The following is a 116,022-nucleotide window of genomic DNA, read 5'->3' on the forward strand; positions in this document are numbered from 1 at the left end:
TTTGCTTATAGACCCAGGTGAATCACGGGAAAATCCTGGACCTAAGAAAATCCTATTGTTTAAGGCGGCAAAATCAATGTAAAAACACGTAGCCTTCCCTTACACAACAGTGTTTTCTCAGAGGAGGACATGAGGGAAAACATGTCATTGAAAATATCACTGAAAGAATTAAGAGTTCAGGGATCTATCAAAGCAAGGAAAGGACAGAAGTCTACCTTGCTGACGTTAAGGTACTGTAACAGGAAATCAGTCAGGAGGATGTCTGAAGGTGGAGCTAAAGCCCTTGCTTCAAGACTGGCAGAGTTAGAGGACAACATGGCAGGTCAGGTTAAGATTCCCCGCTGGACCTTCACAGTTTGTTTCAAATGCTTTTAAGGGAGGGAGGTGTATTGGGCTTTATACTTTTAGGTTGTAAATTGTATCTGATAAATTGGGCCCCCCCCCCAAAAAAAAACCTGGCAGTTAATGTTATGAAAATGGCCATTCTACTAAAGAACCCTGCAGACTTAATGAACTAATTTATGATTCTCATTCATTTGATAGATTTAGAAAATAATACAAAAGACTACACAGAGCCACGTAGTCTAAGGAATCAGACTGGAGGGGTTTCAGTCTCAGCCTCAGAGGGAAGGCAGAGTTGTAGTGAGGGGAACAGCGTGGAATTGGCATAAAAACGACAGGAAAATCAAAGCCATGGGTAGAGATTTTGGACATGAAATATCAACGCTATGCATTCTCAATATTCCACAGAGCATACAAGATAAGATATGGGGGGAAATATCCCATACTAGATATAATTTCATGATAGTTGTTCTGAAGAAATGAATTTAGATTTTCACCTATCACTTTGTTCAAAATTAAAGTTGAAATCACTCAAGACCTTAGCTTAAAAATTGAAAAACTTCCCACAGAAAACCTAGGGGACACCATTTAGTAATGGAGTGGGGAAGGACTTGAGCTAGAACAGCAGTGCACAGGAGTTCATGAGGTCCTGTGTCAGCATGGTCATAAATTCTCCACACAGAAAAGGACAGGACCAGCAGAGGGAACAGAGGCCAGAGCAGGAGAAATTCTGCACCAGCTGCACTGCACACAAGGGAATAAAGCCCCCACTTCACAAAGGACTGAAGAAATTAAAGACCAAGGAAGTAACATTTCCAAAGAGCAAAACCAGAGGAGTCAGCAGCAACACCACAGCTGAGGGCTTCTTGTTCCCCAGGACTGAGCCCCAGCCCAAGGGCAGAGATTGGAGAATCCCAGGTCCCCTTTACCTGTGCACAGCAGCTTCTCCTTCCAGTGCTCCCTGTAAGTGCTCATCCACCCCAGGAGCTAGCCCTCCAAGTAGGCCTTGTAAAGTTCTGCAGCACCAGCCTGCTCCCACTTGTGTCCGGTAATCAGTCCCGCCGTGTTCATCGCGGTCCATACTTTCAGGTTTTCCTTCAGGGCGATGTAAGCTATTACAGTCATAGGGGAGCTGCCATTACCCTCAGAGGAAGCTCTGGTCAGACCTCAAGTCACAGCCATTCAAGCTGTGGAGAGTGTGAGAGCCCTAGGGACTCCTGGGTTAGCCCAGACCTAGGAATCCCTTCACTTAAAGTGAAAGTGGGTCCCAGGTCTTGGGTCCCCTTGTGTCCCTCAGGTTTGGGACAAACCTCAGACAGGGCACATCGGTCCTATTACTCCAGTGCAAAGTGAAAGGGAGCGGCCACCGCCCTTGCTCTGGTTGTAGTACTGCAGGGCTGTCCACAAGTTCTCAGGGTAATTCTAGTCCTCAGCCTTGCCTCACTGCTTCTCTGGTTCCTCTGGTTGTAGTAGTGCAGGGCTGTCCTCAAATTCATCAGGTAATTCTGGTCCACAGCCATTGCTCTCTGCTTCTCGGGATCCCAATACTCTGACCCTGGCCGCTCCATCAACCACATCCCTGGCTCCATCCTGGGATTCTCCAGGTCGCTATCCAAGCGATTTAACTGTGTGCCATCCATGTACCCCACAGTAATGAATCAGGGCTCCCAGAGACTGGACAGGAACTCTGCTGTAGAGAAATAGGGCAGCAAGTGTGAGCCTGGGGGTGGCGCACCGTGAGACCCCACCTCCACCTGGGACCACCTGTGGGTGCCCAGCCTGGAGGGGAGCAGGTCACAAGGCTTGGGTTGCAAGTGGGGAAGAGGCAGAGGGTCTGGTGTGTGACACTGTGATCCCTGTTTCCTGGTGAGGACCCAGCCCCCCCCACAGAGGCCATTCCCCTCCCACCCTGCACTCACCTGCCTGGGTCTGCCTTGGGGCCAGGGAGGCAGCCAGCAGCAGGAGCAGCTACCCTGGCCCCTCTCCCCATCTGGGATCTGGGAAGCTGGAAACTAGTTGGAACCAGTGCCTTTAGAGAAGCTGGTTGGTTCCCCAGGCTGTTGTGACCTAATAAGGATGATACTTGTGGGACAATCACCAGTATCCAGGCAGAAGGACATGAAACAGGTTACAATCTGAAGTGAAAGTGGGAACCTGCAGAGTCCCCAGCCCTGGGTTTGCCCAACCCCTCCCTGGTGAATAACACTTTACTTCGAATATTTAAAATTGAAATAAAAAGCTAAGAAGCCTGCCCTATAACAGCTTAGGGCAGATAGAAAGGCCTGATAGGATATTTCCTCATCTTTGAGCATTGTAGCTTCAGCCCACAGTTCTCTGGCTTCCCCAGGAAGATTGTTGGAGACCTGTACTTCTCAGGAATCTGCTGCACTGGAGCATAGCAGCCAAGCTCAGCCTCTGGAGACTCCAAGCTGACACTTCCCACAGTGTGTGACAGCAGGAGTGCTTGGTGACCCTGGTTCAGGACCTCTCCCAGGTCACAATTTAGTTTTCATGTTCCTGTGTGTTCTCAAGGCTTCAATAGAGCTGGAGTCACATGACATATGGCTTCCTCATATGGCAGCTGGAAAGGACTCAGGTTCCTGCTGTCTGTACCCAGGAGCCCTCTGTCCCTATTTACCTAGGTCACTTTTTAAACTGCTCTGACAAAGCATCTGAATTTCCCAGAGCCAACCTTCACTGAGGGGGGCGGGTGGGGAGAGAGAGAGACAGAGAGACAGAGAGACACAGAGACAGAGAGACAGAGGGAGAGAGAGATTGAGAGAGAATGAGAGGATATTACAGAATGTGTGCAATATGCCCATTAGCTAATCCCAGAACATGACCATTCCCCCAGCTCCTCTCTGTCAAGGAAAAGCAGTGAGCACCTAAGAGGATGGGATTAATCTCATGCCAGGAAAGGGCAGACCTGCAAATCTATGAATACTAAGTCTAAATAAAACGTTATTACAGCATGCTGTGAGTCAGACGGATTTTTAGAGATTTTTATTTATTTATTTATTATGTATACAATGTTCCAAGTGCATGTACACGAGTGCGCCAGGAGGGCACAAGATCTCATTATAGATGGTTGTGAGCCAACATGTGGTTGCTGGGAATTGAACTCATGACCTCTGGAAGAGCAGACAGTGCTCTTAAGCTCTGAGCCTTCTCTCCGGCTGAGATCTTCTTTTTGTAAAGCTTTAGTTCGATAAAGCAACTTTATACCTTCGATAGAAGGAAAGAAGATACAAGTTTCCCAGTTTGTCACTAAATAGACTTTACAATAATACATTTTCTTAAAAGTTCACCCTGTGTCTTAGTTATTGTACTCTTGCTGTGAAGAGACACTGGGACTATTGCAGAAGCAGCAACAACGACAATGACAATGACAACAACAACAGAAACCATTTTACTGGGGCTTGATGACAGTTTCAGAGGTTTAGTTTATTCTACTCGAGGTGGAAGCACTCAGGCAAGTAGAAGAGATCTGGCTCTGCCTTGGCAAGGCAACCAAGTGGAGAATGAGGGCGCTGGGCACCATGTTTCCCATCCTCAGGTTAGGGTGAGCCCAAAGCACTTGTATAAACTCCTAGATTTTGTAACTTGCAATCACAGGGAATTTTATGGCATTCTCTAGGCACCTGCTCTCAACAGGACGTTGAGGGCTTGGAAACCATCTGACAATGAAGAAGACAGCACGAAGTGAACCCACAGGTCTGTACTGCCCAACCCAAGCCCTGCCCTCAGACCTCAGACCTGTCCACTCTTGGATCTGTCCACTAGTGTAATACCAACCATTCAGGAGGGATGAGTCTATTGCTTCAATAGCAGCATGATTGTCTAGTGATCTAGAAATGCATTCCCCAGGCTCAAGCATTTGAACACTTGGCCCCTAGTTGGTAGTACTGGGAGTCAGGACTTTTAGATTTCAGCCTTCCTTAAGAAGTAAGCCACTGTGGGCAAGCTTTGACGGTTCATAGCCTTGAGCCACTTCCAGTCTGCTCTGTCCTTAGTGTTCCTTGGTGACTGAAGATTTCAGCTCTCAACTTTGCACTCTGGATTCTGGAGGTTATGCCTCCCTCTCGCCTCTAGAGCCATAAGAAAATCTTTCATCCATTAGTCACTTTGGGTGAGGGAGGAAGAGGAAAAGGAGGGAGTGTGGGAAGGGAGGGAAAAAGGAAAGAAGAGCAAAGGGAGGGGGAAGGAAGGGAAAGAGGGAACGGAAGGGAGGGAGGAAGGAAGGAAGGAAGGAAAGAAGGAAAGAAGGAAGAAAGGAAAGAAGGAAGGAAGGAAGAAGGGAGGAAGGAAGGAAGAAAGGACAGAAGGAAGGAAGAATTTTGTAACTGTGAGGACAAGCTGGCTGCAATATCTGTCTACACATTGATCACCAGGGTCGATTGACTCTGCTGATCTGACTAGCTCTAAGGATGTCCCCTTCCTTCCTCACCTCTCCAGAATCGTGCATTTAACCCACGCTGCAGGCTCAGAGGAAAACTATGACTCTCCATGAATATAAGTAAGACAGTCGATGGTCCCCTGCTAGAACTTCCAAACAGGCTCTCAGGAAAGATTCTTGTGTCTACACTATGAGGTGAAGTCTGCCTATAATACACATTTCTGCTTAAATTGTTTTTGTAATGTCTAATTGTGTGTGAACACAAGACTAGGTGACCATAAAAGCTAAAGATCTTGGATTCCAAGGAGCTGGAATTAGCCATGATCCTGGGCTTCCAGCTCTGTATGCAAGAAAGAGAAATGTGTTCTTAACCACTGAGCCATCCCTCCTCTTCTCTCCATGATTTTCTGACTTTCAGTCTCCCCTTCCCAACCTCCTGACATTTCCCCATTTCAACTTCTCTATTTCGTTTTTACTGAAATTTGCAAAAGGTGTTAACTTTCTCTAAACGGATCTAGAAGATTCTCTTCTGTTTTTTGTTTTGTTTTGTTTCTCTTTCTCTTTCTGGATTCCAGAATAGAGTGTCCAGGAGGAATTGAGCTGTTCATCTGCCTCGGGCACTGCTTTGTTCTACAGTGAGGAGAATGGAGGAGGTGCTCGGGACACATGGGTCTGTGTTTGCTGGTCTTTTGTGCATTAGATATTTGTCAGTTAGCACAGAGGGGAGGAATTTCCAGTCTGTAGAAGGAGCCTGTCTGCCCAGTGTCTGCTGATGTATGTGAGGGGACCAACAAGTGGCTGCTTCTTAAAATATTTATCAGAGATAAACCTGCATCTGGAGTGAAATCCCAAGAGCAGGGGGCAAAAGAAATCTGAGGCACTTGTCTGGATTAATTAAACTTGATCCCCAATTGGTTCCTCCCTCAGGGCTGGTCCTCACAGCAAGCAGTCTCCAGGCTCCTTCACTGAGCCTACCTCAGAGACCAGAATCAGAGGTAGTTGGTGGACAGGGCTCTGGCCTGTGGAATGCCAGCCTAGAGGACCTCAACAAAGCCCAAGACCCTTGTCCTGTGGTGGAAGTGAGTGCTTAAGAGTCCAGTCCAGCAGGCACCCAGGCAGCCTGCCTTGGTGAGGGATGTGAGTGGTTCTTTGAGCCTGAGAGGCCACCAACCCAGCAAAGTGGAGAACAAGAGAAAGCCAGATGAGAACCCCGGATGGCCTTATGAAGAGAAACAGGTGCCTTCCAGAACTGTCAGTTTAAGTATCCAGAACAAACTATGTGGACAAGGTAGCAACAGGTTCAAGGAAGAAGGAGGCTATGCACTGGGAACCTCCGAGAGCCCCAGCTAAGTCTCTCACACTATGCAAGTTAGCAAGAGTGGGGAGGTTGGCCTGAGCAGTGAGTCAGCCACTCCTGTCCAAAAATCTCCACTTTCCCTGGGGAAGAATCCAGAAGAGGCTCCTCTTGGCAATGTAGCCCTTCATCTTTAATCCCAGCACTTGGGTAACCGACAAACAGATCTCAGTGACTTCTGGCCTAGCTTGGTCTGCACAGCAAGTGCCAGGAAAGTGAGGACTACATAATAGAGAGACCCTGCCTCAAAAGAACTTTTTTATCCTGATACTGATGACTCCTCAATTCAAACATTATACTTTGTAAATCTCAAACGTAATAGGTATAAGTAATGAAATTTTAATCTTATAAAGGTTACTATATTATTGTAAGCTATAGTTAACACATAACATAATTTATCACCTTATAAGTAATCCAACGTTTTAATGTGCTCAGAGCTACATCTCTACTCACACTAAGTAAAAATGTGGTTGACTTACAGAGACAAAGTTGCAGAGAGACCAGTTACATCTCCCGGGTGTACTCTCTGTTTATGTTGTCAAAACTAAGCCTGAAGAAAGTAACAGAAAAAAAACTTCAAGTTTTTTACACATAAAATAATGTTAAAAATTGGGTATATAAAATACTGATTATGCAGGCTGGAAAGTTGGCTCAGTGGTTAAGAGCACTGACTACTCTTCACGAGGTCCTGAGTTCAATTCCCAGCAACCACATAGTGGATGACAACCATGTGTAGTGCCATCGTCTGGCATGTCTGAAGAGAGAAACAGAGTACTCACATACATTACGTGAATAGGTAAGCAAATAAACAAATGAATTTCAAAAAACATCTACTTATGGCAGACACTGGGGCCACATACTTTTAATCTGAGCAATTGAGAGGCCGAGGCAGGTAGGTTTCTAACTTTGAGGCCAACCTGGTCTACAGAGCAAATTCCACAAGATCCAGAGCTACACAGAAAAACTCTGTCTCTAAAAACAGAACAAAAAGAAACAAGCAATCACACACACACACACACACACACACACACACACACACACACACACATACACGTACACACATACACACATGTACACACAAACACAAACACACACGTACACATACACATACACACAAACACACACACAAACGCACAAACACACATACACACAAACACACACACACACAAACACACACACACACACACACACACACACACACACACACACACACACAAACTGGCTATGAGAAATTGAATGCTTGAGTAAACTGGGTTAGATTTGCAATACATTTGCATGACAGGATGTCCCTAGCTCAATTGGTTCCCTTGGGTGGAGCACAGTCCCACCAGAGTAAGGTGTGTGCTACCCTCATTAAGGTTACATGGGGAAATAACACCCACCAGAAGCCTGCTGCTTCTGCCTCTAACTGTAGAGATCTAACCAGAAAAACCCTCCTTATCTACAGGGAACATGAGTTACTCCTCCTGCACAGCTGTCAGGGATGGCGATGGATTCCCTTGTCCTGTGGAAGAAATCAGAGTCTGCACCCACATCCTAAATGTCTCCAACAACAGAGATGCAGAGAGCAATGGTCTGCACTCAGTGCCTCCCAAACTGCCCTATGAGGATGCTGTGAACAGGGGAACCTTGTACAGAGCCGATCACCTGAGTGGGTCTGGGACTTGCATGTTAGTTCAGTTGGCCGCGCCATTGTCTGTGGCATTCAGTTCTTCCACTTAGCAAAAGCTAATTCCAAGGTCCAGTACCTCAGCTGTCCTTGTTCCACATCAAAGCAAGCTTCCAGATGCTCTGCCCTCAAACTCACAGCTTTGGAAAGATATTCGGGATGCAATCTTATAAAAAGTGATGCAGGGGGACTTTACTTCTCTCTTTCTCTAACTTAATGTATTTATTGATTGTTTGGAAATTTCACATGATGCACCCCAATCGCAATCACTTCCCAGTCCTCCCATTTGACGTCCCCCAACCTTTATGACCTCCCAGAAAACAAAAAAGAAAACAGTGCCTAATCTAACTGTGTTGCCCAAATATGCTGCACTGGAGCCCGGTGAAACTCCCAGTGGCCATCCCCTTAAAGATGGTTCCTTCCTCACCCCACAGCTGACAGAAGACATCCAATGGGTAGAAATATATGTCAGTATTCTTGTCACATTGTTTTTAAACTTTTTTTCAATGGCTTCCCGTCCACATTCTTTTTCCTTTTCTCTCTCTCTTTTTTTTTGAGGGGGTGATAAGGGAGAGGTTGTCACAGCAGCCTTCCATGTCTCTCATTCTCTGCTAAGAGCCTTGCAGTCATCCCTACCTTGGCCTTTATAGTCAGCAGCTGGCACTTTGCACTTCCAGGCAGGTTCTGGCATTCACCACAGGGTCGCCCTCAGCAGCAGGTATTCAGGACTTCCATGAGACCCTGAGGGCACTGGTTGTACAGTCCACACTGATCTGCAGAAATCAACCTTGCCCTGAATCTGTAGATTTGCATGAGGGTGCCCCCCTGTTCCTCCCTTTGCTGGTTGCCGCCCTGGTTCCCTACACACAAATGCTCTGGTGAGTGCAGGGTCAGGAGAGAATCAGACTCTGCAGGGAGTGGCACCTGGGAAGCCTAGTCCCTGCAATGCCCACCAGACCCTCTGCCAGTCTCCAAAGGAATGGCAGGCCCTGCCTCCTGCTCCCCTCCTGGTCGCCAGGGAACCTCAACTGAGTCCTGGGAGGAAGTTGTGATCTCTCAGCTTAAGGTCCCCAGGTTCACACTTGCTGTGGTGTTTCCTTGCAGCCATGTGCCTACCAGCCTGTAGGAAAATAGGTTACTGGAAGTTGGCTACTTGGATGAGGGGCAGCTGCACTGCTTCCACATCAACTAGGGAATCTGAAAGTGCAGCCCTGACAACACTCAGTCCTCCATCCTTCCAGGAGCAGGAGGGGCCAGAGGACTGGGAGCTGAAGCTGTGGAGAGCAGAGAATGAGGATTTGACTTCCAGTGAACCTGAAGACCCTGCTTGGCTACTACAACCAGTCCTTTATGAGTCAGGAGCACGCATTTTGGACTCCACACGGTTTCCAGCTCAACATGGACCAAAGCCTGTCAGTCCATCATTTGCTTTTGCTTTCTCCCCTGGACGCCCAGCCCTGTTCCTTCTCTTTCCTTCCAATTATGAGAGTTGACAGTTTAAAAGCTTCATTCCGTGGACCTGCCCTTCGCGAGGATTTCCAGGAACACTTCGGGCTCTGCAGACTCCTCTGCTGTCACCATGGGTCTCTCAGGTTCCACGGAGCTGCTCCACAGACTGCAGGCAGGAGATGGCTTCAGTGACAGCCATGTTTCAGGATCTGCTCCTGGATCTGGATCTGCAGCCATGGCTCCTCCCCCTGATCTACCAGCTCATAGACAGAGGAGACGCTGCTCACAGATGGAGGAGATTTTGGGGTGGACCGAGTTGAAGCACTGGATGTGGGCGCGGATGACAGCCCAAATAGTCAGCTCACTGCCCTGTCTGGTCTTCCTCTATTTCTCTTTTAATTTGTGAAAGAGACGATGGTTCCTTTACAGACTTCTGTGTACTTCATCCTTATGTATGAATCTGATGCAGACAAGTTGCTAGTAACAGTTTCCTTACCCCACTACAGCACTCTTGTACAGGATCTGACCAGGTGTACAACTGCATTTGATCTTCTAATGTTATGTTTAATTTCATATTGATTTGTGTTAATCTTGATGTAAATTTTTCTTATTAACTTGTCTCTAATGTTTTCCACGTGGATCTACAGGTCTTACTCCCTGACTTATTTTCCTTATCTTTACCATCTCTTAGGTTCTCTAGTGGCCCCCTGGATGGGCCCCCTTCTGAGGTACAGGAACTTATTCCTCTTCTGCATACTCAGTCTTGTCTTCTTGAAGAGTTACAGTGTTCCTCAGCCCCTATCTGGTGATCTCTGCAAGGGAGCCATATACATAAGATAATGAAAACTATACAGAGGGCCATCAAGAGAGGCACTGCTATTGAACCTGAGGACCTGGGTTTGATCCCAGGGATGCACAGGAAGGAAGAAGTGGGCTTCTTGAAATTCCTTCTGAGGCTGTCACAAGCACTTGGTGAAATGTACACACGCACCCCCAGTATAAACTAGTGTTTTTATACACAAACACATAAACAACAACAATACAGCACTAGCAAGCAAGCAGACAAAAACCAGCAGGTTTTACTCCAAATGTGCTTTTATGACTATTATGGGATTAAAGTGGTATGACCACATCCCTATCAGCCCACACCTACCAACCCACCTCACCCCATCCACTGTACTCACAGTACTCAGTAGTGTGGGCACAGAAAGGAATCTGGCTGTAGCTGAGTGAAAAGGGCAAAGGAGTCCTCAGAAGGATGGCTTGTGGCAAGATGCTATCCCCAGGAATGAGCCCACAGCCTCTTCACCCTAGGACAACCTGACAACAGTCTGCCCTGTTAGCCATACCCTCCCTGGCATTCAGTTACCTTAACTGTTGGTTGACAATTGGTGAGGAGGACTTGGGACTGAGTACACAAAGATCTGCATGCCCAAAGGGACTTCCCCAACTATACCCTACATGTGTTTCCTCCCCACAATAAGCAGTTTTCTTCAATTGGTAATTCTGTCTGTTTGTCCACTGGAGATTTCTCTGCTGCTCTTGGGTTACCCTTGAGATTTTTCCTCATCAGTTCTTCTCACTGGCAGAGAAAATATACCTGATAAAGACTTTTTTAGATTCTGTCACTATTAGGTGAGCTTTAAACTCCAGAGTCAATATCCTGATTCTAAAACTGTGATGACCTTTTTTTGCTTTGTAAATTTCGTAAAAGCTTTGTGAGGATGGACACACAGCACAGTGGCAGCAGGACAGTGGTTTCTGTAGTGAATGGATGTGACACTCATGCTGATTTAAGTCACCTCCTACCTATCTGGAACCAAAGAAAAAAAGGATAAAAAGAGCGGTTAATGGATCCACTCTCCTCTATGTGGATCAACAGAGCCTCTCTCCAATGTATCTGTTAAGCACCTGCACAGCCCAGGACAAGACTCACATCAGAGACTGGGTTTTTGTCAAGAAGAGAAACTGTGTGTCCTTTTGGGGGCTCAGACAACACAACCCACCTTTTGGTCCACCTACTATGTTCTGACAGTAATGACCACAGAGAGAGTGTCCCTGGCTAGGAGGTGGGACCACACCCTGCCCACCCATCACCCATCAACCCCACCCATCTATTCTAACAGGCAAGAGTAGTGTGGGGCATGGAAGTCAGTCTGGTGAGGGGAACTGAGAAATGCCTTGATTCTCTGCTTAAACTCCAGCACTCCACACGTGTTTCTCATGATGTCCCTGTTTAACTGCAATGCAGGTAGCTCTTGGTGCTGGGATCCCAGGCAGCTGGGAAGCACAAAGCTTCAGGAGCTCAGCTGCTTTGGAGGATTTCCAGGTTACTGGGAGCAGCTCTGGGAACTTGGTAAATACAGGGGAGTAAGGGGATCACCAGGAAAGATACAGGATGAAAAACCAGGACACTGAATTGTATCCTTATGAGAGGAAGGCAGGAGGAAAAAGTATAGAAAGGACAAAGTGGAAGATTCAGACTAGGAAGGGAACAAAAGGTTTGGGGATGACGCACCCACCCTTCTACTGGTCACTCTGCTGCCGTTCACTCTGTCCCCACACTGTACCCCCTCCACTCTGCCCCACTCAACCTGTTCCCCTCCACTCTCATTCCCTCCACTCTGCCCCCTCCACTCTGCCCCACTCAACCTGTTCCCCTCCACTCTCATTCCCTCCACTCTGCCCCCTCCACTCTGCCCCCTCCACTCTGCTCCCTCCACTCTGCCCCCTCACTCTGCCCCACTCAACCTGTTCCCCTCCTCTCTCATTCCCTCCACTCTGCCCCCTCCACTCTGCCCCACTCAACCTCTTCCCCTCCACTCTGCCCCCTCCAGTCTGCCCCCTCCTCTCTCATTCCCTCCACTCTGCCCCCTCCACTCTGGCCCCTCCACTCTGCTGCACACCACTCTGTGTCCTACTCTCTGCCCTCCAGTCCTTCTCTTTGCTTCCCTTCTGTTATTTCTTATTGTCCAACACGCCCCACAACACACACAAAATCAGAACTGCCAGCACATTCAGATGTTTTCAGAATTTATTCTTTATTTTATGGACATGGAGTAGAGGAAAAGGACCATGTCTCTGATAAAAATGAGGGTTTCCTTGCCGGGCATCTTGGCAGACATGTTTAATCCTGGCACTCAGGATGCACAGGCGGGTGGCTCTGAATTTGAGGCCACCCTGATTCACCCAGGGAGTTCCAGGACAGCCAATGAGAAAAACCCTGTTTTGAGACCAAACCCTATCCCCTACCCCCACTGCTTGATCACCCCTGACAGACGTTTGCATTCACTCAGCAGCCATGTACAGCCTCTCATGGTTTTGTCCAGATCTCCTGGGGGAATCTGTGGGGAATATTTAGGCTCTGTTCTCATCAGCAGGGTATGCTGTGCCCTTGGCTTGGACCCTCTTCTTGCAGCCTCAGTGGTTCCAACTCATGGGATGATCCTCGGTTCTATTTCTTCCCTGAAAAATCAGGAAGAAATTTCATATTGTAAACCATGAACATTTCCTGTTTCTACCACAATGATCCCAATTATCCTACTGTGTTTTCTGGTCATTGAAGGATTTTTCTACAAAGCCGTGCATAGGAAAAAAAAATAAAGATAGGAGATGGATGGAGGTGTTGCCTATAACCATGACAGCGTGAACAGGCTCACCAAGAAAGCAGGAGGAGGTGACAGAGAAGCTGACACTGAAACATGTTCAGTCAGGGACAAGGAGTCCAGCCACATGGAAAGGCATAAATTGACCTTCAGAAAATCCAGCAGGATTGAAGAAATTATTTATTCAGGTCAACGTTAAATGTAGACTGTTCTGGTCAGAATTGATCTTGCACATGACAGTATCCAGAGTACCTAGGGACGTAGCCTGACTGCACACCTGAAGGAATTATCTAGAGTGAGTTACGCAGGCTGGAGAGATGGCTCAGAGGATCACAGCACTGTCTGCTCTTGCAGAGGTACTCACTTCAATTCCCAGCACTGACATCATGGCTCACGACCATGAGTAATGCGATCCTAGGCCATCCTCTGGTGCACCGAAACACAGTACACTCATACACATAAAATAAATATACTGTTATGTGGATTGCTCTCTACATGCTGCTGACGGTGGGCAAAAGATGAGGCTACAACCTGAGATTGGGCAGTGGGAAAGGAAGGCGGGCTGACAGTTTTAGAGATGGGACAGAGAGACAGAGAAGACACAGGGATGAGAGAAGATGGGGAAGAAGGATCCACTTGACTTGAAGTAGCCACAGGTGACTATGAATATCACAGAAGAATAGAATAATACAGCACATTTGCCCCATCCAGGAGTGCAGCTGGTGTTTCTGTCAAATGAGTTTTGTGATCTTTGAGTGATCATTTTAGGTTGAGTAATTACTGATGTAAATCTGACTGGTAAATTGCAAGCCTCTAGAGTTTTGAATTTACTGGGTTCTGGGGATTCTGGACAGCAGCCACAGGGGGCACATGGCTGGAAACATAAAAGACATTCAGAGGCAGGAAAATGGAAGGGAGAAAAACCATGGTTTACAAAATCAATGAGGAGGGAGACTGCAGACTGGACTGTAGCCAGCACTAGTTCAGATTTTTATCTTAAAATTTTTATTGGATATTTCATGTATTCACATTTCAAATGTTAACCCATATCCTGCCCCTCTCACTCTCCTCCCTCTCCCCCTGCCTCTATGAGGTGCTCCCAGTCCCACGCACCCACTCCCACATCAACATCCTGGGGTTTTTCTTCACAGGAACCAGGACTTCTCCTAATGATGACAGACAGTGCCATCCTTTGCTACAGAAGAGTCTTGGGCCATGAGACCCTCCATATCTACTTGTAGGTTGGTGGTTTAGTCCCTGGGAGCTCTGGAGGGATCTGTTTGGTTGATATTGTTGTTCCTCCTATGCGGATACAAATCCCTTCAGCTCCTTCAATCCTTTCTCTAACTCTTCCATTGGGTTCCCTATGCTCAGTGACATGGTTAGCTGCGAGCATCCTCATCTGTATCAATAAGGCTCTGGCAGAACCTCTCAGGAGAAATCTACTTCAGGCTCCTGTCAGCCAGCACTTTTTGGCATCAGCAATAGTGACTGGTTTATGTGGCTGCTTAAGGGAGGGATGCCCAGGAGTGGCAGATCTGGGTGACTTTTCCTTCAATCCCTGCTCCACTCTTTGTCCCTCTATTTCCTCCCATGAGTATTTTGTTCTCCTTCTGAGCAGCACTGAAGCATCCACATTTCAGTCGTCCTTCTTCTTAGATGACCTTAATTTTTAATCCAATTCTTAGTATCTGTGTACCTGGGACAAGCTACTGAACAAAGTGCCCGCTGCTCTTGGGCCCCTTCATCCCACAGTGAACTCCAGGGTCACAGCACCACATCCCTAGTGCCTAGCACACAGAAGCTTCTGATAACCACTGCCAACCAAATGCCACCAAGGACATCCTCCAGCTTGTTGGCTGTGAGAATTAAGTGAATAGTTTAAAAACACCTGTAGGACCTTAGCACTTATTACTGATTCCTCCCACCTCCCAGTGAAGGACAATACTGCTTCTCAAGCAGAGCCTGCTAATTTATGAGAAAAAAAACACTAAGAATGTACCATTAATTTCTACCCAAGCTTAGTTGGGTCACGCCTGCCCTCCTAGCAGTTAGGAAGTTGCATGAAGAACACCACAAATGCCAGCCAGCATTTATTTCCAGGATACAGAAAGAGACCGAGACCCCAAAACTACTGTTGTGTGAACTTCCTAGCTTCAAGTCTTATATTGAATTTTCTTGTAATTCTATACCCTTTATCACAAAGGGTATATTGTTTAACTTTCCGTATTCCCAACATTTTTTGGTAGGAGGAGCACTAGAATTAAACCGAGTTCTTCTTTCCAGGAGGCAGTGCTGTACCACTGAGCTGTATTCCCAGACCTGTTTACTATTGTGAGATTAAGGTGTCATAAAGTTTCACACACTGCCTTTGACATCTCCATCCTCTGACGTCTTACACCAAAGTAGCTGAGGTCACAGACCTGCGAACCAGACTCTGCTTCCTTCCTCATTTCCACTGACTTTCTATGAGTGCGTCATTAGATATAAAGTCTGTACCAAGTACACTCCATCTTGAACCCCACTTCAGCCTACTCACACACCTATGCTTTTACCACTTGGAAGACTAAGGCAGGAGAATCAGAGTTCAAAGCCAGCCTGTTCCAAAGAGAATGAGACCAAGCCTGAACTACAAGAACCTATCTGGAATTTCTAAAAGTATACAATTAAAGAAATGCAACAGAAGAATTAATTCGACAACTCCCTTATAAAAAGTTCATTAACAATTCCCCCTATTATGAGATCTGAAACTAAAAATGTCAGGATCAGAAAACAAAACTCTGATACTGTGAGTTCTTCTGTAGTCTTAGTCTCCTCTGGCCAACTAACAAGGGTGAGCTTCTCCCATGTCCTGTCTGAAACTGCTCAGTAACACAGAGCTGGGAAAGAAGTGAATACCACAGACCAATCCAGTACTAGTGACTGCAAACTGAAGCATTCACTGACTGCCTATGGCGATGCTACATTAGTCACTTTATTCTTCCAGACAAACCCAAGGACAGAAGTAAACTGTGGCACTTCTTTATAGATATTTAAGACCATTTCTTAGGTGCTTTCGCTGCAGAGCTGGGGATTGAGCAATGATAGCAGGAAGGGGAAGGACAGAGGAAGTGCCTCTCTCCACAGCCAGGTGGGCAGCACTCCACCCCAGCCCACACTTGGAGCCAACATCCTGCCTCACCAGGAGGCAGCTCAGGGCAAGCAGTGGTTCTGATGCAGGAGTCCTGGTGGCTACTGAGTCCCCTTCCAGCCACTGCCCAGCTGCCCCTACTATGATCACTGCAAATTGGTTCTGGCTTGCCCCATAAGTGATGGCTGCTGCTTATACAGCAGCTTCCAGAGGAACAACACTTACCGATTTGGAAGGTCACAAATGGTGCTCTGTGCCTGTTTGTGAATTGTTACATGCAACACGGACACATAAAATTAATCTTAAAAACGAAAATATATATTTGAAAATGAAAAGAAGAGTGGCCTGGGCAGCCTCTCTTAGTCTTGTAAGGTCTCATTTCTAAGACTTACAGTGACAAAATGATGAAAAATCATGTTGAAGTCATCTTTTCCACCCTACATACCCTTCACACACTGTCCTCAGCGCGTCCCTCTTCCTTTCTTTTGTCTCCCATAGATGTTGAAGAAAAGCTAAGATGGCTACCTACCCAGAACAAACAGAGGGCTGCAGCTCCCCACGTTCAGGTCCCAACCACAATGACTGCAGTCTCCCAAGGACTATGAGTGGAAAAAAACCAAAGAAGTCTCTGCCTGAAGGGAGAAATATCCTAAGGGCAGAAAAAAAATCAAGAGTTAGGAAAGCATCCCTTGCTTCACAGAGAAGGATGTTCTTAAGCCAAGGAGGTGTATAGGGAAGGAAGGAAGGAGCAGGCGTCTTCTTTACCAGAGGGACAGTAGAGGTCACCATAATCACTCAGTATCATATCCATAGCCTGGACCTCCCCTCAAGGACGTTCATACAGCACTTTACAATTGAAAACTAAAGACCAGGTTTGTAAAATAGACAGGAGGTAAGAGGGACCCTGCAGACTAACCTTAGAGGAACACCCATGTTACTAAGGGTGCCTATGATGTCTTCTGTATAGGAAGTGAGGGTCCTGGAAGTAGGCTCAGAGTTCCAGGACAAGAAAAGGCAAGTGTATGAGAACTGAGCCCTGCTAGTCAAAGGAGATTGCAGAAAAGAAATGCTGACCTCCACTAGGAAAACTTCACTTGACAACTGTGCTGCATGGGACTTTGACCTGTCTGCTCCCCAAACTGTCCTTTATGGGCTGGGCTTTCCCACCTGATATAGACCCCAGGTCTGCTTGCCAAGAAGAAGAGGAACTGGGTCGTGGTAAACTCTAGATCCTTCCAGCCTGCTCTAGAACAGCTCTAGATTACAGGACCCTTGTTTTATGCAGATCACTTCCTTTATAGTGGATGAAGTGCAGTGCTCAGCCAATAACATGGTTTGGTGACTAATGTTACCCCCGACAACTGGTGATATTGGCAACCTTATTAGGAAATGTGGGCAAGGAGAGAACACAGTCATTCTCTTTTTGAATTTCCTCTTCAGAGAACAATTGGACTTCCTCATATTTTGTCATTATACTAAGAGAGAAATTGCTTGAATCTCAGGTTCTTCTTACAATTTTCTGTTGCCCACTTAGCTCAGTTGGATCTGAGTTGACCAAGCAGACACCATTGTCTAGGGAAGGCAAATCTTAGAGGGCAAGAACAACCCTGACCTACAGTCATGGGAACCCATTTCACTCTAGATCATCTTAAAATGCCCTCAACCAACAGAGTCATTTTTAGTGTGATTAACCTATTAAATTTTATCTTATAAGAATGTGTCCTAGGGGGCTAGAAAGATGGATCAGTGGTTAAGAGCACTGACTGCTCTTACAGAGGTCCTAAGTTCAATTCCCAGCAACAAAACGGTGGCTCACAGCCATCTGTAATAAGATCTGATGTCCTCTTCTGGTGTGTCTGAGGATAGCTACAGTGTACACATATAAAATAAATAAATAAATTTCATAAAAAAAAAGAATGTGTCCTAGGTAAACCTAGAACTTGGTCTCTGGCACTTGAAGGAGAACTCCTGTTCTAAAGAAAAACACCTCTGGAGCTTGGAGGACAAGTTCAGTAACTCAGTGGGGAAAGCACTTTCCACCACCACTGACCACCCTAGTTCTATCCCTGAGCCCCACACAGTGGAAGGAAAGAACCAGGTTCTGCACTGGATAGTGAGATCCTAAGAAAATAACCAGGGTTGCTGGGTGCACCGGTTGAGAAGTCTGCACAGAGCTGCCCTAATCAAAGGTGTCCTGTATCTCTGATCTGCCTGATGGAGCCCTGAATGCTTCTCCTGCTGCTGAGGGCAGCCCTGGCCTGGACAGTGACCAGAGAGTTGAATGTGGTGTCTGGACTGAAGTGGGGAGAATCTGAGTGGGGGTGTGCTGAGGAATGGGGTGGTGTGTGCTGGGTGTGGAGTGTGAGTGCGGGAGAGTAGCACCCTGTAAGCTGCTGCCCCATGTTGCCCATGAGCCCCAGACCCTCTGGTGGAGTCCTGAGCTCTGCACCTACCCCCACTCCCACAATGCACTCCTGCCTGTGGGTTCTGGAGGAGGTTGGAGTTGCACCTTGCATTGCTCTCAGGCTCTCACTTATTTTGGTATTCTGTCACTACCCTATCACCAGTGACACATAGTTCCTGTGCCCACTGTGGCCACAGTGATGACAGTGATGCAGGAAGTCTGAGGATGGAGCCTTTCGCACTGCTGGTGGAGCACAAGACTCCAGAGTTTTGGGAGCAAGAGACAAAAGGTGAAGAGCAGACCTTAGGAGTGAACCTGAGGGCCCTGCTGAGTTACTACAAGCAGAGCCAGGGCCAGGACCTCTCTGCTTCACTAGGTAAGGGACTGAGGGGCCTCATGACCCATGTCTGAGGTTCTTCCCCACCTTTAGGGACCTGGGCGGACTCAGGACCTGGGACACTCTTTCACATTCAGTTGAGAGGATTTCTAGGGAAGGATGGCTGGGCAGGCATGTCCTCAGGCTCCTGGGGACTCCCACACATTGAAAATCTGATTGTGACTTGGGGTCCAAAGGGAGTCTCCTACCCGGGTGCCTGCAGTGTGCATACAATGGCCCCACTTACAGCACCCTAACTATTCGTTCCTATCATCAGATCTGATTCTAAGAATGTCAGGATCCAAAAACAAATCCTTGGTAATGTGAGTTCTTCTTTAGTCTTAGTTTCCTCTTGTGCACTAACAAGGCTGAGCTCTCCTGTCCTGTCTGAAAACGCTCAGTTACACAGATCAGGGAAAGGAGTAATAATCCAGTAATATCTACTCAAAACTGAAGCATTGTCTGAATGCCTAAGGTGAAGGTAGATTACTCACTTTATACTTCGAGACAAACCCAAGGACATAGGTAAACTGTGGCACATCTTATCGATATTTATGACAGTTTCTTAGATACTTTTCCTGCTGAGCTGGGGATTGAGCATTGGTAGCATGCAGAGGGGGAGCTAGGATGACCCATTTTCCACAGTCACCTTAAAGGTGGCCATGACTCCACCCCAGCCTGGGGAAGGAGCTGGAATCTTTGTCCCCACCCACTCACCCCCCCACCTCCCACCCCCCTGACGGGGCAGCAGCTCCATGGGGCAGCAGAGCAGGCCAGGAGGCAGGGTGGGGCATGGGCTGCCTCATTTCCAAGAGTCTGGCTAGCTGTTTCTTTGGGGACCAGAGTCCAGCTGGCTGCTTCTTCCACACTGCTGCTGAGTCCCTGTGCCTTCCCTGCTGCTCCTGCCACTGCTACATGCCTTGCAAGCTGACTGCTCCTTGCCCCTTGAAAGGTCTCTGCAGCTGCTGCAGATAGGGAGCTAGGATGCTTCTTTTTCCACAGTCACCTTAGAGGCAGCCATGACTCCACCCCAGCCTGGGGACAGAGCTGGAAACTACAGTGTCCCCACCCACCCACTGGACACCTGAGCCACACTGAGGGCGGAGCAGAACACCAGGGCAGGAGGCAGGGTGGGGCAGGCAGCACCTCACATCCAAGAGTCTGGCTAGCTGCTTCTTTGAGGACCAGAGTCCACCTTGCTGCTGCTGAGTCCCTGTGCCCTCCCTGCTGCTCCTGACACTGCTATAGGCCTTGCAAGCTGACTGCTCATTGCCCCATCAAAGTTCACTGCTGCTGCTGCTGCTACATCAGCCCCAACAGTCAACACTTACAACCTGGCAGATGGTAAATCTGCTGCGCTCCTGTTTGTTAATTATTACGTGCAACCCATACAAATAAATTAAATCTTTAAAAAACAAAATATATATTTGAAAATAACAAGAACAATAACAAGAGGCCTGGGCGCCCTCTCTTTCTCTTGTAAGGACTCATTTCTAAGGCAGTGACAAAATGCCTGGGAATTCATCTTGAGCTCAACTTTTCCACCCCACAGACCCTTCACCACCATTACACACTGTCCTCCGCAAGCCCCTCTCCATTCTTTATCTCCCTTAGATGTAGAAGACAAGCTAAGAGGGCTACCTATCCAGCACAGCCAGAGGGCTGCAGTTCCCAACACTCCTGTGCCAACCACAATGGCTGCAGTCTCCCGAAGCCTAGGACTGGAAGAGGACTAAAGAAGTCTCAGCCTGCAGGGAGAAATATCCAAAGAGCAGAAAGAAAAATCAAAACTTAGGAAAGCATCCCTTGCTTCACAGTGAAGGCAGATTTTTTTTAAAGGAAAAGAAATATAATACCACCACAGTTTCTTTGGAGACTTATGATATAAGGATCCAAGTATAGCATTACATCACCTAGAACATGCTTTGTGCCCTGGACTTCCTACACTCCTCCATCCTCAATCTCCGAACCCCTGGAATTGCAGGCGCAAACCACTGTTCCTAAATCAATTAATTCTTTTCCCCCTTTGGTTTTGTGAGACAGGATTTCTTTGTCATACAGAGCCCTGGGTGTCCTGGAACTCACAGAGGTCTACTTGCCTTTGGGTCCTGAATGCTGGATTATGGTGATGTACCCTCATGCCTGGCTCATATTAATTCTTTTTTCCCCATCTTTATGAAATTGGGTATTTCTTATTTACATTTCAAATGATATTCATTTTTTCGGTTTCCAGGCCATCCCTTAACCCCTGGACCTCTCCTTCTACATGGGTGTTCCCCTCCACATCCTCCCCCCATTACCGCCCTCCCTCCAACAATCCCGATCACTGGGGGTTCAGTCTTACCAGGACCAAGGGCTTCCCCTTTCACTGGTTCCCTTACTAGGCTATTCACTGCTACCTATGACGTTGGAGTCCAGGGTCAGTCCATGTATAGTCTTTAGGTAGTGGCTTAGTCCCTGGAAGCTCTGGTTGCTTGGCATTGTTGTTCATATGGGGTCTCGAGCCCCTTCAAGCTCTTCCAGTTCTTTCTCTGAATCCTTCGATGGGGGTCCCGTTCTCAGTTCAGTGGTTTGCTGCTGGCATTCGCCTATGTATTTGCCATATTCTGGCTGTGTCTCTCAGGAGAGATGCTCATCTGGTTCCTCTCAGCCAGCACTTCCTTGCTTCATCCATCTTATCTAGTTTGGTGGCTGTATTTGTTTGGGCCACATGTGGGGCAGGATCTGAAGGCTGTTCCTTCTGCCTCTGTTCTACACTTTGCTTCCTTATTCCCTCCCAAGGGTATTCTTGTTCCCCTTTTAAAGAAGGAGTGAAGCATTTGAATTTTGGTCATCCTTCTTCAGTTTCATGTGTTCTGTACATCTAGGGTGATTTGAGCATTTGGGGTAATGTCCACTTATCAATGAGTGCATACCATGTGTGTTATTCTGTGATTGGGTTACCTCACTCAGGATGATATTTTCCAGTTCCATCCATTGAGAAGGCAGTTCTTAAATCCAAGGCAGAGTACAGGGAAGGGAGGGAGGAAGGAAGGAAAGAAGGAAGGAAGGAAGGAAGGAAGGAAGGAAGGAAGGAAGGAAGGAAAGAACAGGTGTCTGCTCTACCAGAGGGACAGTGGAGTCTACCATGATCACTCAGTATCACATCGATTGCATAGACCTCCCCACAAGGACATTCACACAGCACTTTGCAATTGAAAACTACAGACTTCATTTTCAAAATAGACAGGAGGTATGAGGGACCCTGCATGATTGGCCTTAGAGGACCACCCATGTTACTCAGGGTACCCATGGTGTCTTCTGTATAGGAAGTGAGGGTACTGCATGAGGCTCAGATCTCCAGGACAAGAAAAGGCAAGGGTATGAGAGCTGAGCCCTGCTAGTCAAGGGTGATTGCAGAAAAGAAATCCTGACCTCCACTAGGAAAAAGTCATGGCTTTCATTGGCTGCATGGGACTTTGACCTGTCTCCTCCCCAAACTGTGTTTTCCTGGTTTTCCCACCTGATATAGACCCCAGATCTGCTTGCCAAGTACAAGAGGCTCTGGTTCATGGTGAACACTAGATCTTCTAACCTGCTCTAGAAAAGCTCTGGAAAATAGGTCCTTGGGATCCCTCCAGATCATTTGCCTTGTGCTGCACCAAGTGCTGTCTATGACTGACTGTTTAGTGACTAATGTACTCCAGCCGCGTTGATTTGTCAATCTCATTAGAACATGTGAGATGGTGTAGGAAAATCCCAGTGACTGCTGAGAAATTAGCATACAAATATTCAAGAGCTCATTGGTTGGTCACCAGGTTTCCCACTAAGCTTTTTTTTTTTTTTTCTGAGCTGGGGACCGAACCCAGGGCCTTGCGCTTCCTAGGTAAGCGCTCTACCACTGAGCTAAATCCCCAGCCCCCCCACTAAGCTTTTTAACCTCCTCTGCTTCTTCCTTTAACTTTATGGTTTGTTATTCTAAGATAGAAAGTGCTGAAGGCTCTGGAGCTTCTGCAAACTTTCCTTGCTCAGTGAGTTGAGCTAGGGGTGGGATGCCTGGTGCTGAGTTGGGCAGGCATGCCACCATTCTGCAGGGCTGGACAATTTGGTATGGCAAGAATGATCCTCACTCCAATCATGAGAACTCATGTAATCCGAGATCACCTTACAATGGATTCAACTAACAGTCATTTTTACTGTGATTGACTAATTAAATCTTATAATAAAGGCATGTGTCCTTGGTAAACATAGATCTTGGTCTCAGGTGATTGAAGGAAAACTCCTACAGCTCTAGAGGAAAACATATATGGAGCTGGAAGACAAGTTTAGTGGCTTAGTTTAGAAAGCACTTGTCACCAATACTATCCCAGAGATCAACAGAGGTGAAGGAGAGAACCAGGTTTGGCAATTTCCCTCTGAAATCCACATCTGTGCTGCAGTCAGAAGATGGCTGGGAACACATGCAAAAAGACAGACAGACAGACAGACATGCACATACACTCACACATACAAATGCATGAATGTACAGGGACATCTTCCCTAAAACCTCTCCAAAAAATCCTCTCTCCAGAAAATCTCCAAGAACAAACTACCAAAAAAAAACCCTTAATTTCAAAATTCCCTTTTAATTTCTAAATTATTCTACTCGGCTTTCCTTCTCCTTCTTCCTCCTAATCTTGCTCTCTCCTCCTGCTCTAGAGTAATAATGCCATGCAATATAATCCTTGCTAGTTTTTTCTACTTTTCTAGGGGAATAGATTCCATGATTTTTCCAAGCATCTTTTTTTTTCATTACAAAAGTTCTCTAAAAGCTCAAACATAAATTCAAATCATACATTGAATAAGAAGCTTAAAACCGAGAATGTTTACATATGATCTCATTAAGACTAGACATCCTGGAATGATGGCTCCGTGATTAAGACCATTGACTGCCCAATCCCAAAAATACACATTCCAAAACCCTAGGGAAACAGAACTGAGCACCCAGAAATGGGGACAATCCTGAGACTACAGGACAGACTTCCACTTCTGCCTACATTTGCCCACATCCCTGGCCCAAGAGGAAACTGCTAAGTGCCTCTGGATACAGGAATATAGGAGCAGTAAGCTGCCAGTACCTGTGGTTCTGCTGTGCATCAAGAACTGAACTGAACTGGTCAAACAGCTCCCTGCACTCCAATCCCAGAGGGGTTAGGGGTGGGGAGGGTGGGGAGCTGGACCCTCAGAGGTGCAGGCACTCCTGTGAAACCAGAGGAGACTACGCTCTGCCAACATTACCGATCCAAAAGGAAAACTCCTTGTGCCATCTGTGACCCCTGTGCACAGGGACCTAGGACCAGAGATGGGCATGAGTCTTAAGGCTGCTGCCCTTGCTGAGAGCTGAAAACCAGCAGCCAGGAGTGACTATGTGCTTGAGAACAGAACACTCTGTTCCCAGAACAGGCTGAAAGAAAACAGGGAAACAGGTCTACAGGAGTGCTGACACACAGGCCTACAGGAGGGTCAAGCACCACCATCAGAAACAGCAAGACAAGCTAACACCAGAGACAGCCTGATGGTGAGAGGCAAGTGCAGGAACCCAAGCAACAGAAGCCAAGACTTCTTGGCATCCTCAGAGCCCAGTTCCCTCACCAAAGAAACACTGGATATCCAAACACACCACAAAGGCAAGATTTGAAAATCATATTTTATCATGATGATGGAGGACTTTCCGAAGGACACAAATAATTCACTTAAGGGAATACAGGACAACACAAGTAAACAAGTAGAAGCCCTTAAAGAGGAAACACAAAAAACCCTTAAAGAATTGCAGGAAAACACAACCAAACAGGAGAAGCAATTGAACAAAATCACGCAGGAGTTAAAAATGGAAATAGAAACAATAAAGAAAGCCCAAAGTGAGAGAACCCTGGAGATAGAAAACATGAGAAGTGGTCAGGAGTCATAGTTTCGAGCATCATCAACAGGACACAAGAGATAGAAGAGAGAATCTCAGGAACAAAAGATACCATAGAAAACATAGACACAATCATCAAAGATAATGCAAAATGGAAAGACTGCTAACCCAAAACATACAGGATATACAGGACACAGTGAGAATATCAAACCTAAGAATAATACGTATAGAAGAGAGTGAAGACACCCAACTTAAAGAGCACATGAATATATTCAACCAAATTAAAGAAGAAAACTTCCCAAACCCAAAGAAAGAGATGCCCATAAACAGAGGAAAAGCCTACAGAACTCCAAACAATTTGGCCCAGAAGAGAAATTCCTCCCATAACATAATAGTCACAATGCCACATGCACAAAGCCAAGAAAGAATATTAAGAGCAGTAAGGGAAAAATGTCAAATAGCATATAAAGGCAGACCTATCAGAATTACACCAGATTTCTCAGCAGAGACTATGAAAGCCAAAAGTTCCTGGACAGATGTCATACTGACCCCAAGAGAACAAAAATGCCAGCCCAGGCTACTGTATCCAGCAAAACTCTCAATTAACATCGATGGAGAAACCAAGATATTCTATGACAAAACAAAAGTTACCTATATCTTTCTACAAATTCAGCCCTACAAAGGATAATAGATGGAAAAGCCAAACACAAGGAGGGAAATTACACTTGTTTCACTCTTAAGCAAAAGAGAGGTTTAAAAGGGATCAGTATAGGACAGGAAGAAGTCATATTAACTATTGTTCCAAACAGGAGGATCCTTTACTTATAGACCCAGGTGAATCACGGGAAAATCCTGGACCTAAGAAAACCCTATTGTTTAAGGACACAAAATCAATGTAAAAACACGTAGCCTTCCCTTACACAACAGTGTTTTCTCAGAGGAGGACATGAGGGAAAACATGCCATTGAAAATATCTCTGAAAGAATTAAGAGGTCAGGGATCTATCAAAGCAAGGAAAGGACAGAAGTCTACCTTGCTGACTTTAAGGTACTGTAATAGGAAATCAGTCAGGAGGATGTCTGAAGGTGGAGCTAAAGCCCTTGCTTCAAGACTGGCAGAGTTAGAGGACAATATGGCAGGTCAGGTTAAGATTCCCCGCTGGACCTTAACAGTTTGTTTCAAATGCTTTTAAGGGAAGGAGGTGTATTTGGCTTTATACTGTTAGGTTGTAAATTATATCTGATAAATTGGGCCAAAAAAAAAAAAAAACAACCTGGCAGAGTTAATGTTATGAAAATGGCCATTCTACTAAAGAACCCTGCAGACTTAATGAACTAATTCATGATTCTCATTCATTTGATAGATTTAGAAAATAATACAAAAGACTACACAGAGCCACGTAGTCTAAGGAATCAGACTGGAGGGGTTTCAGTCTCAGCCTCAGAGGGAAGGCAGAGTTGTAGTGAGGGGAACAAGGTGGAATTGGCATAAAAACGACAGGAAAATCAAAGCCATGGGTAGAGATTCTGGACATGAAATGTCCAAGCTGTGCATTCTCAATATTCCACAGAGCATACAAGATAAGATATGGGGGGAAATATCCCACACTAGATATAATTTCATGATAGTTGTTCTGAAGAAATGAATTTAGATTTTCACCTCTCACTTTGTTCAAAATCAAAGCTGAAATCACTCAAGACCTTAGTATAAAAATTGAAAAACTTGGTTGGGGATTTAGCTCAGTGGTAGAGCGCTTGCCTAGGAAGCGCAAGGCCCTGGGTTCGGTCCCCAGCTCCGAAAAAAAGAAAAAGGAAAAAAAAAAAGTACTAAAAATTGAAAAACTTCCCACAGAAAACATAGGGGACACCGTTTAGTAATGGAGTGGGGAAGGACTTGAGCTAGAACAGCAGTGCGCAGGAGCTCATGAGCTCCTGTGTCAGCATGGTCATAAATTCTCCGCACAGAAAAGGACAGGACCAGCAGAGGGAACAGAGGCCACAGCAGGAGAAACTCTGCACCAGCTGCACTGCACACAAGGGAATAAAGCCTCCACTTCACAAAGGACTGAAGAAATTAAACACCAAGGAAGTAACATTTCCAAAGAGCAAATGGACCAGGGAACCCCTGACCCCTAGACATCAGGCATATATCTGGTGCATATGCCAACGTGCAGCCAAAACACTCCTACATGTAAAATAATAAAATAAAAGTGGGAAATGAATCCACTGTTGCAGATACCACCCCCCCCCCAGTCAGAATGTCTGTCATCAACAATCTGACACCAAATGGTGGGGAGGATGTGGAGAGAGAGAACACTATTCACTGTTGGGGTGCTGCCATTTGGCCACAGTGGAAACCACTCTTTATCAGATTAGAAAGACAAAGGTGACATGACCTGGCCAATTTACTCCTGGGCATACACCCACAGAACCCACACTCTACTGTAAACATATGACCACCCTCTTGTCATTGCTGCTTCATTTTCTAAAGCAAAGAATTGAGGCCAACCTAGGTGTGCCCCCACCACCGAGTGAATCATGAACCACTTTTTATAGAAATAAAACAGAACACGATTCTGCTCTAAACATAATCACAAACAAACTAGGAAAATGGATGAACTTAGCATAGAGAATATTATTGAAGTCACACAAACTCGGGAAGAAACTTATGAAGTCTTTCCTCATGTGCGGTCTATAGCCAACAACGTGTGTGTGTGTGTGTGTGTGTGTGTGTGTGTGTGTGTGTGTGATCAAGTGTGCATCTGTGTAGAGTAAAACATGACCAAAAGGCAACAAGAAAGGTCAGTATTGGGAGGGGAAGAGACTGAGAGCCATAATCACCTTGAGTCATGGAACAGGAAAAGGGGCCAATTGTTTTCTAGTTCTACCTTTGGCATTGATTTTTCTATCTCTTTTTTCTCAGTTTCTTTCTTTTTCCTTATCCTGTTGGGGCCGGGTTTATAATTGGTAATGAGTGTGTAAAATTCAAAGTGAGTCTGCAGCGGTGCAGAAGGGCTATTCTAACTGGATAGAAATTCACGGAGATGTACAGTCTCTGTTTTGGTTAATTTCAGTGTATGATATTTTAGGGGGAGGGGACTCACTTAAAAAAAAAGATAAATAATAAAACAGGAGGAGTCAGCAGCAACACCACAGCTGAGGGCTTCTTGTTCCCCAGGACTGAGCCCCAGCCAAAGGGCAGAGATTGGAGAATCCCGGGTCCCCTTTACCTGTGCACAGCAGCTTCTCCTTCCAGTGCTCCCTGTAAGTGCGCATCCACCCCAGGAGCTCGCCCTCCAGGTAGGCCTTGTAAAGTTCTGCACCACCAGCCTGCTCCCACTTGTGTCAGGTAATCGGTCCCGCCCTGTTCATCGCGGTCCATACTTTCAGGTTTTCCTTCAGGGCGATGTAAGCTATTACAGTCATAGGCGAGCTGCCATTACCCTCAGAGGAAGCTCTGGTCAGACCTCAAGTCACAGCCATTCAAGCTTTGGAGAGTGTGAGAGCCCTAGGGACTCCGCACTTAGCCCAGACCTAGGAATCCCTTCACTTAAAGTGAAAGTGGGTCCCAGGTCCTCAGCCTTGGCTCACTGCATCTCTGGCTCCTCTGGTTGTAGTACTGCAGGGCTGTCCTCAAATTCATCAGGTAATTCTGGTCCACAGCCATTGCTCTCTGCTTCTCGGGATCCCAATACTCTGGCCCTGGCCGCTCCATCAACCACGTCCCTGACTCCATCCTGGGATTCTCAGGGTCGCTATCCAAGCGATTTAACTGTGTGGCATCCATGTACCCCACAGTAATGAATCAGGGCTCCCAGAGACTGGACGGGAACTCTGCTGTAGAGAAATAGGGCGGCGAGTGTGAGCCTGGGGGCGGTGCACGGTGAGACCCCACCTCCACCGGGGACCCCCGGTGGGTGCGCGGCCTGGACAGGAGCAGGTCACAAGGCTTGGGTTGCACGTGGGGAAGAGGCAGAGGGTCTGGTGTGTGACACTGAAATCATGATTCCCGGTGCAAGCCCAGTGCCTTTAGTGAAGCTGGTTGGTTCCCCAGGCTGTTGTGACCTAATAAGGATGAAACCTGTGGGACAATCACCAGTATCCAGGCAGAAGGACATGAAACAGGTTACAATCTGAAGTGAAAGTGGGAACCTGCAGAGTCCCCAGCCCTGGGTTTGCCCAACCCCTCCCTGGTGAATAACACTTTACTTCGAATATTTAAAATTGAAATAAAAAGCTAAGAAGCAAGCGCAAGGCCCTGGGTTCAGTCCCCAGCTCTGAAAAAAAGAAAAGAAAACAAAACAGAACAAAAAACACAAAAAGCTAAGAAGCTTGCCCTATAACAGCTTAGGGGAGATAGAAAGGCCAGATAGGATATTTCCTCATCTTTGAGCATTGTAGCTTCAGCCCACAGTTCTCTGGTCCCCAGGAAGCTGGTTGGAGACCTGCACTTCTCAGGAATCTGCTGCACTGGAGCATAGCAGCCAAGCTCAGCCTCTGGAGACTCCAAGCTGACACTTCCCACAGTGTGTGACAGCAGGAGTGCTTGGTGACCCTAGCTCAGGAACTCTCCCAGGTCACAGTTTAGTTTTCAGGTTCCTGTGTGTTCTCAAGGCTTCACTAGAGCTGGAGTCACATGACATATGGCTTCCTCATATGGCAGCTGGAAAGGACTCAGGTTCCTGCTGTCTGTACCCAGGAGCCCTCTGTCCCTATTTACCTAGGTCACTTTTTAAACTGCTCTGACAAAGCATCTGAATTTCCCAGAACCAACCTTCATTGAGAGGGAGAGAGAGAGAGAGAGAGAGAGAGAGAGAGAGAGAGAGAGAGAGAGATTGAGAGAGAATGATAGGATATTACAGAATGTGTGCAATATGCCCATTAGCTAGTCCCAGAACATGACCGTTCCTCCAGCTCCTCTCTGTCAAGGAAAAGCAGTGAGCACCTAAGAGGATGGGATTAATCTCATGCCAGGAAAGGGCATTAAAGACCCCCAAACTTGGGGAGACTCTCGCTCCAGTCACGGGTTGGGGTACCCCCAGGAAACACGAGAAGCCGGTCTTGATGTAATCAGCAAGAGGCAGTTTTTATTAACGAGATCTCGGGCCGAATCCTGTCTCACGCAGGAGACAGAGGAATCGACCCCGAGCCTCTTCAGGCAGGGGTTTCTATAGGAGAAGCCAGGGGGTTTCACGTGGTTATCAGCAAGGGAAATGGGTACAAGGTCTCATCTGCAAGCAGTACGTGCGGGCTGGGGTGTTCTCAATATAGGAGAACGTCTTATCTTTATCTGTAGAGCAGGGAGTCATCTGTCCGGATGGCCCCGCCTCAGAGGAGATGGTGGCTGCCAGTCCCTGGAATAATCCCTCGTCCTTGCTTTTTGGCTTGGCCGGGCACATCTCAGGCCTGCTCTGTCCTGTCCCCTTATCTGCTGTTCTTTTGCAGTTTTTATGAAGTTTTTGTTTTAACTCTTCATTCCCCTCTACTTTTTGTGAGTAGTTCTAATCTTAGAACTACATGATGAGTTCAGCATCCAGAGGCTCTTCACCCCGTACAGCCTGATACTGTTGTCTTAACATGAGGACATGTACAGCACTAATCTGTTCCCTGACAAAAGCTAAAAGGCGATTAATGATGCAGGGCCGAAAAGTGAGCAAAAGGAGGAGGATGATCAAGGGACCAGCTAAGGCTGACAGCAGGGTGGTAAGCCATGGGGACTTGTTGAACCAGCTTTGAAACCAACTACCAGTGGCCTCTCGTTCCCATTGTCTCTTGTCTAGCCTCTCTCTAAGTTTAGCCATAGAATCTTTAATGGTCCCGGAATGATCGAGGTTAAAACAACATTCTTCCCTGAAAGCAGCACATAGTCCCCCTTCTTTTAGAAATAGTAAATCTAGTCCCCTCCTGTTCTGAAGCACCACTTCCGATAGGGAAGTCAGGGATTCTTCTAGTTGGCTGATGGATTTTTCTAAGGCCTCTATATCTTCAGAAATAGCAGAATTCAAAGCTGTCAGTCCTTGTTGTAATTGTTGTGGCCCCGTGATTAGAGCGGCTGACCCGGTGCCTACCCCAGCGGCTACTCCTATGCCCAGGAGCACAGCTACGGTCAGCGAGATGGACTCTCTTTTAGTCCTAGGGCTTTGGCTATATAGAGATAAGAGTTCTTCAGAAGGGTGATAATAAATTCTCGGGACCAACTGGACCGTTACACAGTAATCTGAAATGTTATTGATCACTAAATCAGCCAGGCAGGGAGTGAGGCCAGAACTACAGGCCCACCAATCAGGTAAGAGGTCGTGCTGGAGGGAGTGTTGGTAGGGAAAACATAGCGACATAGATGACTGTGGGTCGAAGGAACCTTACCCACACAGGTCCCCTCTCCTGATACCTCAGTTAAGGTTAGCCAGGGCTTGTTAGTATAAAGGCAAGCCTCAGGGCTAGTGTCTTTAGTGAAGTTGGCCGTGGTTGCTATTCCCTCATAATAAGGGGGGCTCGCAGAGAGACAAAGCCAACACTCTGAAGTCAGATTGGGATTCGAGTAATTGAGGGCCTGGAAGGCACCTTGAACTAACCTAGACTTGCGTTCTTGGGCACCCGGCGAGTGGGAGGCCAGGTTTTCTTCCGTGTCCCCGTTGGGTATAAGAGTCTCAGGTCTTAAAGTAGTAGTAGTCTTGGGTTTTGGTCTGGTGTGGGGCACCCTATTCCTGAGAACGGCATTTGGACCTATAACCTTGGGGCTAACAGGTTCCACCTTAAGTCTAATATCAAAAAGGATCCCAGGGTCTGCTCCAGATACATAGAGGCGCAATCCCCAGCGTCGGGTCTGGAGCCAGTCTTTGGTGTACTTTCTCCCCATTTGGGTAAAGGTGATGTTAAGGGTGGCAACCCTGCCCTCGGCCCACTTGACATCTATAGAGCCCCAAGTAGATGAGGGGTTCCAATCTGCCTGCCCGGTAATCTCACAGCTTCAATAATAGCAGAAAAAATGTGATTCGTCCCCACACTTCCACATATCAGATCTAAGGGGCCTGTTCTTTGGGCAGACATAGGAAGGAGTTTCGGTCAAGAACTGTCTCTCGTGAGGGACGCACATCCAGGATAGGGTTTGGACTTTCCCCTGGCAGCTCCAGCCCGAGGACTCCGCCGTCCCCTCTGTGTATCCTCAGAGAGGACAAAGTCACCCATGGGCCACTTATCGGAGCCTGCTGCTAATCCACACCATTCTGGGTAAAGCGGGGGCCACCAGGTCCAAAGGGGATGTTTACCCGTGACAGACCATACCAAATCTCCGGTAGCGGAGAAAACCTGCCAAGTCAGTTGTTCGGGGGAACGTGGATCGTCATTCGATGTCCTCACCCGGGACGAAACGGCGGCGGAGGCAAAGCTTAAGAGGGTGAGGAGTCTTTTCCACAGTCCATTCATCTTCAGGGGTCTTGGGAGCTCTCTTAGCGTGCGATGCGTGGATCCAGGCGGCTATTCCGTCGACCTTTATAGCGGTTGGGGTGGTGAGTAGAACCGAGTAAGGTCCTTTCCAGCGAGGTTCAAGGTTGCCAGCTCGATCTCGTCTGACTAGAACCAAATCTCCAACTTGGAATCCGTGTGGGATCTCGGGACTCTCCGTCTGGTAGGTCTCCTTCAGCAGGTCCCACGCCTGGCGCCTGACAATCTCAAGAGCCCTGAGGCGGGTAAGGAGGGGTTGAGAAAGAGGAGGGTCAGGATCATGTATTCCCCCGGCTTCACCTATAGGTGGCGGACTGCCCCATAGAATTTCATATGGCATCAGCTTAAACCTTCCGGGAGTGTTCCAAGCACGGAACAGAGCGAAGGGAAGGAGGGCTGTCCAATCTTTCCCGCCGGTCTCTAAGGCCAATTTAGTTAAGGTCTCTTTTAAGGTTCTATTCATTCTTTCTACCTGTCCTGAGCTCTGGGGTCTGTAAGCACAATGTAATTTCCAATTAATCCCCAGCTGACTGGCCAGCCCCTGACTTACCTGGGCAACAAAAGCAGGTCCATTGTCAGACCTGATTATCTTGGGGAGTCCAAACCGTGGAAAGATCTCTTCCAGTATCTTCTTAGCCACCACTTGAGCTGTTTCTGAGCGGGTAGGGAATGCTTCTACCCAGCCTGAGAAGGTGTCTACGAACACTAATAGATATTTATTACCATACCTGGCTGGAGTTATTTCTGTAAAGTCAATTTCCCAATGAGCCCCTGGCCTATCTCCCCTAAGCCTCTTGCCATGGAGAGATGGGGGTCTATTGGAGTTGATGAGAGCACAGGCTTGACAACTCTGTACAACCTCTTGGGCTAAGTCCGGTAATCTCTGAACATAGTACCCAGAGGATTTCACAAGTTCTGTTAACTTCCGTGTACCTAGGTGGGTCAGACAATGGAGGTTGGTAACAAAGTCGCGTCCTTCCTTGTTTGGGAGGACTTGTTTGCCATCTGCTGTCTCTGCCACACAGTAGGGAGAAAATCCTTGTACCCAATCGGACCGATGAAATTCCTCTAGCTCTTCTTGGGTGTATTGGAAGCAGGAGTCTCTTAGGTTTGGGGGGAGCTCTTCATTTAACACTGTCAGAATCACGGCCCCGAGTGCGGCCTGTTTGGCAGTGGCGTCTGCCATACGGTTGCCCTTTGCCACAGCATCCTGTCCCCCCTGATGCCCGGGACAATGGATGATGGCTACCTTTCTTTTTTTTTTTTTTTTTTTTTTGGTTCTTTTTTTCGGAGCTGGGGACCGAATCCAGGGCCTTGTGCTTCCTAGGTAAGCGCTCTACCACTGAGCTAAATCCCCAGCCCCGACGGCTACCTTTCTTGGGAGGTGTACAGCCTCTAGGAGGCCGAGGATCTCATCTTTATTTTTAATCTCTTTTCCCGTGGATGTCAAGAGTCCTCTCTGCTGGTAGATGGCCCCATGGACATGTGCAGTGGCAAAGGCGTAACGACTGTCAGTGTAGATATTAATGTTTTTTCCTTCACCAGTCTCAATGCCTGAGTGAGGGCTATTAATTCTGCCTTCTGGGCTGAGGTGCCCTCTGGCAGTCCACTGGACCAAATGGTCCTTTTCCCATCCACCACTGCCGCTCCCGCCTTCCTCTTTCCTTCTACCAGGAAACTGCTGCCGTCTGTGAACCAGGAGGGGCAGCCCGGTAGGGGGACATCCGTCAGATCCTCTCTGGTACTAGAGGCCTCGGCCAAGATGTCTGCACACACATGTATTGGGTTCTGACCTGTTGTCTCTGGGAGCAGCATGGCTGGATTTAGAATGACAGGAGCGCCAAAAGAAATTCTATCATTTAGCAGCAGGCTCTGGTAGTGAGTCAGGCAGGCATTAGTTATCCACCTGTCTGGGGGCTGCCGGATAACACTTTCTAGAGCGTGTGGGGCTATAATCGTTATTGGCTGGCCTAGGGTTAGTTTATCAGAGTCTTTTACCAGAGTAGCTACTGCTGTGATGATCTTGAGGCAGGACGGCCAACCGCTAGCCACAGGGTCTAGTTTCTTGGAGAGGTACGCCACGGGCTGCTTCCAGGGACCCAGGGTCTGTGTCAGCACTCCCTTTGCCACCCCTGCTCTCTCATCTACAAACAGTGTAAAAGGTTTGGTTAGGTCAGGCAGGACTAGAGCGGGTACAGTCAATAAGGGCCATTTGATGGCATCAAAGGCCGTTTGATGTTCAGGCTTCCACTGGAGCTCAGTCTCTAACCTGGTCAAGGTGTGGAGGGGGGCAGCCAGTGCAGCGAACCCAGGAATCCACAGAACCCGGCAGAACCCGGCGGTGCCTAGGAATTCCCTCACCTGTCGAGGTGTCTGAGGTACAGGTATCTGAAGCACAGTCTTTTTCCGGGCTTCCGTGAGCCATCGCTTACCATCCCTGAGGATGTAGCCCAGGTAGGTCACCTCTGGGTGGCATAACTGCGCTTTCATCGCTGATGCCCGGTATCCTAGGAGGCCTAATTCAGATAGTAATTGTTCAGTCCCTTTTTGGCACTCATCCTGGGTTTCAGCACCTAAAAGTAAATCATCACCGTATTGAAGAAGAGTCAGCTGTGGATTATTGGTTCTGAAAATCGTCAGGTCTCGATGTAGGGCCTCATCAAAGAGGGTGGGTGAATTCTTCAATCCCTGTGGTAGCCTGGTCCAGGTTAATTGTCCAGAATGTTCGGTCTCCGGGTCCTTCCACTCAAAGGCAAACAGATGCTGGCTGGTGGGATGTAGTCTCAGGCTAAAGAAAGCATCCTTAAGATCTCAGACAGTATACCAGATCCTCTCTGGTGGCAGAGTGCTGAGGAGGGTGTACGGATTAGGCACTATGGGATGTACATCTTCTACCCTTTTGTTGACCTCTCTCAAGTCCTGTACGGGTCGATAGTCTCGTGTCCCAGGCTTCTTTACTGGTAATAGTGGGGTGTTCCAGGGGGACTGGCATGGGGTTAGGATGCCTAGTTGTAAAAACTTGTTTATATGGGGCCGAATACCTTCTTTTGCTTCCCTGCTCATAGGGTACTGGCGCACACTGATGGGAGTAGCACCGGATTTGACTGCAATCACTATAGGGGGAACTTGGGAGGCCATTCCAACTCCCCTGGTCTCCGCCCAGGCCTCGGGGAACCTGGAAAGCCACCACTGTGGGTTGTCCATCTTCTTACCTTTTTCATGTATGCGATATTCGTCGGCCAGATTGAAAGTCAAAGTCCATACTGGCCTAGGGGAGTGCCACTCCACTCGGGGTCCTTCCGATGAAAACTGTATTTCGGCATTCATTTTAGTCAGCAGGTCTCGACTGAGCAAGGGGGTGGGACACTCAGGAACTACTAAGAAGGAATGTGATACCCGGCCAGCCCCTAAATTGACGAGGCGAGCTGTTGTCCACTTGTGTATTTTCATGCCGGTTGCCCCCACCACCAAACTGGTCTTGTCAGTAAGCTTCCCCAGAGGGTGTTGTAAAACTGAAAACTCTGCCCCCGTATCTACTAGGAGGTCCACGGGGGTTCCCTCCACATCTAAGGTTACCCTAGGCTCAGGGAGGGAGTAAGAGCCCTAACTGTCCTAATCATCTTCGTTCCTCAGGGCTAGGGTCCTGGGACCCCGCATCTTCTCCTTTTTGTTTGGATAGTCCTTGGCCCAGTGTCCCCTATTCCTGGTAGCAGCACTGGTCTCTATCTGTTCTTTTCCGATCTGGTAAAGTCCCATCGCTCCAACCGCGTGGGTTGTCCAGGTTCCCTGTCTTTCTTCCTACATTCCTGTCTCCTTCAGGTACTACTGCAGCCAGTATTCGAGTTAAATTCTGGTCCCTGCGTCTATCTCTCTCATCCTCTCGCTTTTCCCTTTCTTTTGCCTCTCTCTCTTTCTTCTCCTCCTCTGTCTCTCTCTTATGGTACACTTTCTCTGCCTCCTTAACTAAGTCTCTTACTGTAAGATCCTGTAGGCCCTCTAATCTCCGTAACTTACGCTCGATGTCTGGGTAGGACTGGCCTATATAGGACATGGCTACTGCTGCCTGCTGTCCCTCAGACGTAGGGTCAAAGGGAGTGTACCTCCTATAGGCCTCCAGGAGCCTCTCTAGGAACACAGAGGGGGCCTCTGTGGGCCCTTGAAACACTTCCCTTACCTTGGCCAAATTAGTGGGGTGGCGAGCTGCCCTTTTGAGACCTGCCACAAGAGCCCGGCAGTAAGCGGTCAACCTCTCCCTACCTTCAACCGTGTTATAGTCCCAAGGGGGGCGGTCAAGGGGGAAGGCAGCGTTAATGAGGTTGGGCATCTGGGTCAGGATTCCATCTGGTCCTGGGATGTGCTTCCGAGCTTCTAGGAGGATCCGCTCCTTTTCTTCAGTAGTAAAAAGAACCTGTAAAAGCTGCTGACAATCATCCCAAGTGGGCTGATGAGAGAACATTAGAGACTCTATGAGATTAGTTAGGCCGGAGGGATTTTCAGCGAAAGAATCATGGTTAGTTTTCCAGTTATAAAGGTCGGCCAAGGAAAAAGGCCCATACTGTAAGGGCTGAAGGTCTGGGGAGTCCACGGGGGGGGGGGCATAAGCCCTGAGTGGGAAGGTAGGGGCTGAGGAAGGACCCTCTGGATTGGTTCCACGCCGGCTTCTAGTACCAGCCTCGGGGCCCTCAGATTTGTTATGTTGATAAGGGGGTGGAGGAGGACTGGGTGCCCATGGTGTGGGTTCAGGTGTGGGTTCATCTTCATCTGGAAGACCTTCGATGTCAGGATAAATTCGAGGAGTCGTCTTCTTCTCCGTCTGCAGCTCCTGGGCTACCAATATGTGTGAGGACGGGGATGGGGATGCCCTGGACCAGGGCTTCAGCCAGGGGGGAGGGTCGGAGGCAAGGTTCTCCTATATCACGATGTAGGGGACCTGATCCGGGTGAGATCCAGGTCCGGGCTGAAAAACAATCTTTTTAATTGACAAAATAATAGCTTTGTCTAGGGCTGGAGAGATGGCTCAGCGGTTAAGAGCACCCGACTACTCTTCCAGAGGTCCTGAGTTCAATTCCCAGCAACCACATGGTGGCTCACAACCATCTGTAAAGAGATCTGATGCCCTCTTCTGGTGTATCTGAAAACAGCTACAGTGTACTTATATATAATAAATGAATAAATCTTTAAAAAAAAATAGCTTTGTCTAGGGTGCCCTCTGGTGGCCAGCCTGCTCCAAACCTTGGCCACTCAGATTTGCAGTAAGTCTGCCAGTGTCCCTTTCTCACTTCCACAGATAAATTTCGAGTTCTAGCTTTAACCTCTGACCAATGATTCAAAGTTTGACTCAACGGGGTGGACACAGACTGTCCCATGGTGAAGAAAAAATAGGACCGCCTTGGTAGGAGGAGCTCTCCATCCCCCTGGTTCCAGAAAGTCACAGTCAGATCTCCTTGACTGTCCTCCCGACTATGTTTGGCTCTTGGAACGTCTTCCAGAGCCTGTAGCACCGGGGCGTCCCCCTGTCCGCTGTCAAAAAAAATTTTAAGAAGGGTGGTTGTTTGGAGCAGGAATCCTGCAACTGCTCTCAGAGTAGGAATCCTGCATCTACTCTCTCTCCAAGTAGGAATCCTGCATCTACTCTCAGAGTAGGAATCCTGCATCTACTCTCAGAGTAGGAATCCTGCATCTACTCTCTCCGAGTAGGAATCCTGCTTCTACTCTCTCCGAGTAGGAATCCTGCTTCTACTCTCTCCGAGTAGGAATCCTGCATCTACTCCCTCTCCGAGTAGGAATCCTGCATCTACTCCCTCTCCGAGTAGGAATCCTGCTTCTACTCTCTCCGAGTAGGAATCCTGCATCTACTCTCTCCGAGTAGGAATCCTGCTTCTACTCTCTCCGAGTAGGAATCCTGCATCTACTCTCTCTCCGAGTAGGAATCCTGCATCTACTCTCTCTCCGAGTAGGAATCCTGCATCTACTCTCAGGCGCCTATATGGGGTGGGAATCTTTCATCCACCCAAGTGCACTCAAACTTAAAACCGGTACCGAAAAAGGCACAATTAACAGCACAAAAACCATGTACACACACACACACACACACACACACACACACACACACACACACACACACACACAGCGGCCGCTTTTCAACACGCATACCAACGTACCTCCAAGGGGCATTCGAGTCTCTGGGGGTCACGCTCCTATCCCGGACAAGCCCCCAGTGAAAGACCCCCAAACTTGGGGAGACTCTCGCTCCAGTCATGGGTTGGGGTACCCCCAGGAAACACGAGAAGCCGGTCTTGATGTAATCAGCAAGAGGCAGGTTTTTTTTGTTTGTTTGTTTGTTTTTTTTTTTTTTTTTTTGGTCTTTTTTTCGGAGCTGGGGACCGAACCCAGGGAAGAGGCAGTTTTTATTAACGAGATCTCGGGCCGAATCGTGTCTCACTCAGGAGACAGAGGAATCGACCCCGAGCCTCTTCAGGCAGGGGTTTCTATAGGAGAAGCCAGGGGGTTTCACGTGGTTATCAGCAAGGGAAATGGGTACAAGGTCTCATCTGCAAGCAGTACGTGCGGGCTGGGGTGTTCTCAATATAGGAGAACATCTTATCTTTATCTGTAGAGCAGGGAGTCATCCGTCCAGATGGCCCCCGACTCAGAGGAGATGGTGGCTGTTAGTTTCTGGAACAATCCCTCGACCTTGCTTTTTGGCTTGGCCGGGCACATCTCAGGCCTGCTCTGTCCTGCCCCCTTATCTGCTGTTCTTTTGCAGTTTTTATGAAGTTTTTGTTTTAACTCTTCAGGCAGAACTGCAAATCTATGAATACTCACTCTAAATACAATGTTACTACAGCATCCTGTGAGTCACATGATTTTTAGAGATTTTTTTTTGTTGTTTTATTTATTGTGTATACAACGCTCCACCTGCATGTACCGGATGGCTCCACAAGAGGGCACAAGATCTCATTACAGATGGTTGTGAGCCACCACGTGGTTGCTGGGAATTGAACTCATGACCTCTGGAAGAGCAGGCAGTGCTCTTAACCTCTGAGCCTTCTCTCAGAGATCTCAGAGATCTTCTTTTTGTGAAGCTTTAGTTTGATAAAGCAACTTTATGCCTTTGATACAACGAAAGAATATACAAGTTTCCCAGTTTGGCACTAAATGGACTTTATAATAATACATTTTTTGAAAAGTTCACCCAGTGTCTTAGTTATTGTACTCTTGCTCTGAAGAGACACTGGGACTATTTCAGCAGCAGCAACAACGACAATGACAATGACAACAACAACAGAAACCATTTTACTGGGGCTTGATGACAGTTTCAGAGGTTTAGTTCATTGTACTCGAGGTGGAAGCACTCAGGCAAGTAGAAGAGATCTGGCTCTGCCTTGGCAAGGCAACCAAGTGGAGAATGAGGGCGCTGGGCACCATGTTTCCCATCCTCAGGTTAGGGTGAGCCCAAAGCACTTGTATAAACTCCTAGACTTTGTAACTTGCAATCACAGAGACTTTTATGGCATTCTCCAGGCACCTGCTCTCCACAGGACGGTGAGGGCTTGGAAACCATCTGACAATGAAGACAGGAGGAAGGAAAGAAGGAAGGAAGGAAGGAAGGAAGGAAGGAAGGAAGGAAGAATTTTGTAACTGTGAGGACAAGCTGGCTGCAATATCTGTCTACACATTAATCACCAGGATCGATTGACTCTGCTGATCTAACTAGCTCTAAGGATGTCCCCTTCCTTCCTCACCTCTCCAGAATCGTGCATTTAACCCATGCTGCAGGCTCAGAGGAAAACTATGACTCTCCATGAATATAAGTAAGACAGTCGATGGTCCCCTGCTAGAACTTCCAAAAAGGCTCTCAGGAAATATTCTTGTGTCCACACTATGAAGTGAAGTCTGCCTATAATACACATTTCTGCTTAAATTGTTTTTATAATTTCTAATTGTGTGTGCACACAAGACTAGGTGACCATAAAAGCTAAAGATCTTGGATTCCAAGGAACTGGAATTAGCCATGATCCTGGGCTTCCAGCTCTGTATGCAAGAAAGAGAAGTGTGTTCTTAACCACTGAGCCATCCCTCCTCTTTTCTCCATGATTTTCTGACTTTCAGTCTCCCCTTCCCAACCTCCTAGGTTTCCCCATTTCAACTTCTATATTCCGTTTTTACTGAAATTTGCAAAAGGTGTTAACTATCTCTAAACAGATCTAGAAGATTCTCTTCTGTGTTTTGTTTTGCTTTGTTTTGTTTTGTTTTGTTTTGTTTTCTTTCTCTTTCTCCTCCTGAACACCAGAATAGAGTATCAAGGTGGAATTGAGCTGCTCATCTGCCTCGGGCACTGCTTTGTTCTACAGTGAGCAGAATGGAGGATGTGCTCGGGACACTTGGGTCTGTGTTTTGCTGATATTTTGTGCATTAGATATTTGTCTATTAGCACAGAGGGGAGGAATTTCCAGTTTGTAGAAGGAGCCTGTCTGCCCAGTTTCTGCTGATGTATGTGAGGGGACCAAAAAGTGGCTGCTTCTTAAAATAATTATGAGAGATAAACCTGCATCTGGAGTAAAATCCCAAGAGCAGGGGGCAAAAGAAATCTGAGGCACTTGTCTGGATTAATTAAACTTGATCCCCAATTGGTTCCTCCCTCAGGGCTGGTCCTCACAGCAAGCAGTCTCCAGGCTCCTTCACTGAGCCTACCTCAGAGACCAGAATCAGAGGTACTTGGTGAACAGGGCTCTGACCTGTGGAATGCCAGCCTAGAGGACCTCAACAAAGCCCAAGACCCTTGTCCTGTGGTGGAAGTGAGTGCTTAAGGGTCCAGTCCAGCAGGCACCCAGGCTGCCTGCCTTGGTGAGGGATGTGAGTGGTTCTTTGAGCCTGAGAGGCTACCAACCCAGCAAAGTGGAGGACAAGAGAAAGCCAGATGAGAACCCCAGATGGCCTTATGAAAGAGAGACAGGTGCCTTCCAGAACTGTCAGTTTAAGTATCCAGAACAAGTTAAGTGGAGAAGGTAGCAACAGGCTCAAGGAAAAGGGGGGCTATGCACTGGGAACCTCTGAGAGCCCCAGCTAAGTCTCTCACACTATGCAAGTTAGCAAGAGTGGGGAGGTTAGCCTGAGTAGTGAGCCACCCACTCCTGTCCAAAAATCTCTACTTTCCCTGGGGAAGATTCCAGAGGAGGCTCCTCTTGTAGCCTTCATCTTTAATCCCAGCACTTGGGATGCAGACAAGCAGATCTCAGTGACTTCTGGCCTAGCTTGGTCTGCACAGCAAGTGCCAGGAAAGTGAGGACTATATAATAGAGATACCCTGCCTCAAAAGAACTTTTTTTATCCTGATACTGAAGACTCTTCAATTCAAACATTATATTTTCCAAATCTCAAACGTAATAGGTATAAGTAATGAAATTTTAATCTTATAAAGGTTACTATATTATTGTAAGCTGTAGTTAACACATAACATAATTTATCACCTTATAAGTGATCCAACGTTTTAATGTGCTCAGAGCTACATCTCTACTCACACTAAGTAAAAATGTGGTTGACTTACAAGACAAAGTTGCAGAGAGACCAGTTACATCTCCCGGGTGTACTCTCTGTTTATGTTGTCAAAACTAAGCCTGAAGAAAGTAACAGAAAAAAAACTTCAAGTTTGTTACACATAAAATAATGTTAAAAATTGGGTATATAAAAAACTGATTATGCAGGCTGGAAAGTTGGCTCAGTGGTCAAGAGCACTGACTACTCTTCACGAGGTCCTGAGTTCAATTCCCAGCAACCACATAGTGGATGACAACCATATGTAGTGCCATCGTCTAGCATGTCTGAAGAGAGAGACAGAGTACTCACATACATTACGTGAATAGGTAAGCAAATAAACAAATGAATTTCAAAAAACATCTACTTATGGCAGACACTGGGGGCACATACTTTTAATCTGAGCAATTGGGAGGCCGAGACAGGTAGGTTTCTAAGTTTGAGGCCAACCTGGTCTACAGAGCAAGTTCCACAAGATCCAGAGCTACACAGAAAAACTCTGTCTCTAAAAACAGAACAAAAAGAAACAAACAAACAAACAAACACACACACACACACACACACACACACACACACACACACAAACTGGCTATGAGAAATTGAATGCTTGAGTAAACTGGGTTAGATTTGCAATACATTTGCATGGCAGGATGTCCCCAGGCCCAATTGGTTCCCTTGGGTGGAGCACAGTCCCACCACAGTAAGGTGTGTGCTACCCTCATTAAGGTTACATGGGGAAATAACACCCACCAGAAGCCTGCTGCTTCTGCCTCTGACTGTAGAGATCTAACCAGAAAAACCCTCAAATCTACAGGGAACATGAGTTACTCCTCCTGTCTCAGCTGTCAGGGATGGCGATGGATTCCCTTGTCCTGTGGAAGAAATCAGAGTCTGCACCCACATCCTAAATGTCTCCAACAACAGAGATGCAGACAGCAATGATCTGCACTCAGTGCCTCCCAAACTGCCCTATGAGGATGCTGTGAACAGGGGAACCTTGTACAGAGCTGATCACCTGACTGGGTCTGGGACTTGCATGTTAGTTCAGTTGGCCGCGCCATTGTCTGTGGCATTCAGTTCTTCCACTTAGCAAAAGCTAATTCCAAGGTCCAGTACCTCAGCTGTCCTTGTTCCACATCAAAGCAAGCTTCCAGATGCTCTGCCCTCAAATCACAGCTTTGGAAAGATATTCGGGATGCAATCTTATAAAAAGTGACGCAGGGGGACTTTACTTCTCTCTTTCTCTAACTTAATGTATTTATTGATTATTTGGAAATTTCACATGATGCACCTCAATCCCATTCACGTCCCAGTCCTCCCAGTGGACCTCCCCCAATCCTTATGACCTCCCAGAAAACAACAAAGGAAACAATGCCTAATCTTACTGTGTTGCCCATATATGCTGCACTGGAGCACGGTGAAACTCCCAGTGGCCATTCCCCTTAAAGATACCTGGTTCCTTCCTCACCCCACCCCTGACAGAAGCCATCGACTGTGTAGAAATATATGTCAGTATCCTTGTCACGTTGTTTTTAAACTTTTCTTCAATGGCTTCTCGTCCAAATTCCTTTTTTTTTCCTTGAGGGGGGCGGTAAGGGAGAGGTTGTCGCAGAAGCCTTCCATGTCTCTCATTCTCAGCTAAGAGCCTGAAGTCATCCCTACCTTGGCCTTTATACTCGACAGCACACATTTTTGACTTCCAAGCCGTTTCTGACATGGACCACAGGGGTTGCCCTCAGCAGCCTGCATTTGGGAATTCAAAGTGATGTTGTCCCTTGGTTTTTCAGTCCCTCCATAGTTTTTGCTTTCTCCTCTCACCACCCAGCACTGTTACCTCCTCTTTCCATCCATTTGTGAGAGTTGACAGTTTAAAAGCTTCATTCCGTGGACCTGCCCTTCGCGAGGATTTCCTGGAACACTTCGGGCTCTGCAGACTCCTCTGCTGTCACCATGGGTCTCTCAGGTTCCACGGAGCTGCTCCACAGACTGCAGGCAGGAGATGGCTTCAGTCACAGCCATGTTTCAGGATCTGCTCCTGGATCTGGTTCTGCAGCCATGGCTCCTCCCCCTGATCTAGCAGCTCATAGACGGAGGAGACGCTGCTCACAGATGGAGGAGAATTTGGGGTGGACCCACTTGAGGCACTGGATGTGGGCGCGGATGACACCCCAAATAGTCAGCTCACATGCCCTGTCTGATCTTCCTCTATTCCTCTTTTAATTTGTCAAAAACATGATGGCTTCCTTTACAGAGCTTCTACAGAGAAGGTACAAAGAACTGCAGAGAGGATCCCTCCCTTAAATTCCAGGCAGAGAGCTACAGCCAGGGACAGCACCACGAACTGCAGGGAGGGACAGGAGAACCCTGAGCACAACTGCCTGCAAGGTAGTTTTCAGCAACCACGTTGATCAGGTTGCCTGAGATCAGCACACAGGCAAGCACTGCCAGCAGCAACCCAAAGCCGCCCCTCCCTGGGAATAAAGAATAGGAGAGGACTGCACTGTTCTCAATTGACCACTAGAGGGAGAAAAGGTACAAAGGGCTCGGATCAGGTATTTGATGTAAAGAGAGGTAGATATATCACCTTTTGATACTTAAAGTGAGAAACACAGTGAATATCTTTTGCGCCTTATGTAATCATAATTTGAATGGTCTGATGGGGATAGATTTTAAGACGCCTTATCATTTACCGGTATTGCAATATTTTTTCTCTTGATTTACTATGTCTTCCCAAAAGACAGGGCCCTAGATAACAAAGTCCCTGCCTTAGAAAAGAAATTACAAGTAACACTAGAACAGAATGCTCTGAAGTTCATACAAGAGTCAGAGCAACACAGAGATAAGCTTAAGCCTTGGCAGCATGGCCTAGAGGAAACAGTCAACTAGAGGTTCAGGAATTCATAGGTCAAAAAAAGCAACAGAAAGAGGAGAATGAAGGTGGGAGACAGAAGCTAGAAGAGAAAATCTGGAAGCAAGGGGGTAGGATGGGGAGGGGAACACCCATAGAGAAGAGGAGGGGGAGGGGCTAGGGGGATGCTGGCTGGGAAACCGGGAAAGGGAATAACAATCGAAATGTAAATAAGAAATACCTAAGTTAATAAAGATGAAAAAAAAAAGAAAAAATCTGGAAGCAAATCTACAGGCTAATTTACTAAAGCTAGCAAATCAAAATAAAGCAGATGCCATAATATCAGAATTACAACATAAAGAGGAGCTAAGGTTATGGAAGTGTGGCCTAGAACACAAGACACAGGAAATAGCAGAGCACCATGAACATCAGAAAGAGGAATTTAAGACTTGGCAACACAGCCTGGAGGAAACAGAATTAAAGGCACAGGAAATTATAGATCACTACAAGAGACAGAAAGATGAAAAATGAAGGTAGGAGACAGGAGCTGGAAAAGATGTTAGAGCAGAACATACAGCAGCTCACAGATCAGACTAGGAGCAAAGACGAAATAATGAGGTTTGGAAGCAACACTAGGAGAATAACTTCTTAAAATTAATTAATCAAAAAGTAATGGTGAGCAGACTCTCAGAAGTGCAATATAAAGAAAAATTCAAAGTGTGGAGGCAGAATCTTGAACAGAAAATACAGGAACTCGCGGAACAGGAGGAGGGACAGAAGGAGAGATATGAAGCATGGGTACAGACCTTAAGGGAGGAATTTAAATCTTCAATTAAGGAAAATACTCAGGTAGAGATAGAAGATAAAATAAAAGAAAGCCAACCAAACATTAGAAAACAAACTTTAGTCTACGTGTTCAATGTAAACACCTCCAGACAATGAATATCCACAGGGTTATCAGGAATTTGAATGGCAACCGGTGGATGTGTTACAACTGACGAAATTTAAGGAAAGTGTCACTAATTTTAGAATGCATTCACCATTTGTACAAACAAATCCTGATTTCTTAGGCTATTAAAAATAGAATAATTCCCCAAGACTGGAAAGCTATGACAAGAACAATACTAGAGCCTGCCGAAAATTTACAATGGATCTCATGGTGGAGAGAAGAGGTGAGGGAGATAGCAAAATAGAGCCAGGTTGAGAAATTTCCACAGATCAGCTGCTCGGTGAAGGTTGCTTTGCTGAGGTAGAGGTACAGGCTGTATATGATGAAGAAACACTGGCATAGTGTAGATTGTCAGCCGTAAAGGCCTGGAATAAAGTCACAAAATCAGGGAAAAGACTTGAACCATTCACTCAAGTCACACAAGGTCCTAAAGAAACCTTCCCTGACTGGCTAACCTCAGCTGTGGAAGGGAGCCTTTGAAAATGCAAATACAGAATGCAAGGAAGCAATCAGATCACTGAGGACAAGGTCAGCACCAGTAGAGGAGTGGATTAGACATACAGCTGATGATGGGTCTTGCTCTCCTGTTATGACTGTGATAGGAGAAGCTGCTACTAGACAGCTAGAGATGACCCAAGATTGCAAATGTTTTAATTGTGGGGAGCAGGGTCATCTCAGATATAACTGCAAGAAAAACCAAAGTAATACCTAAAAGGGGGTCTATGCCGCCTGGAATATGTCAAAGATGTGGCAAAGGCTGACATTTGACTAAGGAATGTAGAGCAATAGCATGTAAATGGGACAACACCCTGCCAAAAAACCTTCGGGGGTTGGGGGGGCCTCATGCAGGCCCCGATGCCAGACAAGCAGAGTTCTCTCCCTCGAACAATTAAACATCACTGCTTCCAAAACAGATGTTCTGAGACCAGACAAGGCGGAGCGACTTCTGTAGACAATTGCAAAAGCCACAAAGAGGGCTAAAAACAAATATTTTGGCAAACTTCCATAGAGGATCAAAGGCTAAAAACAAAAATACTAGTAAACAATATTGAAATTGAAGGAATGGTTGACACTGGAGCAGCTGTCACCATCAGCTCTCCAAAATCTTGGCCTGCTAGTTGGCCACATTAAGAAGTGGACATCCAATTTCCAGGTGTTGGCACTTTATCCCAAATAATGCAAAGCACCAGGTGGCTTAAATGTTTAGGACCAGAACGTCAGGTAGGAAAATTGAGGCCATACGTGGCTGATATAGCAATCAACTTATGGGGAAGAGATCTATTACAGCAGTGGAAAACCCTAATCAATATCCCCTAGGTTTCAGTGTCTGTCCATGAAACCCATCAGGCTCATATTAAAAATTTTAAATTATTCAGGGAACATTATCAAAGACAGTTACAGCTGTCCAAGCTGTCCATAAACAAGATACAGCAGAGGCTGACAATTTGGTTCTACTCCAAGGAAATACTTTTGCTAGGACACCAACGGGCTTGCCACTAACAACCCATTTGGATTGATCAATGGTCTGTGACAACAGAAAAACTACAGGTATTAGAACAGCTAGTCCAGGAGTAGCTGGAGGTTCAACATACAGAGGAGACCACAAGTCCTTGGAATTGTCCAGTATTTGTCATCAAAATAAGTCTGGCAATGTGAGGATGTTGGCAGATCTCAGAGCCATTAAGATTATTCAGCCAATGTATTCCCTGCAGCCTGGGATCCCACTGCCTTCTTTGCTTCCTAATGAAAGGCCTATCACAGTGATTGACCTGAAAGATGGCTTTTTTCACAATTCCTCTACATGAAGGCAATAAGGAAAGGTTTGCTTTCTCAATGTATACCTTCAATAGAGGTCACCCAATAAAAAGTTATCAATGGAAAGTCCTGCCATAAGGAATGTTAAATAGTCCAACCTTGTGTCAATATTTTGTACAACAGTCATTGGAGATGATTCCCAAACAACCTCCCCAATCTATTATCTATCATACCATGGATGATATCTTTTTGACTAATCCAGATATAAATATCCTGGAAAGAATGTTTGATGAAGTAAAATAAAAAACCTTGCCTTTCTGGGGATTGCAAATTGCCCCTGAAAAAAATACAAAGAGGGGATTCTATTAATTATCTAGGATATAAAATAAGCCTGCAAAGGATTAGGCCACAAAGGGTGCAAATCAGAAGAAACCAGTTAAGGACCCTTAATGATTGTCAGAAGCTACTGGGAGATACTAATTGGCTGAGAGTTGCAATTGGCTTGACCGTTCAAGAGCCAAGCAATTTATTTCAAACCTTACATGATGATAAAGATTTAAATAGCCCAAGAAAACTATCAGCTGAGATTGAGAAGAACGTAGCTTTGGGAGAAAGGAAATTGCAGGATACACATCTAGATCTTATTGATCCAAAGATGGCCTGCATCTTAGTTATCTTACTTCTACTCATTCCCCTACAGGGATTCTTATGCAGAGAGAAAATTATATTTTAGAATGGATATTGTTAGGACATAACCAGAGTAAGAAACTGAAAAACTACATTGAGAAGGTCTCTGAATTGATAATAAAAGGAAAAGTGCGATTTTGACAATTAGTCAGAATGGATCCAGCTGAAATTGTGGTACATTTTACTAAGGGAGAGATTGCCTCATTATGGGCACAGGATGAACACTGGCAAAGAGAATGCAGTGATTTCTTGGGAGAGATTAACAGCAGATACCCTAAAGGCAAGTGACTTCAGTTCATAAAAAGAACTAACTGGATTCTCCCTCAGATAATAAAGGGAACTCCAATATCTGGAGCCCCTACATTTTACACTGATGCCAGTAAGTCAGGAAAGGTAGGATATAAATCAGAAGATGTAAGTAAGGTGGCTGTGAGTCCCTATAAGTTGGTTCAAAAATCGGAATTATCTGCAATGCTCATGGTGTTGTCAGATTTTCAAGAGTCTCTTAATATAGTAACTGACTCTCAATATGCAGAAAGGGTTGTTTTACACATAGAGACTGCTGACCTTACTCAGGATGATTCTGAATTGACTTCACTATTTACTCAGCTACAACAAATGATCAGAAAAGGAATATATATATATATCTCACATACAGATCTGCCAGGCCCTCTGTGCAAGGTAATAAGGACATTGACCAGATATTGATAGAAAGTGCACTAGAGGCTTCAGATTTCCATAAAAAACACCATGTTAACAACAAAGGTTTGAAGAATGAATTCTCGGCACCCAAATCCCGTGGGAGGGAGAGCTAAACCTTCAGAGGGGCAGACACTCCTGGGAAGCCAGAAGAGACTACACTCTGCCCACATTTCTGACTCTAGAGGAAAACACCTAATGCCATATGGGACCCCTCAGCACAGGGGCCTGAGAAAAGGAGAGGCAGGCCCTTCTGGTTGCCGCCCTCATGGAGAGGTGAAATGCAGCCCCCCCAGGAGCAACTTCAGGCCCAGAACCAGAGGTAAGACCAACTTTTCTGCTCCTGACTGGTAGACTCAGGACACACAGAGGCAAAATTCCTCTGGGACTGGACACTTCCGGTTTTTAGCTAGAGCCCAAACCTTGCTGGTCCAGGCCCACAGCTCACTGCTCTCAAACCCCTGTGGGGGAGAGAGCTCACCACCCAGACAAGTGGACACTCCTGACTGCAGAGTGGGAAAGACTGCCAACACTGCCCACCCTTGCCCACATCCCTGGCCCAAGAGGAAACTGTATAGGGCCTCTGGGAACAGGAAGATAGAAGCACTGAAGCGGCAGGTCCTCTGTGGTCCAACACCACTGCATCTGAAGGGACCCAGTCAACAGCTCCCTGCACCCAAATCCTGTGGGAAGGAGAGCTAAACCTTCAGAGGTGCAGACTTACCTGGGAAGCCAGAAGACACTACAGTCTGCCCACATTCCTGCCTCTAGAGGAAAACACCTAACACAATATGGGACCCCTGAGCACAGGGGCCTGAGTAAAGGAGAGGCAGGCCCTTCTGGTTGCCGCCCTCATGGAGAGGTGAAATGCAGACCCCCAGGAGCAACTTCAGGCCCAGAACCAGAGGTAAGACCAACATTTCTGCTCCAAGTGACCTGCCTGGTGGACTCAGGACACAGGCCCACAGGAACATCTGAAGGCCAGTACACAGGAAAGACTACACGCCTGAAAGCAGATCACTCTGTTCCCATAACTGGCTGAAGGAAAACAGGAAAACAGGTCTACAACACTCCTGACACACAGGCCTATAGGAAGGTCTAGCCACTGTCAGAAATAGCAGAACAAGGTAACACCAGAGACAACCTGATGGGGAGAGGCAATCTCAGGAACCCAAGCAACAGAAACCAAGACTACATGGCATCATCGGAGCCCAATTCTCCCACCAAAGAAAACACTGAATATCCAAACACACCAGAAAAGCAAGTTGTTAATTTTAAATCACATTTGATCATGATAATGGAGGACTTCAAGAAAGACATAAAGAACCCCCTTAGAGAAACACAAGAAAACATAAATAAACAAGTAGAAGTCTATAGAGAGGAATCACAAAAATCCCTGAAAGAATTCCAGGAAAACACAATCAAACAAGTGAAGGAATTAAAAATGGAAATTGAAGCAATAAAGAAAGCACAAAGGGAGACAACCCTGGATATAGAAAGCCAAAGGAAGAGACAAGGAGCTAAAGATACAAGCATCACCAACAGAATACAAGAGATAGAAGAGAGAATCTCAGGAGCAGAAGATTCCATAGAAATCATCGACACAACTGTCAAAGATAATGTAAAACGGAAAAAGCTACTGGCCAAAAACATACAGGAAATCCAGGACTCAATGAGAAGATCAAACCTAAGGATAATAGGTATAGAAGAGAGTGAAGACTCCCAAATCAAAGGACGAATAAATATCTTCAACAAAATCATAGAAGAAGATTTCCCTAACCTACAGAAAGAGATGCCCATAAACATACAAGAAGCCTACAGAACTCCAAATAGATTGGACCAGAAAAGAAACTCCTCCCGTCACATAATAGTGAAAACTCAAATGCACAAAACAAAGAAAGAATATTAAAAGCAGTAAGGGAAAAATGTCAAGTAACATATAAAGGCAGACCTATCAGAATCACACCAGACTTCTCACCAGAGACTATGAAGGCCAGAAGATCCTGGACAGATGTCATACAGACCCTAAGAGAACACAAATGCCAGCCCAGGTTACTGTATCCAGCAAAACTCTCAATTAACATAGATGGAGAAACCAAGATATTCCATGACAAAACCAAATTTGCACAACATCTTTCTACAAATTCAGCAATACAAAGGATAATAAATGGTAAAGCCCAACATAAGGAGGCAAGCTATACCCTAGAAAAAGCAAGAAACTAATCACCTTGTCAACAAAACAAAGAGAAAAAAAGCACACAAACATAATCTCACATCCAAATACGAATATAACAGGAAGCAACAATCACTATTTCTTAGTATCGCTCAACATCAATTGACTCAATTCCCCAATAAAAAGACGCAAATTAACAAACTGGATATGGAATGAGGACCCTGCATTCTGCTGCCTACAGGAAACACACCTCAGAGATAAAGACAGACACTACCCCAGAGTGAAAGGCTGGAAAACAAATTTCCAAGCAAATGGTCTGAAGAAGAAAGCTGGAGTAAACAGTCTAATATCGAATAAAATCAATTTTCAACCAAAAGTCATCAAAAAAGATAAGGAAGGACACTTCATATTCATCAAAGGAAAAATCCATCAAGATGAACTCTCAATCCCAAATATCTATGCTCCAAATACAAGGGCACCTACATACATAAAAGAAACCTTACTAAAACTCAAAGCACACATTGCACCTCACACGATAATAGTAGGAGATTTCAACACCCCACTCTCATCAATGGACAGATCATGGAAACAGAAATTAAACAGAGATGTAGACAGACTAAGAGAAGTCATGAGCCAAATGGACTTAACGGATATTTATAGAACATTCTATCCTAAAGCAAAAGGATATACCTTCTTCTCAGCTCCTCATGGTACTTTCTCCAAAATTGACCATATAATTGGTCAAAAAACGGGCCTCAACAGGTACAAAAGGATAGAAATAATCCCATGCGTGCTATCGGACCACCACGGCCTAAAACTGGTCTTCAATAACAATAAGGGAAGAATGCCCACATATACGTGGAAATTGAACAATGCTCTACTCAATGATAACCTGGTCAAGGAAGAAATAAAGAAAGAAATTAAAAACTTTTTAGAAGTTAATGAAAATGAAGGTACAACATACCCAAACTTATGGGACACAATGAAAGCTGTGCTAAGAGGAAAACTCATAGCGCTGAGTGCCTGCAGAAAGAAACAGGAAAGAGCATATGTCAGCAGCTTGACAGCACACCTAAAAGCTCTAGAACAAAAAGAAGCAAATACACCCAGGAGGAGTAGAAGGCAGGAAATAATCAAACTCAGAGCTGAAATCAATCAAGGAGAAACAAAAAGGACTGTACAAAGAATCAACCGAACCAAAAGCTGGTTCCTTGAGAAAATCAACAAAATAGATAAACCCTTAGCCAGACTAACGAGAGGACACAGAGAGTGTGTCCAAATTAACAAAATCAGAAATGAAAAGGGAGACATAACTACAGAATCAGAGGAAATTCAAAAAATCATCAGATCCTACTACAAAAGCCTATATTCAACAAAACTTGAAAATCTTCAGGAAATGGACAATTTCCTAGACAGATACCAGGTATCGAAGTTAAATCAGGAACAGATAAACCAGTTAAACAACCCCATAACTCCTAAGGAAATAGAAGCAGTCATTAAAGGTCTCCCAACCAAAAGGAGCCCAGGTCCAGACGGGTTTAGTGCAGAATTCTATCAAACCTTCATAGAAGATCTCATACCAATATTATCCAAACTATTCCACAAAATTGAAACAGATGGATCACTACCGAATTCCTTCTATGAAGCCACAATTACTCTTATACCTAAACCACACAAAGACACAACAAAGAAAGAGAACTTCAGACCAATTTCCCTTATGAATATCGACGCAAAAATACTCAATAAAATTCTGGCAAACCGAATTCAAGAGCACATCAAAACAATCATCCACCATGATCAACTAGGCTTCATCCCAGGCATGCAGGGATGGTTTAATATACGGAAAACCATCAACGTGATCCCTTATATAAACAAACTGATGTCTCTTATCACTTGGTGAAACTGCAGGGACTCAGGCCTAGAAAGCCAGTGAGGGTGAGCTCAGGACATGTTCTGACCAGATCAGCACCCCATTGTCCCCAAGGTGTACAGCAAACTGAATCCAAGGAACTGCAAGAAGGGTCCCCTGTTTTATGCAAACCAGGCACTAGGAGACCCTCAGATCCTCTAGACTGTACTTGTGACAGTTTTGAATTTTTTTGTACAGCAGGCAGTGCTAAGTGTTCATGATCCTCTCTGGCCATGAGGTGCTGGCTCAGCAAGATGTAGGCCAGGCTGAAGACCCATCAGCAGGTGTGGGTCTCAGGGCCTCCTGTAACTGCCTTGACAGCTCCTGCATCCGGAATACAAGGTGGCAGTTTAGGCGTCAGATGCAGGTGGTGTCTGCCCAAGCACCCTGGGAGGCTGAGCTATGAGTCTTCAAGAGCCAGGGAGAGCGGGGGTTCCTGAGACTTTGAGCTCTGCATCTGGTCGCAGCTCTGCTGCCTGCACCCTAGGTGATGGCTGCATTGAGAAGGCACAGAACTGTAAGCAGAGAATATGAGGCAAAGCTTGTCTTTCCGCAGTTCAACCTCAGAGCTCTGTGGAGAGCCCTGACTGCATCAAATATCTCCCTGCCAGGGTGGTTGTTGGCTTTCCAGGGCTGCATCAAACTCACCTATTGTAAACCAACTCACAAACGCCGAGCTCTCAGCGCCCCCTGCTGGTGCTTCTGTATGCTTGCGGATCCCATTCCCACCAGAGCACAGGCACCCAGTTTTTCTTTCCTGCATTTTTTTTTTTTAAGAGTAGAGTAGCAGACTTCCTTGTACCAGGCTCCCCGAGGCCAGACTGGGATGTGGTCGTGGAGAAAGACCTCAGCAAGTGTGAGCATGAGGCTGTGAACAATGAGACCCGCCTGGCATCCCCCAACCCCCACTGCGCACGCACACACACACACACACACACACACACACACTTACTTCCTCCTGTGACCCTGGTTGGGTGCACAGACCTGGAGGGGAGAGGGGAGGGGCCTGGGATGCAGTGGAGATGGGGCAAAGCACCTGGTGGGAAATGCAGGGATGCTGCTTCCCTGGTGCTGCACCTCACAGCCCCTCCCCCCTCCCTGTCCCTTCCTGCAGAGGACATTTTCATCCTGACCAGGCACTCTGTGGTCAGTGTCTGGGTCAAGGACAGGGCAACGACCAATAGGAGGAGCAGCAGCATGGCGCCATCACTCACATCTGAGTCCCATGGGCTGTGTGGACTTTATAACCCATGACCATGTCGACTCTGCTTGGTTCCCCAGGATCACACAACCAAATGGGAATGAGAACTGCCATCTGTCAGCAGTGTCCTGGCCAAAGGACCTGACACAGGTTAGGAGCAAAAGTGAAGCAGGGGAAACTGGGAATGCCCTTCTCCCTTCCCCACCTGACTTGACCTGCAGACTAAAAGTTTGCCCCAACACTTAAAAGGAGAATACCTGGATAAGAAGGTAAGGATACCGCCTGGTGCTTCTCTTTTGGAAAACACCAAATGGGGGATGACTTAGGTGCAGCAGGAGGGCCCAGAGGACCTGGTGGCCCAGGTTTAGGAGTCTGTGATGGATTCCACAAAGGATTCACAGGGGTCTTAGGGGATGAACATGGCAGTAGCCATGGTCCAGGACCTGGGGTTGGTGGAGGTAAAGATGAAGACAAGGAGTGGATCCCCATCTCCAAGTTGCCCTGCCTGGTTAAGGACATGAAGACCAAGTCCTTGGAGGAGATCCCCCTGTTCTCCCTGCCCATTAAGGAGTCTAAGATTATTGGCATCCCTAAAGCATGAGGTTCTGAAAATCATGCCAGTGCAGAAGCAGACTCGGGCTGGCTAGCAGGCCAGGTTCAATGTTTTTGTTGCTATTGGGGACTACAATGGCCATGCTGGTCTTGGCATTAAGTGCTCCAAGGAGCTTGCCTCTGCCACCCAAGGGGTCACCATCCTGGCCAAGCTTTCGATAATCCTAGTGTGGAGAAGCCACTGGGGAACAAGATTGGCAAGACCCACATTGTCCTATGCAAGGTGACAGGCTGCTGTGGCTCTGTGCTGGTGCATCTCATCCCTGCCCACAGAGGCACTGGCATTTCCTCTGCTCCTGTGCCCACGAAGCCACTGATGATGGCAGGTATAGATGACTGCTACACTTCAGCCAGGGGCTGCACTGCTTCCCTGGACTACTTTGCCCAGGCCACCTTTGATGCCATCTTCAAGACCTACAGCTACCTGATCCGCACCCGACCTCTGGAAAGAGACTGTGTTCACCAGGTCTCCTTATGAGGCATTCACTGACCATCTTGTGAAAACCCACACCAGAGTCTCTGTTGAGAGGACCCAGGCTCCAGCTGTGGCTACCAAATAAGGGATTTTATATAAGGGAAATAAATGAATTAAGTCTGATAAGAAAAAAGAATGATGCTTTATAATATCTTAGGGCAGATTAAAGGCAAGATAATTCTCTTCTTTGAAAGCTGTGGATTTCAGAGTCTGTGGAACTCCACAGGAAGATTGTTGGAGAACTGCACATCTCAGGAATCTACTGCACTCTAGCAAATCAGCCAAATTCAGCATCTGGAGACAGCAACCACTGATACTTCCCACAGTGTGTGACAACAAGGGACCTTGGTGACCCTGGCTCAGGAACACTCCCAGGTCACAGTTGTTTTCTTTTTGCAGTGTGTTCTCAAGGCTTCATTGGAGCTGAGGTTGCATGAGATATGGCTTCCTCATATGGTAGCTAGAAAGGGTTCAGATTCCTGCTGGCGTCCCCAGGAGTCCTATGTCCCTATTTACCTAGATTTCTCTTTTGAGACTGCTCTTGACACAGCAGCTTACTTCCCCAGAGACAGCCATTAGGGAGAGAGAAAGAGAGAGAGAGAGTGAGGGAGACAGAGACAGAGAGAGATACAGAGAGAGATAGGAGGAAAAAGAATAAATATGTGTAATATGCTAATTACTCATTCCCAGATCACAGTCCATCATTTCACCTTCGTCCACCAGGGGAAGCAGTGAGCAGGATCTGAACACCCAAGAGCAAGGATGTAGTCTCATACCTGGCAGGGGCAGAGTCTGAAACCTGTGAAAACCCACTATAGGGAAATTTCAATTCAGAACCTTGATGCCATGGCAGGAGATCACATCCAAAGGACTTCTAGGTCTGTAAGATAAAGCAGAAATAAAAACAGGACCTTAATCCCAAGAGACAGAGGCAAGCAGATCTCTGAGTTTATGGCCAGCTGGTATAGAGCAAGTTTCACTTAAACAAAAGCTTAGGTTCTGGTATTGCAGTACACACCTTTGATTCCAAAGAATGAAGGTAAAGTGAGGTTGTAAAAGGACGCCCTCCTGTTTGAAAGTGATGTGCTATTGAGTGGCAGGAAAGGTGACAAATCAGAGAAAGATTTGACAGGATAGGATATGCCCAAATCTCAGAAGAATAGAGAAGAAAGGGAAGCTACTGAAGGGAGAGACAGACGGTACAGGAGGAGGAGAGTCCAGTCAGGGTACAGTAGAGTTCATGGAAAGCAGTTGACAGGTAGACTGGAGCAGCACAGAGGAGAAGGAGGCAGTTTTACTGGGAGAGTTTCAGGGAGACAGACTGAAAGCAGAACAAGTAGACATAGGTAAAAACAGAAAGAACAGAGAGTCAGAAGGAGCCGGAAGATTAGAATACATTGGCAGAGTTGGTTTGAGGCCAAGCAGATCGATTCAGAGGCTGAGACCAAAGCCAGGTTGAATAAATCAGCTGGGAGAGGAGTTTCAGCCAGAATTCAAAAACAAAAACAAAAACAAAACAACAAAACAACAACAACAAAAAAAAACAAGGAAAGCTCAGAGCCTGAAAATATTCTAGGCTTATATTAGATTATCTGGAGGCTATACACTTCAAGGACTATGCCTAGTTACCTGACTGAGGCAGTAAGTCTCCCAGGAAACAATTACAACAGGACAATGAAAGATACTTTTACAACCCACTCTAAATACAATGTTACTGCAGCATCCTGTGAGTCAAATGGATATTGACAGATCTTCTTGCCCTAGGCATTTAATTAAAAAAGAAAGGTAACATCTGCTACCACAAAAGATGATACAGGTTTATCAATTTTTCTTAAAAGGGTCTTTAAGAATTATTAATTGTATGAATATGAGTTCACTGTAGCTGTCTTCAGATACATCAGAAGAGGGCACCTGATGCCATTACAGATGGGTGTGAACCAGGAAGGGTTTGCTGAGAATTGAACTCAGGACCTCTGGAAGAGCAGCCAGTGCTCTGAACCTGTTAATCACTGAACCATCTCTCCACCTGCTAAACTCTTTTGTTGTTGTTGTTGTTGTTGTTGTTGTTGTTGTTGTTTTAGTGTCATGTTTGTCTTAGTCATTGTTCTGTGGCTGTGAAGAGACAGGAGGACAATGGCAATTTCTATGGAAGAAAGCATTCCATGGGGCTGCTTTGCAGTTTCTGAGCTTAACATGGGTAGGATATTGGCAGGCAGGCAAGCAAGGTCCTGAAGATGGAGCTGGAAACTCTACATCTGGTTCCTCAGGCATCAGGTAGAGAGCCCCTGGGACTGGCTCTGGATTTGGAAACTTCTAAGACCACCCCCAGTGACACACCTCTTAATCACTTTAAATAGTGCCACTCCCTAATGAACAAGCCTTCAAGTCTTAGGCCAATGGGGGCCATTTTCATTCTTTTTTTTTCTTTTTTCTTTTTTTTTTTTTTTTTTTTTGGAGCTGGGGACCGAACCCAGGGCCTTGTGCTTGCTAGGCAAGCGCTCTACCACTGAGCTAAATCCCCAACCCGGACATTTTCATTCAAACTACCATATTCCACTACCTGGTTCCAAAAGTTTGTAGCCCTATCATAATGTCAAATGCATTAAATCCAACTTCTAAATTCCCCATAATCTGTCAGTCTCAAAAACCTTAAAAGTTCAGATTCCATAGTCTCTTCTGAGCCTCAAGACAATCTCCTAATTGCAACCTTTCTAGAAAGAAAATGAAGGTGCAGGTCCCATACTTCTAACACACAATGGTCCAGGAGGTACATTTGTGTTTCAGAAGGAAGGAAAAGCAGCAAAGTGAGGCAGTGTTGGATCACAGACTAAAATCCAGCTGGGCGAACTGTAAACTACATCCCTGTGTCTGACGCCTAAGCTCTCTTCAGATCTCCAAGTCCTGTCAGCTGTGTTGTATGCAACACACTTCTCTGTCCAGGCAGGTTGACACCCGCTAGTGATTTTCCTGCTCAAATCATGAAGATTGGCATCTCCCATATCTTGGATTCTCCAGCAAACTCCAGGTCTTACTTTCACAGCTTCCCACAAGGACTCTCTGGGCCCCATTGTCACAGAAGACCCCACAGAAGAATCCTGTCCCACTTAACACGCAGCACAGGAAACACAGATTCTGGAAAAGTTCTCCAACTGCCATTTATTTCTTCCTCAATACTCTGACTGTTCTCAATCCCTTAAATTACCCACAAGTGAATTGCACAGGTCAAGGGGTTCACATTCAGATTCAGATGTTCAGTGCGGATGACAGCCTGGAGCCAACAGGATGCAGATACCCCAGTGTCTGTTGGACCAGGAAGGTTAGCTATGGAAGGGATGACAGTCAGTATAGGGACAGAGTGCTAGTGTCCCCAGGTCTCCCCTTTTTGTGCCCCGTAACAAAAGCAAAAACCACCAGTCATAGTTCCCCAAAGTGATTTCACTGTTCCGAAGTCAGATCTTGTCACTTGGTCCCACGTGGCAGCTGTCCCAAAATAGAGAACAAGAGTCAACACTGTCAGTATGAAAACATCTCAAAGCCCCACCTCTCATTCAAAGGTCTCAACCTGAGAGGCCCAGGAACCCAGTTCTCTCCTGTTTGCCTCAGCCCTAATACTATGTCCCCAGGTGTCACCTTTTCAAGTCTCCAGAGACAAGTCAGAGGTCTGGGAACTGTTCCCATCTTCAGGAGAAGAAATACCAAGGCACACTCAGGAGACGGACATGCGGGGCTGGAGGAAGAACCTTCAGCTCAGCTCCCACCCTGAGTACCTCAGGCACAATTTTCTCTCATGTACTGACCTGCAGTAGGAGCCTAGCCTCTGTTTCCCCCTGTAAGAAAAGCTGTGAGAGTCCATGGAAGTCCTGGTCCTAGGAAATTTCCAGAACAATAGCAGCAGACCAGGGAAGGTTCAGGAGGCATGAGAAAGGAGTTGTGCAGGGAATGAACCCAGGACAGCCTGTGATCTGTAGCTGTGCAGGGTCCTTCCCCTCTGACCTCTGACCTCTGACCACAGAGATTCTTGTGTAGATCACCTCCACCATCAGGGTTATTCCTCTCTCCTTCATTTTCCATGTGCTTTACTGTCCGATGGGTGTCGGCAGACATATCCAGAGATGGCACAGTTGTGCTTATGGTATATGTGTATGGCGCTTATGGTGTATGATGTGTATTGTGCTTATGGTATATGATGGGTATTGTGCTTATGATATATGTGTATGGTGCTTATGGTATATGTGTATTGCTTCTTCTTTACAATGGACCCTTGTGAAAGAACTAAGTAGCAGCCCTTACATACCTTTTTGCTTTTTCATCCACCTAAACACCACCAATGATGAAACCTATGGTGACCACACCTCCAAGGACGGCACCAACAATGGCTATGATGCACATCATGGGCAGAGAAAGCACTGGGACTGAAAGGGAAAGAAGGGAAAGTGAGGGTCATGGCTCCAGCTACCAGCCCTGTCCTTCTCCAGGGTTTAGAGACGGTTCCAGCTTTCCCTGACGTCAGCTCTGCACCCACACCCTCCTTACCCCATCTCAGGGTGAGGGGCTCAGGCAACCCCTCATGCTCCACACAGCATGTATAATTCTGCTCCTTCCCAGAAGGCACCACCACAGATGCCCACTTCTGGAAGGTTCCATCCCCTGCAGGCCTGGTCTCCACAAGCTCCATGTCCTGGGTCAGGTCCTCCCCATTCAACTGCCAGGTCAGGGTGATGTCAGCAGGGTAGAAGCCCAGGGCCCAGCACCTCAGGGTGACATCACCTTCAGGTCTGGGGTAAAGGGTCACACGTGCCTTTGGAGGATCTGAGGAGGAGAGTTGGAAAGTTCAGGCATTTTTCTTTCTTCTTTGCCTTGAGCAGTGCCCATGAGGCTGTTGTGGGAATGGACTGAATCAGGTGCGGTAGAAGTCAAAATCTCTCTTAGGTAGCTTAGACACAGTGTTCTGGATAATCTTATCATTTGGAAATTCTAGATCTGGGTTAAGCTGGCCACGGTAAGAGACTTCAGGTGCTCACTAGGAAAAGTGACTTCATCCTTGATCGGGTTGGCCAGACACTCAGCCTCACTGGAGTCAACTCCAAAGACCTCACGTGTGCGCTGAGAACGGGCCCTGAGGAAGGTCATGGCTCCAAGGGCTGCAGATGCAAGTTTAACGGACTTGGTTATTTCAGGATCTTCCCTCCTTCCCTCCTGGTACACTGAGCTGTCCTGAGAAAAGGGTGAGGCCTGACAGAATTGAGAGCCTTTCCTGATAGATGGTGAGGAGTCCCAGGAGACCTTTCCTCCTCCCATGTGCAAGAGATGGAGAGAATGGGAAACCGAGTCAGGAAAAAAAAACCAGGAAAATGGATGAACTTAGCACAGATAATATTAACCAAGGTCACACAAGCCCAGGAACAAAACTACTTAGTCTTTCCTCCTGTGTGTGATATAGCCTACAGCATATGTATTTACGTAAGCAAGTGTACATCTGTGTAGAGTATAACATGACCAAAAGTCAACAAGAAAGGTAAACACTGGGAGGTGAGAGAGACTGAGTGCAGGTCATCACCTAGAGTCATGGAACAGGATAAGGAGCCAACTGTTTTCTAGTTCTAACTCTGTCCTGGATATCTCTCTCTCTCTCTCTCTCTCTCTCTCTCTCTCTCTCTCTCTCTCTCTCTCTCTCTCTCTCTCTCTCCCTCCCTCCCTCCCTCCCTCCCTCCCTTTGCCTGTTGTTGCTGGGTTTATATTTGATAATGAATTTGTAAAATTCAAAGTGAATCTCCAGCGGTTCAGAATGTGTACTCTACTGGATAGACCATCACTGAGATGTACAGCTCCTGTTGTGGTTAAATTCAGTGTCTGATTTTTTTTTTTTGGTCACTTTTAGAAAAAGATAAATAACTAAAAGCTAGAAGAGACAGGGACATGATCCCAGCTGATGGTTTCCTCCTCCTCAGGACTGAGCCCGAACCAGAGGGCAGAGGGAGGAGTTGCCAGAGTCCATCCACTGCACCTGTGCGCAGCAGCGTCTCCTTTCCGTTCTCCATGTATCTGTCCAGCCACCCCACGCAGATGCAGCCCTTGTAAAGCCTTGCAGAGTCCATCCACTGCACCTGTGCGCAGCAGCGTCTCCTTTCCGTTCTCCATGTATCTGTCCAGCCACCCCACGCAGATGCAGCCCTTGTAAAGCTTTGCAACATCAGTCTGCTCCCACTTTTATCCCGTGATCTGCGCTACTGTGCCCGTGGCCTTCCACGTTTTCAGGTCTTTGTTCAGGGCGATATAATCGCGGCCATTGTAGGCGATCTGCCTGTGCCCACGGACAAGAGTCCAGTCCGACGCCACCTCACAGCCATGCATCTCCTGAACTGTGTGAGAGCCTGCGGGAAGCTATGGTCAGCTCTGTCAGCTCTTTGGGTCCTCGGAATCCCCTCAACTGAGAGTGAAAGTGGGTCTCCAGTTTTTGGTCCCAGGCGCATCCTCAGTTTCCCCCAGTTTCTCTGAGTTGGGACCCCGGAAATATCAGGCCCTGTATCAAGGAGGGGTGTTGAACTGTGACCTGGGGTAGCTCACCACCCTCGCTCTGGTTGTAGTAGCCTAGTGAGTTCCTCAGGTTCACTGGGAACCACTGCTTGTTTCCCTTGGCGACAACACCAATACTCTGGTCCCTCCTGCTCCATCTGCTGCGCCCGCGGCTCCATCCTCGGATTCTCCGCGTCACTATCGAAACGCACGAACTCCGTGTGGTCCACTTAGACGACCTAGATGAACCGGGGCTCCCTGAGGCCGTTGACGTAGCCGACAGAGATGAAGCTGGGCTCCCTGAGGCCAGGCCAGGACACGGCCACAGCGAGTGTGAGCCTGGGGCTGGAGCGCGGTGAGACCCCGACATCCTCCCAGGACCCCGGGCGGGTGCATGGGCCGGGAGAGGAGCAGGACACAGAGGTCCGGACACCAGTGGAGAAGGAGCAGAGGGTCTGGAGGGACCTGGCTTCCCTGCTGCTGCTCCTGCACCTCCCTGCAGAGGCCTTTTCCCTCCGGACCCCACACTCTGGCCCACTAGGGGGGCTGCCAGCAGCAGGAGCAGCAGGCGAGACGCTATCGCCCCCCAATTTAGATGCGGGGCGCATCTGAGTTCTGCAAGGTGCCTAGACTTTACTAACAATTCCCACGGCCACGCTGCTTGGTTCCCCAAGTTGCTTCACTCACTAAGGGATGAGAACTGTCACCGTCATCAGTATCCGGGCAGAAGGACCGGATATAGGTTAGGAGCAGAAGTCAAACTGGGGAGATGGGAAATCGCCACCTCTGGCCTTCCCCACCCCTGACCTCACTGCCTGGAGACTAAGACTTTACACTTAAAATTGAAAGAAACTGTTAAGATAAAAAGGCTGAATAGGATAATTCCTCATCTTTGAACATTGTAGCTTCAGCACAGAGTTCTCTCACTTCCCCAGGGAGATTGTTGGAGAACTGCACTTCTCAGGAGTCTGCTGCACTGTAGCAAAGCAGTTAATACTTCCGACAGTGACACTGATATTTCCCACAGTAACACCAAGAGTCCTTGGTGACCCTAGCTCAGGAACTCTCTCAGATCCTGTTTTCTTCTTGTTGTGTGTTCTCAAGGCTTCACTAGAGCTGGGGTCACATGACATATGGCTTCCTCATATGGCAGCTGGAAAGGACTCAGGTTTCTGCTGCCTGTCCCCAGGATTCCTCTGTCTCTATTTACCTAAGTCTCTCTTGAGACTGCTCTTGACTTACCCAGAGCCAACCATTAGATAGAGGGAGGGAGGGAGGGAGGGAGGGAGGGAGGGAGGGAGGGAGGGAGGGAGGAAAAGAGAGAGGGGGGGGCTGGAACACCTAAGAGGATGGGATTAATCCTATACCTGGCAAGGGCAGAGCTGCAAATCTGTAAATACTCACTCTAAATACAAAGTTACTTCAAGGGCTGGAGAGAAGGCTCTGGGTTTAAGAGTACTGGCTGCTCTTCCAGGGGTCCTGAGTTACATTGACAGCAACCACATGGTGGCTCACAACCATCTGTAATGGGTTCTGATGCCCTCTTCTGATGTGCCTGAAGACAGTGACACTGTACTCATACATAAAATAGACCGATAAATATTTTTTAAAAAAAAACAATGTTACTTCAGCATGGTGTGAGTCAGATGGACTTTTAGTGATCTTTTTATAAGGCTTTACTTTAAAAAAAAAGAACTTATAATTTGATACAACAAAAGAATATACAATTTTCTCAGCTTTTCACTAAAGGGTCTTTGCAGTAATTTTATAAAGGTCAACTTGTGTCTTCATTATTGTTCTCTTGCTGTGAAGAAACACCAGGACCACAGCAACAACAACAACAACAACAACAACAAAATCATTTAACTGCCAGCTTGATCACAGTTTCAGAGGTTTAGTCCATGGTCCTCAAGGAGAGCAGCATGCTATCATGTAAGCAGGCATGGTGTTGGAGCAATAGCTAGGAGTTCTACAACCGGTTCCTAGGGCAGCAGGAGAGCCTCTGAGCCTGGCTTGGGCTTTCAAACCTTCCAAGACCATCCTGAGTGACCCACCTCCTAAGGCAGTAGATCAGCCAGTCTGTCAACCAGTGGCTCTATTAAGTGCCAAGTACCAAGGAGATATAACTGAGGAATGACCAGAACAGCAAGGAAGTTCACTAGACTGAGCTCCACCTGCCACAGCCCCATTCACATGCAGATGCCACAGTGGACTCCTGTCCACATTATACTCAATACAGGAAGCATAGATTCTGGAAGGTTCTCCATCTGCCATTTATTTCCTCCACAATATTCTGAGTGTTCCCAACCCCTTAACTTCCCCACCAGTGAACGGCTCAGGTCAAAGAGTGTACATTCAGAATCTTATTTTCTGTGTGGAAGTGAGGAGCTGCAGCCCAGGGCAACATGGAGCTAACAGGATGCAGATGTCTTCTACTGTCTAAGGTTGGCTATGCAAGGGAAGACAGGCAGTGCACAGACAGGGTCCTGGAGTGCAGGGGTGAACTGGGCTCTCCAGATTTCCCCATTGCGTGCACAGCCAAAAACATAAACCCCCAGACATTGATGTCCAAAGAGAATCCACTGTTTCTATGTCAGAACTTGTCACTGGATTCCACCAGGCAGCTGTCCCAAGATGAAAAACAGGAGTCAGCACAGTCAGTAGGAAAACATCTCAAAAGCTCACCTTGCATCCAAATGTGTAAATCTGAGAGGCCCAGGGACCCAGTCCTCTCCTGTTTGCCTCAGCTCTAATCCAAGGTCCCTGGGTTTCCCCCTTTCAAGTCTCCAGAGACAATCAGGAACTGTCCCTGCCTGCAGTAGAAGAAGTAACAAGGCACACTCAGGGGACTGACAGGTGGCCTGGAGGAAGAACCATTAGGACACTTCCAGAACTATGACTTCAGACCAAGGAAGTTTCAGAAGTCACCAGGAAGGGAGATATGAGGGAATGAATCAAGGCCAGCCTGGAGATCTGTAGTGTTTAGCATGAGGCTTATCCTCTGACCCCTGACCATCAAGAATCATGTGCAGAGCCCCCCCATCACCATTATGAATCTGTCTTTCACTGTAAGCTGAGTGTCTGCAAACAGACACAGAGATGGGCAAGACACAAATGGGTATGCATATTGCTTTACATAAAGAACCTTTCTTTAAAAAAGAGAGAGATTTGGGGAGTCCCCCGCAGTGGGCAGCAGCCGCAGCATTGGCGGAAGGAGGCTGCGGTGGAGAGAAATGGCTGGCGGAGACCCTTGTGGTCTCATCACCTCAGAACCTGAATGACACAACTTCCTGGAGATCGACGTGAGCAATCCCCAGACAGTGGGGGTCGGCCGGGGCCGCTTCACCACCTAAGAGATCAGGGTCAAGACAAATCTTCCTATCTTCAAGCTGAAGGAATCCACTGTTAGAAGAAGATACAGTGACTTTGAATGGCTTCGAAGTGAACTAGAGAGAGAGAGCTAGGTTGTCGTTCCCCCACTCCCGGGGAAAGCATTTTTGCGGCAGTTTCCTTTTAGAGGAGACGATGGAATATTTGATGATAATTTCATCAAGGAAAGGAAGCAAGGGCTGGAACAGTTCATAAACAAGATGAAATCATAGATAAAAGCTATACTCCATCTAAACTAAGACATGCCTGAGTTTGGCAAGAAGAGGCAAACCCCGAGACCATGAATGATTCGTCCGCACCAATGAAGACGTTGTAACTAACTTAGCATCCTGCAGACACTGGTGTACCAAACACGCACGCCCTGGATGTACTAACACTCACGCTCCCTTTCATTCTGTCTTGTTTGGCAAGACGTTCATTTGCTTTAGTGGAAACTCCCTCGCTTCTTCCAGCCTTTCTAAGTAGCTCTTCCCGCTGTGTCCCTCCGCGTGCACTGTAGCCTCAGCCCTGTAGACCTGCAGTGTTCTGACTAAAGCTGCCGACTTGCTCGAATTTGCATTTCTGGGTCGTGTGCTTCTTGAATCTGATTGACTAGGATATTTCTCCCCACCCCTGATGTGTGATGTCACCACTTGGTCCTAATTTATGTGCAGGAGCACGACACCATTTGTCTCCAGTGCCACACATACGAGGTGTACTTTGTGTGCAGAATGTGTCTTCCTTCTGGCCTGTAATCCCCTTCACATGAGAGATTAATGAGGGAAATCTTTATATTCTGTATAAAACAAAATCAAATTTATGTACTAAAATCATTTGTCTAAAATTTAAGTTGTTGTCAAATAAAAGTTGAAATGCAAAAAAAAAGAGAGATTTATTTATTATATATAAGCGCACTGTAGCTGTCTCAGACACATCGGAAGAGGGCAGCAGATCCCATTACAGACAGTTTTGAGCTGCCATGTGGTTGCTGGGATTTGAACTCAGGACCTCTGGAAGAACAGTCAGTGCTCTTGACCACTGAACCATTTCTCCAGCCCATAAGGAACCACTCTTAAAGGAGGAAAAAAAAAAGACACAGACTCTTCCATACCTTTGTTATTCTTCATCCACATCACAACACCCCTGATCATAAAATCTCAGCTGACCATAGCTCCAAGGACAGCACCAACAATGGACCTGAAGGCTCTGAGAAGAGAAGGGTAAGGACATGAAGGGAAAGTGAGAAACAGGATGATCACAGCTCTCAGCCCTGACCAGCTCAGGGTCTGCAGAAGGCTCCAGCTTTTCCTGACCCCAGCTCTGTACCCACACCCTCCTTACCCCATCTCAGGGTGAGCCGCTCAGGCAGCCCCTCCTGCTCCACACGGCATGTGTATTTTTGCTCCTTCCCAAGAGGCACCACCACAGATGCCCACTTCTGGAAGGTTCCATCCCCTGCAGGCCTGGTCTCCACAAGCTCCATGTCCTGGGTCAGGTCCTCCCCATTCAACTGCCAGGTCAGGGTGGTGTCAGCAGGGTAGAAGCCCAGGGCCCAGCACCTCAGGGTGACATCACCTTCAGGACAGGGGTGATGGGTCACATGTGCCTTTGGGGGATCTGAGGAGAAGAACTGGAAATTTGGGCATCTTGTGTTCTTCCTGGGAACCTCAGATGTGCCTGTGACACCACCTGGGAAGGAAAGGACTAGGGAAAGGTCAATTTTCCCCAATAAGTTAGATATGGAGTTCTGGAAATTCTAGACCTAAGGCCCAGGATCAGCTTTGTGTCTCAAGAACAAAAGGGACCCCTGCTTTTGTCTGGGTGGGGCTCAGAGATTCAGCATCACTGATGTCAGACTTCACAGAGGTTGGGTGTGGGCAGAGAACAAGGCCTGAGGGAAGCCATAGCTCAAAGGGGCTGCAGATTCAAGGGAACAGCTTCCTGTTCTTTCAGGAACCCTGTCTTCATCCTGAGGAGACTCTGAACTGTCCAGAGACAAAGGTGCTCCCTTGGGAGAGCCAGGCTCTGATACAGTCAGGAAGCACAGGAGTGCTCTCCCCCTCCTACACTGAAGAGAGAGAGCAAAAGGCTGGAAGCTGCTGTCAAATGAAGAGACACCCAGCATTTCTGGTAAGATCAGGAATAAGAAGGGAGTGTCCACTTTCCCTCTCTTCCTTGATATGATGCTCAATTAGACAAGAGGGAGGCATGACCGGGAAAGGAAGCAGTCAAGTGATCTCTGATTTCAGAAGACAGGATTCCTAAAGATCGTGTGGAGTCCTCTAGAAAACATTCAGGCCTAATAAACACTTATTATAGCTGGATACAAAATTAGGTTTATAGGGACCTATGTATCCTAGGAAATGAGAGAACTCCACAATGAAAACTTCAAGATACTGAAAAAGGAAATCGGAGAAGACGATGTTAGACGCTGGACAGAAAACCCATGCTCTTGACTGCCAGAGTTAATACCGTGAAAGGGGCCATACGAATAAAATTAACCTCCAGATTCCATGCACTACTATCAAAATTCTGATTTATTTGATAGGTTTAGAAAAAAAATACGAACGAGTATGAACAACCAAACAAACGTAAGGAGTAAGAACTGGAGGCATTTCCATCCCAGCCTCAAATTACACCACAGAGCTGTAGTGGCAGGGACAGCCTGGAACTGGGAGAGAATAGACAGGAAATCATAGGCATGGGGTAGACGTCCAGGCCATGACATGTCAAGATATGCATCCTCAGTATTCCACAAAGAGTGCAAGATACACATTGGGGGTGGGGGCGGGGAGGATAGCGCATACTACAAATGATTCTGTGACACAGTATTCCTATATGGGAAGATGAATTCAAATACTTAGGTTTCACCTTGTACCAAAATTACCCCAACTGAAAGTTTCTTCTTCCTCCGGACTGAGCCCCAGCCGAGGGCAGAGGAGGAGAAGCCCTCCGCCCCTGTGCCTGAGCGCCTGAGCACAGCAGCATAGCAGCATCTCCTTCCTGTGCTCCTGGTATCAGCGGAGCTACTCCACGCACATGCCCTCCAGGTAGGCCCTGTATTTCTATCTGTGCTGCAGTGTCCGCGGTCGTCCACGTTTTCAGGTCTTCGTTTATGGCGATGTAATCACTGCTTTTGTATGTGTACTTCCGCGGAGGAGGCTCCGGTCCCACCGCACTGCAGACGCTGAAATGAGTGTGAGAGCCTGCTGGACCCCTCCTTTCACTGAAACTGAATGTTGGTCCCAGGTCTTGGGTCCCAGGGTGTTCCCACAACTTCTGGGAGTTCCTAGGATTTGGGACCCAGGACATCTCTGGCCCCTCAGGTCACTCAATGCCCTCGATCATCTTTTAGTATCTGGTTACCCTCCCTCCAAGTTTTAGTATCAAGCAGGGTCCACAGGTTCACTTGCAAATCTGCTTGTTGCCCTTGGCAACCTGTGCTGCAGCTCCCAATGCTCAGGTCCCTCCTGCTTCACCCAAGTCGTGTGCCTCATATCTTTGAAATAAACCCCCACACCTATAGACACTTGATTTTTGACAAAGAAGGCAAAACTGTACAATGGAAAAAAAGAAAGCATCTTCAACAAATGGTGCTGTCTAATTGGATGTCTACATGTAGAAGAATAAAAATATGTCCATATTTACCACTCTGCACAAAACTCAAGTCCAAGTGGATCAAGGACCTCAACATAATATTGGATACACTAAATCTAAGAAAAGAGAAAGTTGGAAATAGCCTTAAACACCCTGGTACAATAGAAAATTTCCTGAACAGAACACCAATGGCTTAGGTCCTAAGATCGACAACTGATAATTGGGATTTCATGAAATTGAAAAGCTTCTGTAAGGCAAAGGACACTGTCAGCAGGACAAAGTGGCAACCCACAGATTGGGAAAAGAGCTTCACTAACCTTACATCTGACAGAGTGTTAGTATCCAAAATATATAAAGAACTCAAGAAGTTAAACTTCAGGAGATCAAATAACCCAATTTAAAAGTGGGGCACAGATCTGAATGGATAACTCTCAACAGAGGAATCTTGAAGGGCCGAGAAGCACTTAAAGAAATGTTTAATATCAGTTACCAGGGAAAAGCAAACCAAAACGACCCTGAGATTCCACCTCACACCCATCAGAATGGCTAAGATCAAAAACTCAAGGGATGGGGCTGGGGATTTAGCTCAGTGGTAGAGCGCTTACCTAGGAAGCGCAAGGCCCTGGGTTCGGTCCCCAGCTCCGAAAAAAAGAACCAAAAAAAAAAAAAAAAAACTCAAGGGACAGCATGTGCTGGAGAGGATGTGGAGAAAGGGAAACACTCCTTCATTGCTGGTGGGAGTGCAAACTTGTACAACCACTCTAGAAATCCGTCTTGTGGTTTCTCAAAAAGTCAGAAATAGTTCAAGCAAGAAGACCCTGGCCATATACCCAAAAGATGCTCCACCATACCACAAGGACATCCGCTCCACTGTGTCCATAATAGCCAGAAACTGGAAAGAACACAGATGTCACTCAACTGAAGAATGGATACAGAAAAGGTGGCTCATTTACACAATGGAATACTATTCAGTTATTAAAAACAAGGACATCATGAATTTTGCAGGCATATGGATGGAACTAGAAAATATCATGCAGACCCCAAAGGACATGGATGGTGTGTGCTCACCGATAAGTGGATATTAGTCATAAAGTACAGAGTACCACAGACCCAAAGTAGTTAAACAAGAAAGAAGATCCGAGCAAGGATGCTTGAAGGAGAAACAAAATAGGGGACAGAGTGAGGGAGGGAAGTGGAGGGGGATCAGGTGGTGGGGGAGACAGGAGAGAGGCCCAGATGGTCAGGAGAATGGATAGAAATCTACAGTTGTTAGGCGTGAAGGGATGGGGGAGGGGAGAATCTCTAGGAACTCACAGGAACGTGGGATAGAGGAGGCTCCCAGGAGTCAATGTGGGTGACTTTAGCCAAGATGCCTAACACTGGGGACATAGAACCTGAAGAGGGTACCTCTTGCAGCCAGACAGGATCCCCCAGTGGACAGATAAGGACACTAAGCCACCCACAGAAATTTCTGTCCAGAATTTATCCTGTCTAAAAGAAGTGCAGGGATGGAGCAGAGAGCAAAGGAAAGGCCAGCTGGTAACCTGCTCAACAGAAACCCATCCCATGGGCAAGCATGGATCCTGACCTTATTAATGATACTCTGCTATGCTGTCAGTCATACAGGAACCCAGATAACTGTCCTCTGAGAGGCTCTGCCCAGCAGCAGACTGAAACGGACATAGATACCCACAGCCAGACATTAGACGGAGGTCGGGGACACTTATGGAAGAGTTGGGAGAAGGACTGAAGGCCTGGAAGTCAATAAGAACCCCACAGGTAGACGATCAGAGTCAACAAACGTGGGCTCTCCTGAGCTCTTAGAGTCTGAGCCTCCAACCAAAGAACATACATGGGCTGGAAAGAGGCTCCCTGCATATATGTAGCTGACAGGCAGCTCAGATTTTTATTTAACCATTTCCCTTATGATTTTATTTAAATTGGATATTGCATACATTTCAAATATTAACCCCTTTTCCAACTTCCTTTCTGCAAACCCCCATTCCATCCCTCCTTACCCTGCTTCTATGCTCCCACACACACCCACCCATCTACCTACCCACCCACCCACTCTAGCCTCACTGCCTTAGCATTCCTCTACATTGAGACATCAAACCTTCACAGGACCAAGGGCCTCCCCCTACCCCCATTGATGCCAGATAAGGCTCCTTCAGCTCCTTCAGTCCTTCCCCTAACTCCTCCATTGGGGTCCCTGTGATCAGTCTGTTGGTTGGCTTCAAGCATCCACATCTGTATTGGTCAGGATCTGTCAGAGCCCCTCAGGAGACAGCTGTATCAGGCTCCTGTCAGCAAGCACTTCTTGGCATCAGCAATATTGTCAGGGTTAGGTGTCTGCATGTGGGATGGATCCCCAGGTGGAGAAGTTTCTGGATGGCCTTTCCTTCAGTCCCTGCTCCACTCTTTGTCCGTGTATTTCCTTTTGACAGAAGCAATTCTGGGCTAAATGTTCGGAGATGGGTGAGTGGCCCCATCCCTCAAACCTGGGGCCATGCCTAATCTCTGGATATGGTTTCAACAGGTTTCTTTTTTCTCCTCTTCCAGGGGTAATATCATCCCTGTGGTATCCTGGGAGGCTCTTGCTTTCCTGGCATCTGGAACTTTCTGATTGCTATCCCCAGCTCCCCATCCCCCATTGCTATATACTTCTGTCCAAGTTCCTGACCCCCTTACATCTACGCCATCTCCTCTCATACCTGATTCTGCCTCTCTTTTTTCCCTCCCCTCCTCTCTTCCTCCCAAGTCCCTCCTACCCATTACTTCCCTTGATTATTTTGTTCCCGCTTCTAAGTAGGACTGAAGCATTCACTCTTTGGTCTTCCTTCCTCTTCAGCTTCATGTGGTCTGTGAGTTGTATCGTGAGTATTCCAAGCTCTTTGCCTAATATCCAAGTATCAGTGAGTACGTACCATGTGTGTTTTTCTGCGACTGATTTTTTCTCACTCAGGATAATATTTTCTAGATCCATCCATTTGGCTGCGAAGTTCATGAAGTCGTTGTTTTTAATGGCTGAGTAATATTCCATTGTATAAAAGTACTCTATTTTCTGTATCCATTCCTCTGGTGAGGGACATCTGGGTTTTTTCCAGTTTCTGGTTATTATTAATAGGACTGCTATGAACATAGTGGAACACGTGTCCTTATTACATGTTGGAGCATCTTTTGGGTCTATGCCCAGGAGTGATATAGCTGGGACCTCAGGTAGTACAATGTCCAATTTTCTGAGGAACTGCTAGACTAATTTTGAGTGGTCGTACCAGCTTGTAATCCCACCAGCAATAGAGGAGTGTTCTCTTTCACCACATCCTCACAAGCATCTGCTGTCACCTGAGTTTTTGATCTTAGCCATTCTGACTGGTGTGAGGTGGAATCTCAGGGTTGTTTTGATTTGCATTTCCCTGATGACTAAAGATGTTGAACATTTCTTTGGGAGCTTTTCAGCCATTGGTCTAACTTTGCCTCCATGTCCCCTCCTATGGATATTTCGGTCCCCCATTTAAGAAGGGGTGGGAGCATCCTCATTTTGGTCATCCTTCTTCTTGAGCTTCCTGTGGTCTATGGATTGCACCTTGGGTAATTCGAGCTTTTCCTCTTATCACTGAGTGCATACTAAATGTATTTTTCTGTGATTGAGTTACCTCACTCAGGATGATATTCTCTAGTTCATTCCATTTGCCTATGAATTTCACGAAGTCATTGTTTTTGATAGCTGAGTAGTACTCCACTGTGTAGATGTACCACATTTTTTTAATCCATTCCTCTGTTGAAGGGCATCTGGGTTCTTTCCAGATTCTGGCTATTATAAATAAGGCTTTTGTTGTATGTTGAAGCATATTTTGGATATATGCCCAGGAGTGATATAGCTGGGACCTCAGGTAGTGCAATGTCCAATTTTCTGAGGAACCTCCAGACTGATTTCCAGAATGGTTGTACCAGTCTGCAATCCCACCAACAATGGAGGAGTGTTCCTCTTTCTCCACAACCTCTCCAGCATCTCCTGTCACCTGAGTTTTTGATCTTAGTCATTCTGACTGGTGTGAGGTGGAATCTCAGGGTTGTTTTGATTTGCATTTCCCTGATGACTAAGGATGTTGATCATTTCTTTGGGTGCTTTTCGACCATTGAATATTCCTCATCTAAGAATTCTTTGTTTCACATGTACCCCATTTTTAATAGGGTTATTTGGCTGTCCAGAGTCTGACTTCTTGAGTTCTTTGTAATTTTGGATATTAGCTCTCTATCAGATGTTGGAAAGGTGAAGATCCTTTCTCAATCTGTTGGTTGCCATTTTGTCCTAATGACAATGTCCTTTGCCTTACAGAAGCTTTGCAGTTTTATGAGGTCCCATTTCTTTAGGAGTTATGGGGTTGTTTAGATGGTTTATCAGTTCCCAATTTAACTTTGGTACCTGGTATTTGTCTAGAAAATTCCTCCAGTTTTTCATGTTTTGTTGAGTATAAGCTTTTGCAGTGGGATCTGATGATTTTTTTTTAATTTCCTCAGATTCTGTTGTCTCCCTTTCTATTTCTGATTTTCTTAATTTGGACAGACTCTCTGTGCCCTCTGGTTAGTTTGGCTAAGGGTTTATCTATCTTGTTGATTTTCTCAAAGAACCAGCTCTTGGTTTTGTTGATTCTTTGTATAGTCCTTTTTGTTTCTACTTGGTAGATTTCAGCCCTGAGTTTGATTGTTTACTGCCTTCTACTCCTCTTGAATGTATTTGCTTCTTTTTGTTCTAGAGCTCTTAAGTGTGCTGTCAAGCTGCTGACCTATGCCCTCTCCTGTTTCTTTCTGCAGGCACTCAGAGCTACGAGTTCTCCTCTTAGCACAGCTTCCATTGTGTCCCATAAGTTTGGGTATGTTGAACCTTCATTTTCATTAAATTCTAAGAAGTCTTTAATTTCTTTCTTCATTTCTTCCTTGACCAGGTTATCATTGCGTAGAGGGTTGTCCACGTTCCATGTATATGTGGGCGTTTTTTCCTTATTGTTGTTGTTGAAGACCAGCCTTAGTCCATGGTGATCTGATAGGATGCATGGGATTATTTCTATTTTCCTGTATCTGTTGAGGCCTGTTTTGTGACTGATTATATATGGTCAGTTTTGGAGAAGGTACCATGAGGTGGTGAGAAGAAGGTATATCCTTTTGTGTTAGGATGGAATGTTCTATAAATATCTGTTAAATCCATTTGATTCATGACTTCTGTTAGTTTCTCTATGTCTCTGTTTATTTTCTTTTTCCATGGTCTGCCCATCGATGAGAGTGATGTGTTGAAATCTCCTACTATTATCGTGTGAGGTGCAATGTGTGCTGTGAGCTTTAGTAAGGTTTCTTTTATGTGTGTAGGTGCCCTTGCTTTTGGAGCAGAGATATTTAGGATTGAAAGTTCATCTTGGTGGATTTTTCCTTTGATGGATATGAAGTATCCTTCCTTATGTTTTTTGATAACTTTTGGTTGAAAGGCAATTTTATTCAATATTAGACTGGCTACTCCAGCTTGCTTCTTCGGATCATTTGCTTGGAAAGTCGTTTTCCAGCCTTTCACTCTGAGGTAGTGTCTGTCTTTGTATCTGAGGTGTGTTTCCTGTAGGCAGCAGAATGCAGGGTCCTCATTGTGTATCCAGTCTGTTAGTCTATGTCTTTTTATTGGGGAATTGAGTCCATTGATGTTGAGAGATATTAAGAAATAGCCGTTGCTTCCTGTTATTTTCATATTCAGAGATGGGATTACGTTTGTGTGTCTCTCTTCTTTTGGTTTTGTTGCAAGGAGATTACTTTCTTGTTTTTTTCTAGGGTGTAGTTTCCCTCCTTGTGTTGGGCTTTTCCATCTATTATCCTTCGTAGGACTGGATGTATACAACGATATTGGTAAATTTGGTTTTGTCATGGAATATCTTGGCTTCTCCATCTATGTTAATTGCTGGATATAGTAGCCTGGGCTGGCATTTGTGTTCTCTTAGGGTCTGTAGGATATCTGTCCTGGATCTTCTGGCTTAGTAATCTCTGGTGAGAAGTCTGGTGTAATTCTGATAGGTCTCCCTTTATATGTTACTTGACGTTTTCCCCTTACTGCTCTTAATAGTCTTTCTTCGTTTTGTGCATTTGGTGTTTTGACTATTATGTTATGCGAGGAATTTCTTTTCTGGTCCAAACTGCAGTTCTTCAGGCTTCTTGTATGTTTATGGGCATCTCTTTTTTTAGGTTAGAGAAATTTTCTTCTATAATTTTATTGAATATATTTACTGGACTTTTAAGTTGGAAGTCTTCACTCTCTTCTATACCTATTTTCCTTAGGTTTGATCTTCTCATTGTGTCCTGGATTTCCTGTATGTTTTGGGTTAGGAGTCTTTCCATTTTACATGATCTTTGATTGTTGTGTCTATGTTTTCTATGGTATCTTTTGCTCCTGAGATTATCACTTCTATCTCTTGTATTGGTGATGCTCGCATCTATGACTCCTGATCTCTTCCCATGTTTTCTGTCTCCAAGGTTGTCTCCCTTTGTGCTTTCTTTATTGTTTCTATTTCCATTTTTAACTCCTGGGTGGTTTTGTTCAATTGCTTCTCCTGTTTGGTTGTGTTTTCCTGTAACTCTTTAAGGGACTTTTGTGTTTCCTCTTTCAGGGCTTCTACTTGTTTACTTGTGTTGTCCTTAAGGGAATTAATTGTGACCTTCTTAAAGTCCTCCATCATCATGATAAAATGTGATTTTAAATCTAAATCTTGAAGTCCCACACCCGCGGATCCCGGCCCGCAGCAGCTCTCTGCTCCCAGACCCGGTGAGAGAGAGACCCAACCGCCTGGTCAGGTGGGCACTCCTGAGGCTGCAGAGCGGAAGAGACCACCAACACTGCTCACCCCTGCCCACATCCCTGGCCCAAGAGGAAACTGTATAAGGCCTCTGGGCTCCCGTGGGGGAGGGCCCAGGAGCGGCAGGACACCTGCCTGAGACACCTTCGGAACCTGAAAGAAACAGACCGGATAAACAGTTCTCTGCACCCAAGTCCCGTGGGAGGGAGAGCTAAACCTTCAGAGAGGCAGACAAGCCTGGGAAACCAGAAGAGACTGCTCCCTGCACACACATCTCGGACGCCAGAGGAAAAAGCCAAAGACCATCTGAAACCCTGGTGCACTGAAGCTCCCGGAAGGGGCGGCACAGGTCTTCCTGGTTGCTGCCAACGCAGAGAGCCCCTGGGCAGCACCCCACGAGCGAACCTGAGCCTCGGGACCACAGGTAAGACCAAATTTTCTGCTGCAAGAAAGCTGCCTGGTGAACTCAAGACACAGGCCCACAGGAACAGCTGAAGACCTGTAGAGAGGAAAAACTACACGCCCGAAAGCAGAACACTCTGTCCCCATAACTGACTGAAAGAGAGGAAAACAGGTCTACAGCACTCCTGACACACAGGCTTATAGGACAGTCTAGCCACTGTCAGAAATAGCAGAACAAAGTAACACTAGAGATAATCTGATGGCGAGAGGCAAGCGCAGGAACCCAAGCAACAGAAACCAAGACTACATGCCATCATCGGAGCCCAATTCTCCCACCAAAACAAACATGGAATATCCAAACACACCAGAAAAGCAAGATCTAGTTTCAAAATCATATTTGATCATGATGCTGGAGGACTTCAAGAAAGACATGAACACACTTAGGGAAACACAGGAAAACATTAATAAACAAGTAGAAGCCTACAGAGAGGAATCACAAAAATCCCTGAAAGAATTCCAGGAAAACACAATCAAACAGTTGAAGGAATTAAAAATGGAAATAGAAGCAATCAAGAAAGAACACATGGAAACAACCCTGGATATAGAAAACCAAAGGAAGAGACAAGGAGCTGTAGATACAAGCTTCACCAACAGAATACAAGAGATGGAAGAGAGAATCTCAGGAGCAGAAGATTCCATAGAAATCATTGACTGAACTGTCAAAGATAATGTAAAGTGGAAAAAGCTACTGGTCCAAAACATACAGGAAATCCAGGACTCAATGAGAAGATCAAACCTAAGGATAATAGGTATAGAAGAGAGTGAAGACTCCCAGCTCAAAGGACCAGTAAATATCTTCAACAAAATCATAGAAGAAAACTTCCCTAACCTAAAAAAAGAGATACCCACAGACATACAAGAAGCCTACAGAACTCCAAATAGATTGGACCAGAAAAGAAACACCTCCCGTCACATAATTGTCAAAACACCAAACGCACAAAATAAAGAAAGAATATTAAAAGCAGTAAGGGAAAAAGGTCAAGTAACATATAAAGGGAGACCTATCAGAATCACACCAGACTCCTCGCCAGAAACTATGAAGGCCAGAAGATCCTGGACTGATGTCATACAGACCCTAAGAGAACACAAATGCCAGCCCAGGTTACTGTATCCAGCAAAACTCTCAATTAACATTGATGGAAAAACCAAGATATTCCATGACAAAACCAAATTTACACAATATCTTTCTACAAATCCAGCACTACAAAGGATAATAAATGGTAAAGCCCAACATAAGGAGGCAAGCTATACCCTAGAAGAAGCAAGAAACTAATCGTCTTGGCAACAAAACAAAGAGAATGAAAGCACACAAACATAACCTCACATCCAAATATGAATATAAAGGGAAACAATAATCACTATTCCTTAATATCTCCCAATATCAATGGCCTCAACTCCCCAATAAAAAGACATAGATTAACAAACTGGATACGCAACGAGGACCCTGCATTCTGCTGCCTACAGGAAACACACCTCAGAGACAAAGAGAGACACAACCTCAGAGTGAAAGGCTGGAAAACAACTTTCCAAGCAAATGGTCAGAAGAAGCAAGCTGGAGTAGCCATTCTAATATCAAATAAAATCAATTTCCAACTAAAAGTCATCAAAAAAGATAAGGAAGGACACTTCATATTCATCAAAGGAAAAATCCACCAAGATGAACTCTCAATCCTAAATATCTATGCCCCAAATACAAGGGCACCTACATACGTAAAAGAAACCTTACTAAAGCTCAAAACACACATTGCACCTCACACAATAATAGTGGGAGATTTCAATACCCCACTCTCATCAATGGACAGATCATGGAAACAGAAATTAAACAGTGATGTCGACAGACTAAGAGAAGTCATGAGCCAAATGGACTTAACGGATATTTATAGAACATTCTATCCTAAAGCAAAAGGATATACCTTCTTCTCAGCTCCTCATGGTACTTTCTCCAAAATTGACCATATAATTGGTCAAAAAACGGGCCTCAACAGGTACAGAAAGATAGAAATAATCCCATGCGTGCTATCGGACCACCATGGCCTAAAACTGGTCTTCAATAACAATAAGGGAAGAATGCCCACATATACGTGGAAATTGAACAATGCTCTACTCAATGATAACCTGGTCAAGGAAGAAATAAAGAAAGAAATTAAAAACTTTTTAGAATTTAATGAAAATGAAGATACAACATACTCAAACTTATGGGACACAATGAAAGCTGTGCTAAGAGGAAAACTCATAGCGCTGAGTGCCTGCAGAAAGAAACAGGAAAGAGCATATGTCAGCAGCTTGACAGCACACCTAAAAGCTCTAGAACAAAAAGAAGCAAATACACCCAAGAGGAGCAGAAGGCAGGAAATAATCAAACTCAGAGCTGAAATCAACCAAGTAGAAACAAAAAGGACCATAGAAAGAATCAACAGAACCAAAAGTTGGTTCTTTGAGAAAATCAACAAGATAGATAAACCCTTAGCCAGACTAACGAGAGGACACAGAGAGTGCGTCCAAATTAACAAAATCAGAAATGAAAAGGGAGACATAACTACAGATTCAGAGGAAATTCAAAAAATCATCAGATCTTACTATAAAAACCTATATTCAACAAAATTTGAAAATCTTCAGGAAATGGACAATTTCCTAGACAGATACCAGGTATCGAAGTTAAATCAGGAACAGATAAACCAGTTAAACAACCCCATAACTCCTAAGGAAATAGAAGCAGTCATTAAAGGTCTCCCAACCAAAAAGAGCCCAGGTCCAGACGGGTTTAGTGCAGAATTCTATCAAACCTTCATAGAAGACCTCGTACCAATATTATCCAAACTATTCCACAAAATTGAAACAGATGGAGCCCTACCGAATTCCTTCTACGAAGCCACAATTACTCTTATACCTAAACCACACAAAGACACAACAAAGAAAGAGAACTTCAGACCAATTTCCCTTATGAATATCGACGCAAAAATACTCAATAAAATTCTGGCAAACCGAATTCAAGAGCACATCAAAAGAATCATCCACCATGATCAAGTAGGCTTCATCCCAGGCATGCAGGGATGGTTTAATATACGGAAAACCATCAACGTGATCCATTATATAAACAAACTGAAAGAACAGAACCACATGATCATTTCATTAGATGCTGAGAAAGCATTTGACAAAATTCAACACCCCTTCATGATAAAAGTCCTGGAAAGAATAGGAATTCAAGGCCCATACCTAAACATAGTAAAAGCCATATACAGCAAACCAGTTGCTAACATTAAACTAAATGGAGAGAAACTTGAAGCAATCCCACTAAAATCAGGGACTAGACAAGGCTGCCCACTCTCTCCCTACTTATTCAATATAGTTCTTGAAGTTCTAGCCAGAGCAATCAGACAACAAAAGGAGATCAAAGGGATACAGATCGGAAAAGAAGAGGTCAAAATATCACTATTTGCAGATGACATGATAGTATATTTAAGTGATCCCAAAAGTTCCACCAGAGAACTACTAAAGCTGATAAACAACTTCAGCAAAGTGGCTGGGTATAAAATTAACTCAAATAAATCAGTTGCCTTCCTCTATACAAAAGAGAAACAAGCCGAGAAAGAAATTAGGGAAACGACACCCTTCATAATAGACCCAAATAATATAAAGTACCTCGGTGTGACTTTAACCAAGCAAGTAAAAGATCTGTACAATAAGAACTTCAAGACACTGAGGAAAGAAATTGAAGAAGACCTCAGAAGATGGAAAGATCTCCCATGCTCATGGATTGGCAGGATTAATATAGTAAAAATGGCCATTTTACCAAAAGCAATCTACAGATTCAATGCAATCCCCATCAAAATACCAATCCAATTCTTCAAAGAGTTAGACAGAACAATTTGCAAATTCATCTGGAATAACAAAAAACCCAGGATAGCTAAAGCTATCCTCAACAATAAAAGGACTTCAGGGGGAATCACTATCCCTGAACTCAAGCAGTATTACAGAGCAATAGTGATAAAAACTGCATGGTATTGGTACAGAGACAGACAGATAGACCAATGGAATAGAATTGAAGACCCAGAAATGAACCTACACACCTATGGTCACTTGATTTTTGACAAAGGAGCCAAAACCATCCAATGGAAAAAAGATAGCATTTTCAGCAAATGGTGCTGGTTCAACTGGAGGCCAACATGTAGAAGAATGCAGATCGATCCATGCTTATCACCCTGTACAAAGCTTAAGTCCAAGTGGATCAAGGACCTCCACATCAAACCAGACACACTCAAACTAATAGAAGAAAAACTAGGGAAGCATCTGGAACACATGGGCACTGGAAAAAATTTCCTGAACAAAACACCAATGGCTTATGCTCTAAGATCAAGAATCGACAAATGGGATCTCATAAAACTGCAAAGCTTCTGTAAGGCAAAGGACACTGTGCTTAGGACAAAACGGCAACCAACAGATTGGGAAAAGATCTTTACCAATCCTACAACAGATAGAGGCCTTATATCGAAAATATACAAAGAACTCAAGAAGTTAGACCGCAGGGAAACAAATAACCCTATTAAAAAATGGGGTTCAGAGCTAAACAAAGAATTCACAGCTGAGGAATGCCGAATGGCTGAGAAACACCTAAAGAAATGTTCAACATCTTTAGTCATAAGGGAAATGCAAATCAAAACAACCCTGAGATTTCACCTCACACCAGTGAGAATGGCTAAGATCAAAAACTCAGGTGACAGCAGATGCTGGCGAGGATGTGGAGAAAGAGGAACACTCCTCCATTGTTGGTGGGATTGCAGACTGGTAAAACCATTCTGGAAATCAGTCTGGAGGTTCCTCAGAAAATTGGACATTGAACTGCCTGAGGATCCAGCTATACCTCTCTTGGGCATATACCCAAAAGATGCCTCAACATATAAAAGAGACACGTGCTCCACTATGTTCATCGCAGCCTTATTTATAATAGCCAGAAACCGGAAAGAACCCAGATGCCCTTCAACAGAGGAATGGATACAGAAAATATGGTACATCTACACAATGGAATATTACTCAGCTATCAAAAACAATGACTTTATGAAATTCGTAGGCAAATGGTTGGAACTGGAAAATATCATCCTGAGTGAGCTAACCCAATCACAGAAAGACATACATGGTATGCACTCATTGATAAGTGGCTATTAGCCCAAATGCTTGAATTACCCTAGATCCCTAGAACAAACGAAACTCAAGACGGATGATCAAAATGTGAATGCTTCACTCCTTTAAATGAGGAAAAAGAATACCCTTGGCAGGGAAGGGAGAGGCAAAAATTAAAACAGAGACTGAAGGAACACCCATTCAGAGCCTGCCCCACATGTGGCCCATACATATACAGCCACCCAATTAGACAAGATGGATGAAGCAAAGAAGTGCAGACCGACAGGAGCCGGATGTAGATCGCTCCTGAGAGACACAGCCAGAATACAGCAAATACAGAGGCGAATGCCAGCAGCAAACCACTGAACTGAGAATAGGTCCCCTATTGAAGGAATCAGAGAAAGAACTGGAAGAGCTTGAAGGGGCTCGAGACCCCATATGAACAACAATGCCAAGCAACCAGAGCTTCCAGGGACTAAGCCACTACCTAAAGACTATACATGGACTGACCCTGGACTCTGACCCCATAGGTAGCAATGAATATCCTAGTAAGAGCACCAGTGGAAGGGGAAGCCCTGGGTCCTGCTAAGACTGAACCCCCAGTGAACTAGTCTATGGGGGGAGGGCGGCAATGGGGGGAGGGTTGGGAGGGGAACACCCATAAGGAAGGGGAGGGGGGAGGGGGATGTTTGCCCGGAAACCGGGAAAGGGGATAACACTCGAAATGTATATAAGAAATACTCAAGCTAATAAAAAAAAAAATCTTATGGCCAAGAATTGGAACCATGAATGAATGTTTTATTACAAGCTTAAAATGCATTGTGTATATTCTGCAGTTTATATATGTGTGACCTTTTTTTTTTTACTTAAGCAAAAATGTAAGTAGAACTTAGTAAAATTATAAAAGATTTTTGTTCTTTACAATGAACTATTCATTTAGACCATGATGAACACAAGTACATTCTGATTGGGACTACTGGTTTTATGGCTATCATGGCTACTTCAGTTAATAAACCAATAGAGTGCTTAAAAAAAAATCTAAATCTTGCTCTTCTGGTGTGTTTGGATATCCAGTGTTTCTTTGGTGAGGGAACTGGGCCCTGAGGATGCCAAGTAGTCTTGGTTTCTATTGCTTTGGTTCCTGCACTTGCCTCTCACCATCAGGTTGTCTCTGGTGTTAGCTTGTCTTGCTGTTTCTGATGGTGGCTTGACCCTCCTGTAGGCCTGTGTGTCAGCACTCCTGTAGACCAGTTTTCCTGTTTTCTTTCAGCCAGTTCTTGGAACAGAGTGTTCTGCTCTCAGGCATGTAGTCGCTCAGCAAGGGCAGCAGCCTTAAGAGTCCTGCCCATGACTGGTCCTAGGTCCCTGTGCACAGGGGGCACAGATGGCACAAGGTGTTTTCCTCTTGAGTCGGTAATGTGGGCAGAGAGTAGTCTCCTCTGGTTTCTCAGGAGTACCTGCACCTCTGAGGGTCCAGTTCCCCCCACTCCCCACCCCCGTGTAATTTGAGTGCAGGGAGCTGTTTGACCAGTTCAGTTCAGTTCTTGATGCAGACCAGAACCGCAGGTACTGGCAGCTTACTGCTCCTATATTCCTGTGTCCACAGGCACTATGCAGTTTCCTCTTGGGCCAGGGATGTGGGCAAATGTGGGCAGAAGTGGCAGTCTGTCCTGTGGTCTCAGGATTGTCCCCACTTCTGGGTGTTAGGGTTAGCTCTCTTTGCCACGGGATTTGGAAACAGGTAGCTGTGGGATGGGGCAGTCAGTGGTCTTAATCACTGAGCCATCATTCCAGGATGTCTAGTCTTAATGAGAACATATATAAACATTCCTGGTTTTAAGCTTTTTCTTCAATGCATGATTTGAATTTAGGTTTGACCTTTTAGAGAACTTTTGTAATAAAAAAAGATGCTTGGAAAAATCATAGAATCTATTCCCCTAGAAAAATACAAAACACTAAGAACAATTACATTGCAAGGCATTATTACCTCAGAGCAGGAGGAGAGCGCAAGATTAGGAGGAAGAAGGAGAAGGAAAGCAGAGTAGAATAATTTAGAAATTAAAAGGGAATTTTGAATTTAAGGGTTTTTTGTTTGTTGTTTGTTTGTTTTTGGAGAATTTCTGGGGAGAGGACTTTTGGAGCGATTTTAGAGAAGAAGAATGTAGAAATAAAGATGAAAATAACTTTTCAAAGTGTCCCTTTTTCTTCCTCCCACTTTCACTCAGAGTCTGAGCTGGTAAATTACTGCAGAGAAAAGGACAGGATACTTTACTTAGCAGAAAGGGCTAGCTGCTTTACAGTGAAACAGGGACCCAGGAAGAAACCCTTGTGGAGGGCGAGTGTTTCAGCAGGGAATCAAATCCTGCAAAAGCTGGAGATTAGGGCAGTGGGGGAGGGTGGTGGAGGTGCCTCAGCTCCTCCAAGTGATGCATGGTTTTTCCTGTTGAGACAAACTCAGTGTCTGCTGTGTGTTCACACCCCAGGTGAGTGCAGGCCCTTAATAACATATCAGAGAGAGGTTCTGTTGATCCTCACTGAGGAGTGGGGATAGGGATACCCCTCTCTTCAACCTTCTTTCTGTCCTGGTTCCAGATAGGTGGAAGGTGATCCTAATCAGTGCTGAGAAGTCAGATCCACTCACCAGAGAAACCGCTGTCCTGCTGCCACTCTGCTGTGTGTGCACCCATGCAAAACCTTTAATGAATTTGCAAAAATAAAAGTAACCCCACAGTTTTAGCATCAAGATATTGAATGTAGAGTTTAAAGCTCCCGTGATATTGACACAGTCCAAAAAAGTCTTGACTGGTTTATTTTCTCTGCCAGTCAGACTAACAAGTCAGGAAAAATCTCAAGAACAAGTGCCAGCTGCAGAGAAAACTCCAACATCGCATAGAATTTGCAGTTGAAGAAAGCCGTTTATTGTGGTTTATGAACCGCATGTAGGAAAAACAGGAGAAAGTCTCTCTGGGCCTGCAGATCTTTCTGTACTCAGTCCCAAGTCCTCCTCACCAATAGTCAATCAACAGTCAAGGGAACTGAAGGGCAGGGAGGGTATGGCTAACAGGGCAGACTGTTGTCAGGTTGGCCTGGGGTGGAGGGACTGTGGGCCCATTCCTGGGGATAGCATCTTGCCACAAGCCATCCTTCTGAGGACTCCTTCTCCCTTTTCACTCAGCTACAGCCAGACTCCTTTCTGTGCCCACACTACTCATGACTGTGAGTACAGTGGATGGGGTGGGGTGGGTTGGTAGGGGAGGGCTGATGGGGACGTGGTCACACCACTCTTTATCCCATAATAGTCATAAAGGACATTTGGAGCAAAACCTGGTGGGTTTTTTTTTTTCTCATTTGCTTTGTTGTTTTTGTCGTTGTTTGAGTGTTTGTGTGTGAAATTACTTTGTGGTGGTGGGGAGTGAGGGTGTGTGCATGCATTCCACCAAGCGCTTGTGACAGCCTCAGAAGACATTTCAAGAGACTGGCTTCTTCCTTCCTGTGGATCCCTGGGATCACACCCATGTCCTCAGGTGTGGCACGAGCCTCTCTTGATGGCCCTCTGTATTGTTTTTATAATTTTATGTGTGTGGCTCCCCTTCAGAGATCACCAGTCAGGGGCTGAGAATCACTGTCAACCTTCGTAGGTGACAAGACTTACTGTGCAGAAGGAGAAGTTCCTGTACCTCAGAAGAGCGTCATCCATGGGGCCCCAAGAGAACCTAACAGGTGGCAATAACTGTGCAACTGCGTGGGAATCATTAAAAGACAGTCAATAAGAAATTACATCCAGGTTAACACAAATCAAAATGCAGAAGGAACAAGCAGCTGAAAGCCTTGTAAATGAAGCCACCATCTGTTTGACAAATTAAAAGAGAAATAGAAGAAGGCCCACTGCCGCGTGCAGGCTGACCAATTCCGCTGTCATCCAGTTTCAGATCCAGCACGTCGAGTCAGTCCACCCCAACATCTCCTCCATCTATGAGCTGCTAGATCGGGGGGGGGGGGGGTGAGGAGCGAGTGCTGCAGAACCAGATCCAGGAACAGGTCCTGAAGCATGGCTGTGACTGAAGCCGCCTCCCACCTGCAGCCTTCAGAGCAGGAGCCCAAGACACCCATGGAGGCTCCCTTGATGTGGGGGCAGGAGAGAAGTTTGCAGAGACCGAGCGTTTCTGGAAATACCTGAGACCGGAATGTCCAGGGAAAGACGCCTTTGCACAGCGAACTCACAAAATTGGAAGGAGAGATGGAGGAACAGAGCTGGGTGTCCAGGGTCGAATGAAAAAACTAAGGACTGTGATGCTCTGGTCCACGCTAAGCCAGAAACTGCAATTTCCTGCTGCTGAGCTGCTGACTACAAAGGGCTGGTGTCAGTAGCCAAGCAGGGTCTTCTGGTCCAGTAGGAAAGTCTGCTCTGGGCCCTTGGCTCTCTTTCTCTGCAGCTCCCAGTACTCAGGCAACTCCTGATGTAGCTAAGAAGCCCGCGGTTCAAATCACTGTGTCCCTGTGGAAGCTCACAAAATAGTTGTTGTCCCCCTAGCCTTCCAAGAACCAGGGCTCCTCCAGGACAGGGCAGTGAGGAAATACCACAGTGAGTGTGATCCTGTGGAGTGTAAGGGGTGAGGGCATGCAGAGGGCTGAAGGTGAACATTGCTCATGACTGGCAACAGGGGTAGAAAAGTGTCAGGTGGTGTGGTCAGAAACGCAGGGGCGTGGCTTCCCCAGTAGCCACTCCCCCTCTTCTCTGCAGAGGCCATTTTCCTCCCCCTCCGTGCTTGTACTCACAGGTGCTATACTGGTTAGGAACCAGGGCAGCCACCAGTTAGGCAGATCTTGAGATGCAGGGCAGGTTTGATTCCTCGGGATCTGTGCAGACTTTATAACCAGTGCCCTTAAACAAGCTGGCTGCTTTTTCAGGATCTCACTATCCAATAGGGGTGATAATAGCCAACTTGTCATGAGTGCCAGTACAGAAGGAGTTCACTGGGGTGGGGTGTGAAACTAGGGAGATGGGGAAGAGCCTGCTATGTCTACTCCATCCCAGACCTCAATAGCAGACTTGTCCAGACCCTGTGTTGCTGGAGAGAGCACTGGCAAGTCGCCCTCTCCCCACACCTTTCTTAACCTGGAATTGAGAAGAGACCTACAGGAAAATCTTATTTCTTCATCTCCTTCCTCTTTCCTCTTCTTCTTTCCCTTCCTACCATAAGACCCCAAACTCTGGCTTTTACATTTTATTACATTACTGTATGAGCATGTGCCCGTGTACATACATGCATTCCTGTATGCATTTGTGTGTATGAGTGTATGTGCGTGTCTGTCTGTCTGTCTTTTTGAATGTGTTCCCAGCCATCATCTGACTGCAGCACAGATGTGGAATTCAGAGGGAAATTGCCAAACCTGGTTCTCTCCTTTCACTGTGTTGATCTCTGGGATAGCATTGGTAGCAAATGCTTTCTCAACTAAGCCACTAAACTTGTCTTCCAGCTTATATATGTTTTCTTCTAGAGCTGCAGGAGTTTTCCTTCAATCACCTGAGACCAAGATCTATGTTTACCAAGGACACCTGACTTAACCATAAGGTTTAATTAGTCAATCACAGTAAAAATGACTGTTGGTTGAAGCTATTCTAAGATGATCTCGGGTTACATGAGTTCTCATGATTGGAGGTGAGAGTCACACAAATTGTCATGCCCTGGAGAATGTGGCATGCCTGCCCAACTCAGCACCAGGGATGCCACCCCTAGCTCAACTCAGTGAGCAAGGGAAAGTTTTCAGAAGCCCCTGAGCCTCCAGCACTTTCTATATTAGAATCACAAACCATAAAGTTAGAGGAAGAAGCAGAAGAGGTTAAAGAGCTTTGTGGGAAACCTGGTGACCAACCAATGAGCTCTTGAATATTTGTATGCTAATTCATCAGCAGTCACTGTGATTGGCCTGCACCAACTCACATATTTTAATAAGACTGACAAATCAAGCTTGCTGGAGTCACATCAGTCACTAAACAGTCAGTCACAGACAGCACGTGGTGCAGCACAAGGCAAGTGATCTGCAGGGATCCCCAGGACCTATTTTCTAGAGTTCTTCTAGAGCAGGTTAGAAGATCTAGTGTTCACCATGAACCAGAGCCTCTTACTCTTGGTAAGAAGACCTAGGATCTACATCAGGTGGGAAAGCCATGAAAAGACAGTTTGGGGAGGAGACAGGTCAAAGTCCCATACAGCCATGACCTCAAGTGAAGTTTTCCTAGTGGAGGTCAGCATTTCTTTTCTGCAATCTCCCTTGACTAGCAGGGCTCAGCTCTCATACCCTGTCCTTTTCTTGTCCTGGGGATCTGAGCCTCATTGCAGGACCCTCACTTCCTATACAGAAGACACCATGGGCACCCTGAGTATCGTGGGTGGTCCTCTAAGGTCAATCATGCAGGGTCCCTCATACCTCCTGTCTATTTTAAAAACCAAGTCTTTAGTTTTCAATTGCAAACTGCTGCATGAAAGTCCTTGTGGGGAGGTCTATGCAATGGATGTGATACCGAGTGATCATGGTGGCCTCCATTGTCCCTCTGGTAAGGCAGACACCTGCTCCTTCATTCCTTCCCTGGACTCTGCCTTGGCTTTAAGAACTTCCTTCTCTGTGAAGCAAGGGATGCTTTCCTAACTTGATTTTTCTTTCTGCCCTTAGGATATTTCTCCCTTCAGGCTGAGAATTCTTTGGTCTTTCTCCAGTCCTAGGCTTTGGGAGACTGCAGCCATTGTGGCTGGCACAGGCGTGTTGGGAGCTACAGTCCTCTGGCTGTACTGGGTAGGTAGCCCTCTTAGCTTGTCTTCCACATCTAAGGGAGACAAGGAAAGGGACAGGGGCATGCTGAGGGCAGTGTGTAATGGTGGTGAAGGGTCTGTGGGGTGAAAAAGTTGAGCTCAAGATGAATCCTCAGGCATTTTGTCACTGCCTTAGAAATGAGTCCTTACAAGAGAAAGAGAGGCCGCCCAGCTCCCCCCACACACACACACTGTTATTTTCAAGCATATATTTTTGTTTTTTTTTTTAAGATTTATTTTATGTGGACGTGTTGCACATAATAATTAACAAACAGGAGCGCAGCAGGTTTGCGATCTGCCAGGCTGTAAGTGTTGTTGGTGGAGGCAGCAGCAGCAGTAGCAGCAGCAGCAGCAGCAGCAGCAGCAGTGACCTTTCATGGGGCGCGGAGCAGTCAGCTTGCAGTGCCTGTAGCAGTGGCAGGAGCAGCAGAGAGGGGACAGCCACAGCAGCAAGCTGAACCCTGGTCCCCAAAGAAGCAGCTAGCCAGACTGCCCCATCCTGCCTCCTGGCCTGCATTGCTGCCTGGTGGGGGGGGGGATGGGGGATGGGAGGCATGGGGAGGTGGGAGGGAGCTGGGGAGTGTGGGGGAGGCGCTGTAGTTTCGGAGCTCTGTCCCCAGCCTGGGGTGGAGTCATGGCTGTGGCCAAGGTGGCAAAGGAAGAAGCCATGTCCTCCCTCCCTCGTCTGCGCTATCAATGCCCAGTATCCAGCTCAACAGCGAGATCACCTAAGAAACTGTCATAAATATCGATAAAGAAGTGCCACAGTTTACTTCTGTCCTTGGATTTGTCTCAAAGTATGAAGTGACTAATCTACCATCACCGTAGGCATTCACCGAATGCTTCAGTTTGGAGTCGCTATTACTGGATTAGTCTAGGTATTTACTTCTTTCCAGGCTCTGTGTAACTGAGCAGTTTCAGACAGGACGTGAGAGAAGCTCAGCCTTGTTAGTGCACAAGAGGAGACTAAGACTACAGAACTCTCATTACCACGGTTTTGTTTTCTGATCCTGACATTTTTAGTTTCAGATCTGATGATAGGAACGAATAGTTAGGGTGCTGTAACTGGGGCCATTGTATGCATACTGCAGGTACCCAGGTAGGAGACTCCCTTCGGACCCCAGGTCACAGTCAGATTTCCAATGTGTGGGAGCCTGCAGGAGCCGGAGGACAAGCCTGCCCAGCCATCCTTCCCTAGAAATCCTCTCAACTGAAAGTGAAAGTAGGTCCCAGGTCCTGGGTCCCCGCAGGTCCCTAAAGTCCTGCAGGTGGGGAAGAACCTCAGACATGGGTCATGAGGCCTCTCAGTCCCTTACCTAGTGAAGCAGAGGGATCCTGGCCCTCGCTCTGGTTGTAGTAACTCAGCAGGGCCGGCAGGTTCACTCCTAAGGTCTGCTCTTCACGTTTTCCACTCTGTGTCTCTTGCTCCCAATACTCTGGACCCTTGTGCTCCACCAGCAGCGCGAAAGGTTCCATCCTCAGACTTCCTGCATCACCGCCATCATTGTGGAAGCACAGGAACTATATTCCCCCACATGGCCCAAAAAGATGAACCCGGGATCCTCAAAAGCCAGCCTGGATATGGTGGTGACGAAATACCAAAACAAGTAAAAGCCTGAGGGCAGTGCAAGGTGCAACTGGGACCTCCTCCAGAAACCACAGGCAGGGCGCGCTTGTCCAGAGTGGGGGTAGGTGCAGAGCTCAGGACTCCACCAGAGGATCTGGTTCTCATGGGCAACATGGGGAAGCAGCTACCCAGGTGCCGCTCTCCCTCCCCCACACCCCACCCCACCACACCACACACCCAGCACATCCCACCCCATCCCCAGAACACCCCCTCCCCACTTCAGTCCCAACACCACATTTACCTCTCTGGTCAGGGTACAGGCCAGGGCAGCCACCAGCAGCAGGAGAAGCATGCAGGGCTCCATTAGGCAGATCAGAGATACAGGACACCTTTGATTACAGCAGCTCTATGCAGACTTTATAACCAGTACACACAGCGACCCTGGTTATTTTCTCAGGATCTCACTATCCAATGCAGAACCTGGCCCTCTCCTTTCCACTGTGTGGGTCTCAGGGATAGAACTAGGGTGGTCAGTGGTAGTGGAAAGTGCTTTCCCCACTGAGTTACTAAACTTGTCCTCCAAGCTCCAGAGGTGTTTTTCTTTCTTTTTTTTTTTTCTCCATCTTTATTAAATTGGGTATTTCTTATTTACACTTCAATTGTTATTCCCTTTCCCGGTTTCCAGGCCAACATCCCCCTAACCTCTACCCCTCCCCTTCCATATGGATGTTCCCCTCCCCATCCTCCCCCCATTACCACTATCCCCCCAACAATCACATTCACTGGGGGTTCAGTCTTGGCAGGACCAAGGGCTTCCCCTTCCACTGGTTCCCTTACTAGGCTATTCATTGCTACCTATGAGGTTGGAGTCCAGGGTCAGTCCATGTATAGTCTTTGGGTAGTGGCTTAGTCCCTGGAAGCTCTGGTTGCTTGGCATTGTTGTTCATATGGGGTCGAGAGCCCCTTCAAGCTCTTCCAGTTCTTTCTCTGATTCCTTCAACGGGGGTCCTATTCTCAGTTCAGTGGTTTGCTGCTGGCATTCGTCTATGTATTTGCTGTATTCTGGCTGTGTTGCTCAGAGGTGTTTTTCTTTAGAACTGGAGTTCTTCAAGCACCAGAGACCACGTTCTAGATTTACCTAGATAAGATTTACCAAGATAAGTTTTAATTAGTTAATTACACTAAAAATGACTCTGTTGGTTGAGGGCATTCTAAGATGATCTAGAGTGAAGTGGGTTCCCATGGCTGGAGGTCAGGGTCGTTCTTGCCCTCCAAGATTGGCCTTCTGTAGAGAATGGTGGCTGCTTGGCCAACTCAGATCCAACTGAGCTCAGTGGGCAACAGAAAATTGTAAGAAGACCCTGAGATTCGAGCAATTTCTCTCTTAGTAGAATGACAAAGCATGAGGAAGTCAGATTGAATGGGTGATGGGTGGGCAGGGTGTGGTCATACCTCCTAGCCAGGAACACTCTCTCTGTGAAGATGCGGTTCAAAAGAAAAAAAAAAGAAAGGCTATGTGACTGTACTCTCCCTGCCCACATTTCCTAATAAGTTTGCCAATATAATCACTTGTAAAATTAGCCACCAAACCATGTTATAGACTGAACACTGCACTTCATTCAGCATAAAGCAAGTGATCCGCAAGGAAACCAGGGTCCTGTAATCTAGAGCTGTTCTAGAGAAGATTAGAAGGACCTAGAGTTCACCATGAACCAGAACCTCTTCTTCTTGGTAAGCAGACCTGGGGTCTATATCAGGTGGGAAAGCCCCACCAAGAAAAGACAGTTTGGGGAGGAGACAGGTTAAAGTCCCATGCAGCCACGACCTCAGGTGAAGTTTTCCTAGTGGAGGTCAGCATTTCTTTTCTGCAATCTCCCTTGACTAGCAGGGCTCAGCTCTCATACCCTTGCCTTTTCTTGCCTGGGGATCTGAGCCTCACTGCAGGACCCTCACTTCCTATACAGAAGACACCATGGGCACCCTGAGTAACATGGGTGGTACTCTAAGATCAATCATGCAGGGTCCCTCATACCTCCTGTCTATTTTAAAAACTGGGTCTTTAGTTTTCAATTGCAAAGTGCTGCATGAAAGTCCTTGTGGGGAGGTCTATGCAATGGATATGATACCGAGTGATCATGGTGGCCTCCACTGTCCCTCTGGTAAGGCAGACACCTGCTCCTTCCTTCCTTCCCTGTACTCTGCCTTGGCTTTAAGAACTTCCTTCTCTGTGAAGCAAGGGATGCTGTCCTAACTCTTGATTTTTCTTTCTGCCCTTAGGATGTTTCTCCCTTCAGGCTGAGACTTCTTTGGTCTTTCTCCAGTTCTAGGCTTTGGGAGACTGCAGCCATTGTGGCTGGCACAGGAGTGTTGGGAGCTGCAGCCCTCTGGCTGTGCTGGGTAGGTAGCCCTCTTAGCTTGTCTTTCATGTCTAAGGGAGAAAAGGAAAGGGAGAGGGGCGCACTGAGGACAGTATGTGAAGGTATGTGAAGGATATTTTTCATCATTTTGTCACTGTAAGTCTTAGAAATGAGACCTTACAAGACTATGAGAGGGGCCCAGGCCCCTCTTCTTCTTATTTTCAAATATATAATATATTTTTGTATTTTAAGATTAATTTTATGCCTACGTGTTGCATGTAAGAATTAACAAACAGGCGCGCGGCAGCATTTGCGATCTGCCAAATCTGTAAGTGTTGTCCCTCTGGAAGCGGCTGTGTAAGCAGCAGCCACCATGTATGGGGCGAGGCAGAACAAGCTTGCAATGCGGGTAGCAGGGGCAGCAGGGCAAGGGCAGGAGGGGGACTCAGTGCCAGTCCGGGCAGCTTTGCCAGCGGCGGGACTCCTGGATCAGAGCCGCCCCTTGCGCTGGAGCCCTGGAGTCTCCTCTTGAGGTGGAGCAGCCCCAGGCTTTGCCCTGCCACCCCGACCCCGTGTGGCAGGATGTGGGTTTTCAGTATTGACTGTTCGGAAGTCCTGCTGACCTGGCTGTGGATAGAGGCACTTCCTCTCTCCTTCCTCTATCAGCTATCAATGCCCAGTCCCCAGCTCGACAGCGAAAGCACCTAAGAAATGGCCATAAATATCGATAAAGATGTGCCACAGTTTACTTCTGTCCTTGGATTTGTCTCAAAAATAAAGTGACTAATCTACCATCACCGTAGGCATTCAGCGAATGCTTCGGTTTGGAGTCGCTATTGCTGGTACGTCTTTAATTCTTTGCATTACTGAGCAATTTCAGACAGGACATGAGAGAAGTTCAGCCTTGTTAGTTCCCAAGAGGAGACTAAGACTACAGAAGAACTCACATTATCAGAACTTTGTTTTCTGATCCTGACATTCTTAGTTTTGGAGCTGATGATAGGAAGCCTCTGAATGGCTTTTATGGTCCCAGCCATGTGCCCCCTGTGGCTAGCTGTCACCAATCCCCAGAACCCAGTAAATTCAAAACTCTAGAGGCTTGGAATTTATCAGTCAGATTTATATCAGTAATTACTCAACCTCAAAAATGATCACTCAAAGACCACAAAACTCACTTGATATAAACAACAGCTGCACTCCTGGATGGGGCAAATGTGCTATATTATTCTATTCTTCTTCTGTAATATTCATCACTACCTGTGGCTACTTCAAGTCAAGTGGATCCTTCTTCCCCCATCTTGTCTCATCCCTGTGTCTTCTCTCTCTCTCTCTCTGTCCCATCTCTAAAACTGTCAGCCCGCCTTCCTTTCCCACTGCCCAATCTCAGGCTCTAGTCTTATCTTTCACCCAACCTAACCAGCATATAGAGAGCAATCCAGATATGAGCATGTTTATTTTATGTGTATGAGTACACTGTCTTCCTGCACACCAGAGGAGGGCATAGGATCCCATTACAGATGGTCGGTCCTGAGCCACCATGTCAGTGCTGGGAATTGAAGTGAGTACCTCTGGAAGAGCAGACAGTGCTGTTATCCTCTGAGCCATCTCTCCATTCTGCGTAACTCACTCTTGGTAATTCCTCCAGGTGTGCAGTCAGGCTACTTCCCTAGGCTACTCTGGATACTGTCAAGTGGGAGATCAATTCTGACCAGCACAGTCTACATTTAACATTGACCTGAGTAAATAATTTCTTCAATCCTGCTGGATTTTCTGAAGGTCAATTTCTGCCTTTCCATGTGGCCAGACTCCTTGTCCCTGACTGAACAGGTTTCACTGTCAGCTTCTCTGTTGCCTCCCCCTGCTTTCCTGGTGAGCCTGTTCACTCTCTCATGGTTACAGGCAAACCTCCACACACCTCAAATCTTTATTTTTTTCTTCTACCCACAGCTTTGTAGAAAACTCCTTCAAAACGTAGTAGGAAAATTGGGATAACTGTGTTAGAAACAGGAAATGTTCATGGTTTGCAATATGGAAATTTCTTCCTGATTTTCAGGGGAGAATTAGAAAACCAGGATCATCCCGTGAGCTGGAACCACTGAGGCTGCCAGAAGAGGATCCAAGCCAAGGGCACACCAGCCCTCCTGATGAACACAGAGACTAAATGATCTCCACAGATTCCCCAGCAGCTCTGGACAAAACCATCAGAGGCTGCAGATGACTGCTGGGCTGAATGCAAAACTCTGTCAGGGGTGATCAAGCAGTGGGGGTAGGGGGCAAGGTTTGGGTCTCAAAACAGGGTTTTACTCCCTGGCTGTCCTGGAATTTCCTGGGTAGATCAGGCTGGCCTCAAATTCAGAGCCACCTGCCTGTGCATCCTGAGTGCCAGGATTAAACATGTGTGTGAAGATGCCTGGCTAGGGAACCCTCATTTTTTATCAGAGACATGGTCCTTGTCCTCTACTCCATGTCCAGAAAATACAGAATAAATTCTGAAAACATCTGAATGTGCTGGCAGTTCTGTTTGTGTGTGTGTTGGGGGTAGGGGTGTTGGACAATAAGAAGAAATAGAAGGGAGGCAAAGAGAAGGACTGGAGGGCAGAGAGTAGGCCACAGAGTGGTGGGCAGGAGAGTGCAGGGCAGGGGAGTAGAGGGGCAGAGTGGAGGGAATGAGAGTGGAGGGAAGGAGATTTGGTGGGGCAGAGTGGAGGGGAGCAGAGTGGAGGTGGCAGAGTGAAGGAGAGCAGAGTAGGGGGACATAGTGGAGGGGAGCAGAGTGACCAGTAGAAGAGTGGTTGAGTCATGCCCAAATCTGTTTCTTTCCTAGTCTGACTCTCCCACTCTCCACTTTCTATACTTTGTGTTCCTGCCTTCCTCTCATAAGCACACAAGTTAGGGTCCTGTTTCTAATCCTCTCTCACTCCTGGTGATCTCCTTTCTCCCCTGTATTTACCAAGCTCCCAGAGCTGCTCCCAGTAGCCTGGAAATCCTCTAAAGCAGCTGAGCTCCTGAAGCTTTGTGCTGCCCAACTGCCTGGGATCCCAGCACCAAGAGCTACCTGCACTGCAGTTAAACAGGGACATCATGAGAAACACGTGTGGAGTGCTGGAGTTTAAGCAGGGAATCGGGCATTTCTCAGTTGGCATCACTCACCAGACTGACTTCCATGTCCGCACTACTCTTGCCTGTTAGTATAGATGGGTGTGGTTGATGGGTGATGGGTGGGCAGGGTGTGGTCGCACCTCCTAGCCAGGGACATTCTCTCTGTGGTCATTACTGTCAGAAAATAATAGGTGGACCAAAAGCTGGAGGTGGATGGTGTTTCTGAGCCCCCCAAAAGGACACAGTTTCTCTTCTTGACACAAACCCAGTCTCTGATGTGAGTCTTGTCCTGGTGTGTGCAGGTGCTTAACAGATACATTGGAGAGAGGCTCTGTTGATCCACATAGAGGGGAGTGGATGCATTTACTGCTCCTTTTAACCTTCTTTCTGTCCTGGTTCCAGATAAGTAGGAGGTGACTTAAATCAGCATGGAGAAGTCACATCCCCTCACTACAGAAACCACTGTCCTGCTGCCACTGTGCTGTGTGTGCACCCTCACAAAACTTTCAAGGAATTTCCAAAACAAAAAATCTCACAGTTTTAGCCTCAAGATATTGACTCTTGAGTTTAAAGTAAACCTAATACTGACACCATCTTTAAAAAGTCTTGATCAGGTAAATTTCCTCTACCTGTCAGAAGAACTACTGAGGAAAAATCTCAAGGGTAACCCAAGAGCAGCAGAGAAAGCTCCAGTGGGCAAACAGACAGAATAAGCTATTGAAGAAAAAGGTTTATTGTGGGCAAGGAAACCCATGTAGGGCACAGTTGGGGAAGTCCCTCTGGGCCTGCAGATTTTTCTGTTCTCAGTCCCAAGTCCTCCTCACCAATAGTCAATCAATAGTCAAGAGAACTGAAGGGCAGAGAGGGTATGGCTAACAGAACAGACTGTTGTCAGGTTGGCCTGGGGTGGAGAGGCTGTGGGCTCATTCCTGGGGATAGTGTCTTGCCACAAGCCATCCTTCTGAGGTCTCCTTTGCCCTTTTCACTCAGCTACAGCCAGACTCCTTTCTGTGCCCACACTACTCATGACTGTTAGTACGGTGGATGGGGTGGGGTGGGGTGGTAGGGGAGGGCTGTGGGGATGGTATTGGGGTCCATCATGTGAAATTTCCGAATAATCAGTAAATACAGTAAGTTAGAGGAAGAGAGAAGTAAAGTCCCCCTGCGTCACTTTTTATAAGATTGCATCCCTAAAGAGTTTTCAAAGCTGTGAGTTTGAGGGCAGAGCATCTGGAAGCTTGCTTTGATGTGGAACAAGGACAGTTGAGGTACTGGATCTTGCAATGAGCTTTTAAGTGGAAGAACTGAATGCCACAGACAATGGCGTGGCCAACTGAACTAACATGCCAATCCCAGACCCAGTCAGGTGATCGGCTCTGTACAAGGTTCCCCTGTTCATAGCATCCTCATAGGGCAGTTTGGGAGGCACTGAGTGCAGATCATTGCTGTCTGCATCTCTGTTGTTGGAGACATTTAGGATGTGGGTGCAGACTCTGATTTCTTCCACAGGGCAAGGGAATCCATCGCCATCCCTCATAGCTGAGGCATTAGTAACTCATGTTCCCTGTAGATAAGGAGGGTTTTTCTAGTTAGGTCTAAACAGTCAGAGGCAGAAGCAGCAGGCTTCTGGTGGGTGTTATTTCCCCATGTAACCTTAATGAGGGTAGCACACACCTTACTCTGGTGGGACTGTGCTCCACCCAAGGGAACCAATTGGGCCTGGGGACATCCTGCTATGCAAATGTATTGCAAATCTAACCCAGTTTACTCAAGCATTCAATTTCTCATAGCCAGTTTGTGTGTGTGTCTGTGTGTGTGTCTGTGTGTGTCTGTGTGTGTGTGTGTGTGTGTGTGTGTGTGTGTGTGTCTGCTTGTTTCTTTTTGTTTTGTTTTGAGAGACAGAGTTTCTCTGTGTAGCTCTGGATCTTGTGGAACTTGCTCTGTAGACCAGGTTGGCCTCAAACTCAGAAATCTGCCTGCCCCTGCCTCCCAATTGCTGAGATTAAAAGTGAGTGCCCCCAGTGTCTGCCATAACCAGATTTTTTTTTATTTCTTTATGTATGTATGCATTTATTTATTCATCTAATGTATGTGCATACACTGTCTCTCTCTTCAGACACACCAGAAGATGGCATCAGATCCTATTAAACATGGTTGTGAGCCACAATATGGTTGCTGGGAATTGAACTCAGGACCTCTGGAAGAACAGTCAGTGCTCTTAACCACTGAGCCAACATTCCAGCCTGCACAATCAGTATTTTATATACCCAATTTTGAACATTATTTTATGTGTAACAAAGTTGAAGTTTGTTTTCAGTTACTTTCTTCAGGCTTAGCTTTGACAACATAAACAGAGACTATATCCGGGAGATGTAACTGGTCTCTCTGCAACTTTGTCTCTGTAAATCAATCACATTTGTACTTAGTGCGAGTAGAGATGATACGTTGGATCATTTATGTGGTGATAAATTATTTTATATGTTAACTAGAGTTTACAATAATATAGTAACCTTTATAGGATTAAAATTTCTATACCTATCCCTGTTAAGTTTGAGATTTACAAAGTATAATTTTTTTAAAGATTTATTTATTCATTTATTATATATAAGTACACTGTAGCTGTCTTCAGATACACCAGAAGAGGGCACCAGACCTGATTATAGATGGTTGTGAGCCACCATGTGGTTGCTGGGAATTGAACTCAGGACCTCTGGAAGAGCAGTGGGGAGCTCTTAACCGCTGAGCCATCTCTCCAGCCCCAAAGTATAATTTTTGAATTGAAGATTTTCCAGTATCAGGATAAAAAAACTTTTTTGAGGCAGGGTCTTTCTAGTATGTAGCTCTCACTATCCTGGAACTTGCTGTGCAGACCAAGCTAGGCCAGAACTCACTGAGATTTGCTTGTCTGTATCCCAAGTGCAGAGATTAAAGATGAAGGGCTACATTGCAAGAGGAGCCTCCTCTGGAATCTTCCCCAGGGAAAGTAGAGATTTTTGGACAGGAGTGGGTGGCTCATTGCTCAGGCCAACCTCACCACTCTTGCTAACTTGCATAGTGTGAGAGACTTTGCTGGGGCTCTCACAGGTACCCAGTGCATAGCCCCCTTTTTCCTTGAGCCTGTTGCTACCTTGTCCACTTAGCTTGTTCTGGATACTTAAACTGACAGTTCTGGAAGGCACCTGTCTCCCTTTCATAAGGCCATCAGGGGTGTCATCTGGCTTTCTCTTGCCCTCCATTTTGCAGGGTGGGTAGCCTCTCAGGCTCAAAGAACCACTCACATCCCTCACCAAGGCAGGCTGCCTGGGTACCTGCTGGACTGGTCCCTCAGGCACTCACTTCTACCAGAGGACAAGGGTCTTGGGCTTTGTTGAGGTCCTCTAGGCTGGCATTCCACAGGCCAGAGCCCTGTCCACCAACTACCTCTGATTCTGGTCTCTGAGGTAGGCTCAGGGAAGGAGCCTGGAGACTGCTTGCTGTGAGGACCAGCCCTGAGGGAGGAGCCCATTGGGAATCAAGTTACATTAATCCAGACAAGTGCCTCAGATTTCTTTTGCCCCCTGCTCTTGGGATTTCACTCCAGATACAGGTTTATCTCTGATAATTATTTTAAGAAGCAGCTACTTGTGGGTCCCCTCAGATTCGCTGCAGGCACTGGACAGACAGGCTCCTTCTACAGACTGGAAATTCCTCCCCTCTGTGCTAACTGACAAATATCTAATGCACAAAATGTCAGCAAACACAGACCCATGTGTCCCGAGCACATCCTCCATTCTGCTCACTGTAGAACAAAGCAGTGCCCGAGGGAGATGAGCAGCTCAATTCCTCCTGGACACTCTATTCTGGAGTCCAGGAGGAGAAAGAGAAACAAAACAAAAGAGAAACTTCTACATCCCTTTAAAGAATGTTAACAACTTTCGCAAATTTCAGTAAAATCTAAATGCAGAAGTTGAAATGGGGAAACCTAAGGAGGGTGGGAAGGGGAGACTCAAAGGCAGAAAATTACAGAGAGGAACAGGAGGGATGGCTCAGTGGTTAAGAACACATTTCTCGGGCTGGAGAGATTGCTCAGTGGTTAGAGCACTGACTGCTCTCCCAGAGGTCCTGAGTTCAATTCCCAGCAACCACATGGTGGCTCACAGCCATCTGTAATGGGATCTGATGCCCTCTTCCGGTGTGTCTGGAGACAGTGACAGTGTACTCATATTAAAGTAAATTAAAAAAAAAAAAAAAGTTCCAGTTCCTTGGAATCCAAGACCTTTACCTTTTATGGTCACCTGGTCTTGTGTGCACACACAATTAGAAATTATGAAAACAATATAAACAGAAAAGTGTATTATAGGCAGACTTCATTTCATATTGTAGACAAAAGAATCTTTCCTGAGAACCTGTTTAGAAGTTCTAGCAGGGGACCACAGACTGTCCCACTTATATTCATGGAGAGTCATACCTGTCCTCTGAGCCTGCAGCTTGGTGATAAATGCACACTTGTGGAGAGGTGAAGAAGAAATGGGCATCCTTAGAGCTAGTCAGATCATCAGAATCAATCAACCCTGGTGATCAATGGGTAGACAGATATTGCAGCTGGATTATCCTCACAGCTTCAAAATCCTTCCTTCCTTCCTCCCTTCCTCCCTTCCCACACTCTCTCATTGTCCTCCTCCTCTCCCACCCAAAATGACTTATGGAAGAAATATTCTTCTTATTGTTCCAGTCGGGGAGGGAGGCATAACCTCCGGAACACAGAGTGCAAAGTTGAGAGCTGAAATCTTCAGTCACCAATGAACACTAAGGACAGAGCAGACTGGAAGTGGCTCAAGGCTATAAACTCTCAAAGCTTGCCCACAGTGGCTTACTTCTTAAGGAAGGCTGAAATCTAAATGTCCTGACTCCCAGTACTACCAACTAGGGGCCAAGTGTTCAAATGCTTGAGCCTGGGGAATGCATTTCTAAATCACTGAACAATCATACTGCTATTGAAGCAATAGACACATCCCTCCTGAACGGTCAGTATTACACTAGTGGACAGATCCCGCCTGGATGACCAGCATTATGACTCGCAGGGTCTACAGCTGGGATGACACAGTGGCTTCCTTTCTGTGCCTACACATCACTTCCTCTCATTCCCCAACTCTCAATAATGCCACCATATTCTGTACCCATCAAGGGGGTACATCACAGTCTGCATGATCCAGTCCCCAAACATCAGGAGAAAGCTTTCAGATCTTTTCTTTTTTCTGGTGTCCTGTATTCAAAGTGTGTGGTGTCTTCATTAGTAGAATCTTAGCATCTGTCTGTGGTGGACACCCAACCAAGAGCAAGGGCACTAGTCTGTGCTGTCTCTGGAGCTCGGGGTGGGGGTGGAGGAGGGACTCCCTGCCAAATGAGCCATAGGGAGATGTCACACACATGGCAGTGGGATTCAGAGTTACAGATCAGTGACTTCTGAGGGCAGCATTATATACTGATGCTCAAGCTCTTTTTTATTTAATTTTTAGATTTATTTTGTTTTACATGAATGAGTGTCTTGCCTGCTTGTTTATATATGTAACAGGAGTGTGCCACAGTATAAAATAGGTTCCTATACATTTAAACTTTGGTTTATCTGGTATTTTGTTTATACCCCTGCCCCAACACCTCTTTTTGTACTGGAGAGACAGTTCAGCGGTTAAGAGGATTTGCTGCTTTTCCAGAGAACACGAGTTCGATTCCCAGAACCCACCTTTGCATGGAATATAACAGCCTGCCTGTAACTCTAGCTCCAGGGAAACCAACATTCTTTTCTGACTTCCAAGGGATATCCACACACATGTGATAGGCACACAGTACACATCAGTAAAACCATAAAGAGTAAAATGAATACAGATATATGTTGCCGAAACCTCTCCAACCCATATAAGCCTTTGCAAAGAAAACACAACTCGATTAATATGAATACAAGCTCATGCCTAGATTGGGCAGATTTACCACTACACTTCACCGTTCTCCTGGCTATGAGATCCCTTTTAACTTGCAGTTTCTCCAGCCCACCTACATCAGCTCCATCTTCCTTCCACCTCCTCCTCTCCCATAAAACCCCCACCCCTTTCTTTCAACTCTTCTGCTCCACCTTGCCTTCCCCTGCCCAATCACTGACTCACACCTCTATTTTACAAGTTAAAATGGGGAGAAGGTTCTGATAAGAGAGTCAACTATATGACTAAACAGCCCTTGTTGGGGCAGCAGAATTAGCATCAAAATACAAACAACTCAGGGCAAACCACAACATTTGCCCTTTTTGTCCATTTAAAAGGCTCTTTTCCTCAAATATAAATTGGGTAAAACTATTATTATGTACAATTTATGAAATATAAGATACACTTAACACCCAGTTCATCAATTTTGTCAATTAATTAAAGCACCTTGCCATCTATCCTAAAAGATGATTCTACACCTGACTTATTTCCTGGTTTTAGATTGTATGTTATCTGAAAACCACCCTTTCAAATCTATATTATCTTTCTTAATGCTAAACAGCTTGGGTTGGCTATAAGACTACAAGTCTTCAAATCCTTCAGAAATCCAAGAATGATTAATAATATCTGAAAATATGAGAAGCACAAAACAGAGACCGCTGATCACCTGGACAGCTCACCATTCCTCATAACGTTGGAGCCATCAGTCTTCAGCCTTCCGGCCCAGGATCATCTGTCAGACCTCTATAATTTTGAAGGGCTGATTACACTGTCTTGGCAGAGATTATCAGCCAACTATTCTGCATAATTTGTCCTTTTTCTGGACAGTATTTTGTCTGAAGATGAATTGAGGCAATTCTTACCTAGTGGCTGTCTTGCCACAATTGGAGCAACTCCATTGGTGTTCAATTACTTCTTAGAGTCCAAGAAGGGATTCTGTCAGGAGCAGACAGGTCCCTAGTCAAATGATTTTTAATAAAAAATAGTGTATGAACATCATATTCTGTGGACTTTTCTTAATATGTGGGCTCTCTCTGATTCCTATATGTCTGCATGCCAGAAGAGGGCACCAGAACCTAGGAGGACACACCACATGGCTCCTGAGAATCCAGGTTTTGTTTTTGGGTTTTTTGTTTTTTTTTTTCCCTCTGGAGCTGGGGACCTAACCCAGGGCCTTGCGCTTGCTAGGCAAGTGCTCTACCACTGAGCTAAATCCCCAATCCCTTCGGCGGACTTTTGACGCCTTTGAAGATTATCTTTCTACACAAAGCATTTCTGAACTGTTAAGCATTGACTACTGTTGGCCATTTGTAATTGAAGAATCTCAAAAACACCCTTAATTGACTCGGAACCATGACTTTGCTATCTGGCCTTTAACTTGTATTGATTAGTCAACTAAAAACGGTGTATAATAGCACTTATAGAACTGGGTCTAAGACTTGTATTCTTAAGTGTATTGTATAGGAACAATGCTTATATGAAAGTAATATTAATCTCCATTTTAAATCAATAGGAAATTATAGCAATGAAAACCTTAAGTTTGTATCAAATGAATTCTATACAATTGTAAAGATTACAACTTCAATTTTGTATCAATTAGAAGGATTTCTACCAATGTAAGATATAGCTATGTAATATTTTGTTTGAGTAAATTTGCTAACCTATCCCTATTTGTCTATTTCTCTAACTTCTATGATACACTATATCCTCCCTTTCTCTTCCAACCCCTTCCCTTTTACCTAAGAAGAAAGGATAGAGAGGAGGAAAGGAAAGGTAGAAATCCCTGAGTTTAAACTCTCTAGTTCCCTCCCTGTCCAAAGCCACATTTGTGAAGAGTCCCTTAAATGACAACATATCTATGATTCTTAAAATCACCAGAACCATCCACCCCAACATAAGGCACTGGGACAACGATCTTCCTTTGTCTGCTTCCAGCTGAATTGGGGTGAAGAATTTCCTTCTGGGGACCCTAAGGGAAATAGGAATATTGTCTCTGTCAAAGGAGAGCTAACTGTCATCATGAGCCTTCCGGTCACTATGTGCTGAGAGACTTCATACCTTAGCTGACATCTTGACTATGGCAGTCCAAATGGCTGGACAGGAGAACTAGCTGTTCCGGAAAAGTTCTGGAACCGAGTCTTTAAAAGAAGCAGCTTCAATGTGGTTGAGGTAGAATCAGATGCGGAGCTGGAATGGAAGGTCCCAGAATCTCAGCATCTGGGAGTGTGGATCATTTCAGGGCTGTGTTTCTCTTCTTTCATCCTGCAGCACACAAAACGTACAGGCGTCATATGGTTCTGTAAAGGCATTCACTGGGACTGTGCAGGGTGCACGGATTGGTTACTGAAGATCGACAAAGAAAGACGACTGCCTTTCTTCAGAGGTCAGTTTGACCACATAATCAAAGTGTAGTATAATTTTGTATACATGCGATCTTAAAGGGTGGTATGTAATAACAAGTTATGGGAAATTCATACCCAAAGCATGTTACTGGCCATGTACAGACATTTTAGTCTCAGTCAGTTCTGGGGCTGCCTCCGTGTATTCAGAGACATAAACATCCCCATATATCACTTATTTGTTGACTGTGTTAGTCTCCCTTTTCTTCTCTGTCACCACGGTGTTCAGGAGGTCTTCCTTCATCGTGTCTGATCTTTATCAGCTTGGAAGGAACCCACAGCTTTTCTTTTCCTGTGGAAACATAGGTATAAGCCTTTCCCCAGTGTAACACATTTCCCACTTTCCGTTCTGATGTCAGAATGTCCTTACTATAAACAGGCTGGCTTAGTTCAATAGTTTTTTTTCTGAAATTCAATGTTTTTCAGGAGCTCTGCTGTTTTGTTCATCAGCATGTAAAACATTTAAGGTTAATAAAGCACTATTAATCTGTCCTTGGGGTTTTGTTGACCCCTTTTGCCTGTTAAGCATCTCCTCTAGAATTGGATTAGATCTCTCCACAATTGCTTGTCTTGTAAGATTGTGTGAGATGCCTGTAACATGTTTTATATTATAATATTAAAAACGCTTCATCTTACTAGAGATATACACTGAACCATTGCCTGTTTTAATTTGTATGGGTGTTCCCATAATGGCCATAACTTCTAACAAATGTGTAGTAGCTGAGTAAATAGTGAAGTCAGTTCAGAATCATCCTAGTACGTTCAGCAGTCTCTATGTTTAAAACAAACCTTTCTGCATATTGAGAGTCAGTTACTACATTAAGAGACTCTTGAAAATCTGACAACAACATAAGCATTGCAGATAATTCAGATTTTTGAACCAGTTATAGGGACTCACAGCCACCTTACTTACATCTTCTGATTTATATCCTACCTTTTCTGACTTACTGACATCAGTATAAAATGTAGGGGCTCCAGATATTGGAGTTCCCTTTATTATCTGAGGGAGAATCCAGTTAGTTCTTTTTATGAATTGAAGTCACTTGCCTTTAGGGTATCTGCTGTTAATTTTTCCCAAGAAATCACTGCATTCTCTTTGCCAGTGTTCATCCTGCCCATAATGAGGCAGTCTCTGCCTTAGTAAAAGGTACCACAATTTCAGCTGGATCCATTCCAACTAATTGTCAAAGTCTGATTTTTCCTTTTAGTATCAATTCAGAGACCTTCTCAATGTAGGTTTTTAGTTTCTTACTCTGGTTATGTGCTAACAATATCCATTCTAAGATATAATTTTCTCTCTGCATAAGAATTCCTGTAGGGGATTGAATAGAGGTAAGATATCTAAGACGCAGGCCATCTTTGGATCAACACGATCTAATGCATATCCTGCAATTTCCTTTCTACCAAAGCTAGCTCTTTCTTAGCCTCGGCTGATAGTTTACTTGGGCTATTTAAATCTTTATCACCTTGTAAGGTTTGAAATAAATTGATTAGCTCTTGAATGGTCAAGCCAATCGCAACTCTCAGCCAATTAGTATCTCCCAGTAGCTTCTGACAATCATTAAGGGTCCTTAATTGGTTTCTTCTGATTTGCACCCTTTGTGGCCTAATCCTTTGCAGACTTATTTTATACCCTAGATAATTAATAGAATCCCCTCTTTGTATTTTTTTCAGGGGCGATTTGCAGTCCTCAGAAAAGCAAGGGTTTTTTTTTTTCATCAAACGTTCTTTCCAGGATATTTATATCTGGATCAGTCAAAAGGATGTCATCCATGTAATGATAGATAATAGATTGGAGACATTGTGTGCGAATCATCTCCAATGGCTGTTGTACGAAATGTTGACACAAGGTGGGGCTATTTAACATTCCTTGTGGCAGGACTTTCCATTGATATCCTTTTATTGGGGGACTTCTCTTGAAGGTATACATTGAGAAAGCAAACCTTTCCTTATTACATTCATGTAGAGGAATTGTGAGAAAACAATCTTTCAGGTCAATCACTGTGATTGGCACTTTCATAGGCAACAAAGAAGGCTGAATAATCTTATTAATTGCTCTGAGATCTGCCAACATCCTCCCTATTTGTCCTATTTGCACATTTTATAACCAAACTCCATTGCCTACATGAACTGACCCTAAGGGTACCCAAAAAATGAAATTTGGCAGATGGATATCTTCCATTTTACAGAGTTTGGTAAACTGAAATATGTGCACCATCCTATAGACACATATTCAGGATTTCAATGGGCAACTGCCTTAGCATCAGAAAAGACCAATTCTGTAATTACACATTTGTTAGAAGTTATGGCCATTATGGGAACACCTATACAAATTAAAATGGACAGTGAGATCTCTCTAATAAGATGAAGCATTCTTAGTATTATAATATAAAACATGTTACAGGCATATCACACAATCTTACAAGACAAGCAATTGTGGAGAGATTTAATTGAACTCTAAAGGAGATGCAGTCAATCAGGGGCAACAAAACCCCCAAAGACAGATTAATAGTGCTTTATTTTTTTTAAAGATTTTATTTTATTGTATATGAGTACACTGTAGCTGCCTTCAGACACACCAGAAGAGGGCATCAGATCTCATTACAGATGGTTATGAGCCACCATGTGGTTGCTGGGATTTGAACTCAGGACCTCAGGAAGAGTAGTCGGTGCTCTTAACCACTGAGCCATCTCTCCAGCCCTAATAGTGCTTTATTAACCTTAAATGTTTTACACGCTGATGAACAAAACAGCTCAGCTGCTGAAAGACATTGGACTGTGGAAAAAACTATTGAACTAAACCAGCCTGTTTATACTAAGGATATTCTGACATCAGAACGGAAAGTGGGAAATGTGTTACACTGAGGAAGGGTTTATACCTATGTTTCCACAGGAAAAGAAAAGCTGTGGGTTCCTTCCAAGCTGATAAAGATCAGACACGACGACGAAGGGAGACCTGTCAGGGATGGCAATGGATTCCCTTGCCCTGTGGAAGAAATCAGAGTCTGCACCCACATCCTAAATGTCTCCAACAACAGAGATGCAGACATCAGTGATCTGCACTCAGTGCCTCCCAAACTGCCCTATGAGGATGCTGTGAACAGGGGAACCTTGTACAGAGCCGATCACCTGACTGGGTCTGGGACTTGCATGTTAGGTCAGTTGGCCGCGCCATTGTCTGTGGCATTCAGTTCTTCCACTTAGCAAAAGCTAATTCCAAGGTCCAGTACCTCAGCTGTCCTTGTTCCACATCAAAGCAAGCTTCCAGATGCTCTGCCCTCAAATCACAGCTTTGGAAAGATATTCGGGATGCAATCTTATAAAAAGTGATGCAGGGGGGACTTTACTTCTCTCTTTCTCTAACTTACTGTATTTATTGATTATTTGGAAATTTCACATGATGCACCCCAATCCCATTCACTTCCCAGTCCTCCCAATTGACCTCCCCCAATCCTTATGACCTCCCAGAAAACAAAAAAGGAAACAATGCCAAGTCTAACTGTGTTGCCCAAATATGCTGCACTGGAGCACGGTGAAACTCCCAGTGGCCATCCCCCTTAAAGATACCTGGTTCCCACTGAACTGAGAATAGAACCCCCGTTGAAGGAATCAGAGAAAGAACTGGAAGAGCTTGAAGGGGCTCAAGACCCCTTATGAATAACAATGCCAAGCAACCAGAGCTTCCAGGGACTAAGCCATTACCTAAAGACTATACATGGACTGACCCTGGACTCTGACCTCATAGGTAGCAATGAATATCCTAGTAAGAGCACCAGTGGAAGGGGAAGCCCTTGGTCCTGCTAAGACTGAACCCCCAGTGAACGTGATTGTTGGGGGGAGGGCTGTAATGTGAGGAGGGTGGAGGGAACACTCATAAAGAAGGGGAGGGGGAGGGATTAGGGGGATGTTTGCCCGGAAACCGGGAAAGGGAATAACATTCAAAATGTAAATAAGAAATACTCAAGTTAATAAAAAAATAAATAAAATAAATAAAAAAGATACCTGGTTCCTTCCTCACCCCACCCCTGACAGAAGCCATCGACTGTATAGAAATATATGTCAGTATCCTTGTCACATTCTTTTTAAACTTTTCTTCAATGGATTCCTGTCCAAATTGTTTGTTTGATTTTGAGGGCAGCAGTAAGGGAGAGGTTGTTACAGAAGCCTTCCATGTCCCCAGGGTCACACTCCCCGTGGTCTTTCCTCACAGTCGCATGCCTACCAGCCTGGAGGAGCCAAGATTCCTAGAAGTGAGGACAGGCTACATGGAGGACAGGCAGTTCCTGCCCTTCCACAGGAAGAGTCGGAGAGAGGAGCCCGCGCGCACCCTACCTGGAGTAGGAGGGACCAGAGTACTGAGAGCTGAAGCTGTGGAGAGCAGAGAATGAGGAATTGACTTTCCAGTGAACCTGAAGACCCTGCTTGGCCACTACAACCAGTCCTTTTATAGTCAGGAGCACGCATTTTGGACTCCACACGGTTTCCAGCTCAACATGGACCAAAGCCTGTCAGTCCATCATTTGCTTTTGCTTTCTCCCCTGGACGCCCAGCTCTGTTCCTTCTCTTTCCTTCCGACTGTGAGAGTTGACAGTTTAAAAGCTTCATTCCGTGAACCTGCCCTTCGCGAGGATTTCCAGGAACACTTCGGGCTCTGCAGACTCCTCTGCTGTCACCATGGGTCTCTCAGGTTCCACGGAGCTGCGCCACCGACTGCAGGCAGGAGAAGGCTTCAGTCACAGCCTTGTTTCAGGATCTGCTCCTGGATCTGGATCTGCAGCCATGGCTCCTCCCCCTGATCTACCAGCTCACAGATGGAGGAGATTTTGGGGTGGACCGAGTTGAGGCACTGGATGTGGGCGCGGATGACACCCCAAATAGTCAGCTCACTGCCCTGTCTGATCTCCCTCTATTTCTCTTTTAATTTGTCAGAGAGACGATGGTTCCTTTACAGACTTCTGTGTGCTTCATCCTTATGCAGGAGTCTGATGCAAACAAGTTGCTAGTAACAGTTTCCTTACCCCACTACAGCACTCTCCTACAGGATCCGGCCAGTTGTACAACTGCATTTAATCTTCTAACGTTATATTTAATTTCTTATTGATTTGTGTTAATCTTGATGTAAATTTTTCTTATTAATTTGTCTCTAATGTTTTCCAAGCGGATCTACAGTTAGTACCCCTGACTTAAGTTCCTTATCTTTACCATCTCTTAGGTTCTCTTGTGGCCCCCTGGATGGGCCCCCTTCTGAGGTACAGGTACTTATTCTCCTTCTGCACACTCAGTCTTGTCTGCTTGAAGAGTTACAGTGTTCCTCAGCCCCTGACTGGTGATCTCTGCAAGGGAGCCATATACATAAGATAATGAAAACTATGCTGAGGGCCATCAAGGGAGGCACTGCTATTGCACCTGAGGACCTGGGATTGATCCCAGGGATCCACAGGAAGGAAGAAGTGGGCCTCTTGAAACTCCTTCTGAGGCTGTCACAAGCACTTGGTGGAATACATGCACACACCCTCACTATAAAGTAATTTTACACACAGACACACGAACAACAACAAAAACAGCACAAGCAAACGAGCAAACAAAAAACACCAGGTTTTGCTCCAAATGTCCTTTTATGACACTTATGGGATAAAGAGTGGTGTGACCACATCCCCATCGTCCCTCACCTAACCTCCCACCCCACCCCATCCACTGTACTAACAGTTATGAGTAGTGTGGGCACAGAAAGGAGTCTGGCTGTAGCTGAGTGAAAAGGGCAAAGGAGTCCTCAGAAGGATGGCTTGTGGAAAGACACTATCCCCAGGAATGAGCCCACAGCCTCTCCACCTCAGGCCAACCTGACAACAGTCTGCCCTGTTAGCCATACCCTCCCTGCCCTTCAGTTCCCTTGACTGTTGATTGACTATTGGTGAGGAGGACTTGGGACGGAGTACAGAAAGATCTGCAAACCAAGAGAGACTTCCCTACTGTCCCCGACATGTGTTTCCTTCCCACAATAAACAGGTTTCTTCAATTGCTTATTCTGTCTCCTTGTCCATTGGAAATTTCTCTGCTGCTCTTGGGTTACCCTTGAGATTTTTCCTCAGTAGTTCTTCTGACTGGCAGAGAAAATATACCTGATAAAGACTTTTTTAGATTCTGTCAATATTAGGTGAGCTTTAAACTCCAGAGTCAATATCTTGATGCTAAAAACTGTGATCTTTTTTGCTTTGTAAATTCCTTAAAAGCTTTGTGAGGATGGACACACAGCAGACTGGCAGCAGGACAGTGGTTTCTGTAGTGAGGGGATGTGATTTCTCCATGTTCATTTAGGTCACCTCCTACCTATCTAGAACCAGGACAGAAAGAAGCACGAGGAGAGGGGTAACATCATCCACTCTCCTCTATGTGCATCAACAGAGCCTCTCTCCAATGTATCTGTTAAGCACCTGCACACACCAGGACAAGACTCACATCAGAGACTGGGTTTGTGTCAAGAAGAGAAACTGTGCATCCTTTTAGGGGCTCAGACAACACCACCCACTTCCAGCTTTTGGTACACCTATTATTTTCTGACAGTGATGATCACAGAGAGAATGTCCCTGGCTAGGAGGTGTGACCACACCCTGCCCACCCATCACCCATCAACCCCACCCATCTATACTAACAGGCGAGAGGAGTGCGGGCATGGAAGTCAGTCTGGTGAGTGATGCCAACTGAGAAATGCCCGATTCCCTGCTTAAACTCCAGCACCCCACACGTGTTTCTCATGATGTCCCTGTTTAACTGCAATGCAGTTGGCTCTTTGTGCTGGGATCCCAGGCATCTGGGAAGCACAAAGCTTCAGGAGCTCAGCTGCTTTAGAGGATTTCTAGGTTACTGGGAGCAGCTCTGGGTAAATACAGGGGAGAAAGGGGATCACCCAGAAAAAGAGAGGAGAGGAAAAATCAGGACCCTAACTCATATCCTTATGAGAGGAAGGCAGGAGGACAAGGTATAGAAAGTGGAGAGTAGGAGTGTCCGACTAGGAAAGGAACCAAAGGTTTGGGGATGACTCACCCACTCTTCTAAGGGCTATTAAGCTCCCCTCCACTCTGCTCTGCTCCACTTTGCTGCCCAATCCACTCTGATCCTACAACTCTTGATGTCTTCACTCTCTTCCCCTCCACTATACTCCCCTCCACTCAGCTCTTCTACACTCTGCACCCCTCCACTCTCTTCCTCTCCATTATACTCCCCTCCACTCTGATCCCCTCTACTCTGTGTCCTACTCTCTGCCCTCCAGTCCTTCTCTTTGCCTCCCTTCTATTTCCTCTTATTGTCCAACCCCCCCACACACACACACACAAACAGAACTGCCAGCACATTCAGATGTTTTCAGAATTTATTCTGTATTTTCTGTACATGGAGTAGAGGACAAGGACCATGTCTCCAATAAAAATGAGGGTTCCCTGGCCAGGCATCTTGGCACTCACATTTAATCCTGGCACACAGGATATGCAGGTAGGTGGCTATGATTTTGAGGCCACCCTGGATCCACCCAGGGACTTCCAGGACAGCCAGGAAGAAAAACAATGTTTTGAGACCCACCCCACAACACCCCTCAAAAGGATATTTCCTGCATCTGATTACCCAGTATATGAAGGCCATCTGATCTACCCATGGCCCATGGAATGACACTGAGGCCCATGATCCCTGAGGATGCTTGCCCCACCACTGCTTGATCACCCCTGACAGAATTTTGCATTCAGCCCAGCAGTCATCTGCAGCCTCTGATGGTTTCTTCCATAGCTGCTGGGGAATCTGTGGGGATCATTTAGTCTCTGTGTTCATCAGGGGGGCTGCTGTGCCCTTGGATTGGATCCTCTTCTGGCAGCCTCAGTGGTTCCAGCTCACGGGATGATCCTGGTTTTCCAATTCTCCCCTGAAAATCAGGAAGAAATTTCAATATTGTAAACCATGAACATTTCCTGTTTCTAACACAGTTATCTTATTAACCTAGGATGTTTTCTGGTAATTGAGGGATTTTTCTACAAAGCTGTGAATAGAAAAACAAAGATTAGAGATGGATGGAGGTGTTGCCTGTAGCCATGAGAGAGTGAACAGGCTCACCAGGAAAGCAGGGGGAGGTAACAGAGAGGCTGACAGTGAAACATGTTCAGCCAAGGACAAGGAGTCTAGCCAAATGGAAAGGCAGAAATTGACCTTCAGAAAATCCAGCAGGATTGAAGAAATTATTTACTCAGGTCAATGTTAGATGTAGACTGTGCTGGTCAGAATTGATCTCCCACTTGACAGTATCCAGAGTAGCCTAGGAAAGTATCCTCCAGGCACACATGAAGGAATTATCAAGAGTGAGTTGCCCAGGCTGGAGAGATGGCTGAGAGCACTGTCTGCTCTTCTAGAAGTCTTCACTTCAGTTCCCAGCACCCACCTGGTGACTCATGACCGTCTGTAATGGGATCCTATGCCCTCCTCTGGTACACAGGACAGGATACTCAAACACATAAAATAATTGTACTCATACGTGTTCTCTATATGCTGATGATATCAGGTAAAAGATAAGGCGAGAGCTTGTGATTGGGCAGTGGGAAAGGAAGGCGGGCCGACAGTTTTAGAGATGGGACAGAGAGACAGAGAAGACACAGGGATGAGAGAAGATGGGGAAGAAAGATCCACTTGACTTGAAGTAGCCACAGGTGACTATGAATATCACAGAAGAATAGAATAATACAGCACAGTTGCCCCATCTAGGAGTCCAGCTGGTGTTTATGTCAAATGAGTTTTCAGTTCTTTGGTTGAACATTTTGGGGGTTGAGTAATTATTGACATAAATCTGACTAGTAAATTGGAAGCCTCTAGAGTTTTGAATTTCTGCTTATTGGTGACAGCTACCCACAGTGGGCACAAGGGTGGGAACATAAAAGCCATTCAGAGGCAGACAAATGGAACTGAAAAAAAAAAAAAAAAACATGGTTTGCAGATCCAATGAGGAGGGGAGACTGCATACTGGAGTGTAGCCAGCATTAGTTTGGATTGTGTTTTTAAATTTTTTACCTTAATTTTTCATTGGATATTTTACGTATCTACATTTCAAATGTTAACCCATTTTCAACCCCAATCATTCCCCTCCCTCTCCTCCTGCTTCTATGAAGGTGCTCCCAGTCCCACCCACCCACTCCCACATCAACACCCTGGAATTTTTCTTCACAGGAACAAGGACTTCTCCTCCTAATGATGACAGAGAGTGCCATCCTTTGCTACATAGGAGTCTTGGGCCATGGGACCCTCTATGTGTGCTTTTGCATTTGTGGTTTAGTCTCTGGGAGCTCTGGCGGGGTAGGAGAGGTGGGTTGGTTTATGTTGTTCTTCCTAGGGGTTGCAAAAACCTTCAGCTCCTTCAATCCTTTCTCTGACTCCTCCATTGGCTTCACCCTACTCAGTACAATGGTTGGCTTCAGGCATCCTCCTCTGTGTCAGTAAAGCTCTAACAGAGCCTCTCAGGAGACATGCACTTTAGGCTCCTGTCAGCAAGCACGTTTTGGCATCAGCAATAGTGACTTGGTTTGGTGTCTGCATAAGGGATGGATCCCCAGGGCTGCAGACTCTGGGTGACCTTTCCTTCAATCCCTGCTCCACTCTTTTTCCCTCTATTTCCTCCCATGAGTATTTTGTTCTCCCTTCTAAGCAGCACTGAAGCATCCACATTTCAGTCTTCCTTCTTCTTAGATGACCTTAATTTTTAATCCAGTTCTTAGTATCTGTGTGACCTGGGAAAAGCTACTGAACAAAGTGCCTCATAGACCTCTTCATCCCACAGTGAAGTCCAGGGTCACAGCACCACATCCCTAGTGCCTAGCACACAGAAGCCTCTGATAACCACTGCCAACCAAATGCCAGCCAGGACATCCTCCAGCTTGCTGGCTGTGAGAATTAAGTGAATATTTTAAAACACCTGTAGGACCATGGCATTTACTACTATCTACTCCAACCTCCCAGTGAAGGACAATACTGCTTCTCAAGCAGAGCCTGCTAATTTCAGAAAAAAGGAGCCCACTGAGAATACACTATTAAATTCGACCTAAGCCTAGTGGGGTCATGCCTGCTATCCTAGCAGTTGGGAAGCTACAGCAAGAAGACCACAAATGCCAGGCCAGCAGTTAAGTTGGCCATGCTATAGGATTAGACCTGGTCCCCAAAACATCATATATATATATATATATATATATATATATATATATATATATATATTCTAGCTTCAAGTCTTACATTGAATTTTGTTGTAATTCTATACCTATTGTCACAAAGAACCACCTTCCTTATTTCCAACATTGTTGGTAGTAGGAGCACTAGGAATTCAAGGAGTCCTTCTTTACATGAGGCAATGCTCTACTACTGAGCTATATCTGGAAACCCCTTTGACTATTGTGAGATTAAGGTGTCACAAAGTTTCACAAACTGCCCTTGGCATCTTCCATCCTCTGACCTCTGACCCCCAAGTAGCTGAGGTCACAGACTGTGGCACCAGGGTCAGCTTCCTTCCTCAGTTCTACTGACCTTCTATGCCTGTGTCATTAGATATAAAGTCTGTACCAACTATTCTTCATCTGGAACCCCACTTCAGCCTACTTACACACCTATACTTTTAACACTTGGAAAACTAAGACAGGGGCATCAGAGTTCAATGTCAGCCTGTTCTGTAGATTTTGAGACCACAAGTGAACTACAAGAACCTATTTGGAATTTCTAAAAGTATACAATTAAAGAAATGAGACCACAGTCCAGACACCGCCTGGACCTGAAGGGAATCGGTCAACAGTTCTCTGCACCCAAATCCTGTGGGAGGGAGAGCTAAACCTTCAGAGGGGCAGACACGCCTGGGAAGCCAGAAGAGAATACACTCTATCCACATTTCTGAATCCAGAGGAAAACACCTAACACCATCTGGGACCCCGGTGCACGGGGGCTCAAGCAAAAGGTGGCACAGACCCTCCTGGTTGCTGCCCTCACCGAGAGCTCAAAAGCAGTCCCCCACGAGCAACTTGAGCCGCGGGACCACAGGTAAGACCAGGTTTTCTGCTCCAAGCGCCCTGCCTGGTGGACTCATGACACAGGCCCACAGGAACAGCTGAAGACCAGTAGACAGGGAAGACTACACACCCGAAAGCAGAACACTCTGTTCTCATAACTGGCTGAAAGAAAACAGGAAAACAGGTCTACAGCACTCCTGACACACAGGCCTATAGGACGGTCTAGCCACTGTCAGAAATAGCAGAAAAAGGTAACACACCAGAGAAAACCTGATGGTGAGAGGCAAGCGCAGGAACCCAAGCAACAGAAACTAAGACTACGGGGGTTGGGGATTTAGCTCAGTGGTAGAGCGCTTGCCTAGGAAGCGCAAGGCCCTGGGTTCCGTCCCCAGCTCCGGAAAAAAAAAAAAAAAGAAAGAAAAAAAAAAAAGAAACCAAGACTACATGGCATCATTGGAGCCCAATTCTCCCACCAAAGCAAACGCTGAATATCCAAACACACCAGAAAAGCATGATCTAGATTTAAAACCACATTTGATCATGATGCTAGAGGACTTCAAGAAAGACATGAAGAACTCCCTTAGAGAAATGCAGGAAAACATAAATAAACAAGTAGAAGCCTATAGAGAGGAATCACAAAAATCCCTGAAAGAATTCCAGGAAAACATAATCAAACAGATGAAGGAGTTAAAAATGGAAATAGAAGCAATAAAGAAAGGAAACAGGGAAACAACCCTGGATATAGAAAACCAAAGGAAGAGACAAGGAGCCGTAGATAAAAGCATCAAAAATAGAATACAAGAGATAGAAGAGAGAATCTCAGGAGCAGAAGATTCCATAGAAATCATCGACACAACGGTCAAAGAAAATATAAAACGGAAAAAGCTACTGGTCCAAAACAAAGGAAATCCAGGACTCAATGAGAAGATCAAACCTAAGGATAATAGGTATAGAAGAGAGTGAAGATTCCCAGCTCAAAGGACTAGTAAATATCTTCAACAAAATCATAGAAGAAAACTTCCCTAACCTAAAGAAAGAGATGCCCATAAACATACAAGAAGCCTACAGAACTCCAAATAGATTGGCCCAGAAAAGAAAATTCAGAGCTTCCAGGGACTAAGTCACTACCCAAAGACTATACATGGACTGACCCTGGGCTCCAACCTCATAGGTAGCAATGAATAGCCTAGTAAGAGCACCAGTGGAAGGGGAAGCCCTTGGTCCTGCTAAGACTGAACCCCCAGTGAACGTGATTATTAGGTGGAGGCTGGTAATGGGGGGAGGATGGGGAGGGGAAGCCATATAGAAGGGGAGGGGGAGGGGTTAGGGGGGATGTTGGTTCGGAAACCGGGAAGGGGAATAATAATCGAAATGTAAATAAGAAATACTCAAGTTAATAAAGATTTTAAAAAAAGAAATGAAACCAAAGAATTACTTCAGCAACTATCATAGAAAAGGTACATTATCCTATGATCCGCTCTGAAACTAAAAATGTCAGGATCAGAAAACAAAACCCTGATACTGTGAGATCTTCTGTAGTCTTAGTCTCCGCTTGCGAACTAACAAGGCAGAACTTCTCTCATGTCCTGTCTGAAACTGCTCAGTAACACAGAGCTGGGAAAGAAGTAAAGACCATAGACTAATCCAGCAATAGCGACTCCAAACTGAAGCAGTCTCTGAATGTCTATGACGATGGTGGATTGGTCACAGTATACTTCGAGACAAATCCGAGGACAGAAGTGAACTGTGGCACTTTTTTATGGATATTTATGACGATTTCTTAGGTGCTTACTCTGGGGAGCTGGGGTCTGGGCAAAGACAGCAGGCAGCGGCGGGAGTCAGAAGCGCCTCTCTCCACAGACTCCTGGGCTGCTGCTGGGACTCCACGCCAGACTGAACTCGGAGCGAGGACCTGACGGGCGGCCAGGCTCCGGCCGCAGCGCAGACCGATCGGCCGCGCAAGACCGGCAGCGCAAGACCGGCAGCGGGGCGGGACCAGCCACGGCCAGGGCGGGGCCGCGTGGCGAGACCAGTCGCGGGCGGGGCGGAAAGGCTGGGCGGGAC

General features: G+C 46.0%; 18 pseudogenes; 1 reads left to right on the forward strand and 17 right to left on the reverse strand.

Moving 5' to 3' along the window:
* On the reverse strand, positions 1,275 to 2,059 carry 2619a1_ps2 (class I gene fragment 2619, pseudogene 2; annotated as a pseudogene).
* On the reverse strand, positions 8,837 to 9,104 carry 2619a1-ps1 (class I gene fragment 2619, pseudogene 1; annotated as a pseudogene).
* Positions 12,237 to 12,753, reverse strand: Nerg-ps7 (EST221625 related pseudogene 7; annotated as a pseudogene).
* On the reverse strand, positions 15,562 to 15,870 carry Rcrg1-ps13 (Riken clone 5830469G19 related pseudogene 13; annotated as a pseudogene).
* 2609a1a2 (class I gene fragment 2609) lies at positions 18,514 to 18,982 on the reverse strand (annotated as a pseudogene).
* Rcrg1-ps12 (Riken clone 5830469G19 related pseudogene 12) lies at positions 19,011 to 19,294 on the reverse strand (annotated as a pseudogene).
* 2600a1a2 (class I gene fragment 2600) lies at positions 27,833 to 28,463 on the reverse strand (annotated as a pseudogene).
* On the reverse strand, positions 54,093 to 55,003 carry Rps2-ps4 (ribosomal protein S2, pseudogene 4; annotated as a pseudogene).
* Rps2-ps32 (ribosomal protein S2, pseudogene 32) lies at positions 54,105 to 54,966 on the forward strand (annotated as a pseudogene).
* On the reverse strand, positions 58,150 to 61,980 carry RT1-V2-ps1 (RT1 class I, locus V2, pseudogene 1; annotated as a pseudogene).
* RT1-P1-ps1 (RT1 class I, locus P1, pseudogene 1) lies at positions 65,910 to 68,374 on the reverse strand (annotated as a pseudogene).
* Positions 85,119 to 85,355, reverse strand: 2543a1 (class I gene fragment 2543; annotated as a pseudogene).
* Rcrg1-ps11 (Riken clone 5830469G19 related pseudogene 11) lies at positions 88,301 to 88,627 on the reverse strand (annotated as a pseudogene).
* On the reverse strand, positions 92,194 to 92,502 carry Rcrg1-ps10 (Riken clone 5830469G19 related pseudogene 10; annotated as a pseudogene).
* Positions 93,471 to 93,989, reverse strand: Nerg-ps6 (EST221625 related pseudogene 6; annotated as a pseudogene).
* Positions 110,305 to 110,911, reverse strand: Nerg-ps5 (EST221625 related pseudogene 5; annotated as a pseudogene).
* Rcrg1-ps9 (Riken clone 5830469G19 related pseudogene 9) lies at positions 113,349 to 113,444 on the reverse strand (annotated as a pseudogene).
* On the reverse strand, positions 115,440 to 115,747 carry Rcrg1-ps8 (Riken clone 5830469G19 related pseudogene 8; annotated as a pseudogene).

The sequence above is a fragment of the Rattus norvegicus genome, chromosome 20 (assembly GCF_036323735.1).
Source record: "Rattus norvegicus strain BN/NHsdMcwi chromosome 20, GRCr8, whole genome shotgun sequence".
NCBI lineage: Eukaryota > Metazoa > Chordata > Mammalia > Rodentia > Muridae > Rattus > Rattus norvegicus.